We start from the raw sequence: 139,660 nt of genomic DNA on the forward strand, positions 1-139,660 counted from the left end.
TAAAAAAGAATTAAAGCCGGGCAGCCATCTTGTCCCATATAAAGTCTATGGACCAATGCAACTTCTATGGGAAAATTCACTATAGGATTTCCACAATGCTTTTCCTATGGAGCAATGTTTCTCTATATGAAATGAGAGCACAAATTGTTGTAAAATTTAAATCAGTTATTTCTGTGTAAATATTCAACCCCAACTCCCAAAACTTAACCTCTAGACTCACCTATCCAAGCACCTATCCAAGATCAGGTAATCAACATCGGGAACTATAGAAAATACATCGCCAAGGACCCCGGAGTATCAGATGACACATGTTGACGATGCCATCTGGCCCCAGAAAAGGTCCAACACATCATCGCACGATGCAAGGTGATCACCCAGAAGGAGTATACTCGTAGATGCGACCAGATAGCGAGGTTAATACATCAGAAGGTAGCGAGGAAATACCAGTTGATCAAAAACGTGTACTGTATCAAAAGTATGAACCCCAGGATGTATTAGAGACCCTGACCCACAAGCTGTACTGGGACCGCGCCATTATAAAGGAGTAGATAATGCCGCACAACAAATCGGATATAACCCTTGTCGACAAGAAGGAAAAGGCTACCTATCTGATTGACATAGCGGTACCCAACACTGGCAACCTCCAGAAAACCCATGAGAAAAAGATTAGGCAGTACACGAACTAAGACAGGAGACCAAAGATATGTTGGATATGCAACAAGTAACGACCACCGTGATCATCGTCTCAACCACCGGAATGGTGCCAAAGACCCTACATAACAGCCTAGCAGGAACACGTCTCACAGAGAACATATACAAGGAACTCCAGAAAGGGGCAATCCTGAACACCAGTAGTATAGTCAGAGAGTTCCTCAACCAACAGTAACACCAGACATAACAACCACCCTGTGCACTTGGTACTAGTAACCGTCACGGGGTGGAACCCCATCAGGGAAAAATATAATTGCATTTATATTTATATTATTATCGATTTATTTAACCGTAAGGTCTTGTCTCTACACAGCCAGAAGGCAAGGAGAGCACGACACAAAATTGAAATGCATCCATCTCAGTGAGATTCAGGTGTGCATTCAAGGTATCAACTAACAGAGGAAGTTGATGCAAACATATCTATTTTGACAGAAGATGATGTGCTTACATATTCAGGTTAAGGTTACAATTGTCGCATGAAAACATGTATAATTATTTCCAGGTACTTATGACTAACACCGAGATATCATCAATACTTATTTACCAATCATAAACGTATTTCCAAATTCAGGCTGGAAATGCATACAGGCTTACAGAGTGACAATAAAATATATTCTCTAGTACTAGTTTGTTTGGTTTTAGAAGCATTGGAAACTAAGGCCATGTGGCTCAGTGATATTGTCTATAAATTGCGTGTGTTCTGAGGTCGATTTTCTGTTTGGTGGACGAACAATCCGAGTTTTCTGGAAAAAAGTCCATGCTACCCTCGCCTGAGACCGACTAACTCATCCACGTTGTGAAAAAGACCCATAATAATTCCTCCCGTCATGGCAGGGTTTGAATTCAGGTCTTTTTCATCCAGTGTAGGGAGGACTGCGATCCTACCAACTGTGCTACCAGGAGGGCTCTAGTACTAGTCATTTCTTTTGAGGATTGTGGAACCAACTGTGCTGGATGGGAACACGTTTTTGAGACACACTAAGCTATTGATGGTAGTCTGGAGCCGAAGTCTCGTGCGTCCTGGTTCTCGTCCCGCTGGCTTCTGCATCCAATAATACTTGAAATTGAAGGTGCGTCTAGGATCCCTGTGATGAGTTTTGCTAACAGAGTTTTGAGAGATTTTCTTCTGAAATCGGTATTTTCTATTGAGTTATAACGAGGTTGGAATAGAGAATCGACCTAAAGATTATCAATGGTCTCCTCGTTTGCCAGTTGACCAACCGCATGATCCAGTATTCTAGCCCATAGTCGGCTGAGCTATGCTTGTGGGGCTGAGGACCAGATTACGGGAGCATAGTGGGAATCTTTGAATATATAGTATCATTAGTGTAGAGTCCCTTACATCCACTAGTTCTTGCCTAAGCGCCCACATGGCTGCGCACGTCTTGGCTTTTCTATAATTCTCAAGTGAGCGAAAATAGGTTTCAATTGCTCACTGAGTGCTAAGCGATCAAATATTTAGACTGTTATGTAACTGTTTAACTATTGGTTTATTTTAATTCTCTCGTTTTGAATGAGTTGATTCACTTCAGCTGTTTATTTGTGTTTAGGTTTCATCACCAACATTTTACCGGCGGTCTTAGCAGCATTCGCTGCAGCTAGTTTTGGTGCATTGTGGACATCTGTATCTATGGATTATGGACCGAAGGTGAGTTGCCAAAATCGATTGTGTTCTAAATGTAAATACGTGAATTCATTGCAGTTGAATAGTACAATAGAAATGTTTCTCAATCACAATAATTTCATTTTTCGAGAAGCAACTTTACTTTTTTGTTGCTGAAGTACATCTTCTTCAAGAGTTACGCACCATTGGACAAAATCAGTGAACAGGGGTTTTGCATTAATAATTAATAGGGCCTTAATAATTGGAGGTGTTTACCCATCCACCACACAATCCCGACCCTTTTTACATCTGTTACAAATAGAAAATCGTAGCATTAGTTAAATTGGCAATTCCTACTGATTTTAGGCAGCAGTCCCTCCTCAGCTACGGTTTTCCAATCACGGATTTAACATAAAGTGGTTGTTTTATGTTTTATTTATGTTTAACATAAATTTTATATTTGAATACTCTACCAAATTTGTAGTTCGCGTGTTTTAGATGGGTCAGTCTACTCGTCTGAGACCAGCTAACTCAGTCACGTTGTGAAAAAGGCCCATAAAAATTCCTCACGTCATAGACTGGAGTCGAAGTCAGGTCTTTTCCACATAGTGTGGGGAGGACTTCGATTCTACCAACTGTGCTACCCACGAGGGGTGTTCTGCGAAGGGTCAAGATAATGTATAGTTTACGAGTGCGTACAAGTCATGGCATTCAGCGTACTCTGTCGTGGCTGTTATGTAACAGTCAAATACGTAATGAAGATAACATTCGATTAACTCCACATCCAAGTCTTCTTCATGATTTTTGGAGATGATTTTTCTTTGGACTTATGAAAGGGATCTTAATCACTGGCGTATCATCAAGATTTGGGCCCTTAAGTAGGTTAATTTTTTATGTAATTTTGTACATTGCTTGCGGGTCTATAATGTTAACAGGAAGGCCCTATTAGCAAGCATTTTTAAATTTTAATTTAAAATTTTATCTCTTGAGAAATGAAATCATAGACTCAGAGAATTTCATGTCTGCAGACATGAAATTCTATGAGCAGTGCAGACATGCTGCCAGGATTACTCATGGGATTATCCCTTTATATAAGGCTTTATATTAAGCCGCATTTGAGTACTGTATACAAATTTGGAAGCCTCGCTTTAGGAAGGATGTCGATCTGCTGGAACGGGCGCAGAGAAGGGCAACCAAATTGGTGAAGGAAACAAAAGGGTGATCTTATATAGAAAAGCTTCAGTTCTAAAAATTGCAGCGTCTCGAGACTGGACACCTGCGGGGAGACCTGATTGAGATGTTTAAACTCTTGAATGGATTGAGTTAATGACCCAAGTGGGCATAAATTTAAGTTGAGGAAGGGTGGTTGCAGGGTAGATGTGTGGAAGTTTGTTTTCAACCAGCGGGTGGTTAATTGTTGGAACAGGCTTCCATTTGTTATAGTGGAAGTAGATGGACTGAATAAATTCAATTCAAGGAAAAAAAGACAAATTCTTGGAGAGTACGATGGGTAAATTGGTTCTTTTTTTTTTTTTTTTTTTGGCTGATGCTATATAAGCTTGCTTTTTTGCATCATTTGCTATTACTACTACTACAACAAAACAGCTTAAAAAGTTTTTTCACACTAATTGCAATGAATTAAAGGCTTTTTATTCAAGATTAAAATTTTAATATTTCATTAATGTTCGCGCATATTAATGTTTATTTCTTGTAAATTCTTTCAGGCAGCAACTGATCGGCTACGTCAGACCAATCCGAAAATTATGTTTTGTGTTGAGCACAATGTCAGTGATGGAAAGAAACTTGGTGCTGCAGGCACCATAATGGCTCTGATAAAAGGTACGTTGTGGTCAATTGGCCTGGGTAGTTTCCATAAAAAATCGAACCTAACGTGACCAGAGTTTATTATTAAGTTTATCATAAATCAGGAACACATAATTCTTCAAATAAGAAAGTCCCCTTAAACTTCCCAACTCGCAATAAACTTCCCATAGCACGCATTCAGCGCGCATCCTAGAATCCAGCTGACCCGGGTGGAAGAATTAACTTGGTTGGGAAATAAAAACGGAAATGAGTCCTCCTTGAATTCTTAGTAAAAAGATTTCTCCTAAAAAGTAATGGTCCATTAACTCTTGAACCTTTCAAAGTTGCTTTCATTTTGTTTTATATATTTCTTTTTTCAGACATTCCTAGCATTCAAAAGGTGGTGGTTATTTCTGATAGCAATTCTTTATCCGGAGAATTGGCACAGATTACTAAATGGTAATGAAAAAATTATTTATAGTTAAATTATTTACTAGTATTAAATATTCTCTAGAATTAATGACAATATTTTTGTTAACCTCGTTCTTGTTGAATATATTTTAAATAGATAACTTAGAAAAACTGATTATACCCGATTATAACTAATTTCCAACTTATTTTAAATTAATCTTAACTCTAACTAACCAAATGCAGTCATGAGCCAAAACATTATGACGACCCCTGTCTCCACGAGTGGACGCATCCCACAGCACTTAGAAGTGTAAGATTACGTGTAGAGCTCGACCCGGTTGAAATTATACCCTGAAGTAATATTCATTTATTCATTGATCAGGTGAAAGTGTCCTTCACAGATTCATCAGCTGATGACAATTCCCTAAGAGTTTCTTTCTGTAAAGTTCATCTCCGCAAAATTTATCCGGATGGATGCTCAATTTCTTGAAGACTTCTAAGATATTAGCAAGATTTACTTCTAGGACATCTCTCAGAGAATTAAGATTGGTGAAAATATCCAAAGCGGAAGGCAAGAGTCAGGATGATCTCTTCTCGCTTTTTAGATCCAGAGATTAAAGATGATACAGCTGGGGCAGCAATTCGCCACATTAGGAGCTGTGCTGAAGTGAAGCTTTTTCTTGTAGCCATCAGATCCCTCCAAGGAGTGATGCCCAGATTTGCCTGGAGGATGGATCTGTAAATAGTAAGAGGGTTACCCATCACCCTGTTCATCTATCCTAGTATCCAATATTCTGATCCTGGTATTTATTTAGGTAGGAAGCAGAAGCAGGAGATCATATCTAAGAAGCATAAAGCGATACAGGGGAATAATTTCAGGATGCACTGACAAATCAGCGCTGGATTACGCACTGCCACGAGCTAAGGTCGTATGACCCACAGTGCTGCGAACGTCTTCTTTATCATCCTATCAAAGTGAGCCCTTCGTCCCAGGTGAGTCCTAGGTCTGTGTAGGACTTTACCCTTTGCACTCGTTTGTCGCTTACAAAGATTTGAATGTCGTTTTTAACTGTCTTTGTGGTTATCATTATTTGAGCTGATTTTGAAAGGTTCAGTTGAAGCACGATTGTTTCAAGAGAACAATGGTCGCGATATCTGACTAGAAGCCTGGAAGTTTATATCATGGTTCTGATGTGAAATGGTCGAATTTTGTTACATGGTGTTCTCCAATTATTTCCACACAACTTTGGGCAACGCTAACAATTTTCACCAGTCATATCAGAAGGAAAAGTCATCAAAAACTGTGAGGAACACAAAAATTCGGAAAAGTTGTTTGTCTTAATCCTATCAATGGACAGTTGCAGAACAGGGAGAAGAGAGAGAGTGTCCAAGCTGTCTTTCAAGAACTTCATGAACGCTCGTCTCATTCCGAACAAGCCTAGAGGCGAAAAACCTGAAGAAATGAAAATATACAGCCATCCTCCGGATGTCAGCTAAGACAGTTTTTTTTTTGTCTGGAACTTTCTTCAGTATTATCTTCAACAATTTGTATATTGCACTGCATTGCATTGTAATGAATTCATTGTATTTCAATGAATCGCAATGAATAAATGAATAATCTAGTCTGTGTTTATTGTTTAAATGTTAAAGGATATATGAAAGTGATGTTCCGCATGATCAATGTGACTTTAAATCAATATTTGTGATTTATTCATTCTAGCTGTTCTCTCGCAGACTTTCTAAGCTGTGGAAAAGATGCTAATGGTTGTATCCCATTGCTGGAGTTCGCGCAGCTACCTTTCAACCATCCCCTGTACATCTTGTTCACCTCTGGAACAACAGGACCACCGAAGCCGATAGTTGTATCTGCAGGAGTAAGTGTGCATCAAGATGATTCATATTTGTTTGGTTAATTCCCTTAAATTTGATATATGTAAGTGCATAAAAAGGATGTTATGAGTAGTTGACAATGACTATGTTTACAAACGCAGTTGAAGCTACCTAAAAATAGCTGAGTGTCCACTTCTAAAACAAAATGTAATCAAACGCTAATTGATACCAAACCAATAACAATATCTCACCACAATATCAGAACTATCTCATCTTCAGTTGTCGAGATTTCAATAAAATTTTGCTGAACATCTATAAATTAATAAAACCCACTAAAACCCCAAAAACTGCAATGAAAGCGCATGTCATCAGAGAATGACCATCGTCGTGAAAATTATAAATGTTTCATATCATGAATAAAAAGTTACACAAGGAACTTAACTCCACTCGTCAGTGTTCCAATTGAAGTCGGTGAGAGCTCCAATCCAAATAGCCGTGCAGACATTATCCCCTATTGATTTTGGTTGTTAAGGCATTGGTATTGGTCGTCTTTTGATGTTATTGACCGTTGCCAACGTTCACATATTCTGCAGTTAAGTGTTCCTGCCTCGTGGAATTGTTACCAATGTCTTGAAATGACACTTTCAGACAATTTGAAGACTTTGATATCTCCATCCTTCCAACAGCTCTTTGTTGCTGACAGTCATCTAGATGGTATATCTCATTATTCTATTGTATAGTTGAAGAAAATCTATTCTTCTGCCTCGCAGGAATAAAAGTGAAAAATACCAATTAGACATCCTGTTTCTGAAGTTAGTTTGCTAGTTTAAAATTGCATTTTCTTACAGAGATGTAAAAACTTCTCATCTTTTTTTTTAATTTTTTGCAGGGAAAGCTTCTACTTGGATTAAGAGATGACATTTTACACCGCGATTTGAGCCAGAGTGACATTTTACTCCAATTTGTAAATGTAAGTGAATTTTATATAAAACAATCCGACCACATTAATGTGGACTGGTGTTTATTTAAAGATTAATTTTAAAAAGACAGGAATGGAATAATAATTCTAATTTGTACAAGGGAGTTATACAAATAAGGTTTTAAGAACATCAGCGACTAAGGCCATATTGCTTGTGTATATTGTCTGTAAATTGCGCGTATTCTCAGGTCCATTTTCTGTTTACTGGATGAAAAACCCGAGTTTTGGGGAGGAAAAACCAATCTACCCTCGCCTGAGACCGATTAACTCAGGCACGTTGTGAAAAAGGCACATAAAATATCCTCCTGACATCGACGGGACTCGAACTCGGGTCTTTTCCACACGGTACCAGGACAGTGATCCTACCAACTGTGCTAACCACGAGGGCAGTTTTATTTGCATCAGGATTACTACACTACACCAGCTTCTACATAAAAATTTTGCAGAATCAGATTAAACAATAGTCAGATAGAGTATGGCAGATGAGTCAGAATTCCTCATTGTGGTGTAGCACCTACCATAGGATCACCAATAAGAGATCGTTGCCATTGTGAAAATATTTGTCTTCTCCATTGAAAAACAATTAAGGTATAGCAAATAAACGTCAGTCAGTTTAAAGGTGGACATAAGTGGTATTATTTGCAATTTGTAATATTTTATATCACGCATAAACTTTACATGTTTTAATAAGAGAGGCTTTGTGTCTTTGTAGGTTGGATGGGCAATGTGGAATGGGATGATAGGAAAACTGGCCACAGGAAGTAGTATAGTGTTGTACAATGGAAGGCCTCTTTCGAATTTCAACGTGACTTGGGATCTTATCGAGAAACTTGGAGTAACCGTCTTCATAACATACCCATACTTTCTTAAATGCATGGAAAACTCAGGGTGCAGACCGAGTGAGTAGAAACTTAAATACGAGTATAATGTCCATCTATAGTATTATTAGTTCTAACTACTTGGGATTGTACAAAAAAACACCTATTTTTAACATTTTATCACCATTGTATGAGATACACTTTGACGTATCTCAATTATCGGTTGTCCCTCACCACTGCTTATCTCAGTTACCATAATTATTTGCTATATGACTCCTTTAGCTTCAAAGGTGGTACTTGTACTTGGAACAAGTACCACCACTGGAACATTTGGATCTCTTTTTGGAAATCCAAATTACGTGGAACTCTTTGACTTCCTTTCTTTGAAACTCGACCTTCCCCAGTCTATCTGTTCTAGAGGGCGGTGGCTTCGATTTTCGCAACCCCATGTAGCTTCAGTATTCTAGTTACACGGACCAAGCTGGTCGAGATGCTAAGGCTTTTACGGTTATTGATGATCTCGAACAGTTTATTCATTTACCTACTAGAATACCAGACAATATTAATCACATACCCAACACTCTTGATCTTTTTTCTCACCAACGACCATTCAAAGTACACAGTCAATTCTAGCGCTCATCTAGGAACCTCAAATCATAAATCTGATAATCTCGATGTTTGTTCAGATATTGTTAATGAAGTTATTCTTGAAGTGAAATCCGTTATTCTGCATTCCACCGTAAAATCTCTCCTTTTTCTAAACCTTGGTTTTCTATAAATATGCTAAGGCTGTTCAAGATAAGAATGTTGTTTATGACAATTGGCTTGCTCTAGTTTCATTTTCTGCTTCACTAAAGCACGTAACAATTGTGCAATAGTTACCAATCAATCCAAACTCGAATTTGGATAGGCAAAGAGCACAAAACTTGTTTCTTGTTTAAATGGTATGTCAGCTTTCTGATCTCTTGTCACAGCTATTGGCTGCAACTTCAGTCCATCGATATTCTCATCTCTATTACAACCTGATAGTTCTATTGCAACTTCAAATAAAGATTAAACTGACCTGCTATTTGCACACTTTCTCCTCAATGCCTCTTGTGGTTTTCTGACAGAGGATATTGGGAGTATTCTGAAAAATCTGGATACCAAGAAAGATGCATGTCCTGATGGTATTTCTCGCCTTTTTCCCAAATCCCCTGCTCCTGATCTTATTCATGTTCGTGACGCCTTTTCACACATTCTTATTCCACCGGAGTTTTCCCTACTGCATGCAAATTTTCTCGTATCCAGCAAGTTCTTAAAATGAATTACAAATCCCCTTCCATCCAACTATCATCCCATTGCACTTAGCTCTACTCTCTCTCTCCAAGGTAATGGAGAAATTCATCAACTACCACCTCTTAAACTCTCTCGGAGGAGACTTCCATCTGATGAAAGATCACCAATATGGATTCCGAAACTGTTGCTCCCCTGGCTTAAGTTACTCATCTTTGGACACATTCAATGGAAAAATTTGGCGAAATCTAAGCATTTGCCCTTGACATTTCTAAGGCTTTGGATCGCGTATGGCATAATGGTCATCTAAATGGGCTGTCATCTGATGGATTGCCAACTGTTGGTCGCAACTGGGTATCCAGTTTAATCTCACCACTCATTATTAGTGATGATAGAGGGGTCTCTGTCTTCTAGCTTCTCCACTAATGTTGGCGTAATCTATGGTTAAGTTTCTTTTCAGACACTAACGAATATTCACTAACAAATATTTCAATGGCGATCTTCAGGTAATTCTTCAATGAGGGTAAGGAAACTTACTTAGCTCCAATCTTTCTAAAGCTCAGTCTTGTCTTATTTATCGCAAAAAAGGAGTCTAGTGCTTCTATGCTCTACCTCTTCAATGACATTTCATTTCAGAAGTTTGAAATATCTCTCAAATCTTCTGAAATATTTCTAGAGAAGATGAGAACTCTCTATTAAGGATTACCTATTAGACTTTTTGTGTCCATTGATATACCACGCTGCAATTTATTTTTAGATGAAATCATGGACTACTTTTAGGGGGGCAATTTCATTAATTCCCGTATTCTTTGATCTCCAAAGTCATAAATAAGTTAATCCCAAAGCATTTGCCTGGTTCTCTACCAAAAGCTAAAAGCTGAACTGGTTTCAGCCCGTGTGAAGAACAGACAGATTCTGGCTTTGGACAATTAAACAACCTTTAGTTTGTTACTAAGTATCATCATCTCTGTACCAACAGAATTTATAACGGTCTCTCCTTTTATTTTCTTTATAGGAGCTGGCCAAAAACTGAAGACCCTTCGTTCAATCATTACCTCAGGTTCAGTGTTAACATCGAAGAATTGGGACTATGTTTACCAACACATCAAGTCTGACGTTTACTTGTCCTCAAGTTTTGGTAATAAATAAGTAAACTATTGAATAATCGTAGTTATAAACAAAATAACAAGATCAAACATTGAACACGTAATTTAAAAGCCTTCTAATCTTTTAGGAAGTACAGACGTCATGTGCTCTGTTGCGGGCTGCAATGCCATCCTTCCTGTTTATTTTGGGGAAATTCAGGCTCCTAGTTTAGGTATGGCAGTGGAATGCTTCGATGAATCCGGTAAGGCTAAGTTCCATTATTTTCAGTGAAAAAACGCTGAAATTTCTTTTAATTGGTGTTGGAAAACGAAAGCAGAAGTTTACGACAACTTTTGGTTATTGAGAATTTTTCCTTTTTTTTTTAATAGGAAAATCCGTTATAGGTCAAAAAGGAGATATGATTATCAGAAAGCCTTTCCCTTCACAACCACTAGGCTTTTATAATGAAGCAAGTGATAATAAATACAAAAAAGCTTACTTCAGCAAATTCCCTGGTAAGTGTTGTTAATGATTACCACCTGAAGTTACAGACTCAATTAATACTTAGCTAAGTACACTTACCATTAACTGGTCAGTCCCAGCAGAGAGTAGGGTGGCTACTCTCTCCTGGGGCCGACTAACTCAGCTACGGTGTGAAAAAAGTACAAAAAATCCTGGTATCATTGACGGGAATCGAACTCACACATTTTCTACTCGATGTGGGGAGAATGGTGATTATATCCACTGTGCTGTTTGCGAGGGTTTAGTGCATGGTGAGGTCACCTGAATGCCAATTTCATCATACCATTGGGATTCAATTGACATTATTGGTAGACTCTGAAGTGGTTCCTTGGTCGGGAGAAGTGCAAATTTCTCACTCATTCATAGACTTCTTGAGACGTCTGCATTTCTTTATCATTTCAGGCTTTGTGAAAGGAAAGTCTTTCCTGACAAATCAATCCAGGACATATGGCTTCAAGAAAACTTGATTCGGTTGTAGGTATGGTCCGAAAAATGGCAACTAAACTTTAATGTTTCTAAACTACGCAATACACATACATATATGGTTAAGTATGCAGTATGGTGCCCTTGTGGGTAGCACAGTTGGTATAATCACCATTCTTCCCTCACAGGCTAGAAAAGATCTGAGTCCGGTTCCCGTAATGACGCGATGAATTTTTTATAGGTCTTTTTTCAAAACATGGTTGAGTTTGTCTGTCTTAGGCGAGGGTGGCATGGTTCTTTACTTTGCTGGAAACTTGGGTTTTTCTTTCAGCAAATCGACCACAGAACACACGCAATAGGCATAAGCATAAGCATAAGACGCACAAGGTGGGCATTCCGTTGAGACCTATAGTATCATTTGTGGGTAGTCCCACTTATGCTTTATCTGGATTTTTAGCTGGAGTCATCTCTCCTATAGTGGGACGCTCCAGTTTAGTAATCAGAAACAGCAAGGAATTTGTGAACTTTATAAGAAGCCAATCTATAGGTGAAGACGAACTCATGATTTCGTTTGATGTGGTATCCTTGTTCACATGTATCCCCATTGAACATGGGGTGCATTGTGTAAGATCGGCCTTGGAACGAGATGATTGCTTTAGTGCTAGATCTTTACTAAGCATTGATGATATTTGTAAAGGTGTGGAATTTTGCCTCGCAAGCACTACCATGGTGTTTCAAAAAGTTATGTATAAGCAGGTCCATGGCACGGCCATGGGTTCCCCCATCAGTGCCATTGTGGCCAATTTGGCAATGGAGGAACTGGAAACTAGGGTGTTTCATCAGTTGAATTTCCCCATGCGCGAGTGGAGGAGATATGTGGACGATACCTTCACTATTTTAAAAAAGGGAAAGGAAGATGAGGTGCTCAATATGCTCAACAGCTTTTCCACATTTATACAATTTACCTCGGAGGTGGAAGAAGCTGGGTCCCTCCCGTTTCTGGATGTCTTGGTGAGCAGAGATGGATCTAGATTAAAAACAACGATCTATAGAAAGCCTATGTGCCGTGGCCAATTTGTTCATTATAGCTCAGCACAGGCTTGTCATGATAAGAACAGTGTAGCCAGGGCATTGTTGAATAGGGTGGGGACCCACTGTAGTACCCCTGAAGAAAAGGAAATAGAAATTTGCAAAGTCACGGCAGACCTCAGGAAATGTGGATACCCCCAGAGGGTCTTGGACAAATATATTCATAGGGTTGAGTCCAATCGTAGGGAGTGGCCTGCCCCTGTGGCTACTGCATGCATTCCTTACTATCCGGGCCTTTCAGAACGTATTGTACGGGCATTGCGGGAGTGCCAGACTCGCTGTGTGCAACTTCCGGGTCGGAGGTTGCACACAGTGATATCCCAAGTTAAAGATCCCGTAGCCCAGGACCATACTAGCAATGTGGTCTACGAGATTAAGTGCCCGGATTGTGAGGAGTGTTATGTGGGGGAAACGGGCCGACGTTTAAAGGACCGTCTGGGGGAACACACGACCGCTATCAAGACTGCTAACTATGCGAGGTCTGCTGTGGCAGAGCATTTCTGGGAAAAGCAGCATCGGATCTCCCCTGAAGACGCGGTCATTACCGACCGCGCCCATGGATTTTGGGAACGCAAGTGGCTCGAGAGTTTGCGAATCGGTTCATCCAGTCACAATACTATTAATAGGGACAGGGGGATCCGTTTACACCCCCTGTTTGAGGCAGTTGTCCTCAGAAGGGATGACCGTTTCTGTTTGACACGCTCCCGAGCCACTTCCATTTCCGATACGCGCATGGAGAATGTAGATCATGTGTCTGATGATCACGTGCATGAGTGCCATGGACCGGCTACTTAAGGATGTGTTTTAGCACTGGTAGTATGCTGTTGAAGAAGGAGACGGCAGTTCTCCGAAAGCTCCAGATTTTATTGTTTTATCGCTTTTAACCTAGTTTATTTTAATTAATTTTATTGTTTTTAATTATATTTTAACTATAATTTAATCAGTGTTTTATTTTATTTGCATCATATTTCATTGTATATTATTTCATTGTATAGTAAATTTTTAGTTTAATTCCTGGCTGGTGTTTATCATTAATTATTATAGCATCCAGTTACTACCCACGGACTCTTGAATTTCATCTGTCCATCTTCCATGTTGTCTTCCAGGTTTTCTTTTAGCTCCTTTTGGGTACTATTCTGTTAATTTCTTAGTTCATATGTCACCATGTCTTCGAGCTATGTATCCTGCCAAAGTCCATTTCAGTTCTTTAGTTTTGATAAGAATATCCTTTACTAGCGTACGATTTAGTGCAATTGCATCATTTCTGCACGTAGCCAACTACTTAAGTAGTTATGAATTGGCATCATTAAGTATATCTCATATTGTGAATACCTTCACAACGAATTGCCATGATATTGCACTACCTCGAATAAGTAACGCTTCATCATAGGAGAAGACTATTGTTACTTATTCTCAGCGGATACCATCACCCATACGGCACCGTTTCAGAGCTTATTGGCTCCTCATCAGTGGGTGGGCAGGTACCCTGGTGTTGCAATGATGACAACCCAGTTGCGAAGCCTTCAATTTTGCATTAGCCAAAAACAAGCGTTGAAAACACGACAGTTTGGTCTTCGAATATCGTTAATAAATGTATTGAAGAAAGAGAATCTATAGGACGAATTTAGCTGCTGATTGCTGCTTCAATGTCCAGCTATGAAGACAATCAACAGACTGGATCAGATGATTGGAACTAAAGCTTTGTTTAACTAGGACGAGTTAGTAGGTCATGAACGACAGTTTCATGATCCATGTTCTGTTCCATGGTTTTTCATCCAGGGAACAGACAAACCGATCGAAGATTGAATACTACTATAGACACGATACAGTGATGCCAAATGGCCTAAGCTGCCTTGGTGCTTAACATACACTTCTTAAAAGGATAATAAATACAGTCATTCACATGTAGAGACTACATCTACTTTTGTCTAAAAAATATAAAAAAGGCTCACAAATGTTTCTTCCTTCTTATTGGAAGAATCCTTCAGCCATCATCGGCCAGTAACCGAACTCAGACCTTCTGTATGCAGTGTGGGAAAGTAGTTGCTACCACTGCACTTGCAGCAAGGGCTCGAATTATATCGTATTAAAATGTCACACTGTTAGATAATTTTTGATATTTATGTAATCTTTTCCAGTCATTCCAAAAGCTAACATGTCTATCGTTTCTTGTAGGAGTGTGGACCCAAGGAGACTTTTGCTGTATTAATCCTGCCACGCGTGGTATTGTGATGTTGGGACGAAGGTGAGAGTTCTTCTGTGAGCTAAATTAACTTTGATGTGAATTCTGCCACATATTACGATATGGATAAAATACGATAATTAATTTCATTTATCTCATTCTGTGCACAACAGTTTTCCATAAACATATTTTCATTCTAGACTGTAGTTAATTAGTCTTACGTGAACATGTAGGGTTTCTCCCCTTCTGAAAATATACACTTCCATGTATTGACAAACAAAAAAAAATTATAGACAGCAGTTACTGATCTCTCATGGCCTTAGTTACCTAGAAGTTTACTTTGAACAGGTCAACCCAGATGTTTCATTTCATTTTCACCTACGCTAATTAGACGTGTTAGCATATAAAGCACGTATTGTCTTCACCATGTCCGTCTGTCTGATCGCGTGTAATAATTCGACTATTAAGGTCATTACTTTTTTTCTCTTTTTTTGTTTTGCGGTAACAGTTTACTAAATACACAAATCATGAATCATTACAAGTTATTTATTATAGTAATCACAGCAGAAACGTTAAATTCATGCTAATTTCAATTATTATTAAAATCCAGTAATAAATAAGTAAACTGCATTACGAAAGCGTGGATAGCATACTACTATTATTTAATTTATTGAATAACCGTGCGTGAAATACGTTTCACACGCTGATGATTATAATTTATTACAAATAGAGTGCATATTATGTTGGGAGGAATGCGCAGTAAAGTGAAAACAATTGTTTTTATACTGTATATTATACAAACTTATAATGATTATAATCAGTATTTTTTCGGTTTGCACTAATGATGGATAATTTGGATTTACATTTTTTCGTTTGTTATATTAAAATCATTGACAAAAGACTTTATACCTCATTGAGTACAAATCTGTACAGGTTGTTCGACTACAGTAATCTGAAGCCAGAATGGGAAAATGTGTGATCAATTAGACTTTGAAAAAGGTCTTATCGTGGATGCACGTTTAGCAGGAGCTACGATTCAATTAATGAAAGACAAAACTGGTTTCTCAAAAGCGTCTATCTCAAAGGTTTTTTATGAGTGGAAAGCAAGGGGTCCTTCCACATCTCAAATGTGACAGAAAAACAATGCTTCGAGAGGAAAGCCGTCGTACTCTAAGAAGGACCGTACGGAAAAATAGCACATCCAGTGAACAGCAGATAACATCTGAATTCAACCAACCCCAGAAATACTCTATTTCAACCCCTTACCATGAGCAGAAAATTTACTGTTATTCGAAGCAAAGCCAGCCCGATTCCATAAAGGTTCCTATTTTTTTGGCCAGTGTATATACTACGTGCAGTTATTGAAGAATATTCCTAGTTTTCTTTTGTAATTTTTTAGTTGCTGTTAATTCTGTATTTCTAGACGTGTGTTACAAAATAAAAAATTAAATCAAAGAAAATATGTTAATCGAAATATTTTACTTACAGCGACACTGTTCTCAATCCTTGTGGTGTAAGGTTTGGTACATCAGAAATTTACAGTATTGGTAAGTCCCTGTACACATTTTCTTTAATCATATTGTGGAATGATTGTTTTCTATTATATATTTGATATTGATTCTCAACTATTCTTTGGAATTTAAGAAATGCATTTTTTTTTCTAGTTGAAGAGTTCCATGAAGTACAGGACAGTATCTGTGTTTCTCAGTTCAATAATAGTTACGAAGAACGGGCTATCCTCTTCCTGAAGATGGCACCAGGTCAAACGTTTTCAGAAGACCTTGTGACTAGAATTAAACACAAAATTGCAGAAATTTCCAAACTTATTGTTCCAGCTGTTATCATTGAAACCAAAGACATTCCAGTATGTTTGAACATTATCTCTATTAGCATTTTTCAATTAAAATCAGTATACACGATTGTAACTGGGTGGATTTGTGATGTCTTTTTTCTTTATTATAGTACACGATAAATGGCAAGAAGGTCGAAGTTGCTGTGAGAAATGCCATAGCTGGAGAAAAATCGATTAACAGGACAGCAATGCAAAATCCTGAAGCTGTGGATCTCTTTTTTAACATTCCACTCTTGCAAGATTTCTCAGACTCCCCAAGTATGGAGTTATGAAGTCTTTCAGCACGGAAGGAAATTAAAATGTGTAATCAATTGATGATTAAAAGAGAAGGCAAAATTCCTCTAACGAGAAGTATTTATGAATTGTTTGCTTTAGGCGCATCAGAAACCTAGCCCATTAGGGACGTATATGTCTGTAATTTGTTGTTTGCTAGACAAAAAACCTGAGTTTCCGGGAGAAAACACCATGCTATCCTCGTCTGAAACCAACTAACTCAGCCATTGCGAAAAAAAGACCATAAAAATTCGTCGGGTCATTCGAACTCGGGTCTTTTCCACATGGTGTGGAGAAGATAGTGATTATACCAACTGTGCTACCCATGAGGGCCGTCCAGAAGGATGATTTTACTAGACTAGCGTGACCTTCGCAGGTTTCAGTGGTTATAATCACTGTAATTCCCACAACGAGTGAAAAAAAGGGGGGGTTCGAATCTAGTCAATGATGCCAGGAACTTTTATGGTTATTTTTTTTTTTTTTTCACTCCTTGTCTGAGTTATTAAGTTTCAAAAGAGTATAGCAAGGTTCCCTTCCCGGAAAATCGTGTTTTTCGTCCAGAAAAACAGGCAAAACGACTACAGAATACATGGAATTTACAATTATAATAAACACGGGTAGATGAGATAGTTCTTGGGTGGCTCTAAATGACATTTTTTTTTTATAATAATATAACCTGCGCCAGTGGCAGTGGTTGTAATCACTGTCCTTCCACAGCGAATGGAAATTGCCTGGGATTTAAATGTTGTCAATGACACAAGAAACTTTTATGGGATTTTTTTCACTGAGTGGCCAATTTAGCCGGCCTAAGTTACACACCAATTAAACTATCACACAATGGAGAATTTCTTTCATCTTTTCTTGGCTTTGTCTTTTTAAACATGTCGATTCTCCCAATTAGTCCACTCACTCGCAGCTATGCTTCCACACGCATTCAATATCTTTTTGGGCCTCGGGATTTCTTAGAATTTCCACCTGTTCTGGACTTGGATGGAGCGATCTGCTTTTTGTGGCTGGATTCCATAGAAGACTCGAAAGTCTTGTATGGAATCAACTTTTCTTGGAGTTTCCTTGACACCGTCAGAGGGCGTCCAGATGATCTCGTTATTGTTGTGTTAAGCTCATTTCCGTGCCTTCCTTTCAGGGTCAAGTCCAAGTTGGAATTTGTGGGCTGAAAGCGAAAAGAGACCTCATCGACCCTAGAAGTGGAGCAAAACTCAATGGAAAGTCGAAACACTGACGCAGAAAAATGCAAAGTATTTGTAATGTGGTATGTACTTACCGGAACTCTTAAATGGTGACTGGGACCTGGTTACTGTGTGGTTCCAGCTGGACTTTTTCTATTGTTTGGATTCTTGATTCTTCTTTAGTGCCATATTTAGAATGAATTTCCAACTGTGTGTGGGGTGGACAGGTGTTGTTCCTGCAGATATTTGGGCAGGTCTTATTGCGAGGGCTTCTACCTAATAATGACTGAAATTGTCTAGTATTGCTGAATTTGGGAATTCCGGCTGATTGTTTCAGGATATTGTTAATAGTTCGTATTAGGGAATCTTGCATAAACAATGATAGAGGATGATGCTAATTGTTTATCTTTGGAATTACATGATAAATTTGGAATTTATCGTTCTAAATAGTTTGTGTGTTTTATATCGGTTGGAATCTAATAAAGTTTACTACAAAAATGTGTTAAATTGTAGGAAAGAAGCTGTAAAATAGCAGTGCCAACAGCAACAAAAAAACACTTATGAATGGAGTATAAAAATCTGGTCTATAGAATGAATCAGTGCTTGAATTATGGTGGATAATTTTTGAAAAATGAGGCAGTTATTGTTAACTAATAATACTCTTTTTCATTTAACTCACCTCTGTGTGCTTTTTTTTCTTTTTTGAGTGATTGTGCAATGCCTGGCCACTTTATTAGCACAATAATACGTCTTTGGGCAAGACTGTTATTGTGTTTTGGGAGCATCGGCAACTAAGGCCATGTTGCTCCTTGCATATTGTTTGTAAATTATGTGTATTCTGAGGTCGATTTTCTGTTTGTTGGACAAAAAACTCAAATTTCAGAAAGAAAGAAACTATGCTACTCTTGCCTGAGACCGACTAACTCGGCCGTATGTGAAACAGGCCCATAAAAATTCCTCCTGTCATCGAGTGGGGAGGACGGCTAACCTACCAACTGTGCTACCCACGAGGGCTGGGAAGACCTTAAGATTATATTCGTTCCCATATTTATTCGTTTGTTGTAGGGTTTTAGGCGCACCAGAGGCTAAGGCCACTTTGCGCCAAATATATTGCCTGTAAATTGTACACGTTCTGTTGTCGATTTGTTGTGCGCTGAGCGAAAAACCTGAGTTTCCTGGAGAAAAAAACTTCTCTCTGTGTTTTCACAAATTGGTAATAAACCCACAATATGCTAGAGTCTTTCATACGTTCTTCCAAGGAACCACAATATGGTTTCTTGGAAGAACGTATGAAAGACGTTTTTATCAGATAAAAGTAAAGTGTAAAGTGTATTTAGTGTCTAACGACACCAGGGGTTCCCCCCATCTCCGTGTTGCTTTCATTGTGGGTGTACCAGTTCGCTGGGAAGGCCAGAGATTTAAAAGTGTATGGATATTGTACATGTGTAGTATTGTGTTCTGTTGTTCATCTGGCCGTTTAGCCAGATGAACAAGAAGACCGTCCCCTCACCCAACCAGGGATGGGGAGAGAAAGTGGGCTGGGCAAGGGAGCCCGCCCATTTCGCCATAGCGGCAATTTGCAGTGCCCTCCAGCAAGTGCAGTTCAATGATGACTCGTTGGTGGGGCCTGGTCCTTTTCTAGGTGTGTGGATTCATCCTGGGAGCGACGACATCCTGGCTGGTGCCACTCCCACTGGTTCCTAGGTCGATGCTGTTTCAGTGATAGTATTGGTGTTCCATTTATTCTGCTGCATATTACGCCGTTTGTCCTTAGTATTTTGCGATCCTTTCCTTTGTGTTGATGTTTTATCAGTTTGCCTTTATTTATTATTTGTGGTCATCTGTTCGTTGTGGATGGCTATTTCTGCTCGCCGTCTATTGAAGACGTCAAGTGCAAATCGGCTGAGGGCTTTGTATTCATCTTCTGAATCCAGTAGATGGTACTCTTGATTTTTCGGCAAGTACTGAATCTCAGTTATAAGTCTGCTTCTGTGTTCTTTGTAGCATTCACAGTCGTGCATAATATGCTGCCAGGTTTCAGGTTCTCCACAGGTGCATGTGGACTCTTCTATTATTCCGAGTGCGTTCAGTTTTGCTTTAAATGGGCCGTGGCCGTCAGGAGGAAGGTTGTATTTAGCCCAGGATAGAACCACGAGGGGGCTTTTGGGTACATTTTTGCGACTATCGGTATGAAGCTTCTTGTAACTTGACCATTTGGCGACATCTCCCATCTGTGCTGCCAAATCTTCAACATGTGAGCCACTATTCGTTGTTTCTCTGTCGTCCGGCTGTTGGTTGGGTCCAAAGTAAAGTCATAGATGGAGGCAGGCATATCCTTGGACAGTAAATACATGAGTCCACGTCTAGTCACCTCGAGGTCCAGCGGAAGAGGTCTTGCCAGGACCTGCAGAGCGTTGGTGCTCGCCGTTTTGCAGGCCCTAGTTATAGTTAGAAGTATATTTCTTTGGATAGTGTCCAGCAGTCTTCTGTTAACCGCGGTTCCGACCTTCCTGAACCAGATTGGCGATCCGTAGGTGATCGCTGGGATGAATATTGATTTATAATACAGGGACAGGGTCTTCCTATTGAGTCCCCAGTCCCTGCGAGATACTCTTGCTACAAGTGCTGAATAGTTCCTCTCTCAGGTAGGTGAGATGAGGTGTAAAGGACAGGTTTCCATCCAGGATAATACCTACATACTTTATTTGCTTTGCTAATTTAATGCTGGATCCCGCTATCTTTATTTGCGGTGGTCGTCTGATATTTAGAGAGCCTTTTAGTAATACTGTACTGCGTTTGTCTTGGTTGGTGAAATCATTAACATATGTGTTTTTGCCCAATTCTGTAGGGTTTGTAGTGCTTGGTTGGCCTGTTTTTCAAGTCCCGTTCTGGAGTCCGCTTCGACCATTAAAATGAGATCATCAGCAAAGGCCTGATTGGCCACATTTCCCAGGTCCAGAGCCAAGAAGTCATCAAAGACCATGTTCCACATTAGTGGCTCCAGGACAGATCCCTGTGGGTAGCTCCTTCGGACGCTTTTAACAACTCTTCGGAAAGTTGTGACGACCTCAATTTTCCAATTCAACAGATATGCCCGGACACAGTTATACAAGTTTTCTGGGAGTGCTGCTTTCCGGAACTTGCCAAGGACGCTCGGCCACCAGACGGTGTCGAAGGCCCTGGCAAAATCCACTGCTATTACCAGAAAGTACTTCTTGTTACTTTGGGTTGCCTTGGTTATGAGATTTTGGACTGCTTCAATGGTCGAGAAGCCCAGTTTGAATCCATATTGCCTGGGTGATTCCAGATTGGGGGTTTTGTTATGGTTCATGATCCTTTTGTAGAGCAGCCTTTCATAGAGTTTGCTTAGGGTAGAGAGTAGGGCTATGGGGCGATGTGAGGCCGGTTGATCCGGAGGTTTTGTTGGGTTTTCTAAGATAGGTTTTAGGTGTGCAGTCTTCCAACTTGTCGTGAATTTCACAGTTTCTAGGAATCGGTTGAGGAGATTAAGTATCAGGTTCGGTATACATTCCACGGCTTTTTTGACCATCTCTGGTTCGATGAGATCCGGGCCGGGACATTTCCTGTTGCGCATTTACAAGGCCCTGTAATTCATCGACTGTGAAGGGCAGTTCTATTTCTTGGGTTCTATACGTTTGGTTTGCCTGGCATATTACCTTTTGTTGTTCATTAAGGATATCTGGTGGTTCACGGATGATAGCACTAAGGATATTGGTGATCGATTCCTCCCACGTTTTAGTCAGGCTGTAGATCTCCTCCGTCAGAAGTTCAGGGGTTATATCCCGATCCATGTTGAAGATAACCACCGAGGGCCTTTTTCTCTTCGGGGCCTCCGCTGTGAGGCCCAGTGTAGGGATCTTGGGGTTTGTTATAATTCCTTCTGCTTCTTCCTTACTCTCCGTCTTTATTACTGTCCCTGGATTTCTCGTCTTATGGCTTTTATTCTGGTTGCTCCGAATTCTTCTCTAAGGTTTTGGATTACGTTTTTCTTGACTTCCTCACTTGTACTGGTTTCTTCCCCTGTTGGTCTTTAAAATGACTATATTGGGCGTTGGCAGAAGTGTTTTCTTTTTAACTTCTGTGTTCTATGATGGGGCGCGCTGTGGCATTTGATTGCTGCCATCTGCACGTAGGATTTCCAGGGTTGCCATTGTTTTCTGGTAATTTGTATCTGTGTTCATTAGGATGGTCTCTAGCTTATTCCATTGCAGGATTATTTCTGCACGGATGGATGAAGAGATCCTACTACTATTCTCCTTCATTATATTTTTGAGGGCCATACGCAGTAGGAGTGTCTGCTCATACGCAGTAGGAGTGTCTGCTCTGGCACAGTTCCCTGTGGGAGTGTTGGGTCTAAGATGGTTCCCTCTGGCATTTTATGTTGTTCTTCAAGCCCTCCCACGTGCTCGCTTGGTTGCTTGGCCTCACTTGTACTCCGGGTTTCCCGATCAAATTTCGGTAACGTCGATTTTGTATTTTTCCTCTTCGTGGCCGATTTTGGAATCCTTGGTCTCCTCTGTTCTTTCGGTAGAGTTTGGTTGTGTCCCCTGTGTTGGTGGTGTGACCTCAATTGTGCTTGATGGACCAATCTCTGTCTCTTCCATTCCATTCTCCATTTCCCTATGATTTCAGATTTGCGGGGCTCTCTGGTTTATCGGGATGCAAGCTATATGGTGTAAAGTCCTCCACAAGAGCTGCTGGATGCATGCGATGAAGTACAAGTTCGTCCGAAAATGTCACCAAACTCCCAAGATTATGGGACACAAAGTTGTATCTCGAAATTATTGGTAGCTAGAAAGACGGCACCAAGTTTAATCGCCCCAGAAATGTGTTTCCAAGTAAGTGTAATCCTCTTCGACAACAGAAACCCCTCAGAAATTTATACGAGCTTCGAAATTGGGGTCAGCGAGTGAATTGGCAGGAAGTTGTTTCTTCGCACTACTCTGAATGATCACTCACACCATTTCTACGCTGACAAACAGAAAACTCGACTAGCCTTTGCACACAAATAGAAGAAGAAACTTCTTGGCCTTACAATATTATATGCTCATTCATTTCAGCTTGAATAAAACTATGAATTCTGTTTGATTTGGACAACGACCAGTCTACACACGATACATCAAAGCTTGCTCCCTGCCTATAATGATTATAGTACGGTTTGATAGATGAATTTATCTTTGGCCCCTGCTTCTTCGAAGAGAGGTCAATGCAACAGAAACTGTGATAGTATTTACAGTTTCTGTTGCATTCCACCCCCAGCATTTCAGCAATATTGATGCGTTCAGAGACTTTATGCATGAACTATGCGAAGGATTTGTTTTGAGCAAACTTTACCGAAGATATAGGATAGAAGACAGAGAGAAGAAAACAAAAATCAAATAATGATAGGATTCTGAAGCGTTGGTTTCCACTATAGTGGCTGCCTAGATGTAAAGAGTAAAGGAAAACCAGAGATCTCTAAACGAGAGTTACCAGTGTCAAAAGTACTGTTGTGTCACGGAGAGTCTCATCGAGAAAGGTCTTGCATATTGTATAATAGATAACAGAGACACCTAATTCCTTAATTATCTTAAGTTCCACGTACCTTCTCAAAGACCTTGTCACTTCATACAAATAGAAGAGGAGGATGATTGGAATAGTCTATGAAGTGACTTATTTCTGCTTGGATTAAAAAGATCCTAAAACCTTTCATCGTTTCCAGTCGCTTACAATTTTCTGATAAGCTTCTGCGATCTTCAACCCCTTTATCTCGACTACATTTAAACAGTACAGGAGAAGATAAAGTTAGACTGGCGTTGTTCTAGAAGATACTGTCCGTCATCGTTGGCTGATAACTGAACTTAAACAGGTCAGGTAATTTAACTATTCTAATTTAATTGAAATAATTTCCCTTTAGCAACTTTTCGTTAACTATATTCCTTTCGAAGCTAATTATGGACGCATTCATAACAAAACGCTGTATTTCGTTTTAAAGTATCGATTATATTTTTCTGATATTCTTTCAGTTTTTATCAGTTACTTTGCTTACTTTTAACTCCCTACCGCCATCTTGTAGTGGATCATAATGGATGCTATAACAATCTGTCTTTGTGTTTCTAACGACTGAAGATCTGTTTGCTTTATCAACCGCGATAACTTCGGATCTTCATTGAATTATAAAATTGCTACTACTCTTGAGAGTGCGTGCGTATAAGTGCTAAAGCAGCTAAGGTGAGGAATCAGTAAAAAGCGTGTATTCTTTGGCCGGTTTGCTGTTTGCTGGATGAAAAAACCGGAGTGTTTGGAATAAAAAATTCACCCTCACCGGAGACTAACTAACGAAGCCATGGAATGAAAAAATCAATTAAAAATTCCTAGCGAAATTGATGGATTTAGAACCCAGACCTTTTCAGTGATGATATCCACCTGCTTCCAGCCTTCCCTGATATCCATCTACTACCAATCTAATGAATATTTGTTACGTTACGGTAATATAGGATTCGACTGTGGCATTATTCATCTCTCTGTCTCTTCTATAAATTACAGTAACTAACTAAGCATTTATAATTCTTGTCTTTTTATTATAATTTTCTCTGGTAATTTCTGTTGTCTTGTGCTATTTTCTCTAGCTGTACAATTTTCGCAAACTTAGTAGTGATTGGTTTGGAGTTGTCTGGAATTATCACAAAATTAAACTCAAATAATGAGACGTCATTGTCTGTGTTGTAAATATATTTCGTTTGTCCTAAGTTAGGTTAGGACAAAACCTACCTAAACCTACCTGTGAAATCGAGGAGTAAAACCTCAGAATAATCGTACACTTCTGCCTGAGATAGATCTGTTCGATAGCGTATTTGGTTGGATCGCCATGCTCCCCACAACCGGTGGAAAAAGACCCGAGTTCGATGACGGGAAGAATTTTTATAGGTCTTTTACACAACATGGCTAAGTTAAATGGTCTCAGGCGAAGGTAGCATGGTTTTTTTTCTCCTGAAAACTCTGGTTTTTCGTCCACCAAACAGAAAATCGACTTCAGAACACGCGCAATTTACAGACAATACATACGGAGAAATATGGTCTTAGTTGCCGATGCTCCTAAAACCCAACGTTAACAGCTGCCTCAGATCAATTAATCCATTTCAACTTTTTCAAGCAGGAATGGATTAAACTTCAATGACCTCATTCCGTTAATAACGAAATTCGAATTAGAAATTTCCAAAACATTAGCAAGTCAAAAACCTACACAATATAGTGTTTGCATAAGAACAGCCTGGAAGCTCGTGCTATGTCTGATATCACCCAGTTACTAATGCTGTGTGGTGTTTGGTTAAACTAGTAGTAAGGTCATTTCTTTTTTTAATTTTTGTTGTTTAAAACATCCGAAAAATATTTTGAGAAGATACTTTATTAAAGTACGAACATTCAGGTTGTTTTCAAGAATCAAAGGTATCCCCCCCTCCTCCTGCCCTCTCCAACGGTTTCTGGTCATGATCCAATTATAGAACTTGAATTCATCTTGTCTTGTCCCCTGCATCTTTTTTTTTTTTTAAAGATAAAACTGAAACTCAAAGAAGATTTGTCTTGAAGTAGCGTCGCAAGCGACTGTACTGACAGTATAACGTTCACTTTCAGTATCCATCATGTATGGGGTCATGAGAACCGATGCACCAAAAGTCGTGTGGAAACCAAGTTCCACTTCGATCAACATAGAAAAGTTCCGAAAACTGATCAATGAAAAGTATAACCTCTCACTCGGTAAGTTCTTATTGTAAATATTAGTTACAAATGATAATCGCAATGATGATTATAAATAATGCCAATTCATTGTTTTCTTCTAAGATGGATGTACATCCTTCTTTTAGAAACTTACTGGGATCTGCACGACTGGTCTGTGAACCATTTGGAATTTTGGAAAGAAGTGTGGGAGTTCACTGGAATCATATATTCTAAGTCTTTCGAGCAGGTACGTGGAACTTAAGATAATTAAGGAATTAGGTGTCTCTGTTATCATCTTTGTTATCACAATATGCAAGACCTTTCTCGATGAGAATCTCCGTGACAGAACAGTACTTTTGACAGTGGTAACTCTCGTTTAGAGATCTCTGGTTTTCCTTTCCGTCTATAACTGGAGTAATTTCTAAAGTCCTCTTCAATCAAAGCAGTAGTCAGTCGATCTCAGGCGGGTGAAATAGATTTCCCTGGTAAATTGAAGCAAGGATTACTTGGTCCTTGGGACTGTCTCAGACATTCTCCCATGTATGTCAAGCTGGACTTTTTACCTGGCAGTCTAAACGCTGATAGAACTGATATTCGGGCGACACACAAATCAAGTGGACCTAATTTCGGCAATGTCCGGTCGGTCTGTGACAGCCATATACTCTGCTTGCAACTTCAGGTTGTTGCGAATGTTAGTAACCATGGGTATAACCCCCAAGTGCAAGACCTGAAATACGGCACTTAATATACTGGAGGTGACCACCCAGGTGCGTACGTAAGCAGTGGTTGAGGTGTGGCGCCCACACCACACCAATGAATGGCGCTCCTCTTGTTACCAGGCAATACTAGGTGGTAGATGACTCTCATTAACCGGTGAAATACCACCACTTTGCTTACTGGAGGCGTCAAGTGGTTGAACCAATGTTCAGTTTTCAGAGCAAAGCTCCAGCATCCTCTATCGCATCTGTTCCACCAGCCAGTATGATTGATGTCTTTTGAGGTTATGATGGACATCCTGGCGAGATCCAATCTTCCACACATTTCGAGAGTACAGCATTAAAACGGTTTACTCAAGCCGGCCTCTAGATAGTCCACCAGACCAAACCAATTGGTTACTCTATAGGAGGCTTCCGGATCAGCTAGTGTATAATCTCACTGTTTCTGCTATGCCAGATGGTGACTGGAAGGAGCGGGAAGCATTATCGAAGCCACCTTATGTCAAGGAGCTGGATACATTCTTGCCATGTGTACGCTATATCCAAGATTTTCATTAACTCATACAGCCTTGTAGAACAAACTATGCAACAAACGGCCTAATAGAACAAACTTATCTGCGAAAAGATCTAAATCTCCCAAACACTTCCTGATTCATTTCACAATTATACGTGGTCTCAGTTGCAATCTTAATGATGTCCATTTCCACTTACATTCTGCCAAACCCCATGTACTCTTTCTGACAGAATCCCAATTATCAGTTGATTCAATCACTGTCAATCTCAGTTGATTCAATCACTGCCAATTTCAGTTGTCCAAATTATTCACTCTATGATTCATTTCGCTTCAAAGATGGTACATGTGCATATAACCGCTCCCATATTCCCTGTCAAAGATTTAATAATTTGGAATCTCCTCTTTTCTATCTTCTTTCGCTTAAAATCTCTCTACCGCAGTCCTTCAAATTCATCCATTGTCTCTATCGTTCTCCCAACTCCTAATCACTTGGAACTTTTTTGACTTCCTATCTTTGAAACTTGACTTTCTCCAGTCCAACGTTCCTAACAGTGAGGTAATTTTTCTTGGCGATTTTAATATTCACAACTTCAGCTGGCTTTACTGAAAATTGGACTCCTTACTGTAAAAGAATATTTTTATTACGATTTTTTAATGAATATGATGTTAAACTCCAATTAAACTATAACAAAAATCTCTTATGCTTCCACTTCTTTATTTATTATACTGTATTTTATAATTATTTCTTAGATACTAGACACAGAGACAAAATTTGAGGATGTTCCAGAGTGGTTTTCCGGTGCCATGCTGAATTACACAGAAAATATCCTTCTTTGCAAAGATAAAAGTGTAGCCTTCTATATTACAGGTGTGCATTCATGAATGTAAAAGATTAGTTATATTAACCTTAAATTAATTCTTCTGAAATTATTTATTTAATTAATTATAAATGATAGATCAATCAGCTATTGAGTGATATTAACTATGAATTTATTTTAATATATTTAGCGTAATTAAATAGTAATAATAATAATATTTTTTATTACTCTTACGTATTTTGGTTTGGAGAATTTCATAGTCCATTATTTTCAGGTGATTTAAATAAAGAAATGGAAAAGGTAACCTTTGCTGAAGTTCATGAAAAGGTTGCGCTGTACGCCTCAGCTTTAAAGAAAAGTGGAATTAAGAAAGGAGATATAGTGGCTGGTGAGTATCTCTATTATCGTACCATCCAATACTGTAGAGAAAGTGTCTTATTTTAATTGCAGATGTAATAGTAAATTATATTTCGATCTGCTCTTAGATATTAATACTTTTTTAAGCAATATTAAAACATTTTGATTGATTTTAATATTGTTGAACTCTTAAATAAATCTCGATGTACATTGCCATACTATTAATATCCGGACACCCCCTCCATGGATGGGAAACAAGTCCTATGAATGCAACATGTCACAGATCCTGCTATAAATATGCACACGGCTTCGAACAGACAATTGCAAAAGTGGACATGCAAGATGACGCGTTCAACAGAATTACCTCAAGAGTTCAACAGAATTGATCACCACAACAAATGCTAGACGCCGATTAACATGGTGTCGGGAGCGCGAATCCTGGACAGTAGAGCAGTGGAAGTCTTATGGACAGACGAGTCGAGGTTCTCAGTCTACCAGTCTGATGGCCGTTCCTGGGTGTGGTGAATGCCAGGGGAACAGTTCCTTCCTGATTGTATGTATCCTACCAACAATGAAGTTTGATGGCGACAGTGTCATGGTATGGGGCTCCTTTCATGGTTTGGCTTGGGTCCATTAGTCGTTATCGGCAAAAACCATGAATTCTGTGCAATACCAGGGCAACCTGGACTTCCAACATTATGGCAATAGTTCGGGGAAGGCCCATACCTGCATCAGCAAGAAAACGCGCCATGCCATGCCATACTGCTCGGGTCGTATCAGAGTGGTTTGAGGGCATGGGTGTGGAAAAGTTGGATTGGCCAGCCCAGAGCACTGATCTGAACCGTATCGAGCATCTTTTTGGTACGTGCACGTCGAGATCGCCCGAAGAACAAGGCCGAACTGATGGCTGGGTTAAAGGCCGAGTTGAGTAACCTATCAGACATTTGTAAAAAAGCTGGTTGAGAGTATGCCGCGAAGATTGAAGGCCCTCCTAAAAGCAAAAAGGTTTCAAGACAAAATATTAAATGACACAATAAAAGCTCTTTTTTTTTGTCTAAAGGCAAGTGTCCGGATATTAATTGTAGGACAGTGTATATCTTATTTACTTAAACAGATAACACTTAAATAGTTATACAGCGATTAAAAGGTCTGAAGCCTACAACTATAAGGTGCTCTGTAAGAGTATTACTGAAATGATTAAACTGGCAAAGACTGAATATGAGAAATCACTAGCTAAAAGAGCTAATCAGATCGAACCCCTACATAATGGATGCGGGATAAACATTGATAATCCAGCTAATGCAGCTGATGAATAGAATGTGTGTTTCACGTAAATCTTTAGAGAATACCATACCATCCCTTCGCGACGCGAGGAAAGACTACTTCAGGTTGGTTTGGTCAGGCTTCATTACAAGTTAAATCTTCTAAAGTATAAAATTCGCTCAACTGTTTGGTGCATCCTGAGTGGTTTTCAAAGTACAACTATATTTTATGACGAATAGAAATGGCCCTAGAATAGCATCCAGCAATTAGTGCCTAGCTGAAACATGGATTTGGCGCCCCTCCTCAGATCCCAAGAGCAAATATATGCTGATGTATTTGACGCCCTAGGCGACCGCTTATGGCCCCCTATAGGGGCAACCCGTCCTAATCACGAGCACTTCCACATCTCAAGACAGTCCCTCAGCTCCAGAATGTATATTCTATGGCTGCTGGGCTTGGGGGATGGGGCCCACATCGAAGTTCGGGCTCATCCCCCCAGAGCCAACAATAGAATCAGTGTCAGATTATTTACAGGATATTATGCTTTTGACAGTATTTACAACGAAATAATAAAGATATTCATATTTACATTTATATCTAAATATAAATACGGCGTTATATTCGACCCTAAACTCAGTTTCAAACACCATGTTGCAGACATTCACAACAAGGTCTGCAGAGCAAGATGGCTTGCCAAACAACACCTCCTTCATGTTACAGGGCCTGAGTACACGCTCAAATACATATACCAGTTTCTGCAACCAGCCATCATCTACGGGTCAAAAATCTGGGCGTCGGCAACGAAAACGACGCTAAAAACCATTGCATCTGATGAGTACTGGCTTCTTCGGTGGGTCCTCTTCAAGCATAAACTGCAACCACTCACATATACTTCAGATATCACCCAACTTCTAAATTACAGAAAAGTCTCCAAACGGATATTTGCCCTCCGCTTGCTTGTGTCAATTAAAATGATAGCGGGTGAAGTCAATACGCCAAATTTTTGGCAGATGTGCAATTCGACGATCCCCCCCCCAAAAAAAACCCTTAAGAGCCCTCCCCTCCCTGCAGTCTGTGGCGTGGAAGCTCAGAATAGGGGATAGATTCCTGCCCATGGAGATGCTCCACAACGTCCAGGAGATAGACGTGGACTACAAAAAGTCCATAGAGGACAAATCATACAGAAGACGCATCATCAGGGACCAGCTTTCGTCTTGAACCGAGTGACTGTCATCGTCTTTTCATCGCTTTTCATGTTTCTTCATTTCACACGTTAATATTAATTTTAAATGTAAAATATGTAAATATACGTTTTATGTCCTAATATATGTTTTATGTAATTTTTCCTGTATTAGTTATTTAATGTTAAACCCCTAGCATTGTCGCTGTTGTGCGTATTATTGCATCAGGCAAGCATGTAACCATTCACTGCCTGCAATAAAGATATTTAAGATTATATTTAAGATTTAAATTCATAAAGATATTCTTGACTTTATTTACAACACATTCATAAATACATCGTGCTTTGAACATTATTTACAATATATTGGGCATTATTATGCTGCCCTTATCAATGTGCACTTTGCCTGGCGAAGGTCAGGCTCTTAAGAGTCTGTCTTCGGTACCTCCGATCCTTCGCAAACCTGCAGAGGTCGCCGCCAGTTGAATGGATTGTGGGGAGCATCTCCCTGGGGAGGAAGCGGTCACTGAGCGCTAGTCTGTTATAGTGGGCTGTGAACGTGGGAGCTGACCTCAGTCCGGATAGAGGGATCCTCCAACCACACAGTTCCCAGATGCGTGGCTCCGAGACCATTGTGGTTGTCATTTTGGCAGTGAGAACAAGGCGTTTTTCAAATACAAGATCTGGAAGTCGGGCAAAATTAAATGAGATCGCCATCGCAGTTGTCCTTTGCTGGGGTGGACGACGATGTTTATGTGTGATCCAGCGAAGGAGCCAGTATTTGGCGGAGTACACGCGCTTGATGTTGGTAGGGCTGCGGACCCCCAAATTTCCGAGGCATATAATATGACGGAGTATACTGAAGTATATACGTATCGCCGAGTCACATTCAGATCCCCAACGTGGAGCAGTTGTTGTTTTGTGGTCCAGCGCATTTCACAGAATTTTGCTGAGCTTGTCAATGTGGGGGGTTGAGGCTCAGTTTATAGTTGAAGACGACCCCCAAGTACGTATGCATCTTGACCACTGGGAAGGGAATGCCCTCTAGAGTAGCTTGATTTCGGTGGGTTGGCGCTTCAGAGAAAAGACAATTTGGGCTGATTTGGCAGGGTTAATGAGGAGGCCAAATTGATGGAGATAGGAGCCTAAGTTGCATAACTTTTCACTGATCTTTTTTATTGATGTTTGAGAGATGTTCGCCGGATTTAATCTGAGTATATATCTTAATATCATCGTCACAGCAGAGTATGTCTTCTCTCTGCTCCACAAACGGAATTATAACTGTAGTGAATAATGCTCCAGAGAGGACTCCGCCCTGGGGAACTCCCGCAGTAATCTTTCTCCAGATTGTGTGTTGATCCGCTTTAAGAAGAATGATTCTGTCAGAGAGCAGGGTTCGGATAAAGCACAACATGTCACCTTTTATATAGAAGTAGTTTTCTAGGAGCTGAACAAGTGAGGGAATACTGATGGAGTTGAAGGCAGCTTCCAGGTCGATGTAGGTGACGGCAAGCTCTGCTTTAGCTTCTAGTGCACTGAGAATGGTGTTGGTTATGGATGTTAAATTGGTGACTGTGGATCTTCCTGGAATGGCATAGTGAATCTGTGGGGGTTTGTGAGGCATGATTTGATTGGTGATGGTGGAAAGTAATGTCTTCTCCATATCTGTTCCAGAGAGGGGGAAAGTAGTGCTGCGTTAGGACACGGTTAAAAATTGATAGTAGTGGATCGATGATAAACGAGCTAAGACATTTAATCATGAATTGTGGCACAAGATCGGGGCCTGCAGTTGCAGTGGGTGGCAATCCATTTATAGCAGTTATAAACTGCTTCCTGGTGATGTGAACGGTGGCTAGCATATCAGTAGGAACGTTGTTGATGGGTAAGTGCCTAGGTGCATCGGGGCCACAGTGGTTGAGAACTGTGCAATGTGATCCATCCACAGTTCAAGGTCCAGTGTTTTAGGAATTCCTGTGTGCTGAGAGTCATAAAACAATTTGCCTTTTCGTAGTGTTGCATTTAAATGCCTTTTAATTGCAAATGATTTCTGGCGGTTGAAAACTGCCCGGGCCTGATTATTCCCATTTCTTATGCAGATTTTGTTTTTCTTGAAAGCTGTTGTTCAATGCTGGTGTCCACCAAGCTCTCGAACGGGGAGTGATCCACAGCTAGCTCGAGATCACAATTATTGAGAGCCTCCCAAGGTATCGATGATGCAGCTTCGAGACATCGTGGTGGTCAATTAATTTGGGTGCTGTGATGTCTTTTTTCTTTTTTGGACCTTGGATATCGAAGTTAGGTGGGGCTAAGTGCAGGATTATGGCATTTGGTTTGTGATCTGATTGAAATAGATTATGAGGATTGTCTTGAGGTCTCATGGTGCTGAATAGAATATCAGATCCAAGAGATTAGATCTCTCGTGGGGTGGCAGTTAAGTAGGCTGATACCCAATGAATCCATACTGCTAATTAGTTTCCTACTAAGATGTGTGAGAGTAGGTGGAAGATTGAAATCTCCACAAATAATGTGCTTAGCAGAGACGTGGAGGTGATTTACCAGCCAGTGGATCACATCTTCAATGATGTCACTGTTTGAGCCTGGTGGAATGTACACTGTTGCTCTGTCTATCAGGATGGCATTGAGCTTGAGGGATACCATTGCAGCTTAAAATGCAAGGGATTGGGTTGTCACAGAATGTGCCAATGAGAAGATAGTGGTATTATAGACTATTGCGACTCCCCCCCCCTCTACGATCCTCTCTAGAGGAACAGAGCATCTGGTACCCAGCCTGAGGAGCGAAGGCAAGGAAGTCCCGCCCATTCCCAAGCCACGTTTTGACAATGCAGAGAATATCAAAGGTTTTAGAGAGCAGATATCGTATTGTATTACGAGAAATGTGAATGCTTTTTGTGAAGTCAGATTTAATAGATGTACTTTGGACTGATATTCATTTCGATGGTTGAGAAACATGAGGAGACTTCGAATATATGGGCATATCTGTTCCCTCTCTGGAACAGATATGCTGTGAGGCCACATCCTAAATGCCAATCTGCAACCCTAATTAAACAGTTCAGGCCAATCTCTCATTCTTCCAGGCTCTTGAAGCTCATGGAGAAGACATTACTTTCCACCATCACCAATCAAATCATGCCTCACAAACCCCCACAGATTCACTATGCCATTCCAGGAAGATCCACAGTCACCAATTTAACATCCATAACCAACACCATAAACTCTGAAATGAAGTAAAAAACGAATTAAGGTGAAAATCTTCACGGTATTAAGTGATGGTACAACCAGGTAGCACAAATGCAAAAAAAGGACGGTTGGTGAACTATATAATCGATTGCATGAGGTCTTATCAGTTAGTCTCATCTGTTATACACTACGTTACTGTTAATAAAAAGACACCTGTATATCTATAAATAACTATAGCAACCTCTCCTCACATTCACCCAACGACCCAGTTCATCCCTAATTTTCCCAATAGGATTGAGGTCGAGCTCTGGGATGTCCAGTCCCAACTCTTCGACGCTCATGTCCTCAAAGGAATCCGTCACAACGCAAGCAGTATGACATTGAGCGCTGTCCTACTGATACAGTTATGGGTCTTCCCCGACGTACTGCCACAACGTACATAAAGGATTATTTCAGGACGTCTAGACAGACTTCAGCATTCATGGCTCTGCCAAAACAACCAATGTTCCCAGACCATCACTCTACCTCCGCCAAACTTCATTGTCAAGAAGATACAGTCCGGCAGGTAGCTTTTTGCGGGCAGCCATCACACCCAGACACGGCTGTCATGCTAGTGGACCATATACCTTGACTTCTCACTTCAAAGCACAGCTTTCCATTGGTGGTTTGTGAATGGCTGCGCAACCCTAGTAACCCATATCAGGCAGCTTCCTGTGCAATGTACCGATGCTCACATGGGTCCTAATCGTTTCAGTGAAGGCTCGAAGTGCTGCAACAACGTCGACTTGAGTTCCGAGTGGACAGTTCTTTGCGGAGCTCTCCTATCAAGTTTATCAGTTTCTACGTTTTACAGTGACAGTTTCAGCAGTAAATCGCTTCCATTTATAGATCACATCACCAATACGACCTATAGATCTGCAGTGCCGTTTATATGTCACTTACAAACTGATTGCTCATGTGGCACCCACTTATCATTCCTCGCTGAAAGTTTGGTAACTCTGACAATCGCGGCATCTAGCGTTCACAAGTCGTACTACTGTCTTCTCGATGGCCTGCGAGCATATTTTAATTGTGTCCGACCCGTGTCGCTTGGACAGGAATCACAAATTAATCGACGGTGGGAGTGTCCGGATATTAATGGTCGAGCAGTGTATATATTAATGTTCAATAAACAAATAATGAAAAGAGTTGGAGAACCACTCAAACCAAATAGAATGAGTCATTGGAGCACAATAAAATAAATGTTAGTGTGCTTAAAATACTGATTTTTGTTCACCCTAACTGTCCATTATATTCCAGGTTACATCACGAACATTTTGCCAGCAGTTTTAGCAGCATTCGCCACAGCTAGCTTTGGTGCCGTGTGGACATCTGTAGCTATGGATTATGGAACGCCGGTAAGCTGAGAATAATTCAACGAATTAAACAACGTTTTAAGCTGGAAATATGTACTAAAATAAGTTTAGGGATGAAAGCCTCAGACTACAGGTAATTTACTAAACGAACAAGTTGGTGCGCTAACTTATTCTGCTAGAAATATCTTTAACCATAGAAACTTTACCTAACTTTGAGACCTCGTGGGTAACATAGTTGGTAGAATCGCTGTTCTCTACTCACCTAGTGGAAAAAAAGACCCGAGTTCGAGTCCCATCGATGACGGAGGAATTTTAATGGGCCTTTGTCACAACGTGGCTAAGTTAGTCGATCTAGGAGGGTAGCATGGTTTTTTCTCCCAGAAACTGAGGTTTTTCATCCACCAAACAGAAAATCGACCTTAGAACAAAGACAGTATAAACGGAGCAATGTGGCCATAGTCGCCAATGCTCCTTAAACCCTATTACAACAACCTAACTTCGATTTTTAATTAGATCATCTTTGAATATATTTTCATTTTCATCATATATCATCAGAGATATATTTTATGTATCTCTGATGCCTTTCAATCAATTATTATGTTCTGATATTTTTATATTCGAATAATTTCAATCTTCTTCTTTTTCTGTAAATTCTTTCAGGCGGTGTTGGAACGGTTGCGGCAGACAAGTCCAAAAATTCTCTTCTGTGCAGAGCATAATGTCAATGATGGGAAGAAGATTGCTGCTAACGACACTATAAAGGCACTGATTAAAGGTAAGTTGGTGTAATATTCACCATGGAGGAAAAGAAGGGCTGAGTATAGTATTTTACGAATTCAGTTATTGCAGATTATATGAGATAAATAAGACAGTATCTACGAAGTCTGTTCAAAAGCATCCGGGCTGCTGTGATATAATGACAATAAGCATCCTTATGTGGTGGAGACCCATGTAAGTATGCTTATTGGAACTCTTGGAACCTGGAATGCTGGAAAGCTGATTTCGAAATCGCCACAAGTTGAGCCACCATATTAATCCCTATTGTTTGTATTCTATCAGATCGATTTCCTTTCAGGGATTTTTCAGCTAGGAAATATTTGGTAAACAGCAATTACTGGACTTGGGCGACAGAAATTTTAATTGAAAAAGAATGGTTGTAGGATAGATCTGCGAAAATTTTCTTTCGAACGGAGACTGGAGGCTTGATTGGAGACCGGGACCTTGCTTTCGACTGGCCTTGTGGAAGTAGATAACTAATAAATTTAAGGAAGAATTAGGCAAATTATTAGAGGGGATGGACAGACGATGCGGATAGTTTTTTAAGCTTGCTTTATTGCATAAATACGGTCAGTTTTTCTCTGGGTTTTTCATCCAGCAAAATAGCTACATGAAAAATCCAAGGTTCCAAGAGAAAACATTTGGAATAGTACTACGTACTATTCTAAATGTTTTCTCTTGGAACCTTGGTTTTTCAACAAATGCTAAACGCCGATTAACATGGAGCAAGGAAAGAAAATCCTGAACTGTAGAGCAGTGGAAAACAGTCCTATGAGCAGACGAGCCGAGGTTCTCCCTCTACCAGTCTGATGGCCGTTCCTGGGTGGGGCCGTACCGGGTGGGGAATGCCAGGGGAACAGTTCCTTCCTGATTGTATCCTCCCAACAATGAAGTTTGGTGGAGGCAGTGTCATGGTATGGAACTCCTTTCATGGTTTGGCTTGGGTCCATTGGTCGTTATCGACAAAACCATGAATACTGTGTAATACCAGGACCACCTGGGCAATTATGCACTTCCAACATTATGGCAATACTTCGGTGAAGGCTCATACCTGCATCAGCAAGACATGGGTGTGTAAAAGTTGGTTTGGCCAGCCCAGAGTGCTGATCTGAACTCTATCGAGCATCTTTGGGATGCATTGGATCATTGGGTACGTGCACGTCGAGATCGCCCAAAGAACAAAGCCGAACTGGTGGCTACGTTGAAGGCTGAGTGGAGGAACATATCACCTGACATTTATAAAAAGCTGGTTGAGAGTATGCCGCGAAGATTGAAGGTCATCACATAAATGAAAGCTCTTTTTTTGTCTAAAGGCAGGTGTCGGAATATTAATGGTAGGGCAGTGTATGCTTTAGTGTGTCACAATAAATATGGTAAAACAGCTTATCAATTCACTGTTTATTGCATTATTCTTAGTGCAGTAAGTAATCTTTAATATTAGCAGAACTTTGGATTGTGTCATCCTTTACTTCAGCAACTATTAAGTTAATTGTGCGTTATGTTTGAATTTATTTTTATTTGCTGGATAACGATTCTTTATCTCTCGAACTTTACTGAGTTTTATTTTCTGTAGGTATTCCTAGCCTTGAGAAGGTTGTGGTGATCCCCTCCGATAGCAATTATTTATCTGGAGAATTGGCACAGATTTCTAAGTGGTAATTACAAAATTATTTAGGTTCAATTCCTTTAAATTTGTATCATTTCTATAATAAATTACTTAATCTATACGTGATATAGATTAAGTAATCTATCAATTCATTAATATAATCAGTAAGTTTATTTTAAATGGTACGTTTTCCAATATCAGTTTTCATTTAAAACTAGAATAAATTTAAGATTTAATAAACGAATTATTGTGACATGTATATAATAAATTGTATTATGTAAAAAGGAAGAATTTCGTTTTAATGGTTAAATTTTACGTCGTTCTCAATGTTCTATGAAAGTTGACCACTCTTGATTGCTAGCGCGCAGAGAGTTTGGAGTTTTCAAGATGACTTACCTCTTATTTACGAGCCTTGTACGTATTCAAAATCCTTTTTAGAAGGAAATTCATATTTCAACAACCCAGATTTTGTTCCTTTTTACAACTTCATTACAACTCCTTAACTCCTTCTGTTGAAGTTAGCTTTAATCGCTTGCATATGTTTCTGGTTCTCCAAATTGAGCTCAAATTGAGCACGGAAATAAAGTTTTTTCTTTTTATTTTAATTTGTACCAAGAGTCCGTAATCTTGTCAAGGTACTTTGTACACGACATCCCAAATTGGCGTCATCTTTGCTTGCCAGAAACAAGTACGTTGCTATCAGTTATTAAAATCTAAAATATCCCAGGAGTCTTTGAAATAATAAAGGTTAGGATTAGCATATCTAGTTTTGTCTCATTATATCAAGATTTGCATTTTATTACTGTAGTTGTTCCCTAATGGACTTCCTCAGCTGTGGAAGGGACGCAAATGGTGGTATTCCCTCTCTGGAGTTCGCGCAACTGCCTTTCAACCATCCCCTGTACATCCTGTTCACCTCTGGAACAACAGGCCATCCGAAGCCAGTAGTTGTGTCTGCAGGGGTAAGTGTGCATCATTCAGTCAGTAATGAAATATTTAAAAATTAGCTTTTCGAACCAACCAAGTTTGCTAATTCCAGTGGTCCTTTTTTATGCAGGGAACGCTCCTAGCAGGATCAAGGGATAACTTTCTACATCGTGATTTTAATAAGGATGACATCATGCTCCAGTATACAAATGTAAGTATATTCATTTGTAGTGAATCATGTCATTCAAAATATCATTAATTTGTACACTGGATTGGCTTTGTTTTAGCAATACCTACTTAATACCTCGGAGAGACACCTTTTGCCCTTAATACAGCCCGTGCACGTCTTGGCATGGACTCCACAAACTGTTAGTTTATGTGTAGTACAATGTGTCCAGTAATGTCCACACATTGTCAGATGGATGGTTGTTGCACTGGGTGTCCTTTTCCGGTAGGTTCCAAACATGCTCAATTGGGTTGAGATCGCTGGCTGAGTTGGGAGAGGTGGAGGATGGAGAATTAATTTTCATGCTCCTGAAACTAGTTAGAAACCTGCTGAGCCCTATGGCATGGTGCGTTTTCTTGTTGATAGAAGCCGGAGTTGTCTGGATATGCTGTCATTGTGAATGGGTGTATTTGGTCAGTACCGACAGAAAGGTAGGCGTTCTCCTCGAGCCGTTGTTTAACGGTGATCAGAGGATCCAGTGCATGCCACGAAAACAGTCCCCAAACCATATCAACACCGCCTCTAGCCTACTAAACACTAACAGTGCATGCAGACACCGTGGCCTCGTGTTGCTTTCTCCAATCAGGTTTTATCCATCAACGTGATGGAGTTGCGGATGGAATTCATTAGAATATGTAACATATTTCCACACATCGGTGGTTAGTGTTGTTATGAGACGAGATCTACTTTCATAACAGGCGTCCACCACACGTGGCATTCTCTCATGTGACCTTTGACTGGTTATTCGACCGCTGTTGAGCCAGTCACGGCAGACTCGTGACACCACAGAATGGGAGCACTTAACCATGTTGGATGTTGTCGAGATACTGGCACTTGCACGCCTTGCCCCAACAATTATTCCACGTTTAAAATTAGAAAGATCTCGAGCAGACCCGTTCTTCGTTGCGGACAACCAGAAACTGATCGTAATGAGTGCAAACTACAATCTGATATCAGCCATTGCCGACCTTGCGCTTTCACCAGCGACACACCAGTCCATTCTTACACAAGAGCGGTGTTGCTAATGCAAAGCCAACTCACCATACATTGGAAGAGACATTGGCAAGCATGTCTAATACTCTTCTGCTCTATGCACTGTATCTCTATGTATCTCTATTCTACTCTATGTTAAGCATCCCTTTTACACTCCTTTTGAAAACTTATGTAGCACATGATTCCTTGTCAGTGGTTATAGGGGTTTACAAATAATTAGAGATCTCGTGCAGTTGTTTGTAAATTGAAGGCCAATTCTGTGCTCAAAACCACTCTTCTCTTTCGAAGAGAAAATTGTTGTACCTGGAAATAATCTTTCATTAAGTGGAAAAGATCATACGATGTCCATAATTTGGAATAATTATCTGAAATAAGGTCCATCTACAAGTCTTGTTGATCGCATATCTTTCTTGTAAGAGTTATGGTGTTTAGCTCTATAGAAGCAACTCGTTGCGATAGCCTCTTGAGAGATCAGTGTCGTTTTGAAAAACTGCTTTTTTTGCTTTGCAAAGTAAGTTTAAAAAATTGCAATCCTTATTTTTGATCATCGGATATATTTTTCTAATTATGTTAAATATGTAAAAATGTGGGATATTTTGCAGACAGGATGGGCTATGTGGAACATCATGATTGGAATGATACAAACAGGATGTGGCATAGTGTTATACAACGGAAGGCCTCTTTCGAATTTCAACGTTACTTGGGATCTTATAGAAAAACTTGGGGTTACCATCTTTGGTACATATCCATCCTTTCTTAGCTGCATGGAAAACCAGAGATCCAAACCAGGTGAGTAATAATTGAAATTCAAAGTCCATCTGTATTAGTAGTTCCTGTTGTTTTCTCTTTCAATACAAGGGATTTTTATATATTGGAATGGGATCTTTTTGTTGTATTAAGTTAATTGTGTATTAATCCTAGGCAGTGCTAATTTAGTAGGCCCTCTATCAAGGCAACCCGAAACGTTTCTCTGTGCACCCAGGTTGTAATCTGCCATTAATTCAGTGACCGTGATCTGCCATGTAATCTGCCATTAATTCAGTGACCGTGAACTGTCTGCTGTCCTGGACAGTACGTGCCAACCGCCATTCATCTCGGCTGTCAGCAGTGTGGGCCTCTAATCTGGCACATTGGATGGAAGTTGTGTGTCCCTCTTCGACCACAACTTCACTACGGCGGCCATCGAACCTATCATGCTTCGTTCAAATCCCTGAGGTCCTTCCCTTTTCCCATTGCCCGTGCGGTCACTATATGTGCTGCGCTGGCATGTAAAGTCACGCCTAGATGCTGTGGGATGTGTCCAGCCCTCATGGAACCAGGGGTAGTCATAATGTTTTGGCTCATTAGTGTACAACTGGCTATAAAAAATGATAATAAATATCAATAAAATTTTATCGTAATAAACATCTAATGTTAAGAAGATATGTTCTGTTTATAGATTGGAAATTCATTGAAATTGCTTTTACCTTTTTCTTTTTTTTTTTTTTTAATGTTCAGGAGCTGACTACAAACTGCACACTCTTCGTTCGATCATGGTTGGCGGTGCAATCGTAACCCCAAAGAATTGGCAGTACGTTTATCAGCATATTAAACCTGACGTGTTCATGTGCTCATTTTTAGGTATTGAACATTGAACTTTAACACAAATTCAGTTATTCCATTTTCCCGAAATTTCAAAATACCTATTTGGAATGTAATCATAATTATAGACAAGTATCCGATACCCGTTTTAAAAGATTTTCTGATATTTCCAGGAAGCACAGAAGTAGGTTCTATATGTGGCGCTAATCCCTCCCTTCCTGTCCACTGTGGAGAAATTCAGTCTCCCAATTTAGGCATGGCAGTGGAATGCGTCGATGAAATTGGTAAGTTAAAAGCTACTGTATTTCGTTTTGAGTATAAGACCACGAAGCAATTTTGGTAAGAAATAGTCTCTGATACCACATTATCTAAATTGTTTGCCCTAATAAACTGGCGACTTTATTAGGTACTCGTCCTCGTGGACAGCACGAGGTGCAATCTCTATCCTTTCCACACCTGATGCAAAAGAGTTGAGTTCGAATACCATCCCTTCAATGAAGCGAGGAATTTTTACGGTGCCTTTTCACAATGTAGCTGAGTTAGTCGGTCTCATGGCGAGAGTATCGGCGCAATATGGCCTGAATTGCTGATGCGCCTAAAACTCTACAACAGTAACAGCCCAGAGTCGTCGCAACTTAGATGTTTCGGTTGTCTACTTCGAAGTTCATTCCACCTTATTCTACAGATGGTCAGTTGGGCTGAGATCGGTTGTTGGAGAGGCCACCACGGTAAGCCGAATTCACTCTCGGTTTCTTAAAACGAGTTCTGTAGAACTCTGAACATGATACATTTGTAGATGGATACACTGTTGTTGTTGTTGTTGTTTATTTGGTTTTTAGGAGCATTAGCAACTAAGGCCATATTGCTCCGGGATATGCGGTGGTCATTCCCTGACCTTTCCGCATCCTCTGTATTTGGTGGTGACGGGCTCGAACCCCGGTCTAATCAAGAAGCATGTGCTACGCACTGCTGCTCCTTCCCACCTGGCTACGGAGGCGCCGATGGATACACTGCAGTCCATTTGTAGATGGATAAACGGCAATCATGAAGAGATGCTCCTGGTCGAAAACAATTTTCAAATAGCTTGCAACATCTAAATGTTGTTCCATAGGTATCAAAGGGCACAATGTATAGCACAAAAACACACCCCACTCCATTATACCGCCGCCGCCACCAACCTGTACTGTTGACGCTTGGCACGAACTCATACTTTCCCCCCCATGTTCTGGTTTGATCGACATTTCAACAACAGTTCAACATTTTTACAATCCTCCAATATTGGTGTCCCTCGCGGCTAGCAGGTGACTATGTTCATCGTACCACTCCACACTGAGCGGAAAAGGCCTGGGTTCGAATCTCTTCAATGACTCAAGGAACACCCTCGTGGGTAGCACAGTTGGAAGGATTGCTGTCCTCCCCACCGGGTGGAAAAGACCTGAGTAAATGACGGGAGGAATTTTTATGGGCCTTTTTCACAAAGTGGTTCAGTTAGTCGGTCACAAGCGATGGTTGCATAGTTTTGTGGTTTTTTCCTCCCGGAAACTTGGATTTTTCGTCCAGAAAACAGAAAATCGACCTCAGAACACACGCAATTTACAGATAATATGCAAGGACCAACATGGCCATAATTGCGATGCTCCTGAAACCCCAAGGAACGTTTATGGGAGTTTTTCACTCTGTTGCTGAGTTAGTGAGCCGCAGGTGAAATAGCAAGGTTTTTTCTTCCAGAACTCAGGTTTTTCGTCCATAAAAACAAGCCAAACCGCCCAGAAAAAACACGCAATTTATGGACATAATAAACATGAATGGATGGACAAGGTTGTTCTCGGTATCCCTAATATGCTTTTTTTTTTTTTTTCTGGCCAATATTGAAACAATTTCGGCTACTTTTTTTGGCCAATTTACAATAAGCAACGGTTACAATAGGCTCAGAACAAGAGAAATGGAAGTCCGTCCGTTCAGTTGTCTGTGACACTCCATTCTTGAAAAGATAAAACGAGTTGCTCCTTCTGAAATGACCCTTTGGTCACCCTGTTGCACTGAGCTATTACTCCAATAATTTTAGACATTCTGTTACCCTGCATAAGTCTTGTCAGCTTCCATTGGTTACTTGAATCAATGAGCTGTTTCCGACAAAAAAAAAAAACAAAACGAATTTCGATTCACCAGTGCGGGAGATGCATATACGGAACTTTTCGCGCCGACAATTATGCCACGTTTAAAGTCAATTACAGAAGGAATTCAGTCGATATCACATTTTCAGCATGTTTTGTTGGTCCTTCGAAAGCTTTTAAGATCAATCATAGTGTGGGTCATCCTTTGTCTTGTCCACATACATCATTCCTACGTATCTGTCCACTTGCTTTATATCCTTGATGATGTTATTGAAGGATCACTCAATTTCATGAAAAGGGTAGGCGTGCCTAATAAAGTAGCCACTCAATGTAGTCTTATAGCACTATAATTTGATGATAATCAATCATTTTGCTTTCATTTTCTAGGAAATCCCGTTATGGGCCAGAAAGGGGAAATGATTATCAGAAAACCCTTCCCTTCACAGCCCATGAGATTTCTGAATGATCCAAACAATGCAAAATATAAAGAATCTTACTTCGGAAAATTCCCAGGTAAGTGTTGCTTTATGAAAGCTTGATATTATTACACATAAACAGCAACCAGGACTAAAAGCAGACTGAACTTAGTTTCAATCGGTACACTACAGACAGTATTTATTAAAAAGCACGTTAAATTATTTTATAAGTTCTTATTCCTTTTATTGTGTTTGCATTTTTTTTTTATTCTGTGTGTGTATTTAAGGAAAAACTTTGTTGAAATATCCACTGTTCAGGTCCTCGTGGGTAGCACAATTGCTACAATTGCCGTCCTTCCCACACTGGGTGGAAAAGACTCGAGTTTGAATCCTTAGATGATGTGAGGAATTTTTATGGACCTTTTTCACAACGTGGTTGAGATAGTCTGTCTCAAGGTAGAGCAGAATGGTTTTTTCTCCCGGAAACTTTGGTTTTTCTTCCAGAAAATTTGAACACAAGAATTTGAACACAGGTCTTTTCTACTTGGTGTGGGAATGGCGGCGATTCTACCACGTGCTGCTCACGAGGGCGTGATTCATCGGAAGAAGCACTTTTTTCCAGTCGTCAATTGTCCAGCGATTCAGATGCACTTTGGAGTCGTTGGCGATGGGTGGCCGTAAACATGAGTTAGTAGACTGCGCGCCTACTACAGGAACCTATAAGGACAAGGGTTGGTTAGATCGTGGTCTTGGAAACACCTGGCTATCCACTGGTTAAAGTCCACGGTTTCTATCTACCGGCTCGCAAAAGGGAGGAACAATCTACGTTCAACGTTGCATGAGGAGTGGGCGCCCGCCATTTCGCTGCATTATCCATTCACTCTTGGAACACCCTTCGGAAACATCCCACAAGATGGGCTATTTCCGTAATACTGCCACTCTCTGACCGGTATCTGACAATCATCCCTTTATCCAAGTCCGTCAGATCACTTCCCTGTGTGTGTTGATCATACTTTGTTTGGATCGCATGCAACGAACCTGTAGAATCATGTTGACCTCTTCTCACCGCTATACGGGTGCCACCAGGCGAGGAGGAACGACCGAATGCAAAAACAAGGGATTTTTCATTATGTTTTGATTGGCCTATCACTCCAGGAAAACATAGATATATATTTATTATATATGAACGTGTTCTTTTTAGGTGCACTTCCTTTCTCTATTGCTGATATTTGAAACATTTATTTGACAAAATCAGTGTTTGAATACAAATTAATTAAAAAATAAGACAAATTTTTATTCATTGATCACTGATTTATTAGGAATTGAAACAAACAGAAACACAAAAACACTATAAGGATTAAAGAAAAATCATTCGGTTATTGATTATATAACTATTGCACGTATCATTTCTTGCAGGGGTATGGTACCAAGGAGACTTTTGTTACATTAATCCAGCAACACGGGGTATCGTGATGTTGGGACGAAGGTAAGGGCTCTTCATTAAATTTAATTTTGTCTTCTACATTTACCAGAGATAAACTTGGATAAATAGAACACGCAAGTATGAAAAATGGATACTTTTTTAATATATAATGTATTATTATTATTATTATTAACAAAAGTATAAATAAGTAAATATAAAAAAACATCATTGTTTTCATCCCGACTATACAAATTATCACCTACGATATTCGGTTATAATTTGCTCGTTACTTTTATCTATTCTACAGTTATCCTTTTTCAAAGTCTTAAATACCTCCATCAGGTTCCTGAAAGATCTGTTGTCTTGAGATCTTGAAAGAGGCAAAAATAAATCTCTGGAACGATGCTTCTTTATGGCAATAGCTAAATCTTGTTACTGTTCCCTTTTCCAGGATCGAAATCCTTCATGAAATGGAGTTTCCAAGCTTGTATATAAGGTGACCAAAAACTATTTTTATGGTTATGTTTTTCGATATTAATATTTTGACAAAATTTATGTGGATGCCATTGCAGAAGGCTGCCATGAGTCTGATTGTAGACAAACATGCCAAGTACTTTAAGATTTTACTGTGTGTCTTGTAAAATACAGCTGGTATCGTCCATCGTGAGCTCCCACTCTTTGGTGAAACGACCACAGGAGACATAAATCCTTTTTGTTCATCTTTTTACGTAGGTTTTAATTTTATCCTAAAAATCCGCACAACTTTTTTTGGTTACTTGCTTCCCAAACAATAAGACAATCTAGGGTTGATCATACTCCCTGCATCCTGATCTAGCCCATTTACATTTTTGGACTTTAAAATTATGGACATTACTGATTATAACAACAATCAACGTCTTTTTATTGAGCGAGTTTCCAGAATTTTCTGATTATTATTCAAATTCTTAACGATATTAATGAAATTTCTGTCTTCCAGTGACAGTGTTCTGAATCCATACGCTATGAGGATTGGTACATCGGAAATTTACAGTATCGGTAAGTGTTCCTTGGACACATTTCTCGTCCGGTATTAAGCGTTGTGAAATTATTATATTCTAGAAACATTGGATAATGATTCCTGGTTTTTGGGTTGTAAAAAATGTTTATTTGCAGTTGAGGAGTTCCATGAAATCCAAGACAGCATTTGCGTTTCTCAGTTCAACAAAAATTATGAAGAACGAGCTGTTCTCTTCTTGAAGATGGCACCAGGTCAAAAATTTAAGGAAAATCTAGTGACCAGAATTAAGCATAAAATAGGAGAAGCTTCTGAATATCTTGTCCCTGACGTTATCATTGAGATTAAGGACATTCCGGTATCCGTTTTCTTTAATGTCGTTACTAACGCTGACCCTTTTTTGAGAAAAATAAATTTAAAATTATTTTTAAAGAAAATGTAACTGAACCCGTGAAATTTAACAATTGTTTTGTTTTTGTTCTTTGCAGTATACAGTAAATGGTAAGAAGGTAGAAGCTGCAGTGAGGAAAGCCATAGCTGGAGATAAAACGATTAACAGAACAGCAATGAAAAACCCAGAAGCTGTAAATCTGTTTTATGATATTCCACTGTTGGGAGATTTTTGAGAAACTACCAGTACTGTAGTGCCACCTGTCTAAAATCATATTTCACAATTGTACTCAAATTTAAAAATATAATAATTATAATACTTTTCCTCGTTTGTGTTCTTTATCGTCTCTGTAACGTATTAATTTTAATATCTTCGTAATTGTAATACAATGTTTTGTTTTATATTTCTTTATGTATTAATTACAATACGTGAAGAAGAAATAAATACAAAGTATTTGGTTTTTTTTGCATTGTATGAATAAAAAAACACTAATGAAACAAATGTCTTCTACTCTTTTTAAAGTAATGGAGAAATCAATTAACCACCAACTCTTAAACTACCTAGAAACCTTTCGTCTGATCAACGATCGCCAGTATGGATTCAGTCAGCCCCTACCACCCATGTAGGTAACTAATTCCAGTAATTTATAACTCGCTGGCTAAAATAAAACTTCCTGCAATCCAGTCTAAACATCTCCCCCCGTAACTTGAAATTATGGCTCCTCATTCATTTTGTTTATGCCTCTCAGTGCCTTAAACAAGTCTCCTCTAAGGTGCCTAATTTCCAAGTTCTGCAACCCACATATTTGAAGTCTTTCCTCATATGGACGCCCTTTCGCAGATCTCGCCAGGCGAGTTACCCGTCTTTGGACCCATTTGTAGCTGCGACGAACTTGAAGGAACAGGCCTTCGTTGCTGAATAGCTGTCTAGCAAATCCCACACACTCTCAATAGGATTGAGAGCAGGTGAATTTAGAGTCCAGGGAATATGGTGGAAATCCGTGTCATGTATTCCGAACCATTCTTGCACGAATCTACCACGATGCGCTGATGCATTTTTATCCATAAGGTGGCTATCACTTCGAAATAAAAGTGTACAGTTGATCTGATACAAAATTCGTGTATTCCTTGGATGACATTTGATCTTTCACCAGTATCAACGAACTCAGTCCGTGCCAACAAAAATTCCCCATACCATGATACCACATGATGCTTGGGTTGTCTTGCCAAGGTAAGCAGGGTCCATCGCTTCGTGGGGTTCTCCGCGCTGTCTGCCTACCATCAGTGCAAAACAAAGTGTATCGTGATTCGTTTGACCACACGCCTTTCTTCCGTTGTTCCACTCTTCAGTTATGACGTTCTCGACAATTATGACGTTCAGCAATTGTCTGATTTTCTCTGAAACAAGTAGACTCTGTACAGGCAGGCGACTGCCAACACCCAATTTCTTCAATTTCCTCCCCATGGTACAGGTTGAAATAGGGAATTTCTGGGCTTGGTTGAATTCGGATGTTATTTGCTGTGCGATGGTTGTCCTATTTTCCCATATAGTCCTTCTTAGTATATGACGGCTTCGCTCTTCAAGTATTGTTTTTCTGCCACATTTACACTTTTAAGATGTGGAAGAAACATTTCCTTTCCAATCATTAAAAACCTTTCAGATGAATGCTTTCGAGAAACCAGTTTTGTCTTTCGTTTCTTGAATCGTGGCTTCTTCTAAATGTGCACCCATGATAAGACCTTTTTCATAGTCTGATAGACCACGCGTTTTCCACATTCTGGCTTCAGATTACTCAGTCGAACAGCCTGTGCAGTGTTTATACCCAAGAGAAAACACATAATCCCCACCATGTCACAGATTTCTTTGCATCTATTCGCATTTCTTCTGTCTGTGACTGTTTTAATACAAAGGTCCCTATTTTTTTTTTTTTTGCCAGTGTGTGTGTATGTATATACTATAATACACAACGCGTCTGGTGTGTCACTGCCCACGCTATTTTTGCTAACAAGAACTGCCTAAAACCAGGGGTGGGAATCTTTGTTCATCTGCATGATCAGCCTCGTGAGTAGCACATGGGATATAATCATCGATCTCCCACACGGGCGGAATCCCCTCAACGATGCGAAAAAATTTTATGGACTTTTCTTTAAAACGTGGTTTAATTAGTAAGTCTAAGGAAGGAAGGGGTTGCATGGTTTTTTCTCCCGGAAAATCTAGTTTTTCGTCCAGTAAATACACAAAACTATGTTGACTAAACTGATGCCTCATAGCCTTAGTTGTCTTTGTGCATAACACACCTGTTTATAATAACTGATATACATTTGTAAAATCGAAAATATATATTCTGCTGTACAGGAACACCCTGCATATAAAATTATATTTAATAAAAGAAAATTATATTTAATAAATAGCTATAAAAATAATGCATAAAAAAGTTAAAGGTTAGTTAACCTCGCGATTAACGCGGGACACCTATAAATCTTTTTGCTCTTTGTTTTTCTTTTATCTAAAAAGGAATAGAACTGAAGCATTACCTCCTACTGTATTCTTGTAGGTTGTTTACAAAGTATTTGGAGCTACACTGTCTCTCAGCTGACTTATCATGTGGCCTTTAGACCACACATCGACAACCCACCTCGTCTTAACCTCACGTTATCTGAGAAACCTCATTTGATCTTAATCAAATAAGATCAAATACCATTGGATACCATTGGATTAAGCACAAAATGAACTTTGACCACATATTCACGTTAAGTTAACTGTGAACATTTCCTATTTCTGAAATTTGTTCGCATAATTTAAATCTTTTTTGGGAATTACTTAATCAACATTTTCTTTCACACAAGTGTGCATTCTTCCAGCTGAGACTGACACGCGAACTGTCATGTGATTAAACATTTGCCTAGAGTACAACGATGCCCCCTAGCTTGTCCTATATTTATTTTTTTTTCTTTCAAACAGGAACACAAACTTCAAATAAAGAATTAACGTGTTCAGATGGTAGGAACGCTTTCAGCTGTAGGCCGTATTATTAAGGGTGCTATTAAGGAGGGGTTACAATTCGCAAGGTCAACCAGATATAATTAACCCCTCTTTTCTTACGTTGCTAAATCATTTGCTTTAATGCTTTGTTGATAGAGCTTTCAGGAGTCTTGTCATTAAGTAAAAAGAAGAATATAAGTATTCTGAGTACCACGGAAAGCATTGGTTGTCTTCAGTGCATAACATATCATCAAAGTTAATAGTTTTCTACGTATTGGTGACGTCATCATAATCTTTAACAAAAACCAACGAATCTGTAAATTCGGTTATAGAATGGAAGAAAATATGCTTGGTTTAGAAGCAAGTGGAATTCCGCCAATTGTGTGGACTCCCACATCAACGGATACATGTTTAGACAAGTTCAAGAAGAAAGTTAATGAAGAATACACGTTGTCTTTAGGTAAATATTTTTGTGAGTACGTTTAATGGTGTATTTAATTAAAATTATTGTGTTAGTGCTTTGTTAGAGTTCATAAATCTATAAACATGAGTGTTGGAATATTGGTGGTAGCGGTCTCGATTATTGCTCACATTACCACAGAGTTGGTTCAAATGCTGTACTTTTCCCAACGAATTTTTATAGCTTCTGAGATGTGAATTTGTTTTCTTGTTCTTTACTGAAAGAATACATTATCCATTGCTGGATTTCTAAATATATCGATAGTTATTATAATTAATATACTATGGTCAGATTTTTAAATATTTGATATGTTGAATCTGTATCTACACTCCATATACTAAAAATATTGTTCTATACTAAAAATGAAATAATAAGTCAAATAAATTTTATATACATCCACTTTCTTCCACGATTTCAACCCGATTCTGAAATTGAGGACAATGGATGAGTGTTTGTTATCATTTGTAGCATTAAATACTAATCTAGATAATTTCTGCGCGTCTGTACCAGACAAATCAAGTCTGAAAGGCAAAAGCAATGATCCAAGTAATTTACTGGTTAGAATTACATAAACTATAGATACTGGGTCATAATGTCCTTGCATATCTCCTTGCCCATCTTTAAGCTTTTGCTGTTAAGAAAAAGAGAAGTAATTGATAAAATCTAGTTGTCTGTAATGACCCCTCTTATACCACTTGAATATTAAGATAGTTTATTTAGCTAAACACTAATCCCTATATATTAAAGTAATATTTCAGGAGCCTTGCTGGAATCTTGAGGATGGGTTCCGGCAATGCTCCTGAAACCTTGTCGGAATTTTTATGGGTCTTTCTCACAACGTGGTTGAGTTAGGTCGTCTTATGCGAAAGTAGCATGGTTTTTCCTCCCGGAAACCGGGGGTTTTTGTCTAGCAAACAGAAAATCGACCATAGAACACACGCAATTTATACACAGTATATACGACACAACATGGCCTTTTTTGCTGATACTCCTAAAACCCTACAACAAAAAAGTGATCAGTTCTGTTGAACTGTTGAGGTAATTCTGTTGAACGTGTCATCTTGCATGTCCACTTTTGCAATTACTGTAGTCTTCACTCTTCACGTCATCGTCCGTGGAAACGCTGTTTTCGGACCATTATTTAAGGATATGATAATGATATCGAGAAAGATCCTAACTATATTGTATATGATTTTGAGTCCCACCCATGAAATTTGTTCCGCATATCCACAAATATCCTGGCTGTGTCTTCGGGATATTGCCATTCTTCCCTGGCCAGAAATTTCATTCGACTACCTCCAATAAAACACATATGAAACGAACACCATCTTCTATGCCTCAGCCAACTCAAATCAGCTTCTGCTACATGTATTTGGGCTCATAAAGCTGGCCATAATGCTTGTAGGGCCGCCTTTTTCCGTAATATAGCCCGTACACGCCAGGGACTGCACAAGTTGTTGCAGGATGTACTATGCATGCTTTGCACAATGGATCCAGCAAAATGCTCCAACATTATCAGGTCGTAGCATCGAGTGCCCTTTTCAAGTAGGCCCCAAACATGCTCAGTTGGGTTGAGATCGAGTGAGGCATGGGTTGATGGAGAAGTCATTTTCACAGTCCTGAAACCAGTTAGCAATGCGGGCATTGTGGCAAGGCACGTCATGTCTTCTTGATAGACGCCAGAGTTATCTGAATACACTGTCATACTGAAAGTGTGTACTTGGTCGGCGCCCAAATAAAGGAAAGCGTCCGCATAAATCTGTTGAATAATGGTGAGCAAAGGATCCAGGGCATACCACGAAAACAATTCGCCCAAATCAAACACAACCCGCTCCATCCTGCCGAACATTAACAGTGCATCCAGGTTCCATGAGAATACGCCCATCAGCATGATAAAGATGGGAATGGGATTCATGGGATTCAACAGATATCCACATGTCGAAGGTCCACTGTTGATGCTGACGTGGCAATGAAAGGTGCAGTTTCTTGCGTCTTTCATTGTCCATGGGTAGGTACCCGTGACGGCCATCGACCTCCATATGTGTACGAGTTAATGTCCGGCGCATAGTCCATGTGGATGTTGGCCTTGCTATTCGTACATTGTACTGAGTGGTTAGTTGGACCACTGTACTGAGTCAGTGCTGTGGTACGAGACGAGACACTCGACGCTCGCCACGGGAGTTGACTACACATGATTGTCCCACGTGTGACCTTTGGCTGATTGTCCGACTTCTGTCCAGCCAGTCACGGTCTGCACAATCATTCCACTTTCGAAATCGGAAAAATCTCGACTCCAATCCATTCATCCTCGGTGACACTCAAAGACGTTCGCAAACATCACTGACTGGTCTGTAATCTTTGCGAACTACAGTCTTCTATCAGCCATTCCCGACTTCGAGCCTTCACCTGAGTCACAGGCTAGTCTATTACTACACAAGCGGTGTTGTTGATGCAGTCAAGTTAGTATTTTTACATGTACAAGGTTTGAATAAGAATAAATTTTTATAAGCTCTTTATTTGAGGTTTTTAAGTATCAATCACACCAACTCTGCCACTTCTCCAAATAGACCCTCTTTATCTAAAATCTTCTGTCATTTTTCTGCCAATACCGAATGTCATTTTAAACAAAACTTAGCACAACAGAATTTCAAATTTCTGCCAACTCCATTAATATTAAAAATGATCCTTTCCTCGTCTGCAGTTGATTACTGGGATCTTCATAAATGGTCAGCAGAAAATTATCCGGATTTCTGGGAGTCTGTTTGGAAATTCACTGGAGTAATCTTTTCGCAGCCATATCAACAGGTATGTCAAGATATTTCTCATGCTAATATTTACGACATAGTATATATTGTGTATATACAAAGTAAATCAAATGTAGGTTCAAAAATTTTAAAGTTTACAAATGTTTATCACCAAGGTCAACACTTGCTGACAGTGACAAAAATAAAGAGTTGAAGTCGCAGTTTTCACAGCTCACTTGCTATTTATTGCTGAGATAGCCACGTGCAGCGCCTCTGTAATATAAACAGAAATAGAGACGTGCTCGGGAAAAATTTCTTAGGTTATACAAAAGTGCACCAAGCAGACATTAGATCTCCTCAAGCCATAACAAGCCAACTGTTATGGCTTGAGGTTGTTGGTAACAAGCCATCCCAGCAGGCAGCAAGGTCCCAAGGAAGTCATTCTATGAGGGCACGTTTATGAAGATAACAGAAAATGAAGGACTATTGAAAGTTTTGATTTTAGGACCAAACTATGTTCCATGCCACAGACAAGGCGAAAATAATAAAATAGAGTGTAGGGAAGTGAAAAAACCTAACATGGTTTTTGTAGCACATCCGAGAGAGTCCCAAATTTTGTGCTGCAAGGTGCAGAAATGTGTAAGGTCGACTTGTTTACCGGTCTTGCATACGAACCATGCTGGAGAATTATCTGATCTCGTAAATTACTCAGGATGGCCTAGCTTGTTTTGGATCTCCATTCTCCAAGTCGATGGATAGGGTGCAACGTCCAATTCTGTGGCCAGCTCTCTCACTGGGACTCACATCATTGGACTTCTTTTTGTAGGATTACTTTAAGACCAGATATACAACAACCACTCTCATTGCCAACTGATGTGAACGACTTGGAAAGGAGGATCATTGGGAACTGACACTCTTACATCAGTCATGTTACAGCGCGTCTGACAAGAGGTTGATTCCACTGGATGTGTGCCACACAACTGCTGGAAATCATATAAAAATATTGTAGCACTTTCTTCCACTGCAACTTTGGGTTTGTACTAATTTTCCCCCAGTACAATGTTTCTTCTCTGAAAACACAATAAAAAGTTAAAACGGTATCAAATCTGTGAAACCACCTTTGACTTACCCTGTATACAGATTAGTGGTTTGCAACCTTTCTACCACCATAGACATCATTTATTATTTTAACTCCACGCACTTGTTTTCTTAAGATTCCTTCTATCATTATTAAGTTACCGTTATTGATAAGTGAAAATAAATTCGTTTTCCGATTTTTCACCATCGAAGCCCCAACTTTCATCGAATAACGATAATTAAAAGAAAAGGAAACAGGCCATTTACCTTTGAAAATAGCTCCTGGATCCTCAAGAGTTCCACTCAAAAAAAGGTTGGGAACCACTGATAATGACCAGTACAAGTTCTGAGAGTATTTCATAATGATAAGTCCGTAAGACTGTGGGATTCAATCGAAAAATTCCTAATCCAACATTCTGCAATATTCATTATTTATTAGGTGGTGGACAAAGAAACTGCATTCGAAGATATTCCAGAGTGGTTTCACGGAGCCCGATTGAACCTCGCCGAAAATCTACTTCGATATAATGACGATCGAATTGCTTTTTATGCGGGAGGTAAAAGTAATTTGCAAAATATATAGTTTAGATATTCTAGTATTTGGCAGCTCCTTAATTAAGGAAGTATTCTTACTTCAAAATTCGTCGTATTTTCTTTAGGGGAAATAAAACCCAAGTTTGAGAGGGTCACATACGCCCAAATCCATGTCAAAGTTGCTCTGTTTGCTGCAGCCATGAAGAAATCTGGGGTCCAAAAAGGGGATCTTGTCGCTGGTGAGTTTTAACCCTGGTTTTAAAATCTTGACAATTTTTTTTAATTGTTATTCCTTTCTGCCAATTGAACAGACAATGTGGCGGATGCGCACAAACGAAATGTTCTCGGTTGGCGCATAAAAGTTGTTGCTTTTTGCTCGTTTTTTTTTTTAATATAAATCATGACTTATTAATTTGTAAACGCTCCAAATTTAATGCACTGGGTACATTAATTAACTTATTTATTATAGGCTACATACCTAACATCCCAGAAGCAGCCTATGCAATGTTAGCAGCCATTAGCATTGGTGCAGTGTGGAGTTCGGTGTCCATAGAATTTGGCGTGACTGTAAGTTATTTATTTTGTTCCCTAATTCTTCCTTAACGATTAACTATTAAAATTATAACGGAATATTACTTAATGCACGGATTGAGACTTAATTGAACATAATTATGAGTTTCTGAACATTTTAGTTCTATTAAAACACCTTATTCGTCTTTTCCAGGGAGTAGAGCAGAGACTTCGCATAATCAATCCCAAAATCCTCTTTACAGTGGATTGTTCTGTAAATACAGGAAAGTATGATGACTTTCTGCCAAGGTTAAATGTTCTTGCAACTGGTAAGAACATGTTCTCAGCTTCTACCTCAATAACCACTAATACTGCAGATGCACTTTTTTTGTTTTAACTAGTAAATGAACTTTTTATTTTACTCGAATCACGCTTTACAGGCTGCTGACAATGAAGGAGTGTAACTGAACTTCTAAGGCAGTCCTTGTAATTCCATATACAATTTAAAATGTTCAACCCTTCACCTATTTGCTAATAGGATGCATCTGATAATTCTTGTAATATTCTTTCAGTCTAGATAGTAGAGGATAATCATTTTAAACGAGAAACCATGAAAATGCGAATAACTTTGAGTAAAAGAGTACTAGAGACATGCAATTTACAAGTAAGATTCTTTATTCTGTTCATGCGCAGTGCAATCAGTGACTGAAAGATTTTTATGGAAAATTGGAAGCAATCAGACAAAATAGAGATTTTTAATTATTGTAAATTTTGTCACTAGCAGTATTTTACTTGAAGTTATTCGCATTTTCATGGGTTACATTTAAAATAATCACGTTTTATTTTATATTTGTTATGATATTTCAATTTTTGAAAATATTATTAATTGCAGTAGGAGCATTTCTTATAAACAGCGCTTTTCAAAATGAATTCAATTTCAGATTTGTCAAGTTTAGAGAAGGTGATTATAGTCCCTTACAATGAATGTTCAATAGAGAGAGACATTTCTCATATTCCTAACAGGTAATGAACAATTTTTAAACTTAATTTTTATGCTTTGTAATAAAATTTCGTCAGTTCAGAATACCCTAATGGAAAACATGAAAAACAAAAAAAAAGGATAAATTCAAATGGGATGTTTAGCCCGTGCCATAAATCGGCACTGTCCTCCCTTCCACCCTTACTATCTCGTTTTCGGTAAAGTCGAAGGTACATTACAGAGAAATGTCACTTGATGAGCAGAAGGTCATGTGATGTCTCAACAGTCTCATAATAACTGCAACTGTCTATGACTGAAACTTTATTAAGATAAAATTTCTTGTAAAAAATAAATAAAATGCGCTGACTGTAAAGTTAAAAATGATAAAATGATAGGTAAAATTAAGATAGATGAAATTAAAATATGCGAAATTAAAAGCGATAAAAACAACCCTAGATTTTAAAGGCCATCGCCTCCTTTATCAATGGTAAAGTCAGACTCAGTGCCTCCACCACACTGGCAACTTTTTTCAGTGTTAGACACCACACTGTCCATAGTAGAACGTCAAGAAACCCAATCATCTGCTAGGCAGTGAGAATTTATATTTGTGTCCTGGTTCTAGTCTCACATACAAGGGAGAACAGACTTTCCACGTTAATTTTACCCAATCCCTTCAGTGCCTTATACACATCAATCAGATCTCTCTCTTCAGATATCTGGACGTCAAAATTTTCAATCTACAGCTTCTCAACCGCTCTTCTTATATGCACAGCTTTGCACTCATCACCAATATGGTTGCCCTTCTCTGGACCCTATCCAGAAGTTCAATGTTTTTTTAGGTGCAGTCTACAGACCTGAATACAGATTCCAGATGCAGTCTAGCCATCGCCTTGCAAAGCAGAATAATGACGTCCTTCTCCCTAACAGCAAAGGTCCTATAAATGATGGACAAAATACCATCCTAACTCCTTTTTTTAACAATATATGGACAATTTTCATGTTAGTTCGAACAGTAACACTAGTCGTTTTCGTCTTGAAACAATTTTTTTTCTCTTCTACCCTAGCTCCTATGTCACTACAGAATTTCTGTTCCCATTATACACAACGTTATGTTTAGAAGCATAAGACTTGCTATTTCTCGGACCATAGATGCAATCGATCCACATTTTTTGGAGCAACATGGCCTGACTAGAATTATTAACCACCTTCAAATCATCGACGACCTGATAGCTTTCAAAGGGATACTTTCGCGATCATTTACGAAAATGTGAAATTGGAGGAGGCCCAGCGCTGATCCCCGAAGGACTCGCTTATGGCACTGATCCACCCTGACCATTTATGACAACCCTCTGTCTCTTATCTTCTACCTACGATTCAGCGTCGCAACTAAAGATTTACTGAAGTCTACATATACATAATATCAAAATTGTTACCTGCATCCAACTGTTTGCTGACAACATCATAGATATTTACCACATTAGTCAGGCATGCATGACTTCCCTTAACGAATCCATGCTGGGTTCTATTCAATACCAAAGCATGGATATACCACCCTTGTCGAGATAGTCCCTAATAGCGGCCTTAACCATAGATTCCATTACCTTCCTACTACAGAAGTCAAACTGACTGACCTATAACTTATCCCCTCTTTAGCATCACCTTTGTGGATTGGGGAGATATTAGCACTTCTCCAGTCTAAGGGAATCTTCTCAGAATCCAATGATGCTCTAAATAGCAATTCCAATTATTCAATTCAATTATATACCATCTTCCTCTGGAGCCTTTCCTGCCTTTAATCTCAGTAGCTTTTCTAACAATCGCTTGTCTTAAATCACTATATCTCTTATTTTACAGCGGTATAATCTCCATATATCCTCCATCTTCTCCAGAGTTTCCAGCTTGTTTTAGACTGTAAATATCAATGGGTAGTGTCTGTTCAACTCATCTTCCATTTCTGCTGGGCTTTCTATGGATCTTTCACTGGAACCAATTAAGGGGACCTATTGGATACATTCTCTTCTCTCTCGTATTCACATATGTGAAGAATTCCTTGTCCTCTTTCTTAGTTCACTCTTTGCTAGTGCTTTCTGACAATCAGCTTTAGCCCGTCTTATCCAATCATGGCTTTGTTACACATTCTCTTATAACTTTCATACAAATTGGAATCACGTGACTGTTTGTAACTGTCGCACGCAAGTTTATTTTGTTCAGTAAAACTCTTAACCTCATCTGTCTATTTTGACATTTTACGTTTATGGAATTTACTTCTAGTATGAATACATTTGTGGATAGATTTGAGGATAAATCCCGTGAACATTTACCATAGCATATTTGGATCTGACACCATACAGTAATCACTCCAGTTAACGGAGCCCAAGAAGTCTATCATTCGACTGTAGTCTCTCTCTCTCTTGAAATTGAATCCCTTTAACTACATAGGTGTCTTCAGATACAATCCATTTTATGGTATTGTGGTAACTGCCTGCTATTGGCTTTCCCACTTCAAGTTTTTGATACAGTTAGGCCCCTTAGTGAGAACCTGAGCTATTAGCGCTCCTTTTACTCTTTCGGACATGCAGGGATAAGTAAGAGAATCTATAAGAGGTAGAGTCTATAGAATTATCTGGGCTGGCAATGATTATTGCGACAGACCACGACACTGAACTGAGTAACTGAGTTAAAAAGAATTATAAATCAAAATGAAAATTCTTAAAAATTCTCTGAACACTGAGAATTAATATTTGCAGCGATCTTTTCTCAAACATTTCTCGCATAGTGTATTCGTTCATTAGTAATCTTCAAGTTTTTCCTTTTCAAATCTAGCTGCTTTTTATCAGAGTTCCTGGACTGTGGAATGGAGCCAGATGGCAGCGTCCCTCAACTACAGTTTGAGCAGCTTCCGTTCAATCATCCTGCTTTCGTATTTTTCACCTCTGGAACAACTGGTCATCCCAAGGCCATAGTTCATTCTGCAGGAGTATGTACAGTATATTTATTGTCAATATACGCTATTAACTCTTCAAACTTTGTATTTTCTTACTTGCATTTTTTATTTATTTTCATTGTTATGTACGTGGAATGTTTCAAAACTCACCTGAACGTTTTAAGATTCAAAACCAACTTATTTTTAAGATAATTAAAGGTGTAGGTCATTTAATTTAAAACTTTTTCTGTTAAAGACAAAACTCGTTGCGCTTTTGACATGAATACTTCAAAATGTTCAATTACAAGACACTGCAACATCCGAAACATGAAGTTTATTTCCTTCACGTTCCAGATTCACCATTCTACAACAGAAACGTGGTGAAAATTAAAATTGCGACATTGTAGATAAGGAGAGAAATCAGAGTGCGTTTTGATTTGAAGAAACTAAGTGTACTACTTAAATTTAGCACATATTGTGTAAGGATCCTCCCACCAAATAAGCTTGATCCATGCTTGAGTGACACAAATTTTGTATTGCGACCTTCTGTGTTTGAGTCACGCGAAGAAGAATGGTAGACCAAGCGTTAATAAGGAAAACGCCTTAACTGTAGGGAATTTGTCCATAGTGTGCACATATCAATTTATCACGGTAGTGCAGACCTTGACATGACACATACAGCGGTAGACAACCATACTCTTAATGTATCCTTTCAGCGATGAGTGCACCTTCTGCGTGGGTGGGAATGTTAATAAATAAGATAAAAGGTCGGGGGCTCTTAGACCTCAGACATGGCCGAGGTTGTCAGTGCCCAGTTTATTGCTACACAATACACCACAAGGTTGCAGGGAGAAACCATTGTAGACGATACGATGGACAAACAGCGTAACCTCACGATCTTTGATTGTGAAATGTTTCTGGGTACCCGGAGGACCGATGCCAGTATTTTGGCATACAGGCCAAAATACAACAAACTGTGGCCAAAAACTAGTAGTTGATATCCGGACAGAGGGATGGATTACCAGTGTTATATATAAACCAACAGATGTGCAGTAGGAGGGAAATAACAACCCAGTTCTTTCAAGGATACAGCTCCAGACATCCATGCATACAACGTGCAATGTTTCCGCACATCTTTGTTCTCTGCACACCATAGACTGGAAAATCCAACGACTCCCGCTTCTAATTGCATCATTCTGATGGCGGGATGAAGGTATGAAGACAAACAGTAAGGCCATGGACCCGTGTATTATCTAAATGTTAGTGGGGAAAACCAAAGGTCTGCTGCATTTTTTTTTGAGAGTCAAGGCAGAAAGGATCCCATGCGATATTTGGTGGGTGGACATAATAAAGTGGGCACTGAAGATTTCTTTGTGACTTTTGAAACTTGAAAATAGCTTTTATTTCTATGCATGATGAAATATTTCTCAATATTTGTTATATTCTATTTTAGGGGGTCCTTTTAATGCATTCAAAAGAAAGACTCATTCAGTCAAATACTACTCGAGATGCTACTTTTGTACTATTTACAACAGTAAGTCTTTTTCTGGATTCAGTTCACTCTCCAATCGCTAAAATATCCATTCGCTAAAATATCCATTAACAGCTGATTGTTATATCCTAGGTGGGATGGGTGTCGTGGATGTACCAGGTTACAACCCTTATCGCAGGAGCGAGTACCCTCTTCTTCGATGGAAGTCCATTCGCCTCACACGCTGCAAAAGTTTTCGACATAATCGATGAAATTGGGGGCACCGACTTACTGATATATCCTTGGTTCCTTGATAAACTAGAAAGTGAAGGAATAAAACCAAGTAAGATCAAATAACACCAAATTTTAGAATTGAATCGAAATCTTCCATGAATATACAGATATCTTTTAAATACAACTAATGAAGGTATATGTTGCTAATTGGTCTTGGTCTTCTGTGAGAAAATTTTATTTTTTTACTGACTCTTCCAACTTCAGGGGAAACCCACAGTCTCTCCACGCTAAAGAAAATTTTCTCAGGAGCATCTTGCGTGAAACCAAACAACTGGAGTTACGTTTATCGAGATGTCAAACCTGACGTTTACTTTGTTTCTATAATGGGTAGGTAGAAGACTCTTCGATGACGATAATAACAATAGACCATTCTTCTTCTTCTTCAAATAAGAAACAAAATGTTTCTGATTTCAGGATGCACCGATGCTATTGGCTGCTACTGTTTTGCAAACACCATCCTTCCTGTCCACTTTGGAGAAATCCAGTCTCCTGATCTTGGAATAGATATGCAATGTTTTAATGATTCTGGTAAGTTGGACATTATGGTTTGTGATTCTATAATTAAAAACTAGCTAACCATAAAGTGCAGACCAGCAATATTCTAGTATTACATTAAGTCCGATATTATTTAAAAATAATTCTTCATAATGCAGTTCCTTCATAATGCAGTTCGATGGACTTAACTCAAACTGTTCTCTCTGGAGTGAAAGGTTACTGCAATTTGCTTTTTTTAAGCTCAGAGAAAAGAGTTAAAACATAATTCAGATGCAATTTAGAATAAGGCGCCAGATTCGCTAGCTTAACTCATAAAGAGAGAGAGAGAGAGAAATAAAGGTGTAGACGAGTATATAAAGTAAATGTAAAGATAATTGCTGAATTCTTTTCTTCTGTTTATACTGTAGAAGAGAGAAATGCCCGAAGGAAGGCAAACCTTGTCCATTAGTCTTAACAATGCGGAAGGAATGAATGTCATTGAATTTTTTGCTTAATGCAATTGGACTCAATCCAGTTGATACAACCTGACCTTGGGAATCATAAATTCACTTAAAATGTATCATTTGTGTACATGCACACTCGTAGTGGTATGAGTATACCACTAGGAGTGTGCGCATATGTGAATTATTATTTTTACGTGGCCGTCCGTCCGCATGTAATAACTGGACTTCTGGTAGACGGATTTTCATGAAATTTTATATTATGCTTTTTCAGAGAGATTTTTGGAGCATCCCAAATTTTACTAGACTCGGGAAAATAGAAATTGGGCAGCTATTATTTCCTTCCTCGTGCATATTACATAGACTATCCATATACCCGTATATTGTAGCTGATGCTCTGGATATTGTTTGCTGCTGATCTGAACAATGACTGGGCAATGGTGGTGGATGCGCAGAAACGTTCTCCCTTCTCGCATATGAAGTAGCTGTCTTTTAATGAGCTCATTTTTTGTTATCAGTTTATTAAATACATAAATAATTACTTATTAATTAGTTCTTATTATATTAATCACAGTAGAAACATGTATCTTTTAAAATATCGGCGGAAATAAGTAAAGTACATTACAAAAATGTTGTAACGTTGCATACTACGATCTGAGACACGCGTTGCTATTTGTTTATTTTATTAAATCATTGAAGATCCATGAAGTACATGTTGCATTTCAGTTTTTATGTGCAATGAAGTAAAAAAAAAATCCTTTCATATATTATTATTTAATTACTTAGTAATTAATTGGTAACAAGATAATTACTTATTTACTTTTTCGCTTCTATTAATCACAGAAAATTTTTTAAAAATATATCTAATTTAAGAAAAAAATCGAATGCGCGCCTGAAATATAATATACTGCGTATTAACTACCTTATTTGCATACTTCTCATCATGTCTGCACTTTATATTATCCTAAATATTGCGTGTGATTGGTTTTATAAAGTAATTTTTATCTATCAAGATTGCTTCAAAGATTGTGGTCATCAATCTCCCGTTTAGGTAAATCTGTGATGGGTGAAAAGGGAGAACTTGTGATCGTTACTCCATTTCCCTCGATGCCCCTAAACTTCTGGAATGAGCCGAACAAAGATAAATACAAAGAAACATACTTCAGCCACTTCCCTGGTTTGTATTTTCTTTTTTGTACTCCTTTTGTTTAAAATATGTACAGCGAAATAACAGATTTAATACACTGCCCTACCATAAATATCCGGACACAGGTACAGCAGTGATAGGAATGGGCGTTCCTCAACATGCTGCCATATTGTTGGTAACAAATCTTTGTCCAGGACGTCTAGACTGACTTCAGCATTCATGGTTTTGTCCAAAACAACCAACTTCATTGTCGGGACGATACAGTCCGGCAAGTAGCTTTCTGTAGAATCCACCACGCCCAGGAACGAACCCCAGACCATGTACCGTTTCCATTAGTCTACAGTCAAAGATGGCGAGCCTTATCAAGTTAGACTTCGTCTGGCATTAGTGAGGATGATTGCCGGCTTGTGGACAGCTGCACAACTAATAGTAAGCCATTCACAATCGTACTACTGTCTCCTCGAGAGCTTATAAGCATATTCATAATTTTATCTGACACGTGATGCTTGGTAAGACGTGACCAGATGTCAATTTAGAGGTTCGGATAGCAATGGTAGGGCAGTATATGCAATGGTTGTTTGAAAAAGACTAATCACAAATTGAAAATAATAAATAAAAGTCTTCCTAACATTTATACTTTACTGGTGTATAGGAATGGTCTTTATCAAAGAGCTCACAAATGCAGAGTAGTCTACTGCGCATCATACATCTCTAGGTGCCCATATTTGGAGTAGCAGTAGTTCAAAGATGCGTATAACTGGTTTTTTTTTTTTTGCAATATAGAAGCTTCTTTCTTACAGGAAATCTACTGAGACTATTGAGTTTCTCTACAGCGCAGCTTGATCTTGACCGAAACCATTCGAGGATAGAAAGAGTAAATAACAAAGGTTGATGGTCCAGGAATTCAAGTATCTGCAGTAATCAATCAAACTCACAACACCATTGCTGTTGCAGTGCATGAAAATCAGCGTATGACTCTGGCAGACCTAGCTGATATCGCGAATATCTGGGCAATATTCATACCATAGCATACAACCATTGAACATAGAGTCATGTCTGTGTGCGAGCATTAGTCCTCCAAGATTGCCTACGTCATAACAAAAAATATTCCATTAAGGGTCTGTTTGTGGATGAAGAAAATGGTTGCTTTTCTTCGTTCCCAAAGAGGGGATTATTGATTATGCCATTATTATCCGGAGAAAAACAGCTGAGTTCCATGTGAAAATCTCTCTAAAATCAAAGAAACAAAGATGCTGCTACATCTGCTGGAAAAATCAAACGCGTTGGACTTCTTTTTGAAGAAAAAAATAAATCTAAAACTGTCTAAATAACCTTTAGGACACTTCAACCTCTTGATACTTAGTAATCCAACACTAAGTATTCGTGGAACTTAATCAAACAAATAGTAACGATAGAGTTGCCAAGGGAAACCAGACAGCTAATAGATTTTTAGATGTTGTTATTGGGTTTAGCGACTGAGGCCATATTGCTATACTGTCTGTAAATTGCGTGTATTCTGTGGTCGATTTTCTGTTAACTGGATGAAAAACCCACGTTTCCGGGAGTAAAAACCATTCTACACTCAGCTGACACTGACTAACTCAGCCACGTTGTGAAAAAGACCCATAAAAATTCCTCACGTCATCGACAGTACTCGAATTTAGGCCTTTTCCACCCGGTGTGGGGAGGACGGTGATTCTACCAACTGTGCTACCCACATTGTGGTCTAATTCAGTTACCATCCAATTATCATTTGTGCATATTGCAAAAATTTATCTATAAACCACATTAGGACCATGGTCTTTACATCCAGGTCTTTAAAAAGATTTTATTATTTTTAGGTGTTTGGCATCAAGGAGATCTTTTAATGATTAATCCGTTGACGCGTGGAATCATCATGTTTGGTCGCAGGTAAGATATGGGAGTACCTTAACTTTTTCAATTCATTTTGCTGTAATTTCAAAATATGTTAATATTTTTTTTTATTGTGGATGGCCTGCTAGCACACTCTTTAAATTAAACCAAGATTTGTTGCTTCCTAGAATACACAATAGATTTGATTTTATTCGCTGAATCATTAGATTATAAAATCAAATCTATGGAATTAAACATTTAAGAATGTTTGTGAATTAATTTATTTTTCTGTTTATTTAGTGACGGTGTTTTGAATCCAGGTGGCAGAAGGTTTGGAAGCGTGGAAATATATCATATTGGTAAGTATTCCTCCTTTGGATCTCGTTACAATATTTACAAGAGTCGAAGAACATAATTATTCAATTAATTTTTTGCACAGTGCCATGCCATTTCGTTAATATGCAAATATACTAATTAATATCATTTACGTTTCAAAAATTATGGAATTCACTTGAAGCCCAATCATAGATACTCATGGTCCAAAAAAAATTAGAAATCCTTTTTCAATTATCTAGTAGGGACACCTTTTCCTCGAATTACCACCTTTACAAATAGTGGTTGTTGGGTTTTAGGAGCATCAGCGACTCAGGCCAATTGCTCCAAGTTTCGGGAGAAAACACCACGTTCCCTTCGCCTGAGTCCGACTAACTCAGCCACTTGTAAAATAGACCATAAATATTCCACCAGTCATCCACTTGATTCGAACTCAGGTGTTTTTCACTTGGTGTGGGGAGGACAGCGATCCTACCAACTGTGCTACCAATGAGGACCACGTAGTGGCATGGATTCCACTATGTATCTGAGGGATTCCATCAGGATATTTGTCAGCTGCCGTACAATGGTCAGTAGAGAACTGAAAGCTGAACTGCCCTTCCTAACGTATCCCCATACATTCTCAATTAGAAGAATTGTAATAATTCGAATTCCTGTAGACGGATTTTCATGAAATTTTATATTTTGCTCTTTCAGAAAGATTTCTGGAGCCATCCCCTATATATTGTTGCTGATGCTCTGATTGGAAGAATGAATGGGCAACGGGGTAGATGCGCAGAAATGAAATATTCTCGTTTCGCGCATATTAAGTGGATGTTTTTTTAATGAGCTCTTTTTTGTTATCAGTTTATTAAATACATAAATCATTAATTGTGACTTATTAATTATTGCTTATTATATTAATCACAGTATAAACATGAAATACGTATCTATCTTTCAACTGATATTAAAATTGCGGAGGAAATAAGTAAAGTGCATTACAAAAATATTAGCTGCATACTACAATCCAAGACACGCATTTCTATTTGTTTTTTTTTTTTTAAATCACAGAAGATCCATGAAGTACGTGTTGCATTATAGTTTTTTGTAAAAAATGCTACTTACAAGGTTTCTAATTTTTTGGCTAGTGAGTGTATCAAAACGTACGTAAAATATTGTTTTTAGAATAATTTATTACTATATTATGGTATTCTTATTTTATATTATGATGATATTAAATATTTATATAAATACATATGATTGTTCACTTCATTAACACATTCAGGTGTATGTAGAGTACTCTTCAGCACTCTGATAATGAGAATTTTTAACTGTTCTTAAAACGTAAGTGATATCAATATCAGTTTAGTGGCTAAAATTCTTTATTATTGTGCATGCACTTTAAGATCTTACATTACATCTCGTATACTCTTATTTTATTTTCAGTCGAAAGATTCAAGGGAGTAGAGGATAGTGTTTGTGTTTCGCAATACAGCAAAAATGGGGACGAAAGGGTTATTCTCTTTTTAAAGATGGCTGCAGGCAATATATTCCACGAAGATTTGGTAAATAATATAAGAAATGAAATCGAAACTGAACTAACTAAAAAACATTCCCCTGCGATTATTTTACAGATCAAGGATATTCCTGTAAGTATTTGAAGGTCTTCTTCGTATCAAAATCTCATAAATATTATACTCTCATTAAAATTAATTAAAAGAATATTTATTTCACATCATATTGTGTGATAGATAAATCATGAATCGATTCTTCGACCTGTTGAAATATTCTGTTTTGTTTTCGTTATTTTTCAGTATACAGTGACTGGAAAAAAGATTGAAATAGCAGTGAAAAAGGCCATAGCAGGAGAAAGAAATATCAGTAGAACTGCAATCAATAATCCAGAAGCACTTGATTTGTATTATGACATTCCCGAATTACAGGGATATTAACAGATTTTTCATCCCATTCTCAAAGCTATTAAATAACTTTGTAATAAAACTAAATATGAATTTTTATTATCACAGATGTATCTGAGACGATGGAATATTAGTGATCGATGTCATATTTTATAGGGTCATTTAGAAAAAGGTTCAAAGTCTTATGAAAGGGAATTGATCTCTCAGATAATAAGGCCATCACAATTCTCTTGTGCCTCACTAATCTTTGAAAGTTACTAATTATGATACGAAAATCAGTATCCTGACAACTGGGGGATATTGTAAAAGTTGTCCAATGAGCTGGGGTTTGCCACAGTTGATCTATCCTCAATTGGTTTGCCATTAACTGCCATGTGAACCATCTTCTCCATCTTCTTTCCTGTTACAGAATACTGCAAAAGAAATGTAGCGAGAATTATCAACGATGTGAAGACTTAATATCTGTATAGAGTTTTTAAAAAAATGAATCCGTCTTTATTCCAATTCTCTAATGTAACTCAACTGTTTATTATTCATAATTATCTTACCCACGGACTTCGCAAACAATTTTAATGGACATTCCTGAGTGTACACAACTTACCGGGATATCCTTGACTTCTAGTATGAAGTGAGGAACACAATGCTTCGAAAGACTATCAGCAATCTTCTTCTCAATTCTGTGCGCCAAGTCCCCAGAAAACTGATATTCTGGCATCATTTTCACGAAGAGAACTGGACGTTCGTCTCCATCTTTGTTGCATTGAGATACACACATGCAATCTTTGATTTCTCTGAACTGTTGTGCTGAAATTGCAAAAAGTAAAATGAAAATTACGCCCACATATTTAATATAGTGTGTTATCAAAAGTACTGGGACACCAAGAGGGAAAAATAACAACATCCATTCTTCAACCAGAACAGTTTTTAACTGGAAAATGATGCCCTCCATCTTGGAAAACCTTCACATGCCTTTCTTGTTCTTCTTACAGTGTTTCTGTATGAAACAGTCTGGATCTTTTCGATGCAGCGAATCCTTTGCTACTGTAAGATATATTTTATTATTTACCCTTTTACCTTGGAAATCTAAATAAGATTTCCAAGGTAAAAGGCTAAATAATAATATAATATAAGAAATAAATCCCTACCACACACTACAACTTCAGAGGCCAGTTCTTTCGAGCGTGACACTACGGATCGTGCTGAGAGGAGATCTGTGGGCTTCAGTTCATCTGCAGAACCCTTCTTGATACAAAGCTCTGTGTACGGTCTAATCACTTTTTAGCTGAGTCCTTGCAACTTTGAACGTGTTTTTTCCAGACAACACGATCAACTGTTAGGTTTCATTGATTTCTTGTTTAAGAATTAGTGCTGAGGCAACTAAGGCTATGTTTATCGTGTCTATGAATTTCGTGTAATTCTATGGTCGATTTACCTTACTGCTGTTTAATGAATAACTTGTGTTTCCAAGAGAAACTGTACACCTCAGACTGAGCCCGGTTAACTTGGCCACCGCATTGCGAGCTTACATGAAAAGATTCATGGGAAGTATAAGTACCATCTCGAAGGCGAGGTAGGCCATGAAATTTGAACGCAATAATGGAAAGAAAATATTTGGTAAAATTTCCCATTTTTAAAGAATGATTTTCTTAAGAATAAAGAATAAAAGTGAATTTTGAAAAGTACATTCAAAATTATTTAAAAATAAAAGATCACAAAAAAGTCTACTCACTAACGAGGTAGAATTCCTCACTTCCAAAGAGTATGCCGTCCAAGTTCATAACAGTATCGCTAGAAGGCAAATAAAATCATATATGGGATTCATGTGCAGACATAAAATCTATAAACATTTGATGCTTCAGCAATTTGTAAAGGAAAGTTGGAAAAGTTGTCACTATAAGTAAAAATTACTTATTATATCATGTGAAGGCATATTCGACAAAGCAGACACCTTGAGGGGGCACTCGCTGATATGGTTTACCGTCTAATGAACAGAGCAGCATAACTCAGTGATTGCTTGGTGTTATTGCATTCAAGTCAGCCTTAGCAAAGCATCTCTAACAGACCAACCATAACATCAGCCCCAGCAAGACCAAGTTATATGCCCTCCCCACACCAGGTGGAAAAGACCTGAGTTGGAGTCCCGTCGATGACGAGAGGAATTTTTATGGGTTTTTGTCACAACGTGGCAGACTTAATCGGTCTCAAGCCAGGCCACCATGGTTTTTTATCCCGGAAACTCTGGTTTTGGTCCATCAACTAGAAAATCGACCTCAGAACACACGCAATTTATAGACAGTATACGCGGATCAATATGGCCTTAATCGCTGATGTTCCTAAACGCCTATTACGACAACAACAACAACCAAATTATATAGTTATGCAAATGAGTTCATGAGTGTGCAAAAATGGCACTTGGTTAATCCAACATAATCTAATTATAAGTATAATCGTTTGACTGATAATCCACTTGCCTAGAACATCGAGGAAAAGCTCTATTGGGCCGAAAAGTGGGGATCTGGCTGATCTTAAAAGAAGAAAAATAAAATAAATAAATATTGTAATAACGGCTCCCAAGCGTGATCTCATAACCGTAAGGGTATTATATCTGTAGAAGTGTGTGTTCAAGGACTGTATGCATGTTGATGCATACAGTCCTGTATGCAAGAGCTGAAAAGCTCGTGATAACTTATGGAAGAAATTCTACACCCTCCGATTGAGATCAGCTAACTGCAGCGTCGAATGAAGAGGACTTTCGCATTTCTTTCACTACTGGAATGGAACCTAGATCTCTCCAAAGGTCTGACAGACGGCGATGTGTAGTGTCGATTAAGCTTCCATGAAGGACTCCATTAAATGAAAAATAAAATAAATCATATTAGCGTTACAAGTGAGGACAAACTCATCCACCCCGGGTGTGTGTTATGTCCGTGAAATTCTTGGTCGGTTTGCCTATTTTGCTGAAACAAAAAAGCCGGGATTCTGTGAGACGATCTCAACCACGGAGTGGAAAAAAAACATGAAGGTCCCGTGCATCATTGATGGGATTCGAACGCAGGACTTTTCCACCCGTTCTGCAGAGGACAATGATTATAACGATATGCTACTAGAGAGGTCATTAAAAGAAAGTCTAAACCAATTTTTTTTTCTGTAAAAACGAACCAACATGCGGATCGTAGATCTTTTTTTTAGTTAGTTGTTGGCGCATCGGCTCTGTGGCCACCTCCCAAGGTTTTTGCAGTACTCTGATCCAAGCCCGAGGAGGGATTCGAACCCGCGACCTTTGGGTTGCCAGGCAGGCAATTTACCCACCCGGCTAGCCCGGTCGGCAATCGTAGATCTCACTCCAATACCTTACATCCATGAGGGTTCCTCGTCAGAACACATGAAGATCTGTGCTGGCATTGATAGTAGTTTCAACCAACACCATTAACTACTGCCTCCAAATGTGTTTCTACAGGAGTAGGAATCTGGTTTCCTATTCTTTTCAGATGAAAGTGCCACCAGAATCCGATTTAAGATTGTATTTGGGCACATTAGTGAACAGCATTTGCAACATGTCTTTGAGAGACAATTTATAAAAATTAAAAGTTTATTACTGAAAAAAAATATTGTTCTATGTTCAGTCGTTGTTGTTGTAATAGGGTTTTAGGAGCATCAGCGACTAAGGCCTTATTATTACGTGTATATTGTGGGTGAATTGCGTGTATTCTAAGATCGATTTTCTGTTTGCTGGATGAAAAATACGAGTTTCAGGGAGAAAAAACCATGGTCCCTCGTATGAAACCGACTAACTCAGCCACGTTGTGAAAAGGGCCCATAAAAATTCCCCTCGTCAACGAAGGGACTCTAACTTCGGTCTTTTCTACCCGGTGTGGGGGAGGACGGAGATTCTACCAACTCTGATACCCATGAGGGTTCTATGTTCAGTGCTACTAAAATTGTTATGGCTGATAACTAATTCTGTTAATTTTCATATCCGAGTTGTTTCTTCTTTTTTTACTGCTCAAATAGAAAGTATTTAATTATAAAACGAAAAAAAATCTAAAGTTGAAAATACCACAAACATATGTTACTCACACAAAGCCAAAATCAGACTTCGGAATGTGGAAAAACCCAAACAGAATTTGAACGTTGCAGTAATTTCATACAACTGTTGATTGATTGATTGACTTCAAACGCATGTTTCACCAATCAATGGATGATGAAATGCAGCTTCATCACTGGATTCTTCTATGTGTGTTTTCCATTACTCTATTTTTGCCAATTGATCAACCAAAATTCAACAGATTTCGGTACAAATACCAGCTATTGCTATAAGAATCACAACATATCAACTCTTTAGGCCTTGTCCTTTGAGACACGAGTAAAAATATATATTAAATTTTCATTAGACGGAATTCATACTCACCTCCTTCCAAGTGCTATCGTACCCCCAGTTTCTGGATTGACATAACAGAAATCTCCTTGTGACCAAACACCTGATAATGCAAGGAAATTTATATTTATTATAATAAAGAGATGGAAACTGCAGTGGTAAGATGCATATAAAACACAAAATATAAAAAATTATTGCTAATAGATGGAATTGTCCATCTATTAGAATTCCTGATTATAAGAAGAAACCCTTTAGATTTTTTACAAACAGGGTAATGAAGCTGGTAATGATGATACGAGATGATTTGTGTTCTTTGATATTTTCTATGGATTCATTTCTAATAGATAGGTAATCCATCTATTAGAAATGAATCCATCTATTAGATGAATCTCTTATAATCCTTGATTATAAGAAGAAACCCTCTAATGCTGGTAATGATGATTTGTGTTCTTTGATATTTAAATTATAATTCTAACGTTTGCTTTGGTGTATTCAAGGCATGTTTTATGTGCAAAATACTATATCTTTGAGCCTTCGTGGGTAGCACAGTTGGTAGAATCGCCGTCCTCCCCACACCGGGTGGAAAAGACCTGGGTTCAAGTCCCGTCGATGACGTGAGGAATTTTCATGGGCCTTTTTCACAACGTAGCTGAGTTAGTCGGTCTCAGGCGCGGGTAGAATGGCTTTTTCTCCCGCAAACTCGGATTTGTCATTCACCAAACAGAAAATCGATCTCACAACACACGCAATTTCCTAACAAAACACACGGAGAAATATGGCCTCACTCGTCGATGCTCCTAAAATCTTAATACACAACACAAATATCTTTGAATTTAGTTTAAAGATATTTTTACCACTCGAGGAATGAAGAGCCGAGGACTTCTACAACTCCAGAACTACTTGCAAAGGTCCAAGATAACTGGATAAAGACAGGAGAATCACATCCCTCACCAACCAGCAGAATATTAATCTCATCGGCGCAGGATTGCAACAACAGACATTTCAGAACTTGTAACTGTATCAGTATATTTTTGTCGTTGTGTTGTAGGGTTTTTAGGATCATCAGCGACTAAGGCCAGATAGCTTTGTGTATATTGTTTGTAAATTTCGTTTGTTCTGAAGTCAATTTTCTGTTTGCTGGGCGATATACCCGAGATTACGGGAGAAAAAACCATGCTCCCTCGCCTGAGACTGAATAACTCAGCCGCGTTGTGAAAAAGGCCCATAAAAATTCCTCCCTTCACTGACAGGACTTGAACTCGGGTCTTTTCTGCTTGGTGTGGGGAGGACGGCGATTCTGATTTTTTTTTTTTTTTTTTTTGATTTGGTAGTTGTTGGCGCATCGGCTTCTGTGGCCATATTGCACCTCCCAAGGTTTTTGCAGTACTTTGATCCAAGCCCGAGGGGCGAGAATCGAACCCGCGACCTTTGGGTTGCCCGGGCAGGTACTTTACCCACTCGGCTAGCCCGGTCGGCTCACGGCGATTCTACCAACTATGCTACTCACAAGGGCCGCACATTTGTGCAAATGTGTCCCCAATTCACAAAGGTGGATCGAAGGGTGACACGAGTAATTACAGACCAGTTAGTTTAACTTCTGTTCCGGGTAAAATAATGGAGTCGCTGGTTAAAGATGCATTGCAGGATCATCTAGACAAGACTGCAGCAATAATTCAAACACAGCATGGGTTTGTTAAGGGAAAGTCTTGTCTGACAAATTTGATAGGATATTATGATGTGGTTACAAAGGTACTGGATGCAAAAAATAATTTTGATATCATATATTTGGATTTCAGGAAAGCTTTTGACACTGTTGCGCATGGAAGACTATTGTACAAATTGGAGCAGAATGGTATTAAGGGTAAGTTGCTACAATGGATAAAAGGATTGTTAAGTGGGAGAAGACAGAGGGTGGTAATCAATGGGTGCTGCTCTTCGTGGACTAATGTTATTAGTGGAGTCCCACAGGGTTCGGTGTTAGGTCCACTGTTGTTTTGTATATTTATCAATGATATTGATGAAGGTATATCAGGCTTAATGTCGAAGTTTGCAGATGACACAAAGGTTGGCAGGGTTGTTAATGACAGTAATGGCAGTGTGCTACTGCAACAGGATCTAGATAATTTGGGCAGATGGGCTAAGAAGTGGCAACTGAAGTTCTACCTTGACAAATGCAAAGTACTGCATATGGGTAGAAGTAACCCCAGAGAAACGTACCAACTGTATGGTACCACACTTAAGGTGGTAGAAAATGAAAAAGACCTGGGAGTAATTGTGCAGTCAGATATGAAGTTTTCTGAGCAGTGCAGACAGGCTGCTAGGGCGGGTAATGGGGTTTTGTCAATGATATATAGGAATTTTGCTAGCAGGGAAAAGGAGGTGATTGTCCCTCTGTATAAGGCAATGGTCAGGCCACGCCTTGAGTACTGCGTACAGGTCTAGAGGCCTCATTTTAGGAAGGATGTAGATTTGCTTGAGCGTGTACAGAGAAGAGCAACACGATTGGTGAGGGGAATGAAGGGATCCTCTTACCAAGAGAGGCTTAAGTTCTGCAAATTGCAGTGGCTGGAGACTAGGCACCTGCGCGATGATCTGATTGAGGTCTATAAGGCCTTGAATGGGTTGAGCACGCTGAATTCTGATGGGATCCTTCCACTTGTTCAGATTACCAACCTACGGGGACATAAGTTCAAATTAAGAAAGGACAGATGTAGAATAGATGTGCGGAAATTTGCCTTTAGCCAGCGGGTGGTTAATTGCTGGAACAAACTTCCATCTGTCTTTGTGGAAGTTGATAGGTTAAATAAATTTAAGGAGGAACTGGACAGGCATTTGGAGGGAATGGTGTGATTTTTTTTTTTTTTTTTTTGGCTGATGCTGCATAAGCTCCTACACTTGCTTTCTTGCATCATGTGCCACTACTACTACTACTACTACTACATTTTTGGACATACACTCTCTTGAGAGCTACACATGTACACACTAACCTGGAAATCTAGAAAAGTAGGTTTTATACTTTGATCTGTCCGGATCATTGAGAAGGCATAAAGGCATAGATGGAAAAGGCTTAACAATCACCATTTCTCCCTTTTTGCCTCTTACTGGTTTACCTAGAAAAGAGAATTAATCATCCGCATTAAATTAAAATCGTAGTCTAAAAAAAGAAAAAGAAACATGAAGATTTTATTACAAACAGTTAGTTTAGAATAAAGGTTTCTTGTACTTTTATATTATGTACATATTTAATTTAAAATTCATTAAAGTTCTGCCTACCGTTTTCATCCCAACATTGTACAGCCATCCCTAAGTTGGGAGACGTCAACTCCCCTCGATAAAGTGGTAGCGTGAAATTGGAGCTGAAAAGAAGGCATCCAATATCTGTGCTTCCTACAAATGAAAAAAAAGAGTTACAATTGCCACAAAATCAACGGCTTTTATGCACGAACCAAGAAGAGTTCGCGTTCGTCATATTGTCCATTCCATCCTGCAATCAGCGCCTACAAAAATCAGCACAGAAATACTCCATGTGATGTTCACATATACACACATAAATAAGACAAGTTTGGTAAAAAAAAATTTATCCAGTACACCAGGGCCCATTTAAGAGAGGGCAGGAGCTTCAGCCCAGGCCCAGCTGTAGCAGGGGTCCAAAATTTACTTATATTACAATTTTCTTATATATTCGGTCCTGCATTCTACCATTTATCACAACTTGCAGTGGAATGGGTCAAGAAACGTTTTAAAACATATTGATGGATATGAATATCTCCTGGAACGTTGAAAAACTTAATTATTAACTGCTATAACACACTCGCAAATGAATACAATAAAACATTAACTGTTGTGATAAATTATAAAAATGTACATTACTTAGTTACCAAAGAGTAATAATCATGTGATAAAAAGTTATGGCTGCAACGAATGCTTACCAAAAATATCCGTTAAATATACGTTGGATTTGATATCACGATAGACGTAGTCCCATAGGAGAGGGTTGAGAGCACATCCTCCAGTACCTAAGTAGCGTAGGCTTCGAAGATTATGTGTTTTGGCTGAAACAAAAGTGACAAAAGGGATGAGTAGTTTTTCGATCGAAAGTTCCCACTTCTTGTTAAGCATTTAGATCATCAAAAGCATTGATAATAGACATCAGTACTTGATAAAAAGAAATGAACTAATCATTATTGGTTATTGGTAACCAATAATGATTACCGTGTGAGCTCACTACTAAAAATACACAGAAACCTCATATTAGGTAAGAATCATCAGATTGGCATCCGCATATTATGTTTAATGTAATCATTTTGTTCACCAGTGCAATACAAGCTCAACCCTTATTGAATTAAGGACTCCTTCCTTTATAAATTATAGCCCATCAGACTTTAAAACCCCTCGGGAAGCTTTCAACAGCAGATGTATCCTAGCTTGGACTGCAAGCTGGTTGGTCGCTTGAAAAACAAAGTTTCTCTGTTTATAACTAACAGTTTGTCATTATCTCTAAAGATTCTGGCTTGAATAACCATTCTAGTAGTTTGAATCCAAATCTGAAGTCAGATATTGCCTAATACCATAATTCAGTGAGAATTAAGGTTACACATGTTGAAATTTTTAATGAAATTTTAAAAATATTAAGATATTTTGCTCTTTCTTTTGTAGTGATCATGAGTTCCTTTCCACCTTCCTTGGCAGCAATATTTTCATAAAAAAAAGTTCACCGTGTTCGTCAATAACGTGGACAAGTTTATCTGAGAAAAAAATTGAAACGGGATTGGAGGAAATGTATTTTCAGAGATATATATCAAACGAGATTTTGGTAGGTTTGTAATTAATATATCTTCAATCAAAATTTTATAACTGTCTGCCCTGTTGTTGCCCAAAAAATGTTCAGAAACTTTCTTGGCTTTCTAAACATCCATTCCAAGGGATTTAACACTCTTTCAGAATGTTCATATTTCAACAAATCTCTGATCTGCAGACCGACAAACACACCTGCTTTGATTTTGGCATCACTAATGCGTAGAACCTTTTTGTTTTAAATGTTTAAAGCCATGTCTATTCTGAAGAGATTTCATTTGAAATCTCCTCAGAAGTGCAATATTTTCTTACATTATTGTTCAGAGTAATTAGTCGGATCCCAAAATCATCGTAGGTTATCAATTCTGAAAAAATGGAATGGTATTTTTGATTAATATCCATTATGGATCATATCCATATAATTTTAGTGAGGAACATATTTGCTGATGGCTTATTTCACAAAAATATAATCACCCCAAATAAAATGGATACTTTCGATTTAAATGAAGTATCAATTACCTGGTTTCACTCCGCTTGTCCGAAACGTATTCAAGTCAACGGGAAACATAATCATAAGAGTTATTCCTAGTTCATCGATCAAATCCCAGACGCTCTTGGGGTGATACGGGGTTCCATCGTATAATACAACGCTGCAACCTGTAGCCACCTTTATCACCATCAGTGTCCACATTGCCCATCCAACCTGAGGAATACAGACAACGATATTTTGTTAAATTTAAAAACTACAGCAATCAGACAGTAAAACGATAAAATGAAACTTCCCAAGTTACGTAATCTCTACTACACACAATACCAAAAGCTTGAGAATGGTCCACACAACTCCATCCATAATATAATAATTACAATAATAATACAATACAATTTTATCAAGAGAATTCGTTTACAATAAATGAACTTGTTAAGAAAAGTAAATTTCTTGACAACAAGTTGTAGTTCTTCCTTTACAAGTTTTGTACAAATTTGTTATCTTACAGAAAAGACTATGAAGTCACTACACATAGTATATTCCACACTGTAAACAGAGGTAGTTTATCTGCATATCAATTCTAATCTACTGTGTCATTGAGTATCAAGAATTTTCTTATTAGGAATTTTAATTTGGAGATAGGATAACTTCTCCTGAGCCTGAAATCAATGCTAGCCAGCAAGTTGTTTATTACATTCATTGTGTGCCTATCTCCAAATCTATTTAGTACCCTAGGTTAAGGCAAAGTAATTGCTTTTGGATTCCTTAAATTATGTGAGACATTTCTTTGCAGATTCGACTCTTCAAAAATAGTGTTAAGATTTTTTAAGAATAGATTTAACTTTAGTTTTTGAACTGGATACAATATTTTATGTTTCAACAAAAATTGCCTTCTCTTATTCAGGTCATTCCAAGAGTTTGTCCCCATTAAAAGTTTCAGAATCCTATTCATTAAGTTGTCTATTGCCCTTATTTCTGTTTTATTTGCTCGTGCCCATATATTTACTAAATAATTGAGTTGGGAGTCCACTAATGCATAATATAAGGTTACTTTTGTTCTAAGATTTAACTTATTCTTAATGTAGTAGAAAAAGTACACATAAAATCTCATTTTTTTGTACAAGTTTGTTATATGCATTATCCAACTTAGACTGTAGTCGATCCATAACCCAAGGTAACAATGATTTGAGACTTCTTCCACAGTTAGACATTCGCAATTCTGGAAATTCTGTTCATGTAGGCAATCATGTTTGTGCAATTTGATAGAGGGTTGAATGTCCAAGGTTTGATGAGGAGGCCTTATTACCAAAAATTTAGTTTTTTCAAAGCTGAGTGCTAATTTATTATCGTGCAGCCAAGATTGTAAATGTATTGTATCCTGTTGTAAATCATTTGCCATTTTTGTTAGGTCCTTTCCTATTGTATATAAGATTATATCATCTGCATAAATTTTTATAAAGGAGTTCTTAATTACTTCGAATATGTCATTTATATAGATGTTGAACATGATTGGCCCAGCATGAGTGCCCTGAGGTACTCCTCTCTTTACATTATAAGATTTCCCCTTTGTAAGGGGAAATCTTATAATGTAAAGAGATAATGTAAAAAGATTATAATGTAAAAAGATTATAATGTAAAATAATAATAATAATAATAATACTCGTAATAATAATAATAAGAAATTCATACACATTATAAAGCAGGTTCTTCGCTTACCGCGGGATACTGCATACAAATATCTCTTCTGGAAATATCAGCGTGAAGAATATCGTCCTTGAGTTGGTGAAGAAGAAATCCCTGAAAACAAATGGAACGTTTTAATAATTATTAAAACGTTCATTATAATTTATTCAAATTGGTGTTGTACAATTTTACAAACACTTTATGAAAATTCTCCGTTTCCAATTAAGCAGAGGTATCTTAAAAGGATTATAATAATCACCTGGGAGTATAATTAGATTATTAATCAAGCTGATAATAAAAATGTTAATTACTAATAAAATGAGCTATAAATCATGTGCTTTATGGATGAAAAATCGATAAGAAGACCAATTGTTGGGTAAACTGCAATGATGGAATGCTTATTTTTCCACGTGCCAGAACGTTATAATAGTTTAAAAGCTGCTATTATCACTTGGGGGAACCCAAAGGGTTAGAGGACCCCAATAACCATCATTTTATGGATTATTAAAAGAGCAAGTGGGGGATTCAGAAATGGCAATTACAACTCTGCCACAGATCTCATTTTATTAATAGTATTATAAGGTCTACAAGGCCTATTTCAGCCATTTCTGATTCTAACATACTGTAATTCCTTTAATGGGTTCTGGATTCTTAATCTATAATCTATAATCTATCTCATAAGAGAGGGTAAGGGAATGATAGAAATATTTTTAAATAGTTATTACTCACCCCTGCAGGGAGTACAATGGCTTTCGGCTTGTCTGTGGTACCAGACGTAAACTGTATACACATAGGATGATTAAAAGGAAGTTGAGTAAACTGTAAAGGCGGAACAGAGCCATCAGCATCTTTCCCGATTTCCAAAAAGTCATCCAAGAATTCCCTAAAATAATGAAAACAATCTCAGTAAGTAATCCACTTTACATTCGTAATATTGTCAAACGTCAATTTTAAAATTGTGAAATCAGTGCATAAATTTCCGTGTTAAAGGATTTTAGACTATAGGCAGCTTTGTTGTTGTAACAGGGTTTAAGGAACATCGGCAACTAAGGCCATCTTGCTCCGTGTATACTGTCTGTAAATTTCGTGTTTTGTGGCCCATTTTCTGTTTTCTGGACGAAAAACCGGAGTTTCATGGAGAAAAACCATTCTAATCTCGCCTGAGACCGACTAAATCAGACACGTTGTGAAAAAGGCCCATAAGAATTCCCCATTGATGGGACTCGAACTCAGGTGTTTTCCACCCGGTGTGAGAAAGAGGGTGATCCTACTTACTGTGCTGTCCAGGAAGGCATAAAACAGTTTTATAGACTTAGGATTATACATTATCAAACACGCTTATATTTCATTATGGATTGGAAATTTTTCAGGAGTTTGATTCTTTGAAATTGTGTTTACCACTCAAACAGTCCGGAATAGTCTTTGGACAACGAGTCTTCATCGAATGGAACAACAATTACTTTTGCCAAGCTGGGAAGACCTGAAATAAAAATGATCAATTTTACTGTAAAACATTAAAACTCGATAATAATTTATTATTCTGATTACACACCAATAATACCTCTGTCTTCCTTCAAATGCTGTAAGACTATTTTCAGATAAGTAAGGAAGCACTATAATTATTGAAAATCTGTTCAAGGTCTGGTAAAGCATCCGTAGCATTATTCTTTGGGGCTGACCAAATAAAAGTGATATATATAAATAGTTTAATAATATATAATAAAACTCTTAAAATCTAAAAGCTATGAACTTATTAAGCTCTAACACAAACAAGGAATAAAACCCAAGGCCCCTTTCGACACTTTTCTCAACATGTCTGTAAATCCGCATGCTGCAAAACTATTTCAGCCAATGGAATGTACAGATTTACAATAATTTTTCAATTTCACTTGACATTACCTCACCTCTACACAAAATAAAATTCGCCATCAATGGCAACCTTCAACATTTCGTAAAGTATCAATTGAATAATATGAATTTCAACATTTGTTTTCTTATCTCACAGCTCAATAGATTTTGAAAGTACGTGATTGTGTCAAGTACTACATTTAGAAATGAATTTACATCAATGTTCAGGATTGAATTTTGCTGGTGCACCTTGAACAGTTTTCAAATATTACGCTGCCCTACCATTAACACTCGGACACTCCTCCATTGACGTTAGGTCATGTCCTACACAAGCACTACGTATCAGACACAACTATAAATAAGCTCGCAGGTCTTCAAGGAGACAGTAGTACGATTGTGGATGAAAAATGCCACGGCCAACGGAGTTAACAGACTTTCAGCGCAGAATGATAATAAGGTGTCATTACCAAATTGCCACAGCGCACACAGTTTCTCATTTAAATTATTGAGACACAAGTCGCACTGGCACAGTGCGCAGGGCGCTGCCTGATATGGGTTACAAAGGTCGTGGTACCGTCCACAAGCTACTAATCACCCTGAATAATGTGAGACACTGTCCAACATGGTGTAAGCGCCACCGTTCTTGGACCGTAAACCAAAGGAAAATTGTGCTGTGGAGTAACGTATCACGCTACATGGTCTACCAGTCTGATGGTCGTGCCTGGAAAGCTACCTGCCGACCGTATCACTCCGAAAATGAAGTTTGGCGTTTAGCCATGGACAAAACCATGAATTATGAAGGTCAATTTAGCGTCAGTTCAAAACTATGAATTATGAAGTCAACTGCGTTGTGGTAGCACATCGAGAAAGGCCTATACCTCAGCAAGACAATGTTCATGTCATATTACTGGCTTTGCGACCGACTGGTTTGAGGACTTGGGTCTGAAAAAGTTGGACTGGACGGCCCAGAGCCCTGACCCAATCATATATTGAACCTCTGAGATGAATTGGATCGTCGAGTGCAGAAAAGGTGTTCCACAGAGACTAGAGGCTGTCATGGGGCTAAAGGTTTCAGCGCACGCTATTAGTTTTCCTGTAAATAAAAGTTATTTGTAGATATGCAGTTATCGGATATTAATGATAGTACAGCGTATTCACCCGATGTTTTAGGAATACAAATTCTTATAAAAAATTGGAGTGTAAATAGAGTGGTGAACACAAAATTAACCGCAGAACTGAATGAAATGAAAAACACGTACCTTTTACAATCTTCTTCAGCCTGTCCAGAAAATCCAGCTTCTCTCCTTTACGAACAGTGGCATCTGTGCATATGAGAATCTTTGGATTAATCTGCGTAAGTCTCTGTATTGCGCCCTGAAAAATTACAAGGCGGCATAAAAATTAAAGTAAAAAAGGAACGAGCATTTTGAAAGGATGCAACCTCAAACATTTTAATCGACGGTCTCCAAAAGGCATGTTCGCCAATCTATTTGTGATCGATCCGCGGACACGTTTTTTACCACCTGTTTTCGCCTACACGTTTAAACACTCAGAAGTCAGCCCTCTCCTCTTTGTTCTATTAACCGGTCCTGCCATGTTATTTGTTGTTTTATACCATTCCGCTTTTAGCTTCTTTACAGTGAGTGGTATAAGACGCTACTGGAACTATACCACTCTAAAACAGGGTATGGATTGAAGGCTGAGGAGAGAGAAAATACTCTTTCCATTTGTCTTGCAAAAACGTTCTGTGAGTTTGAAGTTGAACTGTGAATTGGCTAGTTGTGGCACATGAGACGATAGGAGAATAAAATAAGACGGACAGGTCAAGTTAATTTTGTTTTGTTTCGAGTACCACCTTCTCTGTATAGTAACAGAGAAGTATAGGATTCATAGTAACACATTACTATGAATCCTTTACCCTCAATGCTAATTTAGGTGTTGACGTATTAGTATTAGTTTTAATGGCTAACATATTGATTATATAGTGGTTTTATATAGTGGTAATAATTTAATTATATATGTGGTTTTAAATTTGTAAATATGTAAATCTTATGTAGTAGCAGGGTTTTAGGAGCATCAACGACTAAGGACACATTGCTCCGTGTATGTAAATTGCGGTTCTGCGGTCGATTTTCTGTTTGATGGATGAAAAATTCGAGTTTCCGGGAGAAAAACCACGCTACCTTCGCATCAGATCGACTAACTCAGCCACGTTTTGAAAAAGGTCCATAAAAAATCCACAAGTCATCGACGAGACTCAGCCTCATGTCTTTTCCACGCGGTGTTGGGAGGACGGCGATTCTACCAACTGTGCTACCCAGGAGGGCATATATCTTATACCGAAATTAAAGATTCTGTTCTATTATACACCTCGAATTTAATAATCTCAGTAAAAGCAGCTGATTTGCATGATATACTTTTCCTTTGCTAGCAGCCACTCAAAGTTTCTTACGTTGCTTGGATACTTACCAAATCTCCATAATCAACAGAAACAGCACTCCAAACTGCTCCGAAGCTTAAGGCTGCATACATGGTCAGTACAGTAGGAAGAATATTGGTGATGTAACCTAAGGGAAGAAGGAAATGATATTTAAGGAGTAAGATTATCGACCATAGCAATAATACTATCTTTAGTAATAGAAATTTAGTGGATGAAAAATAAATTTATCATCTTAAAATAAATTAGAATTGAGTTCAAAGGTACCTCTTGGTGATTATCCCAACCGTGCAGCCAATCTAAGAACAATATGAAGATTTCCATACACAGACAAATAAATAAAACTAAAAGAAATCAAAAGGGAAAAAAAAAATAACAGGAAGAATTGCAAAAGTACCTTAGATTCATTTGACTCAAGATAAATATAAAAAGATCAGTTCGTGTGACTTTCACTAAATAACTCAAACGAGAGCTAATCAATGAGCTTATTCAGGGTGAGGATTTAAAAGGTTAAAACACAAAGACACGATTACAGCAGTTTGAATCACGTAATATTTCAAAATGTCGTAATATTCTTATAGTCTCTTGTAAAACTCTGACCCATGTACACTTCTGAGTATATAAGCAAAAATTTAGTTTAATTTCATAACCACCTAGAGAGTGATTAAATTTACCAAACATATCTAAAATGACAAGTAAAGGATGACGAATTGCTCATGAGTAATCAAGAAAAGAAACAACCTCCTCTTGCAAATTTCAAGAAAATCCAATGTCTTCTGGTGTTTTTTGCTCCTAATCTTCTCCCCCTTTCACCTACATGGGCTGCATTTTACAAATTTATACGTTCCCTCTCAGGTGACATTTTTGAAGTTTAGACCTTCGCCGGCGACGAGTGGATAGCGTCGTGGCCCTCTTGCACTTGTGAGTTAAAAAAATCTAATTATTTCTCTTAAGTTTACCGAACATTTTCAGTCTTCTTCAGGGATCCTTCCGATTCCTCTATCAGTGTGGGGAACAAGCAAAAGCTATTAGGAAGGTGAGAGGTATCCTTGTAGAACAATCAAAGGTTCTTGATCTGCGAGGGGAGATTTGGAATTTTTTCCTACTTTCGGACTTTCATAATGCGTACTTGAACCACAATGTTGGTGAAGGCACGTGCCTTTGTTTAATTCCCTTTTTTGTGTAGCAGTTTACTAGGTTTTCTAACTTACTTTTATCTGACAAAACCACTTTAACTTTGAGGACATGCACATATTGAAAGAGGACAACAAAAATCTGAATTTAAGTAATTTGCTTACCAGCAACCACATCGTCCTTTGATACGCCAAATCTCTTGAGTGCTGAAGCGTACAGAGCAACTTTTTGGTTGAGTTCTGCGAAAGTTACTTCCTCGAATGTGTTCTTTGTTTCTCCTAGGAACAAACGATTTCACTTAAGATGATGAAAGGCAAACAGATAAATAAATTATATATTTATCTACTAAAAGTAATTGAAATAGTATGCGGTACAACTTACGTGTTATTACTTTATATGAAATTAATTTGTTTTTCATGGTTTTATTAATTTTTAATAAATCGCCCATTTTCCAATCGGTGATTTATTAAAAATTGGCTTTGATTACTTTTAACATAAAGTAACGAACGCGTGAAAATTCTTTAGACTTTAAATATACACATAATTTAATTAATTAACTTTGAGGAATTTGAAATTAGCGTTGGTCTCTCTTTGAAGATGATAAATTTTCTGCTAAATTTATTAGCAGAAAGGTATCTTCACCAACTCCAACAAGGTCTACTAGTTGGTAAAACTTTCTTGGTAATTTGGGGTACGAAGAAGCTTAGGCACGAATGCGGTGCATTCTGGTACCTGTCCTTATAGAAAAAGGGGAGGGCAAAATGCTCTCGGACCCGAACTGAAAGGAGCCCCAAATTCCACCAAAGGAAGTCCCTCTCCTCTCAATCCGAACAAGAACTCCACCTTTTTTGTCCTTTTTCCAAACATTAATTCTCACACCCTGCCCCATCAATTCTAGGACCGACCCTAAAGCAGACGATTCTGCAAAAACTCCCTACCTCACTATTATTAAAGATTTGCAATGTAATAATTCTGTTTAGCTAAGAGATAACTGCTTCTATTCAGTAATTAAAAGATTTATCAGTTAACATCTTGTGCACTTACCTCCTAAGTAATAGGCAACGTGATTATCTTTATAGCGAAGAATATTTTCAGTAAAATTGAGACGAGCTCCAAGAAACCATTCAGGTGTATCTTCGAATTTAGTGCCTGTGTCTAAGACCTAGAAGAACGCATAAAATTTTGCGTTTATTTACAAGAGCCACTTTAAAATGGACGTCATAAAAGATTATTGCGTAAATTCTACTTATCTTTGAATTTACTCTTAATGTACAGTACAGAAAATTAATGTTATGTAGCATTAGCATTAGCATCAGTAATGGCAAAGGATGCAAGAAAGCAAGCTTATACAGCATTAGCAAAAATAAAAAATATACATGTATATAAAATCCCATATCACCTAATCATCCCTCCAATAGATATGTTACTACTCTGTGGCGCCAGTCAAGAGTGAGCTATGAACTATTCTACAAAAACTTTATTATGAAATTATTTTTATTTATGTTATCATTTTTTACTTATTTTACTCACATTTTACTTATTTTTTTATATAAGAAGAAGAACTCTTTATTATATACTTGAATAATAAATTTATGCTTAATAAACTGTGTTATTATACTTAATTTGTTGTTCTTATTCTAAAAACATTAATACTAAAGTAATAACATCAGGAAAAAAATTTGTAGAGTACTTTTCATATCCTTTTAATTTTCAATTTTTCAATGTTAAACTTCAGATGCCACTTTTCAGCCCATCTACCTAACTTTTCTAGATCCTGTTGCAGTAGCATACTGTCTTTAGTATCATTAACAACCCTGCCAACCTTTGTATCATCTGCAAACTTCGATACTAAGCCTGATCTACCTTCATCGATATCATTAATAAATACACAAAACGAAAACGGGCCTAGCACCGAACCCTGTGGAGCTCCACTAATAATATTAGTCCATGTATAGCAGTGTCCATTTATTACCAATCTCTGCCGTCTTCCACACAACCATTCCTTTATCCATTACAGCAGCTTGCCCTTAATATCATACCTCTCCAATTTGTACAGCAGTCTTCCATGTGCAACAGTATCAAAAGCTTTCCTGAAATCCAAATATATGATATCAAAATTATTATTTGCATCCAGTTCTTTTGTGACCACATCATAGTATCCGATCAAACTGGTCAGACAAAACTTCCCCTTAACAAATGCATGCGGTGTCTGAACTATTACTGCAGTCTTGACTAGGTAATACTGCATCACTTCTTTAACCAGTAACTCGATTATTTTCCCCGAAACAGAAGTCAAACTGGCAGGTCTGTAATTACTCATGTCATCATTTGAACTCCCTTTGTGAATTGGGGATACATTTGCACTTCTCCAGTCCGTGGTCCCTGAATCCAAGGATGCTCTCATAATTATGGCTAAGGATTTGCTTATTTCCCTCGCTGCCTCTTTCAATATAACTGGATAGATTCCATCTGTTCCAGGTGCCTTTTTTATGTTTAGCTTCAACAATTTCTCCTCCACTTTGCTCTTCGTTATTACAAAATCATTTAGCTCCCTGTGAAGAGTTTAGTCAACTTCTGTCCTCCCCTTTCTTACAGAATTCCTCATGTGTGAATGTAGATGCAAAATACTCATTCAGTTTGTCAGCTATCTGAGCATGATCATCAACAGTCGAACCACCAACATCAAGTGGACCAATCTGATTCATCCTCTTCCTTTTAGAGTTTATATAAGTAAAGAAGTCCTTGCTGTTTTTCTTAGCATCCTTTGGCAAAGATTTCTCGTAATCTGCCTTCGCTTGCCTGATGTCCTTTGTGACTTGATTACAGACTAGCTTATATCTGCCATGGCTTCTGTGTGACCTGCTAATTTATATGCATCCCACACATTTTTCTTCTCTGCCACGAGCCTCGTAAGTTCATCCGACATCCATTTGGACCTAAATCTTGAACAGTATTTCTTAGTTGGTATGAAGAGCCTAGTAGCTTCCAAGATAATTTTCCTCGAAGGCCTCCCATTTAGAATTCAACGCTGGTAACATCATCATCAGTTGATTCCACTGTATGGAATTTAAAAACTGTCTCAGACCACTGTGGTCACCTTTATGAAAGCAAAAACCCTTCCCTTTACCCCTGACGTTAGTTACATCTTTGAGTAAATCCTACTTCATCACACTGTGATCACTGCCACGTAGTGGTTCTCTTACGTGCAGATTCTTAACAGAAATATATCACTTAAGAAAAACTATGTTGATCAAAATAATGTTTAAAAATTAATTATTAAGAAAAATACAAAATTAAACATAAGGGGTAGAAAATTAAATTATTTGTTTGAAACTTAAAACCGATATAAGAAGAAAAAGTTACTCGGCGGCTTTTTTCTTTTTTATTTTACTAGTAGAACTTCCATCTGCAATGATCTCAGTTTCCAGAAAAATACAGAACAGCATTTTTGATAATTTATGTCCTTAAAAGATTTCTGATAGCAAAAAATCAAAATTTAATCCGCGGTAATGTTATAAATTCTATTTGTACCTTGTTGTAGGTTGCCGAATGGATAATTTTTGTGTACTTCCAAATTTCTTCCCAGAATTCTGTATGATTTTTCGCCCAGTCATGCAAATCCCAATAGTTGCCTATTTAAAGAACATAAATAGTTTAGATGGTGGTAAAAACCAACAGGTCCTTATCATTTTCAGTCTAATAATGCAAAAAATATTAAAAATAAGACCCTCATTGAATGTTTTTAATTTTTTCTTCAGTAGAAACTGAATGAGATTCATGATAGTAAGAAATCATATAGTATGATATTTAACTAAGAATTTGACGATAAAAAGCTGATGTTAAATACCGAATAATTTACAGGGCTGGACAAAATAATGGAAACACCTGTGATAAGAATTACAAGTATGCACTAATATGGTGTTGTCTTTTGAAAGGTACCCTTTGCTGTTAAAACAGCTTTAATTTCTACGTAGAATTGATTCAAATAAATGTTGAACTGCTTAAGATGAGTATTTTACCATTTTTCTTGTAGTAAAGTTTTAAGCTTCTTGGATAATGTGGAGAAAATCTACTTCTCACTCTTCTCTCCAAATATGTCCTTAGTGACTCAATAACGTTTAGGTCTGGTGACAGCGGAAGTCATGGGAGATGCTGAGCCTCAGTTTTATTCTCCTCAAACCAAACTGGACACATCTAACTGTGTGTATTGGAGCATTATCATCTTGAAATATGTCGTTATTTGTAGGGAAAATGTTTGCGCCTTGGAATGCAACTGATCACTCAGAGTGGCATTAATTCGCCCATTCAGGGTGATAATAGGACCTAAAGAGTACCAAGATATTGCTGTCCAATCCATTGTTGATCTTCCTCCATGTTTCCTCTGGCATTCATCAAACCTTCCTGATGTTGGAAAAAGTATGAATGATGGTTCGTCTGAAAACATAGCATGTTTCCAATCATCAACGATGACTCCATAAAGCAGTTCTAGCCGAACTGTTTTTCTAGAAACTGGATTGCTGAGGCTCACCGTAAGTTCTTTGTTTTTGAAGCTGTAGTGTTATGTTTTCAGATTACAATCATTTTCAATGTTCGGAGATCTCTCTCTCAGTCAGCTTTGATTTTTCTGCCACAATTCGTCTTATGAGATTTAGTTTTTCCATTTTTGGTGAATGCAACATCACTTTCAATACAGTTGCACCGAATACATTTAAAAATCAGCAGATTTAGTCACCGATGCCCCTGCTAAATGTGCACCAACAATTTGACTTCTTTGAAATTCAGAAAAGTCTGTCATTTTCTTCATGTACCTTTTTATATAATCTCTAAATAAATATAAGCTTTTATAACCTTTCCTTCACAGTACTTACTGTAAGAAACAAAAATAAATCACTTCATGTTCGCAAATACGTCATACAGCCATTAAAAAAACTATTACCTTCATAACAAGTGTTTCCATTATTTTGTCTACCCCCTGTATATAGTCATCTCAAGATGAGCATTATAAAGTTACGAGAAGTAAATATACATCGAATAGATTTTTACTATAAAACTTTTTTGTGCCTTCGTTAATAATAGTCTTAATTTCAGAATACTTTAATTTTAAAGACTTCCAAGAAAAAAAAAACAAATTTCTTTATACTTACTAAGAGAACAGTTGTATTTGCGGTTTATCATCATTCTGAATTTATCCATGTTTGTATCTGTAGACTGGGGCTCCCAGCATACAGTTGGAACTCCCTTGCTGGTTTCCATTTCTTTTTGAAACTTTTTTTTCACTAAAAATATTAACAAAAACTAAATATTAAGTTCCGTTTTGCTAAAAAAACTGATTCTTATTTAAAAGAGATGGACTTTTACTTAAAAACACTGCTGATCAAATCATTCCTAGATCGTATTATGGAAGTGAAGGCTGTTCACCAGTGGCAGTTAGCTATAAAACACTACGGCAGTGACACAATAACATTAAAAAAAGAGTAAATAGCTTTTTTTATTTATTATCGATTTGTATTTATTTTATATTACTGATTTGTGTTTATAGATACAGCTGAGAAACAGCTGGTATATACGATTAAATGTTATAAAATGGTCCCAAGTCAACATCAAGTGGCGTGCCACTCTAAAACTGGCTCTGATTGCTCAGATATAGCAAAATCACGCTTTTGAAATCTCTACATTTGTTCCAAGGATGAATGGGTCTATCAGAGGAAGGCTGACTTCATTTCCAAGCCTCATTTCCTCCTTTTAAGCAGACATGAAGTCCTGATAAATTAAACCTATTCGCACAGGTGTTCCTTCATTTTAGAGACTTACAGAAATCATTGATGATAAGATCTGTCAAATAAGAGAGTGGATATTCTATTCTCACATCTGAGGGATGCCACTGCAACTAAAAATTTGTATGCACTTTGTGATAAAACACAACCGGTGTCTCCATCATCCATCACTTATTGATTGCAACGAACAGTGGGTGACATGACTTTGGCACCGGCACAGCGATAGGAAAATTCTTCGGAACAAAGCGCTGTGTTTATAAACATTTCAGTTTTGTCACTGAATCGAATGGATAAACCAATACGTTGCCCACAGTTCCAGAGTAGGATTTAGAAAATTCCTCCAGTTTAGATCGAAATTTAACCTTTTACTTTTGTGCACCATTTGCCTTTCGTCAACGTGCATGACGTTCAGCTTGAAAACATCCTTATACGCTTCAAACAGTTAGTTACGGTATCGTTGAATGTGCACTACCACACAAAATGCCCAACCACTTAGAGATGCAACTGACAAACTGATATGTAGTACATTTTCAGCAATCGCCTTGATGTTAGTAGTAGTCAGTTGGTGTGGGATCTTGTTTAGTTCTGTTGCCTTTTAGCCACAACAATTTGGTTGTGTGTCGCTCTTCCGATATGGATTAGTAGTCGGTTTGTTGGTAATGAGGATCTCAATGAAGTTAATGCAAGAAAAGCTCAGATGGTATTGTTGTAAGATGCTGCTTGCTCTAGGAGTTAGTCGAAAGCCTGACGAATTCCATTGGCTCCATCTCCACAAGCCAAACTATACTTCCGTTGGAAATTTACTAATTTTAAGGATGCTGGAAGTGCTGCACCCAAGCCCCTCTCTCTCTCTCTCTCTCTCTTGACATTCTCGAATATCTACGGGAGATGCAAGTGCACATTCTATTTTAGTTATTGTGTGAACAATCCCATTGGTCTATTCGAAAGCTCAATGGTAAAAACGGTTATGACTCTGTTTATAAAGTGCAAAAAAAAGCATAGACTTCAATCAATTAATCTGTCCATCCCCTGTACTAATTTGTCTCATTCTTCCTCAAATTTATTCGAACTGGCAGCTTCGTATCCACAACACTAGATGGAAGTTTGTTTTAATGATCAATCGCTCTCTGGCTGAAAGCAAAATTTCGCACGTCTATTCTGCAACCTTTTCCAATTTCAATTTATGTCCCCTTGTATCATCTGAGAAAGAGAAAGGATGCCATCAGCATTTAGTTTACTCAACCCATTTAAACAATTAATACTACAGTGATTTTTCCTTTCAAATGCTAATCGAATGCAATTAAATACTATTTTCACAATTTTTCTCCAAATTTAAGGGTTTAAGTTATCCGCAAAGAATTGCAATTAATACTTTTAAGACTTCAAACTGCTTACCAGGAGTTGGCGAGAAGAAAATTTTGTGATTAGAAATCTTCAAATATTGAAACGTTTGAAACGGTTTTCTCTTAAAGTGGCAATCTTATCGTATTAAAAGGGAGCACTGGGGATAATTCCTTGTAGTTGCAAAAACTATAACGGCTAGATAATTCTGTGTATCTCGTCTTGCATACTATATATATAAACTGTAGCATGCGCTTGACCTTTAAAATGAGTACGTAAACAAATCACTAGCTCAACGCACTGTAAAATAAACATCGCACAAAAACTATACCCTCGCTGGTAGCACAGCGGATATAACGACAGTCCTCTCACATCAGGAAGGAAAGGCCTCAACCTGAATTCGCCAACTATGCGAAGAAATGTTTATGGAGTTTTTCCACAACGAAGCTGAGTTATGCTAGTATTAATGTGAGTATATTAGTATCAGTTATATAAGAACGAAAATTTCGCCTTATTCGTTTTACTATCCCCCTCTCAGAGCCTTGTATAGATCCCACTCTAAGGTGTCTGATTGCCAGGCTCAGTTGGCCCCATATCGGTCTTCCCCTGATAAGGTAGAGCCCTTTTGCAGATATCACCATGCAAATCGTCCAGAGAACGCATGCAATTTATGGACATATACACGTGAGTAGATGAGATTGTCCGCGTGTGACCCAAATATGATAGTTTTTTGGGGGTTTTTTTATCCTTCCGAAACACCTTGTACATACCATAGTGAAACTCATCATCCCTAACTTCCGGGTGGCACCACATTTCCGTTAGCTCTATTAGACTAGGTCAGTTGTCCTAACCACGAGTTCGAATCTACTCCTTTTATTGACAGCACTCCTAACAGTATGCAGACACAGTTAAGACTAAGTATTCTTATATAGTTTACTACTCTGACACAGCCCCTTGAAGTAATGTAAGCTTGTTTCCCTTGAATGAGGTTCCACTTCGTTTGAAACTGTACCTTAGGGACCTATTGGCAATATCGGCTGTTGTGGCAATAAACAAAAACCTCTGTGCAAATATTACTTTGACCCATATAATCAGATAAATGCGTGTCTACTTTATCTTTGTTCCCCCCCCAATTGTCACTTTCCTTGAACCAGTAAGGTATCCTTGGTGACACTCTCAAAAACCCCTTTCACAACCTTCGTTCAAGTAAATCCCGTCTCTACAAAATGGATTTCTTCGAGATACAAGTACGCGCCGTGCTGATAACATTTTTCTCCCAAAAGCATAGCAGAGTCCTTCAAGTTGTGAATTGAGCGACCAGGCTTTCAGCATATGATCCCTCTTATCGCGTCTGGCCAGAATTACAGACGCATACACATCGTGACCTAACATGCGGCATTTTTCAACATGGTCCAATATTTATCCAACAAATAGCCAGCTCATATTCGTTTAATATCATTAGTTTCCACATGAATAAAATTCTCTCTTTATCCCTTTAAAATTTGACAATCTTTTGGTAACATCATCAATTGTTTCTCCCAGCAACAATTGATGATGCTACCAAAAGATTGTTCCAGGTTCTGGTCCACCTATCTGTATTACAAAAAAATGTTGGCCCATTTCGCTGATAACAGAATCTCCCAATAAAACTAAATCTTCTTGAACCAGAATAGTATGCACTCGACTATTCTGTTCTGGGATCTGAATTGTGAGTGCGTCACTTGGCAGGTCACAAGAAACTTGAGTCCTTGATGAATTCACAGTTTTTATTTACCTCTACAACAAAATTTAAGTCACTGAAGAAACGAGGGCAAGTACTCATTTCTTCAATGACTTTAATTTTTTCTTGTAAGTTTTAATTTGAGATCGATATCTACCAAAATTAAGCTACCGTAATTAGTATCACATGGTTTAATTAGCCTTGCATAGTTTTATTTTCTGAAAAATCGGAGTTTCGTCCAACAAACAACAAACTGACCGAAGAATAAACTCTATTACAAACCCAGTATATCGAGGCCTTATCGCCTTAGTTTCTTTGGAGTTTAACACACATCTAACCCAAACGAACAAAAACTATAAAACATAGATGATATCAGCGAGTACTTCGCAGGTAACACAATGGATATAATCACCGTCTTTCCCACTCCAGGTGGATAATGGCAGGGTTGAAACCCCTCAATGACGAGAGGAAGTTTTTAGGTTTGTTTTTCACAATATGGCTGAGTTAGTCTTTCTCAGGAGAGGGTTGCATGGTTTTTTCTCCCCGAAACTTGGATTTTTCATCCAACAAGCAGCAAGCAGACCAAAGAATACACGCAGTTTACAGAAATTATACTATAAATACACTTAATGTATGAGCAACTTGTTCGAGAAACTCAAAAGTGAAAATGTTTGTTTGTTTGATGGAACAAAAACCCGATCATCGTATGAGGAAAGATGACGATTATAACCACAATAGTTAAAACCGTTAACAACATATAGACCTTTGTACTGGTCCCCCTATTAGAAACACATCTATTATTTCTTTTAAGGCTGATGTTTCATGTGACTAACTGTTTTCTTGCCATCAGGTTGCTCATTCTTATACCAGAAGACTAAATCACCGTGTCCAAAAGATGGTGGTGGGAAGGAGAAGAGGTGAACAGTTTATGTTAGTGCTAAACAGAGCCTGTAGGAGGAATTTCTGCTCTAGAGGCAGAAGTGTACTCCTTCTCTCCTAGATAATTATGTAATATAAATTTTTACTATTAATTTCCTTAATTCTATGTCCCTGCAGACATTGCGTCAACAGTGCTTGCTCTGCACCCTTTTATCAGCATTGGTGCTAAGGCAACTGAAGCCAAAAGCTCTTAAGTGTACTGTTTCTCTAACTGTGTGTTATAAACCTGATTTGTATGTTTGTGGGGACAAATAAATAGGGAAACAATGCCTTGGAAAACTTGTTTCCACTTGACACCAACTTATACAGTTCTAAAATTAGCATTAGCATTAGCATTAGCATTAGTAGAGGCATATGATGCAAGAAAGCAAGCTTATACAGCATCAGCCAAAAAAAAAAAAAAAAAAAACACCACTCCCATTTCACCCCTCCGTTCACTCGAAATACCTGTCCAGTTGAGCCTTAAATTTGTTTAGGCTATCAACTTCAACAACAAGTGATGGAAGTCGGTTCCACCAACCAACCACCCGCTGGCACATCTATCCGACATCCGTCCTTCCTCAATTTGAATTTATGCCCTCCGAGGCGATTATTCTGAGCAAGATGAAGAATCCCATTGGCATTGAGCATGCTCAAACCATTCAAAGCCTTATACACCTCTATCAGATCACCTCGCCGGTGCCTAGTCTCCAGACTCTGTAATTTGCAAAACTTAAGCCTTTCTTCATAAGAGCAACCCTTTGTTCCATTCACTAATCTTGTTGCCCTTCTCTGTACCCGTTCCAGCAGCTCTACATCCTTCTTGAAATGAGGCCTCCAGACCTGTATACAGTACTCAAGATGTGGCCTAACCATTGCCTTATACAAGGGAATAATCACCTCCTTATCCCTGCTAGAAAAATTCCTGTATATCATTGACAAGACACCATGAGCTACTCTTGCAGCTCGTCTGCACTGCTCAGAGAACTTTATATCTGCCTGCACAATTACCCCCAGGTCCTTTTCATTCTCCACCACTGTCAGTGTAGTACCGCAGAGTTGATACGTTGCTCTGGGGTTGCTGTTTCCCATATGTAGTACTTTACATTTGTCAATGTTAAACTTCATTTGCCACCTCTCAGCCCATCTGGTCAACCTTTCCAGATCCTGTTGCAGCAGCATAGTGTCAGTAGTGTCCTTGACAACCCTGCCAACCTTTGTATCATCTGCAAACTTGGACATTAAGCTTGATATACCATCATCAATATCATTTATAAATACAGAAAACAATAATGGACCCAACACTGAGCCCTGAGGGACTCCACTAATAACATTAGTCCACGATGAGCAGTGTCCATTGATTACCACTCTCTGTCTTCTCCCCCTCAACCACCCCTTTATCCATAGCAGCAATTTGCCTCCAATGTCACACTGCTCCAATTTGTGTAGCAGTCTTCCATGTGCAACAGTATCAAAAGCCTTTCTAAGATCCAAGTATATAATATCAAAGCTATTCCCTGCATCCAGTTCTTTTGTGACTGCATCATAGTAATCAAATTGGTCAGGCAAGACTTCCCCTTAACAAAACCATGCTGCGTCTGACCTATAACTGAATTCTTGTCTAGATGATCCTGCAGTGCTTCTTTAACCAGTGCCTCCATTAATTTACCTGGAACAGAAGTTAAACTAACAGGTCTATAATTACTTGTGTCAGCCTTTGATCCTCCTTTGTGAATTGGGGTTACATTTGCACATCTCCAGTCTATGGGTACCTCCCCTGAGTCCAAAGAAGCTCTCATAATTATGGCTAGGGGTTTGCTTACCTCCTTTGTTGCCTCCTTTAATATAACTGGATAGATCCCATCCACCCCGGGTGCCTTTTTTATGTTTATCCTCAACAATCTCTCCTCCACTTTCCTCTCAGTTATTACAAAATCATCCAGCTCACTGCCAATGTTTACTTTACCTACATCATTCTCCTTCCTGAATAACTCCTCATGCGTGAATGTAGATGCAAAATACTCGTTTAGATTGTTAGCCACCTGAGCAGGATCCTCAACTGTTGAACCATCAATATCAAGTGGACCAATCTGATTCATTCCTTTCCTTCTTGAGTTTAAATAGGTAAAGAACTCTTTTCTGTTTTTCTTTGCATCCTTTGCCAAGGATTTTTCGTAGTCTGCCCCTTTGCCTGCCTAATCTCCTTTGTGACTTGGTTACAGACCAACTTATATACATCATTACCTACATTACATTATATATATATAAGGTAATATATATATAAGGTATATACATCATTACCTACATTACCTTATTATAAGGTATATACATCATTACCTACATTATCTGGAAAAGTACTTTGGCATTACTGGAAGCCTGCTAAAAACCATCAACCGCATCCTTACACCAAGACAACTCATCATCAGCTATAAATCCTTCCAACAGGAGTATAGTATAACGAGAGGAGTACCACAGGGAGGTGTCCTATCCTGTGTACTGTTCGCCGCTGCCCTTGAACAATTCCTCGCAAGGTATACTGATTTTTCATCGTATGCAGACGACCTCAAATTATACATAACATCTAAAGAAGCTGAACAAACTCACCTGACCAATCAGCGAGTCTCCGTCCTGATCGACAGCCTTGTAGCATATCTACTGCAGATAGGTCTGGAAATAAATTGCATCAAAGTCAGCTCAACTTACCTTCACAAAAAAGAGAATAAAAAATGACATCACAGCCTATCACATCACAATGGAGTGCAGCTAAGGAAAGTGAAGTCTCACACCGACCTCGGCTTGACTTGGGACGAGGGCCTCACTTTTCAGACCCATTTCTCGACCATGAAAACGAAGACTTTCTCGGCGATGTGGGCAATTCGACAAGAGCCTGACGGGGTTACTGAACGTAGATGTAGTCGGAGGATACGTTCAGCGGTGCCTACAACCTATCGCACTGTATGCATCAGCAATCTGGTCTTCTGCCCCGACGTCGTACATAAATAGATTCCTCGCAGTCGAGTACTGGGTAATGCGATGGATGAACAGGGTCACGGGCAATGCTTTCACCATCTCCAGGGCTGTGTTATATACCAACTTAAATATGACTCCCTGGAGAGTTCACATTGCATCCAGGAATATTCTTCTTCTTTCTCAGTTGCTTACCGGTGTGATTGACGCCCCCAGTCTTCGAGGACTTATCTCTACTCCACGTGCTGGACGCAGTAATGACAGTCCCTACCTACCACTGCATTCTACACTATCCAACCTGTGCTGTCTGAAGAACTTCTTCCCAAACAACGCTATCCAACCTGTGCTGTCTGAAGAACTTCTTCCCAAACAACGCTATCCAACCTGTGCTGTCTGAAGAACTTCTTCCCAAACAACGCAGTGAACCTTTTCAACTCATTGACAATAGACCCTGTGAAATACTCCGAAAGCAAGCAGTACAGAGTGAAGAGCATCTCAGAAGCGCACTGCTTACTTCAACTATAATCTTGACAATGAGTGAATTTGTAAACAATATTGTAAATATACACACTTGTGTAAATTATTGTAAATAATTGTATTCGTGCATTTTGTACACTCTTCTTATATTGTAAATACTGTAAATAATTGTAATTTTTGCTTTTTGTACACCCTTCTAGCCGGTCGGCTGTGTATAAGGGGTGAAAGCAAACACTTGCTATTTTAATAAACGGATTTTAATAATAATAATAATAATATATCTATCATAGGCTTCTGTGTCATGTGTTAATTTGTAAGTATCCCATGCATTTTTCTTCTCTGCCATATGTCTCATTAGTTCATCTGACAACCATTTAGGCCTAAACCTTGAACAATATTTCTTAGTTGGTATGTAAAGCCTGGTAGCCTCCAAGATTAGTTCCTTGAATGCTTCCCATTTTGAGTTTGCTGTTGGTAACATCATCAGTTGGTCCCACTGTATAGAATTTAAATGCTGTCTCAGACCATCATAGTCGCCTTTACGAAAACAAAAACCCTTCCCTTTACCTCTGATGGTAGTTACATCTTTAAGTAAATCCCACTTCAACACACTGTGATCACTGCCATCTAGTGGTTCATTTATCTGCAGATTCTTAATGCATGAAGAATCACCAAAATGTTCACCAAAGTTCCATTATTTGCGATCTTCGAACTCAAATCTTCGAAATTGGGGAAGGAGTAAGATACTTAGTCAGGCGTTGAGTGCCCCCAAGGGTTAAATCTTTTGTCTAAACAAAATATTTGTTTAGACAAAAGAAGGGTTAAACCCTACCTGCAACACAGAAGCGCAAGTCCAAGTCATTTTTATATATCAATTCCTTCAAAGCTTCCCTCAATGCCAGCACTGAATTTTTCACGGAAAACAAGTCACTTTTCTCGAGAAGTCACTGTTTACCTTCTATCTCTTTGAACTAACACTGGCGTTATTGCGATATCAAGGTCAAATACCTTTGGTATTTGACCTTGATAAGTTGTATTGCGATTTGACCCCTCGGTCAAATATCAAAGGTATTTGACCGAGGTCAAATCGCAATACAACTTCTCCTAATCTACTAAACTTGTTTTCCTATTCTCTGATAATTTCTCAGTTTCGACAGTGAGCAGTCATATTTACGATAATACCCAAGTAACACACCAAGAAACAAATCTGTCTCCAGTATCCAACTGATCAGACTTTATGCAATTTTGCTTTAACTAATTTCTTTTAAGAAATATATACTAGGAGAATAGTTAATTCTAATATGAGATTTAAAAAACGCTGCACTCCAAGTATATTTTTATAGGCAGAGATGATCGAGTTTCTTGAAACTAGAAAGAAAGAAAAACTTTACAAAAAACATCCCAAATAACTCATTTATAGACTACTAAGCTTGGTGGACCTTTAGAAATACTTGTGGATATCGTTTCAAGTCTAAAGGAAGGAAGGAAGGAATAAGATGATTGTGAAAAATAGTTACAATAAACGTTGCGCTATTTTTAATGAAATTATTGAAATTTAGAAGGTAAAAAACTCTTTTTGTTATATCTAACAAATTGGACATTAAAATTACACTTTTTAAATTATGCATTATTAATTTTCACATTAAATAATATTTTATAATAGGATTATACGTTAATGAATAATACTTCTTAAATTAGTTGGATTGTTGAACTTCTTGGGTTCTTTTGTCGCTTGTAAGGTAATAGTGATGGGTGCAGGGGCTACCTGACGTTGAATTTCCTTCTGTTGGTTGTAAAGGTTGTCATTTTGTAGGTTCTTGGAAACAAGGTCTGGTGGTCTATTACGAGAATACCTTCTTGTTTGTGTAATGATCTTTTGCTTGAAGAGGTCGAGGTATTCGTGCCTGGTTTCGAAACTTTCTTTCTTGTTGGTTGCTGTGCCTTTGTGACATTTTAAAATCTATGATTGTACTTCTATTATAGTTAATAGAAGTGCATTCTTCTGTTATAGTTAAAGTACTTCTAGTCTTCCGTACTGGGTGTCTTTTTTTGTGTGTTGTTACCCGTTTCTCGGAGTCTTTCTCAAGATTCTTCTATATAGACTTATTTGGAGTTACAGATTAATTTATATATAGGGCCTCTTGGGTTGTATCCATCTTGATTGGAGTTGCAAAACGTGGTTTCAGTGAGGTCATACCTGTGTAGAATTTCGAAAGTTTGGAGACTTTGGCTACTTTAAGAACACTCTATTGCTGAATAGAATAGTGAGGGCGCCTGCATTTTTCATTTTTTTCTGTTTTATTTGGTGGTGTCATCTATAAAATTTTGTAATGAGAAATTTGGGGGTACCCATTTTACATGGCGGTTTTTTAATGTATTTTAGTTCTTTTGGAGAGCAGATCCTTTGAAAACTTTTAGGGCTGTAAGGACAAAGGACTTAATTACCTTGATTTTATCACGTGTTCCTCAGTGCGGAAAGGCACTAGATAGTAAAACTAGGCTCAGCTCCACGTGTCTACATGCTCAAATAACGCCGCATTATTTGCGTAGTTGTGGTCTACCTCCTCATGGTATACACAGACACTGGGCACGTTAAAACATCGTCCACGTATCTTCCCCAGAATTTTGGGTTGTTGTTGTAGTAGGGTTTTAGGAGCATCAACGACAAAGATCATATTGTTCCGTGGATACTGTCTGTAAATTGCGTGTGTTCTGTAGTCGATTTTCTTATTGATGGACAAAAAGAAACCGAGTTTCTGGGAGAAACCATGCTGCCCTCACCTGAGATAGACTAACTCAGTCACGTTATGAAAAAGGCCCATAAAAACTCCTCATATCATTGAACTCAGATCTTTTCAACCAGTTTTTGGAAGACTGGCGATTCTACCAACTGATGCTACCCACGAGGGCTTGGGGTGGGAGTGCCAATATTAAGGACCTAATTTTAAAGGTCTCCATCAACACAGCTGCCGAGAGGGAGAACAAAAGATTGCCCATGCTGAGTCCAAGACTTAGAAGTTATTCTGGAAGACGATGTAGGCTTCTCTTATTGCGTGTTCAATTAGAGCTAAGATATCGTTGATGTAGTAGTAGTAGTAATAGTAGTAGTGGCATGTGATGCAAGAAAGCAAGCGTATGAACTTATGCAGCATCAGCCAAAAAAAAAAAAAAAAAAAAATCACACCATTCCCTAACAATGCCTGTCCAGTTCCTCCTTAAATTTATTCAACCTATCAACTTCCACAACGACAGATGGAAGTTTGTTCCAACAATTAACCACCCGCTGGCTAAAGGCAAATTTCCGCACATCTATTCTACATCTGTCTTTTCTTAATTTGAATTTATGTCCCCTTAGGTTCGTAATCTGAACAAGTGGAAGGATCCCATCAGAATTCAGCGTGCTCAACCCATTCAAGGCCTTATACACCTCAATCAGATCACCGCGCAGGTGTCTAGTTTCCAGCCACTGCAATTTGCAGAACTTAAGCCTCTCTTGGTAAGAGGATCCCTTCATTTATCACTAACCAATGTTGTTGCCCATCTCTGTACACGCTCAAGTAAATCTACATCCTTCCTAAAATGAGGCCTCCAGACCTGTACTCAGTACTCAAGGCGTGGCCTGACCATTGCCTTATACAGAGGGACAATCACCTCCTTTTCCCTGCTAGCAAAATTCCTATATATCATTGACAAAACCCCATGACCTGCCCTGGCAGCCTGTCTACATTGCTCAGAGAACTTCATATCTGCCTGCACAATTACTCCCAGGTCTTTTTCATTTTCTACCACCTTAAGTGTAGTACCACACAGTTGGTACGTTTCTCTGGGGTTACTTCTACCCATATGCAGTACTTGGCATTTGTCAAGGTTAAACTTCAGTTGTCACTTCTTAGCCCATCTGGCCAAATTATCTAGATCCTGTTGCAGTAGCATACTGTCTTTAGTATCATTAACAACCCTGCCAACCTTTGTATCATCTGCAAACTTCGACATTAAGCCTGATATACCTTCATCAATATCATTGATAAATATACAAAACAACAGTGGACCCAACACCGAACCCTGTGGGACTCCACTAATAACATTAGTCCATGACGAGCAGCACCCATTCATTACCACCCTCTGTCTTCTCCTGCTCAACCATCCTTTTATCCATTGTAGCAACTTACCCTTAATACCATTCTACTCCAATTTGTACAATAGTCTTCCATGCGCAACAGTGTCAAAAGCTTTCCTGAAATCCAAGTATATGATATCAAAATTATTTTTTGCATCCAGTTCCTTTGTAACCACATCATAATATCCTATCAAATTTGTCAGACAAGACTTCCCCTTAACAAACCCATGCTGTGTCTGAATTATTGCTGCAGTCTTGTCTAGATGATCCTGCAATGCATCTTTAACAGCGACTCCATTATTTTACCTGGAACAGAAGTTAAACTAACTAGTCTGTAATTAATCGTGTCACCCTTCGAATCCCCCTTTGTGAATTGGGGATACATTTGTACATCTCCAGTCCGTGGAGATGTGCAAATTTGGAGTAGTCTGATGATGTTAAAATGGATTTGGGTGTTTAACTTGTTTTTATGCATATCTGGGAGAGAGACGGTTAAATAAAAATTGAATTTAGTTTACATCAAATGAAACAAGAAAATTATTTAGTCCTTTCCCTTCCAACCTTAAGACAACCAATTCGTAAGATGGACATTGAAAAGACAGAATGTAAATACGCGTATTTCACAGTTTCAGTTTATATATATTTTGATCTTTCACACTTTTTTAGCCCCAGTAGCATCGGGTGGCCCGATCTAAATTTATTATTTATTTGCTTTAATTATGTCCATATTTGCCTTTTATATGATAATTTCTAAATTTTTAGATACAATATTCCTTCCACCCTCCTTCTTTTTCAACTTTTGTTGTTCTCGTTTTATTTATTTTTTTTAGTTATTTCTTCGCTCTTTTCTAATCTTCCTCTATTGTATTTAGTATGCAGTGTATATATTTTATATTATTTTCTTATTAAAAAAAAAAATGGCCCAAAATGGCAACTTCATAATTTTAACAAACAACTGCACATTTGCTACTGAACGTATCCCCATGACAACCAAAATAATTTAATTATTAATTTTATATTAATGCTAGTTTATTAAACAGGTGCAGGTTTTATGACAGGATAACAAGTGTAAATAGATGCCATATACACTGCTCGACAAAATTAACAGAACACGTAGAAAACGTGGTGTAATTCGTGCAGCTTGCGATGAAACCAGACAAAATTTGGTATGGTGGTGTACCATAGAATAAAGATGAAATCAGGAGACAGGGAGAAACTTCGGACAGGTATAAGGGACATTTATAGGAATTTATAAGACATTTATAAGAATTACCCTATATGAGAGCTTGAAGGACAGAGTGGATGCCCTCGAAGGATTAAATGTGAGGGGGCCCATCAAACTCTCAGCTGCCCACACCAATGCCAGAGCTTGCACTTGGTCATCACGCAACACAGCGTCAGCCCCCCAAGGCAGAATGCGCTGGTCCCAAAGGAACTAGTAGTTGTTGGTGACTCTATTGTCACGGAAACGGCAAACATCCTTTGTAAAAAGGATAGGTGGAACAGGACCAGGGTATGTCTGCCAGGGGCAAAGGTTGATGACGTTGTAGAGCGGATATCATCTTTTAAGGGCACAAAAGGTGATATAGTTGTACACGTTGGCACTAATGATATTAAGAGTAGGAGACCAGAGGAATTACTTAATAAGTACAGGTCACTGTTGAAAAAAACCCGTGAATTAGGGTTCAATTTGAAAGTGTCGGCAATTCTGCCCAGACACGATAGGAGGGAGTATATGATGGGAGCCTTGTCCAGCTTTTTCTTAGCTACCCATGTATTTACTTGTACCGCAATGACTCCCAGCAGTCTCTGAAATACCCTGCATCTTATTTTCCAGGCTGCGGCTCATTCCAATAGAAGCAGTGCAAGAATCACTTTCACCTCTGCCAGTGGCTACTGTTAATCTATTAGTCCTTGTATCCCCCCCCCCAATCTAGCAGTTTTCCGACCCACCTAACACTGTCTCGATAGCATCAGCAAACATTCTTGCACCCTTTCTATTTAAGTGTATCCCATCCCTGTAGAAGCAATCTCTTCTGTTAACAAGTACAGACCAGGCTGAAAAAAATTCTACCCCTTGAGCCTGGTCTGTACTTGTTAACAGGAGAGACTGCTTCTACAGGGATGGGATACACTTAAATAGAAAGGGTTCAAGAATATTTGCTGATGCTATCGAGGCAGTGTTAGGTGGGTCGGAAAACTGCTAGATTGGGGGGGGATACAAGGACTAATAGATTAACAGTAGCCACTGGCAAAGGTGAAAGTGATTCTTGTACTGCTTCTATTGGAATGAGCCACAGCCTGGAATATAAGATGCAGGGTATTTCAGAGACTGCTAGAAGTCATTGCGGTACAAGTGAACACATGGGTTGTGTTAGGGTAGCTAAGAATAGAAACAGGTGCATGTATACTTGCGTGTACACCAATGCTAGGAGTTTAGTAAATAAATTTGATGAATTTGAGGTATTGCTCAAAACATCAAAGGCAGATATTGTTGGGATATCAGAGACGTGATGTCAGGCAGAGATAAGGAATGCGGAACTGGAATTTGGGGAATACAATGTGTATAGAAAGGATAGATAGGATAGGAGGGGAGGAGGGGTTATGCTATTAGTTAAGAAATACATAAAATCCAAGGAAGTGAAGCCAGTCAACATCGCTGGATAGTGCAGTGTCGAGTCAGTTTGGTGTGACATAAGCATTGGGAGATCAAAATTGAGAGTAGGAGTGTGCTATAGGCCTAATGACTCTGATCAGTATAATAAGAAACTGTACAGAGAAATAGAGTGGGCCAGTAAATCAGAGAGTCTTATAATGGGGGATTTTAATTTCCCAGATATTGACTGGAATTTGGGGGCTGGTTACTCACACACTAGCAGGGCTTTTGTGGATTTATTGGATGATTGTTTTCTACATCAGCATGTTCGTGAGGCAACAAGAGGGAGCAATACTCTTGATTTGATTATCAGCAGTGATTCTTCATGGACTAAGAATCTGCAGATAAATGAACCACTAGCTGGCAGAGATCACAGCAGTGTGCTGAAGTGGGATTTACTGAAAGAGGTAACTACCATTAGGGGTAAAGGGAAGGGGTATTGCTTTCGGAAAGGTGACTACGATGGACTGAGACAGTATTTAAATTCTATACAGTGGGACCAACTGATGATGTTACCATCAGCAAATTCAAAATGGGAAGCATTCAAAGAACTTATCTTGGAAGCTACTAGGCTTTACATACCAACTAAGAAATATTGTTCAAGGTTTAGGCCAAAAAGCACTGTCAGATGAACTAATGAGGCATATGGCAGAGAGGAAAAATGCATGGGATACATATAAATTATCACGTGACACAGAACCTATGATAGATACAAGTTGATCTGTAACCAAGTTACAAAGGAGGTTAGGCAGGCGAAGGCAGATTACGAGAAATCTATGGCAAAGAATGCAAATAAAAACAGCAAAGAGTTCTTTACTTATGTAAACTCTAGAAAGAATGGAATGAATCAGATTAGTCCACTTGATATCGATGGGTCAACTGTTGATGATCCTGCTCGGGTAGCTAACAAACTGAATGAATATTTTGCATCGACATTCACACATGAGGAGTTATTTAGCGAGGGGAAAGCCAGAGGTGTATTCAACTCTAGCAGTAAGCTAGAGAATCGTGTAATAACTGAGAGTAAAGTGGATGAGAAATTGTTGAACATAAATACAAGAAAGGCACCTGGGGTAGATGGGATCTATCCAGTTATATTAAAAGAGGCAGCAAAGAAAGTAAGCAAACCCTTAGCCAAAATTATGAGAGGTTCCTTGGACTCAGGGGAGGTACCCACAGACTGGAGATGTGCAAATGTGACCCCAATTCACAAAGGAGGATCAAAGGGCGACACAAGTAATTATAGACCTGTGAGTTTAACTTCTGTTCCTGGAAAATTAATGGAGGCACTGGTTAAAGAACACTGCAGGATCATCTAGACAAGACTTCAGTTATAGCTCGGACACAGCATGGTTTTGTTAAGGGGAAGTCTTGCCTGACCAATTTGATTGGATACTATGACGCAGTTACAAAAGAACTGGATGCAGGGAATAACTTTGATATTATATACTTGGATCTTAGAAAGGCTTTTGATACTGTTGCACATGGAAGACTGCTGCACAAATTGGAGCAGTGTGGCATTTGAGGCAAATTGCTGCTATGGATGAAGGGGTGGTTGAGGGGGAGAAGACAGAGAGTGGTAATCAATGGACACTGCTCATCGTGGACTAATGTTTTTAGTGTAGTCCCTCAGGGTTCAGTGTTGGGTGCATTATTGTTTTCTGTATTTATAAATGATATTGATGATGGTATATCAAGCTTAAGGTTGTCCAACTTTGCAGACGATACGAAGGTTGGCAGGGTTGTCAAGGACACTACTGACACTATGCTACTGCAACAGGATCTGGAAAGGTTGAGCAGATGGGCTGAGAGGTGGCAAATGAAGTTTAACATTGACAAATGTAAAGTACTGCATATGTGAAACAACAACCCCAGAGCAACGTATCAACTCTGTGGTATTACACTGACAGTGGTAGAGAATGAAAGGGACCTGGGGGTTGTTGTGCAGGCAGATATGAAGTTTTCTGAGCAGTGCAGACGGGTGTAAGAGTAGCTCATGGTGTCTTGTCAATGATATACAGGAATTTTTCTAGCAGGGATAAGGAGGTGATTTTTCCCTTGTATAAGGCAATGGTCAGGCCACACCTAGAGTACTGTATACAGGTCTGGAGGCCTCATTTCAAGAAGGATGTAGAGATGGTGGAACGACAGAGAAGGGCAACAAGATTAGTGAATGGAACAAAGGGATGCTCTTACGAAGAAAGGCTTAAGTTTTGCAAATTACAGTGTCTGGGGACTAGGCACCAGCGAGGTGATCTGATAGAGGTGTATAAAGCCTTGAATGGTTTAAGCATGCTCAATGCTGATGGGATTCTTCCTCTTGCTCTGAATAATCACCCGAGAGGGCATAAATTCAAATTGAGGAAAGACAGATGTAGGATAGACGTGCGGAAATTTGCCTTTAGCCAGCGGGTGGTTGGTAGGTGGAACAGACTTCCATCCCTTGTCGTGGAAGTTGATAGCCTAAATAAGTTTAAGGCTCAGCTGGACAGGTATTTCGAACGAACAGAGGGGTGAAGTGGAAGTGGTTATTTTTTATTTATTTATTTTATTTTATTTCTTTCTTTCTTTTTTTTTTTTTTTTTTTTGGCTGATGCTGCATAAGCTTGCTTTCTTGCATAAAATGCCTCTTCTAATGCTAATGCTAATGCTAAATTACCAAAACAGTCACATTACAGAAGTCGATACAATACTCGAGAACATGGTCACATGATATCAGTAAGGAGTATGATCCCTCCAACGGCTAAACAGGAATGAAAGCAATGAATCATGCTCAATATAAGGATGTCTATAAGATTCTGTGGCAATAAATCCCATCCTTCCACCTGCGTAGACCTTAGCTCACCAAGTGGCCGAGGAGTTGGATGTCGGCGTGCAACGCGACGCCCAAGGGCATCCTACAAATGTTCCATGGGATTTAAGTCTGGTGATCGTACTGGCTACTGCATTCATTGGATATCTTGGCCAATCGCATCCCTAGTAATTTGCACATAGGGTTCGAGGATCTGTTCTCGGTACCGCTATCAAAAACATGGAGGGGTTGGCCGTTGGTTCCATCCCACACAAGAACACCGTCTCCACCGCAAGTGTCCCTTTCTCTGATGTTGGAGGGATTGTACCGCATTCCTTGTCTCCAGATGAAACAACACCTAGAATCTGTTTGTAGGCTGAAACGGGACTCCTATTTTATTGTGAACAGTGTCTTCGGCGACACAGTACACAATAAAATATTAATGAAAAACATTTTGTTCCGTTAATTTTGTCGAGCAGTGTATATAAAAACAAATGCATTCCATATTTTTACAGAGCTTTATTTTTTTCTACAAAATATGAGAAGACGTTAATACAGCAGACATCAGAGCTTCTCAGTAATCTTGTAAGAGTGGAATGTTATAAAAGAGATCCACAGCCTCGGGATTCATTATTGCTGCCCTGTTAATCGTTGTTTCACCTGCAATGGCTTTTCTTACAGCAGCTTCCACCCTCTTACCAGTCGCTGTGTACTATAAATAGCACAAAAGAGAAATAAATTAAATCACAAGCTGTTTCCACTTCAAAGATTCCACTTCAATCATTCCAAATAATAATTATGATACAAACACAATCAAATAGGTTTTCACTCTAAAAATACTAATGGTAATAATAATGCTAAAATAATTGACTTACTGGAATGTCTTTAGTCTCAAGGGTAACTCCAGGGACACAGTATTCAGAAATTCTGGCTATTTTATAATTAATTCTGTTCACCAAATCTTTAGTAAACTTTTGACCAGGCTCCATCTTCAGGAAAAGAATAATTCGTTCATCGTAGTTTTTATTGTACTGAGAAACACAAACGCTGTCTTGAACCTCTGGGAACTCTTCAACTACAACGAAATAAATGCATTTTATTTTTCAAGTGGCAAGTGTCCTCTCCATGTCAATCCCCATTCACCCCCAATGATCTGAGCAAGCGAGTAGTATGCAGGAAGTAAAATATTGAAGTACTGGTACTTACTGATACTGTAGATTTCCGAGGTACCAATCCTCATTCCGGTGGGATTCATAACATTGTCACTGCAAGAAAATGAACTGTATTAATTTATGAGAGATTTTCAAAATGTTTTGTATACATAATTAAAACAAAATTTGAACAAACCAGTCCAAGATATGAAGTAAAGGTATGTAAATCAACAATAATATTTTGTAAAGTAAATTTAACAGAAATGATTAATGCCATCGAACCAACTATTAAACGTTACATCAGACCGTGATTAGGAAAATATGGAGAACTATACAGAACTATACCATGCAGATGTAAAGCTATGCGCCTAAGACAGTAAAGTGAAAGCCAAGAATTCCAATGTACTCAGGTCTTTTCCAACTGGCGTGGGGAGGACGAAGATTATAGCAACTGTGCTACTACGAGGGTCATATATAATTAAATCATTACTTTAAACTAATACGTAAACTAATACATGTACCATTAATACGTCAACACAAATAAGCATTGAGGATTTGGGATTCATAGTATAGGATGGCAATAGTAAGAAGGGCACGGTTCCCCGAATGCAAAGTTATGTCAACTGGGACTGACCCAAGATCTTAAATGTACCGGTAGTAGTAGTAGTAGTAGTGGCACATGATGCAAGAAAGCAAGTGTAGGAGCTTATGCAGCATCAGCCAAAAAAAAAAAAAAAAAAAATCACACCATTCCCTCCAAATGCCTGTCCAGTTCCTCCTTAAATTTATTTAACCTATCAACTTCCACAACGACAGATGGAAGTTTGTTCCAGCAATTAACCACCCGCTGGCTAAAGGCAAATTTCCGCACATCTATTCTACATCTGTCCTTTCTTAATTTGAACTTATGTCCCCGTAGGTTGGTAATCTGAACAAGTGGAAGGATCCCATCAGAATTCAGCGTGCTCAACCCATTCAAGGCCTTATAGACCTCAATCAGATCACCGCGCAGGTGCCTAGTCTCCAGCCACTGCAATTTGCAGAACTTAAGCCTCTCTTGGTAAGAGGATCCCTTCATTCCCCTCAACAATCGTGTTGCTCTTCTCTGTACACGCTCAAGCAAATCTACATCCTTCCTAAAATGAGGCCTCCAGACCTGTACGCAGTACTCAAGGCGTGGCCTGACCATTGCCTTATACAGAGGGACAATCACCTCCTTTTCCCTGCTAGCAAAATTCCTATAAATCATTGACAAAACCCCATGACCCGCCCTAGCAGCCTGTCTGCACTGCTCAGAAAACTTCATATCTGACTGCACAATTACTCCCAGGTCTTTTTCATTTTCTACCACCTTAAGTGTAGTACCACACAGTTGGTACGTTTCTCTGGGGTTACTTCTACCCATATGCAGTACTTTGCATTTGTCAAGGTTGAACTTCAGTTGCCACTTCTTAGCCCATCTGCCCAAATTATCTAGATCCTGTTGCAGTAGCACACTGCCATTACTGTCATTAACAACCCTGCCAACCTTTGTGTCGTCTGCAAACTTCGACATTAAGCCTGATATACCTTCATCAATATCATTGATAAATACACAAAACAACAGTGGACCCAACACCGAACCCTGTGGGACTCCACTAATAACATTAGTCCACGAAGAGCAGCACCCATTGATTACCACCCTCTGTCTTCTCCCACTTAACCATCCTTTTATCCATTGTAGCAACTTACCCTTAATACCATTCTGCTCCAATTTGTACAGTAGTCTTCCATGCGCAACAGTGTCAAAAGCTTTCCTGAAATCCAAGTATATGATATCAAAATTATTTTTTGCATCCAGTTCCTTTGTGACCACATCATAATAACCAATCAAATTTGTCAGACAAGACTTTCCCTTAACAAACCCATGCTGTGTCTGAATTATTGCTGCAGTCTTGTCTAGATGATCCTGCAATGCATCTTTAACCAGCGACTCCATTATTTTACCCGGAACAGAAGTTAAACTAACTGGTCTGTAATTACTCGTAGAGCCGATAAGGATTGGGCCTATGTCCTTTATGACTGCCCAAATTACATTCCCTACAGATGTAGACTAATATCCTCCCATGGGTTTTCTCTCCCATAAACCTGGAGAAAAAAAACTCAGAGAAGGCCATGTAGATACACTGCATGGCATTCTCTAAGTTTTCTCAGAAAGCTTTTGAGACTAGGAGAAGAAACTATGTTGTGACCAACTGACTGTGATATCCCTACTTAGACTACTACCTGGACTGTGACAATTATCGATAAGGACAAACCCGAATGAGACTGGCTTGTCAGAATGTGTTTCCAACCCAACAAATGTGTTTATGTTAAGTGTACTACTACTATCCTGGTGTGCAAAACTCAAGGACCAACACTACTTCTAAAGGTTACAATCACTAAATCTTTACTTAAGGTACTCTTTACTGATGAGAGTAGATTCAGTCTCAACAGCGATTCTGGACGTCAGCTAATCTGTCGAGAGGTTGGCACACGGTATCACCCCGCAAACATCACTGAAAGAGATCGATATGGCGGTCGAGGTTGTCTCGTCTGGGGAGGCGTTATCTTGGATGGACTCCAGACACTGGAATGTGGTACTGTAACCGGTGCACACTACTATACTGAGGTAATCCTTCCCCATGTGCGTCTGTTCCGAGGTGTCATTGGCGCCGAGTTCGTGTTTATGGATGATAACGCCACACCGCATCGCACTGCAGTTGTTGATATGCTTTTAGAAATTGAGGACATTGTTCGTATGGATTGGTCTGCCCGTTCCCATCGATCTAAATCCCATCGAACACATATGGGACGCTCTAGGGAGATGATTAGTGGCACGTCCACACCCACTAGAAAATGTTCACCAGCTGAAGATGGCGCTGACAGAGGAATGGACGATGTTACCGGAAGAACTTATCAACAACATTGTTCCAAGTATGGACAGGCGGTGAAAAGCCTGCATTGACGTTAGGGGTCTCCTACTGAGGACCACCTGTTCCCTTTGTCCGATCTTTGGCAGTGATGCATCTGTACCATGGCAGCCAGTGCTATGTTGCCATTTTTCAATAAAGTCCCTCTGTACCGGTTTGTTTCCGTTGTTGTGTCGGTGTTGTGTCCTTCATCATTTCTGTATCTCAAGAGGTTCCTTTGGTATGCTTTTCCCATATCCAGGCCACTCCTATGAGAAGCTACAGGTGAAAACCTGACTGGTCCTTAAGTTTTGCACACCAGTGTATATATTACGGTTTGTTGGGGTGTTTTTTTGTGCGTGTTGTATGTTTGTATGTAACCACAGGTGTCTGATTCGTGACAGGTGTGCATGATCATATACGTGATGGGTGTCTGTTCCCACAAAAGGAGATTAAGAGTTAAAGAGTATATCGGTATATCAAGAATGTGAAATTCTATATGGATATGAAAGTGTGGATTCATATGTAGATGAATAGGCATACGAGATCAAATTGGTATTAATTTGATTTTGCAGTCCATCGTACTGTAAAAAATATATTAAAACCTATAGAAACACTAAAACGAGAACAATTTAACTATTAGCTTAACCAATTTTCAAAAAACATAATGTTATCTTCATCTAAGTTTCATCGAAATCGAGGATTAGTTAAAAGACAGCCTGAATGAGTAATTCTTACCTTCTTCCCAACATAACAATACCACGTGTAACTGGATTAAAATAGCAGTAATCACCTTGGGCCCAAACTCCTGCAAGAAGAGAAAAATATATTGGATACCATATAAACCATAATTGCATTAACAATAATAATTGATTACACAATAAGAATTATTAATGGAATTATTATTTTCGGGGTCATGTCTGGGAATATTATATGTATCGATCAAGAAATATTTAAAAAGTGGAGTTAAAATTCGTTTATCTGAGTATTACACTACATTAGATCAGACTTATCAGACAATCGAATAGTACATGTAGCATTATAGCAAGTACATTGAAAAATGTCCTTGATGGAGCAGGAACAAAGGAAAATAAATGTAAGCACGGTTGAGTGGTTGGTGGTTGGCTGTTTTGGGGTTTTAGGCGTACCAGCAAGTAGGCCATATTACCCAGTAAAAAATGTCTGTGAATTGCATATGTCCTCTGGTCGATCTGCTGTTTGTTGAACTCAACTTTCCGGGAGAAAAACATTCTACCCTCGCCTGGAACCAACTAACTGAGGCATGTTACAAAAAAGGGCCATAAAAATTCCTCGCCTTATTAACAGGATTCGAACTCAGTTCTTTTCCATAAAATGTGGACATTTTCTATACAACATCTATTACTAACAAATAGAAGTACAATAAAACAATGATCACAATGTACTGATGTGGGAATTACTTAAAGATGTAACTACCATCAAGGCTAAAAGGAAGAGCTTTTGCTGTCGTTAAAGTGACTACAGAGGTCTCAGACAGTTTTTAAATTCTCTACAGTGGGATCAACTGATAATGTTACCAACGGTAAATTCTAAATGGGAAGCCTTCAGGGACTCAATTTTGGAGGCTACCAGGCTTTTCATTCCAACTAAGAAATACTGTTCAAGGTTTAAACCTAAATGGATATCAGATGAATTAATGAGGCTCGTGGCACAGAAGAAAAATGTATGGGATGCATATAAAGTATCAGGTGACACAGAAGCCTATGGCAGATATAAGCTGGTCTGTAATCAAGTCACAAAGGAGGTTCGGCAGGCGACGGCACATTACGAGAAATCTTTGGCAAGGGATGCAAAGAAAAACAGCAAGGATTTCTTTACTTATATAAACTCTAAAAGGAAGGGGATGAAGCTGATTGGACCACTTAACATAGATAGGTTGACTATTGATGATCCTGCTCAAATAGCTAATAAACTGACTGAGTATTTTGCATCTACATTCACACATGAGGAATTTTTTTTTTTTTTTTTTTATGAGAACCCCAAACACGAGAGGTATTATAACCTATAGTACTTAGTACCGTGCTTGGGTTGGAGGTTGAGAAGATGAAAGAAGATATTTGTTGACATTGGACTTGAACTTCTGTAGACTGTAATTTTCAGGAAATACGAACGAAGGAAGGTTGTTCCAGAAAACGGCAGTTGAATGAATAAACGAGGAAGATGAAAAGTTGGTTCTGTGGGTTTGAAGTTGGACAGTAAATGGATGTTGGCTGGTGGCGGCACGTGTTCGGACTGTTTTGAAAGAGAGAGCGGGAATTATAGAAGCCAATTCAGAAGAACAGTGCCCATGGAAGTATCTGTAGAAGAGGCATGCAGCAGAAACAGTGCGTCTATGAGAAAGCGAGTGGAGAGACTCTGTTAGAGATGAATCATTAATTAACCTAACTGCCCTCTTCTGAATGGAATCAAGAAGCCTGAGAGAGGTTTTGGAGGCACCACCCCAGATGTGGGAACAATATTCCATGGCAGGGCGGATTTGCGATTTATACAGAGTGAGCAGCTGTTTGGGAGAAAAGTAACGCCGAGAGCGAAAGAGAAAACCAAGTTTTTTAGATGCAGAGGAAGCAATATTTGTAATGTGCTTGTTATTCAATGAGGGGAGTGCCAGAAGTTCATCAAACTCTAACAGGAAGCTAAGTGATTTTGTAATAACTGGAGAAAAGTGGAGGATGAAGTTAAACATAAAAAAGGCACCTGGGGTGGACGGGACCTATCCAGTTATATTAAAGGAGGCAGCAGAAGAAGTAAGTAAACCCTTAGCCATAATTATGAGAGCTTCTTTGGACTCAGGGGAGGTACCCATGGACTGGAGTTGTGCAAAAATGTATCACCAATTCACAAAGGGGATTCAAAAGGTGACACAGGTAACTATAGACCTGTTAGTTTAACTTCTGTTCCAGGAAAATTAATGGAGGCACTGATTAAAGAAGCACTGCAGGGTCATCTAGACAAGACTTCACTAATACTTAAAACACAGCATGGGTTTGTTAAAGGGGGGTTTTATCTGACTAATTTGATTGGATAATATGATGTGTCACAAAGGAACGGAATGCCAAAAATAATTTTGATATTATATACTTGGATTTCAGGAAAGCTTTTGATACTGTTGCACATGGAAGACTGCTGTACAAATTTTAGATGTATGACATTAAGGGTTTGAGAGGTATGACATTGCTACAATGGATAAAGGTATGGTTGAGTGGGAGATGACAGAGAGTGGTAATCAGTGGACACTGCTCTTCGTGGACAATGTTATTAGTGGAGTTCCCAAGGGTTCAGTATGGGTCCATTGTTGTTTTGTATATTTATCAATGATATTGATGAAGGTATATCAGGTTTAATATCCAAGTTTGCAGATGACACAAAGGTTGGCAGGGTTGTTAACGACAGTAAAGACAGTTTACTACTCCAACTGGATCTAGATGAGTTGGGCAAATGGGCTGAGAAGTGGTAACTGAAGTCTAACAATGACAATGCAAAGTACTGCATATGGGTAGCAATAACCCAAGAGAAACGTACCAACTGCGTGGGACTACACTCAGGGAAGTGGAAAGTGAAAAAGACCTGGGAGTGATTGCGCAGTCAGATATGAAGATTTCTGAGAAGTGCAGAGAAGTTGCAAGAGCAGGTCATGGGGTTTTGTCAATGATATACAGGAATTTTAGTAGTAGGGAAAAGGATGTGATATCCCTTTGTAAAGGCAATGGTCAGGCCACACCTAGAGTACTGTGTACAGGTCTGGAGGCCTCATTTTAGAAGGATGTAGAGTTGCTATAACGAATACAAAGAAGGGCAACAAGATTGGTGAGGGGATGAAGGGGTGCTCTTACCAAGAAAGGCTTAAGTTTTGCAAATTGCAGCTCTTGGAGAGTAGCCAGTTGCGAGGTGATCTGAATGATGTGTATAAGGCCTTGAATGGGTTGAGCAAGCTGAATGCTGATGGGATTCTTCCTCTTGCTCAGATTCAGAACCTGAGGGGACAGATTTTTTTTTTTTTTTTTTTTTTTTTTTTTTGATTTGGTAGTTGTTGGCGCATCGGCTTCTGTGGCCATATTGCACCTCCCAAGGTTTTTGCAGTACTTTGATCCAAGCCCGAGGCGGGAATCGAACCCGCGACCTTTGGGTTGCCGGGCAGGTACTTTACCCACTCGGCTAGCCCGGTCGGCAGGGGACAGAGATTCAAATTGAGGAAAGACAGTTGTAGAATAGATGTGCGGAAATTTGCCTTTAGCCAGCGGGTGGTTGAGTGGTGGAACAGACTTCCATCTTTTGTTGTAGAAGTTGATAGCTTAAATAAATTTACGACTGAGCTGGACAGGCATTTGGAACGAATGGAGGGGGGATAAAATGTTTTTTTTTTTTTTTTTCGGCTGATGCTGCATAAGCTTGCTTTCTTGCATCGTGCCTCTACTGATGCTAATGCTAAAAGAACACTCTAATTTTATTACAATAATTGCAATATAATTTTACTCACCGGGGAATTTGCCAAAGTATTCCCGTTTATATTTCACATGACTAGGGTCATTCAAAAACGCAAGTGGCTGCGAAGGAAAAGGTTTTACGATGACCATTTCTCCTTTCTGACCAACAATAGGGTTTCCTAAACAGAAACCAGAGATTCAAAATCCAATATAGAATTAAACATATACAGTATACTTGTACAAGGGTTCGTCCATAAACAATCGTTCTTGGGCGAAAAAAAAAGTTTTGTAATTGAGCTAGCATCATGAAGTTTTATATATTACTAACATAGATATTAAAACATACGATGGGCGTTCAATAAATTATCTACCTGCCTACGAAGGAAAATAGAGGCAACGAAGATAGAGGCAAAAATCTACTTTTATTTTTCAATGCCACTCCCATGAATTTCAATACCCTTGTTCCGTTTTGTTGGCAATGAGGAAATACCAGACAAATACAATTCTTTGTCCTGTCCATCAAAGAACGCAAAAACAGCAGATTTCAGTTCGTTGTCATCAGAAAAACGACGTCCACTACGTTTTTCTTGAGGTGTTGAAACAAGAAATAGTCAATGGGGCCAGATCTAGACTGTAAGGTGGATGGGTAACACAGTCTCTCAAAGCAGCAACAGCAGCGTGTGACCTTTACGACTGGTGCGTTGTAGTGAAGAAGCAACACACCTCTGGAAAGTAGTCTACGGCGTTTTTCCTTTATGACATCCCTTAGGTTGCACAGTAGGGATGCATATGACTCCCCAGTGACTGACTGCTTGTGTTCCAAGTAGTGAATACACAAAATTTCCTCAGAATCCCAAAAAATGGTGGTCATAGTCTTTCCAGCTGAAGGTTCTGTCCGAATTTTTTTGGGTGGGGGAGAATCCTTGTGCTTCCATTGCATTGATTCTTGCTTGGTCTCAGGATCCTAGTGATGAACCCATGTTTCATTGCCCGTAACAATGCTGGAGATGCAAGTTTCAGAGTCCCTTCCATAAAGCTCTAAATTCTCCTCACAACACTGAATTGCTTCTGCACAGGGGTCAGAAACCTAGTGACACCTTGAACTGATCTTAGTCATCTCCAAACGTTCATGCAGGATGGTTATAACTGTTCCCCCAGATATGTCAGATTCCCTAGAAACTTGCGATACCTTTAAACTTCTGTCATTCAGCACAAGGGTTTCCACAGCTGCTTTGCACATCTCTGGAGTGACCGCTGTCACAGGCCTTCCTGGACATGGATCATCTTCGATGGACTCTCTATCCCACTTGAATTGTTTTGACCAGAATTTCACCTGGTACTCTGCCTCCGTAGCCGAGTGATTAAAAAAAAACTATTTATTAGGGTCACCCGGGAAGTTATTTCATCTAACCATGTGTATTGTGTTTGTAAATTGGGTTTGTTCACTGGTCGATTTGCTTGCTTTGCTGGATGAGAAACCCCGGTTCCGGGGGGGGGGGGGGAACCTTGCTATCTGTGTCTGTGACCGACTAACTCAGACACAGAGTGAAAAATTCCCATAAAAGTTCCTCGCGCCATCGACGGGATTCGAACTAGGGCCTTTTCCACCAGATGTGGGAAGGATGGTGACGATACCACTGTGCTACCCGCGCAGACTAGTCGAGTGGCTAGGAACAGGAGTGCAATAGCGCACCCTCTTTGAGTAGACCGGGGTTCTTCAAGCCCCTGACTGCTAAATACGGTCGATCTGCCGACCGGCACTGGAACAACGTGGCAGATTATGGTCCATTTCCTTCAACATGACTTGTTGAGGAGGCTCCTGCAGTGGATTGAAAAGGGGTGCAGATTTATTTTTATTGATTACTCTGAAGGTGCACTGTTGCCATACACAGCCACCATCATTTCATGAATAGCCTTTAGCCTATTTCGTTCTTTCGTGAAAAACTTGATGACAGAACGATGCTCCAATTTCAGAAAATCCATAATTTGATATGGGTGTCTTCCTTCTTTCTCTTACAGCAGCACAACCTAAAAACATAGTGGTATCAAAATTAGTATTATTCAGGTTGAGATATGTAGGAACATGATAAATTATGAATCATTGAAATATAACTATGGAAAGTACCTAAAGTAGATAATTTATTGAACACCCCTCATAAATATAATAAAATAAAAGTCTCTGTCCATTACAGATCTGCACTTCACCAAGGCTCGTTGATAGAGTTCCTTTAAAATCAGAATTAAACTCAGCTGTTCGGATTCATGAAAAATTGAGGAAGATATGCCCACAAGACACTTTTGATATAAGCAATGGTCGTAGGTCGCTTTTACATTTTAAAGAAAGAGTCACTGTTTGTGACCAGCCAAGGAGCGAAAGATCAGATTCCGTGTGCATTGAAGAAAACAATAAGATTTTGGGTAAAATGATTCAACTGACCAATAACAATATATGTATGATGCAAGTACTAGGGTGTTTAAAAAGAACTGTATTTGCCATTTTAGACAGATTAGATTATAGGAAAATACTCTGCAAATGAGTAGCCGAGCTGTTAACAAGCAAAATAAAATTTTCCAAGCAGATCTGCCAAGACCAGTTTCAAGTGTTTTTATTTTTATTTTTGTCATATTGGGACCACTCCAAAACTAATTCGTGGACTAAAACCTTATTGTCCACGCCTGAGACCGACTAACTCAACAAGAGAGTGAAAAAGTCCATTAAAGTTTCTAGCGTCATTGACAAGTTTCGAATCCTCCCGATGTTGGAAGAATAGTGATTATAACCACTGTGCTTACTAGCACAGACTATTGCATTAGTGCAAGAACTTTCAAGGAGATTTTTTACCCTGATAACAGATAATGAGACCTTTGCCTTTTAATTACGATCCTTATTCTAAATACCAATCTATGGAATGGACACATCAGTTATCTCTAATGAAGAGAAAATCTCGAATTATCAGATCGTTAGAAAAAGTAATGGCCACAGTATTTTAGCACACAGAAGTATCAATTCAATTTTGGTTGAATTTTTAGAAAAAGGTTATACCGTTATGGCCAAAGAAACATTACTTATGGACCAACCCTCGTATTTTATATTCTTTGCATTATTGCTACTAATTATTATCATATTTATATTTAATAAATATTTCAGAATAATATACTCAAAACACTCAGCCTCATAGTTCCTTACTCACCGGATTCATCGAAGCAATCCAACGCCATGCCTAAATTAGGAGCTTGAATTTCACCAAAGTGGACAGGAAGGGTGTAATTGGAACCAGCATGATAGGAAAGAATATCTGTGCTTCCTGCGAGTTTATGAATAGAGTGAATGAAATTTATTAACTTATTATTTTAAGTATTTGATATAAAATCAGCGGGTAATTTATTACGAACACCACAACTGTGTTTAGATAGGATTTCTCTTTGTGGCCCAAACAACATTCCATTAGAAGACAGTAATATTCCGTTGTCTTGTAGGGGTCTGGCAGGGCCGGACCAAGGTATTTCTACACCTCGTTTAGAAAGATTTTTAGGCGTTATTTTTACTAAAGATATATATATTTATTTATTTATTATTATTATTATTTGCCTCATTCTCCTGTTTTTGGCGCGCCTTACAGAATGGTGCCCAGGGTAACACCGTACCAGCTCTCGTACCTTAATCCAAACTGGGTTCTGGCGCGAAAGTTTCCATCATAAACTGAACAACCACGGTTATATTCGGTCACAGTTTGGATAACATCTCCCAGTTCCTGGATAATTAGAAGAAATCGCTGCACACTTAATTTATCTCTTTTGATTGATTGATTGATTGATTGATTGATTGATTGATTGATTGAATGAAGAGTTTTATGTATATCAGCAACTAAAGCCATATTGAGCTGTAATTAACGTCTGTAAATTGCGAGGGTTCTCTGAATGATTTATTATTTTAATCCTTAGCATTAGTAGTGGCAAATGATGCAAGCTGCCAAAAAAAAAATTCCCATTTCATCTATCCATTCTCTCCACTAATTTGACTTGTTCTTCCTTGAATTTATTAAACTATCAGTTTCCACAACAACAGGTGGAAGTTTGTTCCAGCAATCAACCACCCGCTGGTTACAGTCAAACTTCCTCGCATCTATTCTGCAACTAACCTTCCTCACATCTATTTTAGAAACATCTTTCCTCAATTTGAATTTGTGCCTCCTCGTGTGTGTAGCCTGAGCAAGAGGAAAAATGCCATGAACATTGAGTTTGCTCAATCCATTCAAAGACTCAAACACCTCAATCAGATCATCTCGCAGGTGTCTGGTTTCCAGACGCTGCAATTTGCAGAACTAAAGCATTTCTTGGTAAGAGTATCCCTTTTTTTTCCCTCACCAACTCATTGTTCTTCTCTGTACTCGTTCCAGCAGCTCTACATCCTTATTAAAACGAGGCCTCCAAACGTGTATGCAGAACTCAAGATGTGGTCTGACCATTGCCTCATACAATGGGATAATCACCTGCTTATCTCTGCTAGCAAAATTCCTGTATATCATTGACAAAACCCCAGGAGCAGTACCGACAGCCTGCCTACATTGTTCAGAGAACTTCATATCCGACTGCGCAGTTATCCCGAAGCCTTTGTCATTTTCCACTAAACTGAGTGCAGTACCACATAGTTGGTACAATACTTCTGGGGTTACTTCTACTCATATGCAGTACTTTGCAGTTGTCAATGTTAAACTTCAACTGCCAGTTTTCAGCCCATCTGCCTAACTTTTCTAGATCTTGTTGCAACAGCATACCATCATTCCTATCATTAACCATCCTGCCAGCCTTTGTATAAAACTTGGACGTTAAGCCTGATATCATTAATTTCATTTATCATTAATAAATATAGAAAACGATGGGCCCAACGCCGAACCCTGGGGGACTCCACTAATAACATTAGTCAGCGAAGAACAGTATCCATTGATTACTACTCTGTCTTCTCCCACACAATCATCCCTTTATCCATAGCAGTAATTTTCCCCCCAATGCCACACTGCTCTAATTTGTACAGTAGTCTTTTATGAGCAATATAGCATGAAGAAAAATAACAGACCTGACCTGAGCCACCTGTTCTTTTCTCCCTGCTATAATGCGTAGGATGTGGTGTTCGTTATAAATTAAGTCCACAATGTATATAAATGGCAATCATATATTTCTTTTTATTTTAAAACGATTTTTTTATTTTTAAATTCAATTCAAACTTCAAAAAAGAATCTCTACTTTTAAAAAAAATTACAAGCGTATTTTTTAAAAATAAAACTAAAAATGCATTTACATTATTTGTAATTATAACTAGACTAGAGTGTAACTAATAAATCGTTTAGAGGAAACTAATTATTTAAACTTAAAATTAAATCTACAGATTACCTAAACTTGAGGACAAGTAAACATTAGGCTTAACGTCACGAAGAACGTAGTCCCAATTCTTTGGTGTCAAGACAGAACTCGAAGAATGGATCGAATGTAGTGTCCTTAGTTTGTAGTCATTTCCTAAACAGATCAAAAAGAACATTAAATACGACTGTGAAGAAAGAGTTAACACTTGTTAATAAGACGAAGTTAATTATAATGCATAGTAAAATTAGTCCAGAAGTGTTGAAAATTATATAAGACTTTTAATTGTCAGCACTTCTAGCTGATCTCAGGATTGGGCTTATTCTGGTCCCTACTTTTATAAGTATAAGAAAGCAGAGCAAGGTAATGTTAACCAATATTCTTTATTTCTTTAAATGTTAAGTAATTTTCAAGCCATAACTGTGCTATTTTATTCCTTATAACGTGCTATAATAATTTTAATCTTTAAAAGGTTGTCTTTAATTTTTTTTTTCAGGAGAACTTGTAAGAAGACCCAATCTTTTATTATAAGTTCAAATCCTATGCAAGAGGAATTTGATTTTTAATTTTAAAATATACAACAATAATTTGCGATTAAGAATAGTAAATACTGACTAATTACTGAAAAACCTGAATTATAAGAAAATTGGTGTTTTTAGCATTAGCATTAATAGAAGCATACGATACAAGAGCCAAAACACCAGCCAAAAAAAAGCCCTTCCCATCTCACCCATCCATTCGCCCCAAACGTTTGCCCACTTCTTCTTTGAATTTATTTAATCTATCAACTTCCACAACTACAGATGGAAGTTTGTTCCTGCAATCAACTACCCGCTGGCTAAAGGAAAATTTCCGCACATCTATTCTACATCTACCATTCAAGGCCTTATACGCCTCAATCAGATCACCTCGCAGGTGCCAAGTCTCCAGACGCTGCAATTTGCAGAACTTAAGCCTTTCTTGGTAAGAGCAACCCTTTGTTCCAGTTACCAATCTCGTTGACCTTCTCTGTACCCATTCCAGCAGTTCTACATCCTTTTTAAAATGAAGCCTCCAGACCTGTATACAGTACTCAAGATGTGGCCTGACCATTGCCTTATACAAGAGGATAATCCACCTCCTTATCCCTGGTAGCAAAATCATTGACTAAACCCCATGAGCTGCTCTGCTCAGAAAACTTCATATATGACTGCGCAATTATCCCAAGGTCTTCTTCATTCTCCACTACCCTAAGTAGTATCACACGGTTGGTACGTTACTCTGGGGTTACTTCTACTCATATGCAGTACTTTACATTTGTCAATGTTAAACTTCAGTTGCCACCTCTGGGCCCATCAGCACAACTTTTCTAGATCCTATTGCAATAGCATACCGTCCTTACTGTCATTAACAACCCTGCCAACCTTCATATGGTCTGCAAACTTGGACATTAAGCCTGATATACCTTCATCAATATCATTGATAAATATACAAAACAAAAATGGGTCCAACACCGAACACTAGGGGACTCCACTAATAACATTAGTCCACGAAGAGCAGTGTCCATTTTTATTGATATATATTTTTCATTAAAACAGGTAAAGGATTAGATAAGATCCGTCAACTCTTCAACGCCATCTTTCTTCCATGGTCATGCGTTTTATTTTTCAATTGATATTAAAAAAAAAAAAACCTATCTTAAAAATATTCAGAAAGTTGGAAAATAATGTACAGTGTGTACTGTCTAAATTACATCAAAAGTGACCACCAGAGGCACTGAAATCTTTCTTTCTTCTCCAGTAGTCGCCATTAAATTATCGGTTACTTGGTAGGCTTTTAGGAGCATCAGCGACTAAGCCACAATGCTTCCTATATACTGTCTGTAAATTGCGTGTGTTCTCTAGTCGATTTTCTGTTTGCTGGATGAAGAACTCTGTTTTCCGAGAGAAAAACCACGCTATCCTCGCCTGAGACTAACTCAGCCACGCTGTGAAAGGCCCATAAAAATTTCTCACGTCATGGACGGGACTTAAACGCAGGTCTTTTCCACCCGGTGTGGGGAGGACACAATTCTACTAGCTGTGCTACCCACGAGGATTTGATTACTTGAGCAAGTGTACTCATATTATCTTATATGAGTACACTTGCCACCCTTTATTTTATTCGAAAATAGATTAAAAATTTGGTGAAAAATGAAGACTTCTTTTGTTAACCTTTTGCACAAAACTTAGTTTCAAAAGTTACACTTTTGAAACTAAGTTTCAAAAATGTTTAACTTTAGCAATTGTTTAACTGTAGCAAGAAAAACAATAAATAAAACACAGTCCCGTTATGGGACAGTTAATGGTTACAATTAATGCAGATCCAACTTCTTTTTTATTCTCCCCTTTTTTTTTCGCATATTTAAATTCTCACTCACTTGGTTTGCATCCTGCTGCTTCTAAATCATGAAGATAGCAAGGATATGTAAAGAAAATGGTAACACCCGTTTTCTCTATCAGCTCCCAGGTGGTGTTCATATTTGTCACAGGTTCTCCATCGTATAACACCAAGCTACATCCTGTTGCCAGTTTTCCAATCAGGATATTCCACATACCCCATCCGACCTGCAAAGCACAAACAGTTCTGTATTGTTCTAGACTTGGAGAAAAATGTACAGATATTTCAGTATCAATAAATTATTAATAAATTTCAATATAAATACATTTTAATTTTATTAAGTTATTAATAAAGAGAAGGTATATTCTTTATTTAGGTATTTTTATCTTTTAATAGAGAGCAAAAATCTAGGTATGCTTTTAATGTTTGCAATCGTTTCAATTTTCTAGTCATCTATAAAGGTATACTAAAGTTTTTGCTATTACTTGTAAGAATATAGCAAATTAATACTGTAATTGGCTTGTATTCTCCGACTTCAATTTTCTACCTAAATTAAAACTCAAAACAAGAGTAATCAAGTCATAAATGAATCCGAACCCAATTATGAAAAGGCTATTAGTGGTAGTAGAAGAGTTTTAGGAGCATCGGCGACTAATGCCATATTGCTCCCTATATACAGTCTGTAATTTGAGTATGATCTGAAGTCAATTTTCTATTTCCTGGGCGAGAAACCCAAGTTTAAGGAAGAAAAAACCATGCTACCCTCGCTTGAGACCAACTAACTCAGCCACGTTGTGAAAAAGGACCATAAAAATTTCTCATGTCATCGATGGGACTGAAACTCAAGTCTTCTCAATCCAGTGTGGGGAGAACGGTGGTTCTATCAACTGTGCTACCCACAAGGACATGAAGAGGCTAAGAGAGCTTCTTATAGCTTCTTTACCAAACGGTAGCTGAGCCTTCTGGTTTCTGACCAAAACTATTGGCAGCAGTTTCTGCCATTCATTGTACTGGACACATATCCGTCCATACTTCCATCTCTGATGGTTTAATTGCATCCTCATCTGGTAAACCTAACTTATTACCATCTTACTTTTCTTCTAACTCTTGCATTGATGATCTTGGTAAATTTCTTTTTATTATAGCGGACACAATGCCTCTTTCAGTCTTCTGACAGAAAGACAAGGAGACTTCTGGTCCTAATGACATTTCCCTACTTGATCTTAAAGCATGCTTTAGGGCATATTGCGGTTTGTGTTACCTTTTCATATCCTTTAATCCACTTTTTAAAATCCTTAATGAAAATTTGCTGATATCCAGCCATTTACTAAAATGCATAACAAATACCTTCCATCCGATTATCGTCTTATTGCACTGAAATCAATTGTCTCCGAAGTAATGGAAACATCCACCAACCATTAATTCTTACACCCTCTCGTTATTCATATAGACGGGAATGCAATAATACTATAGTTACAACATGTATTCCTGACCAATCTGATTGGATACTATGACATAGTAGCAAAGGAACAGGATGCAAAAAATAATTTTGCTATTACATACTTGGATTTCAGGAAAGCTTTTGATTCTGTTACACATAAAACACTGCTGTTGGACAAATTGTTTTAGCAGAGTGGCATTAAGTGAAGATTATTGTCCTGGATAAAGGGATGATTAGGTGGAAAAATCCAGAAGAAGGAGAATGGTCATCAAAGAACACAATCACTTGGACTAATGTTATTAGAGTAGTCCCAGATTACAGTGCTGGTTTCATTGTTGTTTTCTGTATTTATTAATGATATTGGTGAAGGCATATTCAGGCTTAATGCCTAAGTTTTCAGTTGACATGAAGGTTGGCAGCGGTTAATCATAGTAATCAGAGTATGTTACTATGACAAGATCTAGACAGATTAAGCAGAAGGGTTGAAAAGTGGCAACTAAAGTTTAATATTGACAAATGCTGCATGTGGGTAGCAGTAATCCCAGATTCACGTACTAGCTGTAAAGTAACATACCCAGGGCACGGGAGAATGAAAAGAACCCCGAGGTAATTGTTCAATTAGATATGAACAGTGCAAACAGGCTGCCAAGAGAGCTCATAGTGTTTTATCAATGAGATACAGGAATTTTTATCAGCAGGGATAACGAAGTTATTATCCTATTTTATAAGGCAATGGTGAGGTCACATCTTGAGTACTGCATCAGGTCCGGAAGTCTTATTTTAGGAATCATGTGGATCTGTTGGAACAAGTGCAGAAAGAACAATAAGATTGGTGAGGAGAGCCAAAGGCTACTCTTACCAGGGAAGACTTCAATTTTGCAAAATTGAAGCGTCCAGAGACTAGGCCCGTGAAAGGAGTGAGGTGTTAAAGGCCTTAGATCTAAGTGAGGTGTTAAAGGCTTTGAATGGAGTGAGTAAACTTATTGCTCATGGCATTCTTCCCCTTGCTCAGGCGACACACATGAGGAGGCATAAACTCAAACTGAGCAAAGATGTTTGTAGAATAGTTGTGAGGAAGTTTGCCTTTAGGCAGCGGGTAGTTGATCTCTGGAACGAGCTCCCAACTGGTGTTGTAGATGTATTTCGCCAATGATCAGCAATATAGATTCCGTTAATTATTATCCACTGGAGTATACCTTTGCTTTTGTTACTCCTCTCTAGACAAATTCGATGGAAAAATTTGGTGAAATGAACGCTGTTTTGTTTGATATTTCTAAGGCTATTGATCGAGTTTAGCATAAAGATCTCGACAAGTTTCCATCTTTATGGTTTTACCATTAAAATGGTAAAACAAGCCATATAGATGGAAACTTGTCAAACCATTAAAATGGTAAAATAAACCATCTTTATCGTTTGTTTTACCATTTTTATTTAAATTGCGTGATCAGTTCTTTCTCCGATCTCTCACTGCGGATGATGGCTCCTTGTGTTTTAACTTCCCCAATTCAGTTCTTTTCCCCATGTGATGGAAATCCTGTCCTTGTTTTTTTCAGGACAGGATTTCCTTATTATTTCAGCACAGGAAATTTGAAGGTGGAATTTAGCGTGTTATCATCATAACACACTAAATTTCACGTTCAAATATGAGAAATTCTGCTCTTAAATGCGACCAATTCTTGAATACTGATCTCGAGATAATTCTCAAGTAGGGCTAAAAAAAAGTATTTAACCTCTGTCCTGTCTTTATTTCTATAAAAGAATAGTCTGTTGTATTGACGCTAACCTTTGATAAAGCTCAGATTTCTAGACAGGTTCACATATCTTTATTGCTTTCTCTGCATTAAAATCTTGGTTTCTTTTACGACCATGGAGTTAATTTACTTCTAACCAAGATACTTCCATGGGTGCCCTAGTGAGTAGCACAGTTGGTAGGATTGCCGTCCTCTCAACGCAGGGTGGAAAAGACTTGAGTTTGAATCCCGTCGATGACAGGAGGAATATTTATGGGTATTTTTCACAACGTGGCTGAGTTAATCGATCTCAGGCAAGGGTAGCATGGTTTTTTTCTCTCGGAAACTCGGGTTTTTCGTTCAGCAAACAGAAAATCGACCTCAGAACACACGCAATCTACAGACAGTATACACGGAGCAACATGTCGCTGATGCTCCTAAAACCCAAGAACAACCAACCAACTTCCATGGGCGCTGTTCTTCTGAATTAGCATCTGTAATTCTCTTACTCTCTTCCACACGTGATCAAACATTCGCCGCAAGCAGTCAGCATCCATTCACTGTCCAACTCCAAACTCACAGAACTAACTGATCCTCTTTTTTATTTATCCCTCCTCCTTCTTTTCTTAGGAACAACCTTCCTTTACGTGGACAGTATTTCTTAAAAATTACAACATACAGAAATTCAAGTCCACTGTCAACAAATGTCCTTTGATTTTCCCAACCTTCAACCGGTACATGATCGCCATAAAAAATGTATTCAGAAAATTGCAAATTAATTAAAATTTCGTATCTTTTTTCTTTTTGACTTATACTTACTGTTACAAATTGAAGCACTACATCACTTCGACCAACGTTAAAATGCAAAATGTCATCTTTCAGTCCCTGAAGGAGCATTCCCTATAAGAAAAACTAGTGATAATTCAAAAATAATAATTTGATTTGAAAATAAATATGCACGTTACAATACTTTTGAATTTCGTTAAAATTGGGACCACAAATTAATAATATTGCATACTGATCATGGGCAGTTATACTAAAGTTAGATGACGCTGCGCAGAAGGGATTACATGTTTCATATGAAATACAAACCAGAAATCTGAGTAATTTCTGAGGCTAAGTAAGAAACAATTTCAACTATTTTATCCCACAAATAACTGCACTACAAATTCGAAACAAAACAGTTAACAAAATCCAATAATTTTTGAAGTAATTATTCCAAAGTAGCAGAGTCGTAAAATGGCTCCCCCCAACAGTAGCTACAAATAAAATTTATTTTAAAAACAAAAGAGAAAGAGGAAGAATATTAGGTGCATCAAACGTGCAAAATAGATCACTTACCCCAGCTGAAATTACTATTGGTTTAGGTGGTCCTGTTGTTCCAGAGGTGAACAACACACTCACCGGATGATTGAAAGGTAGCTGGGCGAATTCCAAGGGTGGAACACTACCATCTGCATTCTTCCCCATATTCAGGAAGTCTGATAAAGAACAGCTATGCAAAGAAATTTAAACAAAAAAAAGTGTTATTTGATTGGTGACATCATAATAAACAGCAGATAGAAAATTCAATGAAAACAGCGCCTCAGAGTAATTAGAATGAGCCAAGAACTTAACACAAAGCATTTTAATAATTTATAAAAGATAATCAGATGTGACCTGAAGATAAATCCTCCTTCATACTCCTACTGTTACGTGCATCAAACGTGGAAAATAGATCGATCACTTACCCCAGCTGAAATTTCTATTGGTTTAGGTGATCCTGTTGTCCCATAGGTTAACACTCACCGGGTAATTGAAAAGTAGATTAACAGGCAGTCAAAGTTATAATGAACTTGGTCACACTATTATGAATGCGTGCATTTTTATGCGCAGAAAGAGAGTCTTCGCGGTTGTACAGTTGTTACAATCTGTGCTTCCACGTCATGTGGAAAATACATGGGCTTGGGTCTTGTTTAGAGAAGGAGGAAATTTTTATGGTTTTATGGGCTTATTTGCATAATGACCAAGTTAGCCGGTCTCGGAGAGCCGGTCTGGCGCAATAAGAACAGCAGAGCAATAATGGCGTTCATAATGACAGAAGCATCCTACATATTTTCAAAAATATCCGGACACCAGTAATGTTAATTTTTAAAGGCATTAATAACGTGTCTGGTTACTTTTATCATGAATGGTGGCATCTATCGTTTGTCGATGGCTTTCAGCCAGTTCACCACAGCAGCCAGCTAAAATCTGATGCCATCTTACTTCATTATCTTTTCCACTTGGATTGCCCACAGAAACCCAAGTGGAAAGTATTTGCTTTCCCCCGATTCGGTTTCTGCTCGCCCCAAAATATTCTAGAAAAGCATCGGGATTCTAATATTACTTAGACCAATTGGGAAAACTCCCTATCAACATAAAACACATCTCTTGACATTTGGAGCGCTAATTTGAAATTTTTGATGGATATCTTCGAAGATAATATGACCATTCCCACTTATATTATATAATAATATAAGAGCAATAATATTGCTCTTATATTATTTCTCTCTGATTGGGGGATTCCACTCCGTGATGGGTACTGCTACCAAGTACACAGGGTGGTTGTAATGTCTGGTGTTACTGTGGGTCGAGGAAATCTCTGACTATCCTACAGGTGTTCAGGATTGCGACTTTCTGAAGTTCCTTGTAGGTGTTCTCTGGGAGATCTATTGCTGCTAGGTAGAGTCTTTGGTACCATACCGGTTGTTGACACGATGATGGGGATGGTTGATACTTCTTGCATATGCCACATCTCCTTGATCTCATGTCTCAGGTTCGTGTACTTCCTAATTTTTTCCTCATGGGTTTTCTGGACATTGCTAGCGTTCAGCACCGCTGTGTCAATCAGTATGTAGTCTTTTCAATCTTGTCCACAAGGGTTATGTCCGGTCTGTTGTGCGGGATGGTCTTATCTGTTATTATGGCGCGGTCCCAGTACAGCTTGTGGGTTCGGGTGGACTGCCAGAACTTTGTACTTGTAGTATGGTACACTTTCTTTGGTCAACTGGTATTTCCTCTCTAGCTTCTGATGTATTATCCTGGCTACCTGGTTGTGTCTATGAGTGTACTCAGTCTGGGTGATCACCTTGCACCCCGCGGTGATGTGTTGGATCATTTCTGAGGCTAGGTGGCATCGTCGACATGTGTCATCTGACATTCCGGGCTCCTTTGCGATGTATTTTCTATAGTTTCTGGTGTTGATTATCTGGTCTTGGATGGCCAGCATGAATCCTTCAGTCTCGGGGAAGAGCGTCCAGCTTGTGAGCCATGCATTGGAAGCAATGTTATCGATGCGATCTTGATGGAGGTCATTGTAGTGTCTGCCATGGAGTGTCTTCTTTGCCCATATTTCTATCTTCGTTTCTTGTACCATTTGGGCGGGAGGGGTTTCCTCGCTTAGGTTGAGTGGGGTATACCACTTATCTATCTTCCTTATGGCCTGGTGGAGTGGTGCTGTGTTGTTCTCGAAGTAATCCTTCAGGTTAACTATCGCTGTTTTCTGTTATTCTATCAGGCCCCTTCCTCCCTCTTTCCGAGGTATTGTTATTCTCTCCATCTGCTGACTTGGGGTGGTGTTGGCGACTCTTGGTCATCATTGTCCTTCTCTTTCGCATGATATCTTCTAGCTCGGTGTTAGTCCAATTTATGACCCCGAATGTGTATGTTATTACTGGAGCTGCATAGGTTATTATTATCATTATTATTATTATTATTAGCTATATGGTGGAAGGAAGCCTGAGGCTTATGCTGCACCAGCCAAAAAATAATAATAATAAATAAAATAAAATATTCCAGATTTACCCTGAGAGAGAGAGAGAGAGAGAGAGAGAGAGAGAGAGAGAGAGAGAGAGAGAGAGAGAGAGAGTCAAAGTAGAAGGGAATCACCAAGAAAGAGAAGAATGATGATATCCAGCTCAGTACCCTGGGTGTGCCAAGCCCATGCTCACCAGATGTGAGCCCCTGGGGTTCGGTGATCATTATCTGTCAATTTTCTTGGCTACCACCTATATCCTCCACTGTTTTTTACTATCCTCTAGCGTTAAATTTGCAAGGTGAAACTGTCGTTTGACTTTGCTAAAGTCACCGTTAGAGGATATTGCGAAACGGTGTCATATTGCGGAATGGTAACTGAAATTTGTACCTCTTTGTAAATCTGTATGCATTGCATTGAAACTTATAATGGTTAGTAATGAAATTTCTAGTATTTACTGAACACTTTAACACGGAAGAAACAAGAATAGAAAGCCCTGGAATAGGAAATGTTGTCCAAGTGCATTATATAGGTTTAATTTTATTGGACGGTGTAGGAAATTCCCAAGATCTGGAGTTAAAAACCATGCACCCGTCGCCAGTGAGCATCCCACTCAGCAAAGGAATGAAATAGACCGTGAAGACGTATTCTGTTCCGATGAGAGATATCAGTCAATGTTCTCCAGGAAGAAATCGAATTTGGATTACATATTAAGAATTATTTGTGGTCTTCCAGTTACGTGCATACAGAGATTTGCAAAATTAGATAAATAAATAAGTAAATAGATAAATAATTTTTATTCTGTATTTCCCATCGCGGTAAGTTTCCAGTGGATCACAAAGTAAATTAAATATTTCATATAAAAAATAGCACTAAAACAAAATAAAATATCATTAAATACACAGAACTCTTGTAATGACAGGAAGGTACATCATAATAAATTTGCGTGTACGGGGAGGACTAAAATAGTCCTGTAGAGCAGTACAGTGCCAGACACAGTAGTCCAGCTCGATATTATGCGGTTGTCCATCCACAGTGGGAGGTGAGGAAGCCACGTGCAAAGCGGCAAGTGTTGAATGGTTCGGTTCACACAGTTATGATGACGAGTTAGCACGAGAGATTGCGATCAGAAGCACATGATGCCTCTAAGGTCAGCAGGTTCTTCGATTCTGATAAGCATCCGATTGGGAAGGAAACGGTTCGATAAAGCAAACCTGTTGAAATCTGTTCAGTAGTATGGTGGTTATAATCACATCTTCCTATACGTAGTTGAAAAGGTATGGGTTCGAATCCCGTCAGTGAAGCGAGGAACTTTTATTGGCTTTTTTTCACTCCGTGGAGGAGTTAATAGGTATCAGTATTGGACATCAAAATTTTCACCCCCTGGAAACTCAGGCTTATCGTCCAGCAAAACAGACAAATTAACAAGAGAATACCAGCAATTTATGGACACAAAGCACATGGGAAGATGAGTTAGAAGTGAGAACGGACAAATATCACTGGGTAGCGCTAATATGATATTTTTAAGCCTGTTGGAATGCATAATTACTGTTGAGGTTTACCTTAGACGTGCAGAAGGATACGCTCCATATATATATGTCCCATATGTCGATTTTAGCAATGAACAAAAGTCTTCTTTTGTTATCGACCAGGTTTGGTAGCCTCCCCAGTCCCAGCTCTTGTGCCATTGCTGTTGTCCGTTGTGCGGGAAAATGTTATTTGCATAAATGGCTTCATGTTACTGTGGGCACCTAATGCCCAGATTTCAGCTTCGTACAGGATTCCAACTTAGAGGAAGGTGGTTATTTATTTTCGGGATATCATAGCCTCACGGTCGTGATACTGGTTGATTGGTATAGGGTTTCAGGAGAATAAGCAAGTTAGGCCATATTTTATACGGCCTGTTCTGTTGTCGATTCTATAAACTTTGTATTTTGTGGTCGATTCTGTTTGCTGGACAAACAGAATCGGGAGCAAAGTTTTCGGAAGCAAAATCCATACTGTCCTCGCTTGAGACCAACTAACTGAGCCACGTTACGAAAAGGACCTACAAAAATTTCTCGCGTCATTGACAGGATTCGAACACAGGTCTTTTCCAACCAGTGTGGGAAGGACAGTGAAAATACCAACTCTGCTACGCAAGAGGGTAACGTGGTGCAACCGATGGAATTTAGTAAGTGTAGTTTCGATGTGATTGTAAAAGAGTGACTTGGGGTTGAAAATTATGCTTAAGTCCATGCGCATGAGAATACATTTAGTATCTCGGATTCTCCATTAGCAGCCAAGGCCTGCATTGGATTATTTTTTCATGGAGAAGATAATCTGTGTAATTTTGATGCATTGTTGGAGGGCCTGAAACATTTGAGATAGTTTTCAAGGTCACTGAAATTTGCAATTGCAATATTGTGTTCGATGGAACAGTTTGCCATTCTTTTGTTGCAGCCTTCTCTGGCTACAGCGGCTGAAATGAAAATATTTCATAATTGTTAAGCTAACCATGGCAAAATAAAAATAATAATTTCATCAAAATGGCTCCCACGTTTGCAATTACTCTGTGAAGTACTGTCCCCAGGGTACTTGCTGGCTGCCTCCTTTGTTCCGCCACGGCTCTTAACCTGGTTCTTGTCGTATGATCACCGAAGCATTTGAGAAGGCACTTGTCTCAGCTCAAAGTGAGCTAGTTTCTTACGACCGTAGGCGTTTCTCGTGATGCATACACCAGAATTTCTTAATGTTGTAGCAGCAGAAGAAATGCCTGAATCGGACATCTAATAGTATCGAAGATGACCAGAAGAAACTACGAATGGGGCCGAGTCTGGTAATGAGTAATGAAACTGAAGAAAATGTATTGTTGGACTACAACTTCACCACAGATGACACATCGTACAGCACTATAACCTAGAGGTCAAGTGATGCAGTATTTACTGACGCACCAGTCACCATCATGCTGAAAAAATGCGCCTGGGAAGTACTAAAAAAAAACTAAGTCCATCTGTTAGTTTTTATTGGCAGAATCACTTGCTGTCATTTCGTTTGTCAAGATGAATCAATCCAATCAGTTCGGTACTCAGTCTTTCATCAAGGTCATCTGCAACATTCCATCAAACGCAAGAGATCAGAACGCTTGACTGAAGATCTCATTTGTTATAGGATCATGTGCATCTTTCTTTATTCTAACGATAAGGGTTTTCTTTCAAAAGGCATCGTTACAAGAACATCTTTTATACCAAAGCTTCATATACTGGATAAATTACACACTGCGTGGTTTAGTGTGTAACCTAATCATTGAAGAAACTTGTTCTTTAATGAGCATGATTACTGTAACCATTTTAAGCAGCTAAAATAGTATAAATATTTTTATTCTTACCACTTTGAAATCGTTGCTAGTTCTCCAGATAAAGAATTGCCTTCAGAAGGAACAACTACCACTTTCTTAAGACTAGGAATACCTGCAACGTAAAATGCAAAAGAGGCTGAGATCTTATATTAAGAAATGTAATAACTCAAGTCCATTCAAATTTCAAGAATTAAAATTTATTTTATTTAGTATTTTAATATAGCAAGAACTGTAGTCCTCGTGGGTAGCATAGTTGGTGTAATCACTTTCCAGTCTACACCGGGTGGAAGATACCTGAGTTGGAATTCTGTCAATGATGCGAAGAATTTTTATGGGCCTTTTTCACAACGTGGCTGAATCAGTTGATCTCAGGCGAGGGTAGCATGGTTTTTCTTCCAGAAACTCGAGTTTTTCGTCCACCAAATAGAAAATCGACCAAAGGAACACGCAATCTGCCCTTTAGTCGCTGGTGCTCCTAAACCATGCAATCTGCCCTTTAGTCGCTGGTGCTCCTAAACCATACTACAACACGCAGACTGTATACTTGTGCATACGGTGCTGGAGCATGGTTTTTTTTTTTTTTTTCAGTAACAGTGTCACCCAAATGAAACTTTTCTCTGTCCAAAGAAGCATATTACTCCGTAGGTCGAGCTTTCTGGGCCATTTCAACCCCTGCTTTGCAGGTGTTTAATGTATGCCTTTTGGCCTCAATCTTGTTTACAGAACACCCTTCTTCTATATCCGACAAGAAACTTCAACTAGTTATGCTGGCGTTACCATTGACCTACAGAATAATATTAGGGCTGATAAAAATGCTGCAGAGACTTTTTACTTCAACAGTGGCAGGGTCGTTGGTCCGTTACATCTAAGTGCATTGTTACCTCCAAATTTATTCCTAACGTTTCTTTTGTTCTATAGCGTTCTATTCAGAAATGGTTTTCACCTAGTCTTTATACTCTTTATTCTCGGGGAACATGGGTCCATGCAGGCCAAGCTAGCTTCCTTTCACCTTTCTGATACTTCACTCTGTCTCTGTATACAACTTGAAGACTGGGAACATGTCCTCTCTTACTGTTCCTGCTATCAAGACCTTCGACTTCCACTGGCTGCTTCCTGCAATCTTTTCTCTGCCTGTCACGAAGCTGAACTTCTACAATTCAAACATGTCTTCAATAAGTTAAAAACCTCTGCTGACAAGGCCCTTTCTAAATTTTTTTAATAATATAAACACCAAGTAATTCGATTGTTCGATTAATTATACACTGCCCTACCATTAATATCCGGACACCTGCATTTAGACAAAAAAAAGAGAGCTTTTATTGCGTCATTTAATTTTGTGCTGAAACCCTTTGCTTGTATGACGGCCTTCAATCTTCGCGGCATACTCTTAACCAGTTTTTTATAAATGTCACGTGATATGTTCCTCCACTCAGCCTTTAACGCAACAACCAGTTCGGCCTTGTTCTTTGGGCGATCTCGACGTGCACGTACCCGTCGATCCAATACATACCAAAGATGTTTTCTCGATAGGGTTCAGATCACTACTCTGAGCTGGCCAATCCAACATTTCCACACCCATGTCCTCAAACCACTCTGTTACAACTCGAGCAGTATGGCATGGCGCGTTGTCTTGCTGATACAGGCATGGGCCTTCCCCGAACTATTGGAAGTGTATAATTATCCAGTATGTCCCGGTATTGCACAGCATTCATGGTTTTGTCGATAACGACTAATGGGCCGAAGCCAATCCATGAAAGGAGCTCCAAACCATGACACTGCCTCCATCAAACTTCATTGTTGGGAAGATACAATCAGGAAGGAATTGTTCCCCTGTCATTCGCCACACCCAGGAAAGGCTATCAGACTGGTGGAGTGAGAACCTCAGCTCGTCTGCCCATAGGGTTGTTTTCCACTGATCTACAGTCCAGGATTCGCGCTCCTTACACCTTGTTAATCGTCGTCTACCATTTGTCGAGGTGATCAATTCTGTTGAACTGTTGAGGTAATTCTGTTGAACGTGTCATCTTGCATGCCCACCTTTGCAATTGTCTGTTCGAAGCCCAGTGTTCATATTTATAGCAGGTTCTGTGACGTGTTGCATGCATAGGACCTGTTTCCCCATCCATGGAGAGGTGTCCGGATATTAATGGTAGGGCAGTATATTTTCAAATTCGATAATTCAAAACTTGCACTTTTTGACGACTTACCTTCAATCAGGGACTTTATAGTGTCTGTAATATCAGTCTTCACTCCACGTTTGATTGCGTGCTCCACACAGAACAAAATTTTCGGGTTGGTCTGAGTTAATCGTTCCAATATTCCCTGAAATAATTTATGCAAAAGGAAACCTTAATCCATTCATGATAAAATTCTAAATACAAAGAACTTTTTATTTGTAATCAAAAATATTTAAATGTTATTAAATAAAGTATAGCAGAGCAGACGTTGACCGACCGTCAGAAGGGGCTTCAAATCCCACCAGGGTATTCCCTGGTTAGCTGGAAGAAGTAAGTATGATGGTGCTTTGAGATCAGTGCGTCATTCCTATGAGAAGGATGTCCAGTTGAGTGTTCGTTCAGTTCTGGTTGTAGCCGGTGATGAGGGAAGAGCAGGTGTGAGAAAGGCAGGGCAATTTCAGGAACGTCTGGTCTGGATGTCTCATTTTTAGGATCAGACATGGAAAGATGATACCAGCGCCTCTGAAAGGCTGCAGAGGCATACCTGCTAAAGCCTCTTCTTTTTATTCTAACAGTTTGCTTTCGGAATTGAGTGTGGTTAAATTTAGGTCGAGTAAGCGTTAATTACGTAGGTCCAGGTTTAGATGTTACACGAATGCATTACGTGGTACCAGTCCTCCAGTTCATCGCATTCACAGTGGGCATCATTTATAAAACCAAAGTCCTGAAGTCGCTTTTTGAATGACCCATGTCTTGTCAGAAGAAAGGTAGCATGCACATTAGGGAAGAACCAGCAAGTCGTTGTTTGTTGAAATGGGAGACACTAGGTAGAACAGCTTGGTAGTACTGCCATTGGTGGAATCATTGTCGCCCAACGGATTTGCCAGAGGGAGACAAGTACACTGGAGTTATTGTTTTGGATCTGCATTGACAAGAGTTTTTATCCTGATGAATTCAGCTTTTTTGTTCTTTCTGATAGCATGAAGCCCAGTGAAGGCCGCTTGGAGGTCAAGGAGGATACAGCCTGTCAATACTTGTAGTGCTGCTGTTGTCGTTCTACATGCCCAAATCATTTTTAATAACGTCGACCGTTTAGTCATATAGTGTAGTCTACGATGGACAATGAATCAACACATCATCAACCAAAAGGAAGTTCACAGACTTAAGTAAGTACAAATCAAATTCAGTCGACTTACCAAAACTTCATAATCCATAGCAACAGATGTCCATAAAGCCCCAATACTCGCTGTGGACAATGATGCCAAAGTAGCTGGTAAAATGTTTCTGAGTAAGCCTAAACATAAAGAAACATAGTCATGTAGATTATGGATTATCATCAGAAAATAACGGAATTAAAGTATTTTAATATTTAGGTAGATAATTAATAATAAGGACAATGTTGTCTTGATTTGGAAAGAAGGATTCATTCACTTCATCTTCTTCCTAAGCACACACGAAGAGACAAATAAGGCATGTCCATAAAGTAATCAAACTAATTTTTCAAAGTTTGGCAATTAAATTCCAAGACTGAATCATTTTAAAAGAACTGGATGTTAGAAAAAAAAATGCTTTCAATATTTTTTAAAGTAATTTTGTGAGGTAGCTTGGGGAGCTGTTGTCAAAATTACAAATTAATTAGTAAAGCAGACGCTAAAATTAGGCGAAATAAGTGGTAAAAAAAATATTTCCCCTAATTTTGGCATCTGCTCATAACTCTCCATTACAGCTTCCTCTTCCCTCTCTTTAGATATAGATTATGGTTGGCTCTGATTGGTGCATGTACCTTCTTTTTCTGCTGTCTGTTCGGCCAGCGGTTATTCTGCTAGCAAGCAGCTAAATTGTTGCAATTATAATTTACTTTTAGGCCTAGCTACAATTGGTAGAAAACAATCAGAAACAGATAGTTATTATAATTATCGTTTGGATATATTGAATGATGCTAGCCCTTGATAAAAAGCCTTGCATTGTAGTCGAATTATTACATGCGGACGGACGCGATGAAGACTAACCAATAGGAAGGTTGTCTTATTAGCAAAATAAACAAGTTGGTTAAGTAGGCAGTGCGTTTATATAATCAAAAAATATGTCATAAATTCATAATTAAAAAAGATGAACTAACCTGCAACGATATCCCCTTGTCTAATTCCACAATTCTTTAGAGCAGAGGCGTACAGCGCTACCATGCCATGAAGTTCAGCAAAGGTTACTGTGTTTATTTCCCTTTTGAAGTCTCCTGCAAATCAGTAAATGTTAATAAAATAGATGGTGTTTATTATTAATATAAGTATGTATTTATATTATATTATATTTATTATATGTATAGAGACCATCCCTTCTCCATTTTTGGAAGAACCCAGAAGATAATCATATCGTGTCAGCAGATAATTAAAAGTTCAATATGCAATGTAAGTTGTCACTTGGCATGATCACAAAAGATCATCTGTCTTCCCATGATTACATCAACTAAGAAGTTCCAGGAAAGCGTATAGTATTCATCTGATAAGAAGGAACTTGTGACCATACCATACGTTTAATTATCTGTTGTCGCCAATTGCGAAAGGTTTCTAAATTTTTGGCCAGTGAGTGTGTATCATTATTACCAACTGTAATTAAAGAAACACATCGGATGGCTTTCGAAGAAACACGGTATGTACACATTCCATTTAAGTAACTGGTGAACATGATGAGTATAAACATAATAGCTTAAGAGTGGGATAAAAACAAAATGGTAAAATTAAATCAGGAATCAAACATTTTCTAATTTCGATGGGTTAGTCAAGACTCACTTGCCTGCGATATACAGAGCCACGTTGTCATCTTTATAGCGAAGAACATTTTCTGCATAATTGAGTCTTGTTCCAGTGAACCACGCTGGAACGTCCTCAAATGCTCTCTTTTGATCCAACACCTACAAGAAAAAGACGAGGTGGGACTGTTAGGTTCCATCACTAAATCTACAACTGATAAAGATTTATCAAAAAGCAATGAGTGTAATACAGGATAAAACGCCGACCGGGCTAGCCAGGTGGGTAAAGTCGCTGCCTGGTAATCCAAAGGTCGCGGGTTCGAAACCCGCCTCGGGCTTGGATCAGAGTAAAATGCAAAATCTTTGGGAGATGCATTATGGCCACAGAAGTCGAATCCCGTTAATGATGCAGGGAACTTTTATATGCTTTTTCACTGAGTTAGTCGGTCTCAAGCGTGTATAACAAGGTTCCCTCCTCCAGCAAAACAGCAGATCGACCACAGAATTCATGTAATTTGTGGGCATAATACACGCGACTTGGGAGTCCCTAATAAGTTAGCCAGTATCGTGTAATGCTGTCTTCAGAGCTGCTAAGTCAGGAATGGCAACACTGAGATGGCATCATCAGACCAGACGTGGTAAGCAAGCTCAAATATGCTTAATTGCAACGCCTGTAATCCCGAATCACTACTGCTGCTGCTGCTGCTGTTTCCATTCTGCAAATGGAACTTAACAAACAAAACATGATCTGATACATTGAGGGATCATGCTCCTAGCACGATGGTATCCTCTTCTGTAGCATATTTTACCTTTCTTTCCGTATTAATGGTGGAATAGAATGGGGTTTGAAAATCTTCTCAGCACAACTTTTCTCTTGGTGGCGATTTTTGAAACTAAAAAAGCATAAAAAAAAGCATGGAAGGCATCCTGGTTCTTTTGAGATTATGAATAATTTCGGGTGTTTGCATGCGACACGTAGTTGGAGTGCTATGCCAATGCGCTCGTACTTTGCATTATTATCATATTTTATATTTTACATATCACGTGATTATCTTATGGTGCTGCAATAATTTTGAAAGCTTAGTGTATTTCACCTACCTCTTCGTAAGGCTTGGAGTGAACGATGCCCACAAACTTCCACACTTCCTCCCAGAAGTCCAAATGGGTAACAGACCATTCGTAAAGTTCCCAGTAATTTTCTACAAGACAGATGTGTAATCAATATATAAAAATGGCAAGATTATTTTATTATTAAATTATAAAAATCAGACGCGGCTATTATTATGATTATTAGTTGCAACTAATAAAAAATGCAGATGAAGTTTACATTTTAATTCAATAATCCAGAAATAAATAAGCATATTTAAAGGTTCATCCTGATGCACAAAGATTAGCGACCAGCATGAAAATAAAAATTAAAAATAAATCACTGTACTCACTTAACGAAAGATTGTATTTATCGTTGATGTGTTTCCTGAATTTGTCCAAATTTGTGAAAGTGGAATTTGGCCTCCACGTGATTTTTGGGGCATCGGGTTTTAACACACCGTACATGACAAAATTTCTGGAATAAACGCTGAAAATAAAAAACAAACGATTAAAATACTTTCATCTTATTGTATTTTGTTATATGGGTTAGTATTAATATTGGTATTAATAGTGGAAAATGATGTTAAACCATTCAAGGCTTTATACACCTCAATCAGATGACCTAGCAGGTGACCAGTCTCCAGACGCTGCAATTTACAGAACTGAAGCCTTTCTTGGTAAGAACAACCCTTTGTTTCCCTCACCAATCTCGTTGTCCTTCTCTGTTCTCGTTCCAGTAGCTCTGCATCCTTCCTAAAATGAGGCCTCCAGACCTGTATGCAGTACTCAAGATGTGGCCTTACCACTGCCTTATACGATGGGATAATCATCTCCTCATTCCT

At 38.6% G+C, this 139,660-nt stretch overlaps 5 protein-coding genes and 1 long non-coding RNA gene across 6 annotated transcripts; 3 read left to right on the forward strand and 3 right to left on the reverse strand.

Moving 5' to 3' along the window:
* The first annotated feature begins 395 nt into the window (after nt 1-395).
* On the forward strand, nt 396-16,856 carry LOC150090192 (acetoacetyl-CoA synthetase-like). The gene is made up of 13 exons (XM_090390194.1): nt 396-475; nt 1,008-1,096; nt 2,262-2,359; nt 4,039-4,153; nt 4,498-4,576; nt 6,249-6,402; nt 7,248-7,328; nt 8,050-8,236; nt 10,446-10,568; nt 10,665-10,778; nt 10,906-11,031; nt 16,397-16,596; nt 16,695-16,856. The coding sequence occupies exons 1-13, from the start codon at nt 396-398 to the stop codon at nt 16,854-16,856; spliced, it is 1,608 nt and encodes a 535-aa protein (XP_090246320.1).
* Nucleotides 16,857-25,684: 8,828 nt separating this feature from the next.
* LOC150090193 (acetoacetyl-CoA synthetase-like) lies at nt 25,685-46,844 on the forward strand. The gene is made up of 16 exons (XM_090390195.1): nt 25,685-25,799; nt 25,907-26,007; nt 27,741-27,858; nt 28,083-28,196; nt 35,106-35,203; nt 35,822-35,936; nt 37,512-37,593; nt 38,353-38,506; nt 40,293-40,479; nt 41,188-41,310; nt 41,445-41,555; nt 43,773-43,898; nt 45,218-45,287; nt 46,201-46,259; nt 46,377-46,576; nt 46,707-46,844. The coding sequence occupies exons 1-16, from the start codon at nt 25,685-25,687 to the stop codon at nt 46,842-46,844; spliced, it is 1,911 nt and encodes a 636-aa protein (XP_090246321.1).
* Nucleotides 46,845-49,924: 3,080 nt separating this feature from the next.
* LOC150090194 (acetoacetyl-CoA synthetase-like) lies at nt 49,925-66,783 on the forward strand. Its single transcript, XM_090390196.1, has 17 exons — nt 49,925-50,051; nt 52,753-52,856; nt 54,312-54,429; nt 54,532-54,645; nt 54,876-54,973; nt 55,131-55,245; nt 55,858-55,939; nt 58,719-58,872; nt 60,272-60,352; nt 60,443-60,632; nt 60,788-60,910; nt 60,998-61,111; nt 62,570-62,695; nt 64,507-64,576; nt 64,820-64,878; nt 66,278-66,480; nt 66,646-66,783. The coding sequence occupies exons 1-17, from the start codon at nt 49,925-49,927 to the stop codon at nt 66,781-66,783; spliced, it is 2,016 nt and encodes a 671-aa protein (XP_090246322.1).
* A 330-nt stretch (nt 66,784-67,113) lies between these two features.
* LOC150090195 (acetoacetyl-CoA synthetase-like) lies at nt 67,114-89,450 on the reverse strand. Its single transcript, XM_090390197.1, has 14 exons — nt 89,375-89,450; nt 88,653-88,784; nt 87,040-87,140; nt 84,553-84,670; nt 82,407-82,504; nt 81,197-81,311; nt 79,488-79,569; nt 78,819-78,972; nt 78,123-78,203; nt 76,439-76,622; nt 74,399-74,512; nt 74,113-74,235; nt 67,352-67,554; nt 67,114-67,212 (listed from the first exon to the last, which is right to left on the reverse strand). The coding sequence occupies exons 1-14, from the start codon at nt 89,448-89,450 to the stop codon at nt 67,114-67,116; spliced, it is 1,680 nt and encodes a 559-aa protein (XP_090246323.1).
* A 17,393-nt stretch (nt 89,451-106,843) lies between these two features.
* LOC150090196 (acetoacetyl-CoA synthetase-like) lies at nt 106,844-137,203 on the reverse strand. The gene is made up of 14 exons (XM_090390199.1): nt 137,103-137,203; nt 136,180-136,277; nt 135,014-135,128; nt 132,837-132,918; nt 127,036-127,189; nt 126,514-126,594; nt 122,564-122,750; nt 120,199-120,321; nt 118,002-118,115; nt 114,864-114,989; nt 111,089-111,158; nt 107,476-107,534; nt 107,145-107,344; nt 106,844-106,981 (listed from the first exon to the last, which is right to left on the reverse strand). The coding sequence occupies exons 1-14, from the start codon at nt 137,164-137,166 to the stop codon at nt 106,844-106,846; spliced, it is 1,611 nt and encodes a 536-aa protein (XP_090246325.1). The 5' UTR covers nt 137,167-137,203.
* Nucleotides 137,204-137,789: 586 nt separating this feature from the next.
* LOC150090197 (uncharacterized) lies at nt 137,790-139,256 on the reverse strand. The gene is made up of 3 exons (XR_016546698.1): nt 139,169-139,256; nt 138,828-138,928; nt 137,790-137,891 (listed from the first exon to the last, which is right to left on the reverse strand). It is a non-coding gene; the product is annotated as an uncharacterized LOC150090197 (long non-coding RNA).
* Nucleotides 139,257-139,660: the final 404 nt, after the last annotated feature.

This window comes from Mastigoproctus giganteus, chromosome 2 (assembly GCF_048544385.1).
Source record: "Mastigoproctus giganteus isolate SK-2022 chromosome 2, ASM4854438v1, whole genome shotgun sequence".
NCBI lineage: Eukaryota > Metazoa > Arthropoda > Arachnida > Uropygi > Thelyphonidae > Mastigoproctus > Mastigoproctus giganteus.

What these genes read in the sequence shown, in the direction of transcription:
- LOC150090193 (XM_090390195.1), top strand. Translation starts at nt 25,685, where the DNA reads ATGTATGGGGTCATGAGAACCGATGCACCAAAAGTCGTGTGGAAACCA. An exon ending in TGTAGCCTTCTATATTACAG is followed by an intron (nt 27,859 to 28,082) that starts GTGTGCATTCAT and finishes CATTATTTTCAG; the next exon opens with GTGATTTAAATAAAGAAATG. An exon ending in CTATGGATTATGGAACGCCG is followed by an intron (nt 35,204 to 35,821) that starts GTAAGCTGAGAA and finishes AAATTCTTTCAG; the next exon opens with GCGGTGTTGGAACGGTTGCG.
- LOC150090195 (XM_090390197.1), bottom strand. Translation starts at nt 89,450, where the DNA reads ATGGATGATGGAGACACCGGTTGTGTTTTATCACAAAGTGCATACAAA. An exon ending in GCTGAAGAAGATTGTAAAAG is followed by an intron (nt 79,570 to 81,196) that starts GTACGTGTTTTT and finishes TTTTTATTTCAG; the next exon opens with GTCTTCCCAGCTTGGCAAAA. An exon ending in TATTCCGGACTGTTTGAGTG is followed by an intron (nt 78,973 to 79,487) that starts GTAAACACAATT and finishes TCATTATTTTAG; the next exon opens with GGAATTCTTGGATGACTTTT.
- LOC150090192 (XM_090390194.1), top strand. Translation starts at nt 396, where the DNA reads ATGCGACCAGATAGCGAGGTTAATACATCAGAAGGTAGCGAGGAAATA. An exon ending in TTGGCACAGATTACTAAATG is followed by an intron (nt 4,577 to 6,248) that starts GTAATGAAAAAA and finishes TATTCATTCTAG; the next exon opens with CTGTTCTCTCGCAGACTTTC. An exon ending in TTGAAACCAAAGACATTCCA is followed by an intron (nt 16,597 to 16,694) that starts GTATGTTTGAAC and finishes TCTTTATTATAG; the next exon opens with TACACGATAAATGGCAAGAA.
- LOC150090194 (XM_090390196.1), top strand. Translation starts at nt 49,925, where the DNA reads ATGGAAGAAAATATGCTTGGTTTAGAAGCAAGTGGAATTCCGCCAATT. An exon ending in GCAATGTTTTAATGATTCTG is followed by an intron (nt 61,112 to 62,569) that starts GTAAGTTGGACA and finishes TCTCCCGTTTAG; the next exon opens with GTAAATCTGTGATGGGTGAA. An exon ending in TACAGATCAAGGATATTCCT is followed by an intron (nt 66,481 to 66,645) that starts GTAAGTATTTGA and finishes GTTATTTTTCAG; the next exon opens with TATACAGTGACTGGAAAAAA.
- LOC150090196 (XM_090390199.1), bottom strand. Translation starts at nt 137,166, where the DNA reads ATGGTAGCGCTGTACGCCTCTGCTCTAAAGAATTGTGGAATTAGACAA. An exon ending in CTATGGATTATGAAGTTTTG is followed by an intron (nt 135,129 to 136,179) that starts GTAAGTCGACTG and finishes AAATTATTTCAG; the next exon opens with GGAATATTGGAACGATTAAC. An exon ending in CTCGGAAATCTACAGTATCA is followed by an intron (nt 107,345 to 107,475) that starts GTAAGTACCAGT and finishes ATTTCGTTGTAG; the next exon opens with TTGAAGAGTTCCCAGAGGTT.